Genomic DNA, 129,285 nt, shown 5'->3' with positions numbered 1-129,285 from the left:
TTTTATATAATGCAGAAGTTGTTTTTTATTCTGTTAGAAAAATTAGTCTGATGTTTGCAATTTGTTGTTTCAGGTCAAGACTCATCCGTCGTCTTAATGGCAGTTTGCGGCTTTGCTCTGATATTTTTGATTTGTATTAGTGTTCTTTAAATTATTTGTTCCACATTTTGTATTAAATATAGTTGTTCTAAACAATTTAATCAAATACTTAGGCTGTTAATTTGTTTGCCTTCTTTTTTATTCTAAGTTTTGGCGTTGTGCTATGTGCCATGTGCGTTTATTAAATTGTTCGTTTTTGTTAATTTTCCTTTTGAACAATATAAAAATTATATTAATTTTCCTCTGTATTTTTATACCAAACAGCGTTTTTGCTACAGTATTTATTTGTTTTTGTTTTTTTGCCTTGTTTTGTACTAGGCCTAAGTTACTAATAAGTTTATTTGATTTATTTTAAAGAACGAATTTTAGTTTATTTTATTCAAAACTGTTTTTTTTTTTTTGTTGTTGTTGTTGCTGTTGTTGTTGTTGTTTGTTTGTTTGTTTGTTTGTTTGTTTGTTTGTTTGTTTGTTTGTTTGTTTGACATGTAACTGTTACAGTTTGCATTTTTGATATAATAAATTATTAAAATGCACAGGCAGTCTGATTGCTGTTTTTATGTTATAATTAGCCTATAACATTCCGGCCACTGATTTTTGTGTCCGTAAGCGCTGTATACTTTAAACGCTTTACTATTCTGTTTTAAGCGCTTAATTTTCATTTTGAACGCGCTAATATCATGCTTTAGCATTTTCTGTCATATGGAAGTGTTAAACTTCAACTTGGACTGTACCTTTCCTTGTATATACGCAAGTTATTATATTAATATCATAAATGAACGATTATTCGACTAATCGCTAAAATGCAGGAGTGTTAGTCCACTAGGAATATCTTTAGTCGCGGGCAGCCCTAGCTCTTACACATGAAATGGGAAATATTTACAGATTTAAAGCTGTATCACACGTTTGATCTATAGGACAAGTGTTCATAATTCATACTAATCTGTGTTTGGTTCAGTAATAGCAGCTGTTGATTGTGTCTCATCAGCCCCTGTGATTCTGGATCCAAATACTGCAAATCCATTTCTCATTGTGTCTGATGATCTGACCAGTGTGAGATACACCGGGAACGAACAACCTCTTCCTGATAATCCAGAGAGATTTGACTATTATTCCTGTGTTTTGGGTTCAGAGGGTTTTAACTCAGGAACACACTGCTGGGATGTGGATGTTAAAGAGACTCAGTACTGGAGTCTTGGAGTAACTACAGCATCAAACCAGAGGGAAGGGACATGATTTCTTTGGCATTGATGTTTGGAGTGTGTGGTATGGATTGTATGAACCATCTGGTTTTTGTGTTAAACAGAAGCTTGAGCGTGTGAGAGTGTATCTGGACTATGACACAGGAACGGTGTCATTCTCTGATCCTGTAACTAACACACATCTACACACATTTACAACCACCTTCAGTGACACTGTATTTCCATTCTTCTGGTGTTATACTCTTGACCCTCTGAGGATCTTACTGAACGATATTTAGTAAACGCTACACTTGGATTTGTCTGGATCCACCTGCTTTCAGTAGGAATGGAGTCAAAGACACAAGGGGGTGAGGAGAGGGGCATTGATCACAGTCAGAAATCAAAAATTAAAGAACTCAAATATATACTCAAAATATATACTGAAGCCATAATAGCCATGCCTTGTAATATAATAACTATTTTAACTATACCAGTTTCAGCATTGTCTTCAGCTTCATGTACAACTAGCAGGTGCAACCTGTTCCTTATAACAGCCAGTTAACCACTGAATATTCAACAAAATACATATACAGGTGAAGTCAAAAGTTTACATACACCTTGCAGAATCTGCAAAATGCTAATTATTTTAACAAAATAAGAGGGATCATACAAAATGAATGTTGTTTTTTTATTATTTAGTACTTACCTGAATAAGATATTTCACATAAAAGATGTTTACATGTAGTCCACAAGAGAAAATAATAATTGACAAAAAATGACAAAAGTTTACAAAAGTTTTAAGTTTTTTTTTGTTGTTGTTGTTGTTGTTGTTGTTTGTTTGTTTTAGTGATAGTTGTTTATCATGTTTGTCCTGAACAGTTAAACTGCCTGCTTTTCTTCAGGAAAATCCTTCAGGTCCAACAAATTCTTTGGTTTTTCAGCTTTTTTGTGTGTGTTTTTTAAACCTTTCCAACAATGACTATATGATTTTGAGATCCATCTTTTCACACTGAGGACAACTGAGGGACTCATATGCAACTATTACAGAAGGTTTAAATGTTCACTGATGCTCCAGAAGGAAACATGATGCATTAAGAGCCAGGGGTGAAAACTTTTGTAATTTGAAGATCAGGGTAAATTTAACTTATTCTGTTTTCTGGGAAACATGTTCTGCAGCTTCTGAAGGGAAGTATATACTGTATGATATTTGGGCAAAATAAGAACAATTTACACATCTTCATTCTGTTCAAAAGTTTACACCCCTGTCTCTTAAAGGGGTCATCGGATGCTAAGTTCACTTTTATATGTTGTTTGAACATTAATGTGTGTTGGCAGTATATGTACAAATCTACCCTATAATGATAAAAATCCATGCAGTGGTTTTTAATTAATCTGTAAAAATAATATCCCCTTTTTCAAATCGAGCCGTTCTCACATGCCTCTCGGTGTGGCGTCACACCAACAGAGGCCACTCCCATGATAGTTGATTGACATGAGCGTTTTACCTCAGAGCAGCTGTGACAGTCTGCCTTCTTTTGTTTCGATGCCGGAGCAGGGATGTAAGTTAGACAACAATATTTCTGTTTGAGCGATTTAGGTCTTGTGTTGCTGGATGTAATAATGAATGTAGGGGTCGTCATTTACTCCCGACATCTGAGCCGCTGAAGATGCAGTAGATTACGTTTGTTTGTGAAGGGAATGCACCTCCCGATCTACATATATCTTTCTATGTTCGCGTGAATCATTCATGATCCAGCTTCACTTACAGCAGAAGTGAGTATAAGGTTTTTTTTTATGAATCTTTGCGATCGCCTTTCCTAATAAAGTGCTAGTCAGCAAGTTTAGCGGCTAAACGCAGCTAAATGCGGCTAAAGTAAACAGGTTCGTCTCTCCACAGAGAGAAGAGAGGGGCGGGGTGAGCAGAGCTCATTTGCATTTAAAGCAACCTCGACCAGAATGAGATGAGTTTTGCAGAGCTGATTTTGGCAAGGTAAAAAGGGTGTTGTTTTACACAACCACTGAGAATTTTTAACCAAAGTATATTACAGACTTTTCATTAAGACCCTAAAGAATCATATCAACTTGTGGAAAATGGGCATCCGATGAGCCCTTTAAGAAGAGCGTTACTCTTCTCATCATATTGCAGCCCTCGGCTTTCATGAATATGAGGCAGAGTCTCTTGGTTTTACTATCCTGCAACCAGCATAAGCACCATGAAAACTAAAAGTAAACATGCAAATAGCTGCTTAAATAAGCCTTTGGCATATCACAAATTTACAAATAAATGCTTACATCTTTTACAGTGCATGATCATGCATTTGTACATATGCCATGCACATTAAATGACCCTTAAAGTTATTTAAAACTAACAACACATAAACAATAATTTGATCTGTAAACACATTAAACTTTTCTGTTAAAAGATACACAACAAAACAAAATTCCAGAAACAGTCAATGTAGAAATGTTACATCATTAAAGATTTTCCATCTCTTAAACATGGAACCAAAAAAATACACACCTCGCTCCGCTCATCAAGGGTGCAAACTTTAAACTTGCTGCTTCCTGATGTAGATTTGTTAGCTTTAAGGTCTCTGGGCTAAACAGCACACAAATGTGGACATGAGGCAAAGCAACTTAAACAATGTTACAGTGCACAGGACCAGAATTACCCACACTGAGTTTACTTACATATGTACTGAGCTTTTTGGACAAGAGAAATCTGAACAGTGAATCTGTTGATGGGCTATACAGGTTCCTGAGCTCACAGCCTCAAACCCAGTCACATGAATGATCTGACTGTGAAAGAATTACCTCTACTGACCTCTAGTGGCCACTCACACATCATATTCCTCCATAAATTTTTTTGGTCATAGTGTATTTATGATCAAATCTTGACCAGATCTTTATTTTAGAAAAAGTAATAATCTATGGTCTCTTGGGGGTTTATGGATATACATTTTAACAAAATCTAGCATTAACTGTCCAATGTGTGTAAACACACTTGGCAATAAAGCTCTTTCTGATTCTGATCAATGTTGTTTCTTATGCTCAAATAGCACTTAAAAAATTTTATATTTTTGGTTGGTCCAGCCAACGGTCATGTGCAGTCAAGTTTACAAAAAGTGTGTTTAGTGCTACATGATGCCGAACAGAAGGAGTGACAGAAACTGGTTTGGCCTCTCCAAACACTGACAATCAGTATGATAAACAGACGTGTGTTTATTACCGTGACTTCAGCATTTAGATAAAGACTTGATCATGACAGATGCTGGAGAAACAATGTGAGATTCAAACACTCTCACCAACAAATAAATAAAACACTTGCATTTTATTATTATTATTATTATTTTAAGTTCCTCTTGAATGCGTTTTGCTCAATTTTAACTTGAAGAAATCCTGATGTTCCTGTCTGACCTGTTTTAGCAAACGTAAATGTTTTGAGACATTTTACCTACTACACTTAACAGGAAGAGACTGACTTGTTATTTCACTTTTCCGTCATACTGACCGTTTTCAATTACTATGCCAGATCAAAAAAATTAATAAAATAAACGGCAATCAGTGCAGAAGGAAGACAAACACTTTGAAGAAGAATTTTTGTGACATTTGTTTCTGAACAGACAACAGATCTTTGTGATTTTTGTGGTTATTCAGTAAGTGAAAGTACAGTCTAGATTGCTGGAGCTCAAACAGTGAAAATGGCTTCCGTATCTTTGGATTTTTCTTGTCCTGTGTGTCATGAAATCTTCAAGGATCCTGTTGTTTTATCATGTAGTCACAGTGTCTGTAAAGAGTGTCTTCAACAGTTTTGGAGAACCAAGGAAACTCAGGAGTGTCCTGTCTGCAGGAGAAGATCCTCAAAAGAGGAACCTCCTCCTAATCTGGTGTTGAAAAACTTGTGTGAGTCGTTCCTGAAGGAGAGAAATGAGAGTCGTTCATCAGGATCTGAGGAGATCTGCAGTTTACACAGTGAGAAACTCAAACTCTTCTGTCTGGAGGACAAACAGCCTGTGTGTTTGGTGTGCAGAGATTCACAGGAACACACCAATCATACATTTAGACCCATCAGTGAAATGGTTTCATCAAATAAGGTAAGACAAATGTCTCTTGTTTCATATGTAAATACTCATAAATAGATATTTATGCACTTAATATTTCTCTCTGGCATTTTACTCAACCACATGACATATACTGTCATATACTAAAAGGTATTTTGGATCAGTGTCCAACTGAATACCATTATGAGTTTCATATATTTGGGGAATTAGGAACTACAGGAGCAAATACATTTTCATGCAAGCCCAGTTGGAATTGCATACCTTCACTCTTTCAGTACCATTATCAGTTACAAACTGCATTTTGTTTTTGCTCAGGTTACCTAAGTTTTAATTTCTCAATCCATTTACTATGAGATATACACAAAAACAGAAGAAATCAGGATAAATACAGGCAAATACATTTTGACAGTGTTGTATGATCATATCACTGTATTCTCATCTGCTCACTATGATCTTGTGTTATGTATTAGTTTATATATTTTTATTTTGTTCAATTCTAGGAAGAGCTCAGCACCACACTGAAGTCCTTACAAGAGAAACTTAAAAATAGTGAAAGAATGAAAAATGAGTTTGAGGAAACAGTTCAACACATCAAGGTGAGGACACAATCAACAGTTGTATGATCACTAGAAACATTTGTATATTGTTATAGTTAATGTAATGGATTCCAGTTTATTATATTTGTAAATGACAAGCAGCAATCTGCTTCTGGATCTGTTATGTGGCGCACATTAATGATGAGAAGTGTTGATTGAGATGATTGAAGTGAATGATATTTGATTTCAGTCTCAAGCTGAGCACACAGAGCGTCAGATTAAACAACAGTTTGAGAAGCTTCATCAGTTTCTCAGAGATGAAGAAGAAGCTACAATCACTGCACTGAGGGAGGAAGAGGAGCAGAAGAAGATGATGATGAAAGAAAAGCTGGAAGAGATCAACAGACACATCTCAGATCTTTCACACACAATCAAAGACATGGAGGAGATGATGAAAGCCAGTGACATCTGCTTTCTAAAGGTCAGATTTCACATTATGGATTCATTGATCGATTGACTGATGATTGATTGAGTTGTCGATAATAAATTGTGTGTTTGTTCTGCAGGAGTTTCCAGTCTCAATGGAAAGGTGAGTGATCTGCTGGTGTCTCTGGTCTCTCTGGTTCTGATCCAAATCCACTGCAGTTCTGACTCCTGAATGTTCTTCCAGAGTCCAGATCTCACAGCCGGATCCACAGACGCCTTCTGGAGCTTTGATTCATGTGCCACGTTATTTGGGCAACCTGCCGTTCAGAGTCTGGAAGAAGATGCAGGACATCGTCCAATACAGTGAGTCTGGAGAACATCTGTGCTCTTACACATACACTAGAAATGATGCATGAATGAAGATTTTAGCATTATGTGCATTACGTGAATTTACCCGTTGATTGTGTCTCCTCAGCTCCTGTGATTCTGGATCCAAACACGGCTCATCCACGTCTCCTCTTGTCTGATGATCTGACCAGTGTGAAATACAGCGAGGACAAACTGCTTCCCAATAATCCAGAGAGATTTGACAAGTCATACTGTGTTTTGGGTTCAGAGGGTTTTAACTCAGGAACACACCGTTGGGATGTGGAAGTTAAAGACAGCCGTTCCTGGAGTCTTGGAGTAACTACAGCATCAAACCAAAGGAAGGGATTCATTTCTCTTACCGATGGTGTCTGGACTGTGCAGTATGGACTGAATGAATGGGCTGGCTTTAGTGTTGAACAGGATCTTGATCGTGTGAGAGTGTATCTGGACTATGACAGAGGAACAGTGTCATTCTCTGATCCTGTAACTAACACACATCTACAAACATTCACAACCACCTTCACTGACACTGTCTTTCCGTTCTTCTGGTGTTATGGCTTTTCTTCTCTGAAGATTTTACCATTCAGCAATCAGTAATCGTTACACCTGTAGGCCTGGATCTTCCTGCTTTCATTATTTTTTAATCATTTAATCAGTGCTGTTGATCTGAATGTACGGCTGTGATTGTTAATGATTAATGATTTAGATGCTTTAAGACCAGATATTTTATTTTTTATCCCAAATGAAGCTAAAGCAGTTCTGAGCAGTGAAACTTAAGTGAACATACAAACACATCATACATCTCAGTCGCCTTTTATAGATTTAATTGTTCCAAAATTAATGAATACTTGTAAATCGGAACAATTGTTAAGTTAAATCATACGTTTCCAAATCCATTTGTTTTGTTGTGGGAGCACGAACACGTGCAATACTTCAGAAACAGTACAACGTAGTCTATTTACTAAGTATTTTTACTTAGTATAAGCTTCGGCTGAATGACTGAAGCCCCATAAAGGCATTAACGTTAATAAGACCATCTTGAATTTGGTATTCAGTTTTTATTTCCATTCTTATGTAGGCTACATACTGCAGGGATTCCCAAACATTTTTGTCAGCAAATAACTATTTTATTTACTTGATGTAAGAGATTTTAAGGTAGTAAGTTAATTAATTTGGCAATTTTTCATGCTCACGATTCTGACGTTAGTTAATGGTCACATATGACTTGCCGGTAACATAAAAAAACTTTTTTTTGTAAGTGTTTTATTTTGATTGTTGTTATTTTAAAATGATTTATTTAAGTTTAACTTTTTTATTTAATTATTATTATCTTTTCATTAAACTCACAAACACCCTGCCCCTCCACGAACCCCAGTTTAGGAAATCTTGACGTAATGTAACGTTTAATGCATTTCATGTTGTTTAACAGCGAATGGAATATATTTTCTTTCTTTTTTATTTTTATATCAATATTGTACAATATTATCCTAATTAAATCAATGTGATAAACAAGTTAGGTCAAATGTAATTTAAAATAAGTCTGATTATATTACCTAAAATGTGTAATGTATTGGATTACATTACTAACTACAATTTTTGTCATGCAATTTGAAATCAGTAATGGACTTCAATTTGTAAGTAATCTACCCAGCACTGTCTGTGTCTTCAGCATCAGCATCAACTTAACATACATATAGAGGGTTTTCACAATGCATCATCAATCGGCCATATTGGCGGCACGGAGTGTAAATAGTACCACTGAACCAAACTAAACTTACATATTTTGCTTATCATTGCTGCTGAAAATGGTCAATTATTTCATGTTTTGGGCTGTACTTAATCGGTCGGACCAGGAAAAACATTTGGAGTACTAAAGACTGCCAAAAGTTATAACAAATCAAGGAGAAGAGTGCAAAAAAAGTGCCCTTTTTTCATGCAGTAAAAATAATAAAGTAATAAATGGAAAGCAAAGTTGTTTGTATTGCTATATTCTGTTTTGTTTTTTTTCTTTATGGATTTAGTGTATTTTGACAATTCATTACTGACTAAAAAGTAAATGAGTAGGTTTTGATAAAAGTACTTTGTTCTTTTATTTAATTTCTTTTTAACATCTGTACTTTTACATGTAAGTGAGTATTATTTCAGCAGTTTAACAGTACTTTTACACGAGTACAAATTTTTACCAAGCACACATCTCAGATGGCAGCTGTGGTGATGGTTTTCCCCATTAGTGATTGGCTCTTTTATTCAGAAGGTGGGGCTTCCTTTCATAGAGCGGCCATATTGATCATTACATTTTTCCCCATTCAAACCTATACCAGTGACAGGTCTGGATGGATGTAATTTGGTTCTGCAGTGAGCATTACTTGGCATTTCACGCTTTTCTGTTGTATCTGAATATCTGGACAAATGAATCAGTGTACAATGGAAAACAAAAAAAAAAAAAACACTTTCAAAGCTATTTTTTGAGAAGTTTGTTTCAGAGCAGACAGCAGATTTTTGTGATTTTAGTGATGATTCATTTTTAAACCATCATTCAGAAAGTGAAAGTAAAGTTTAGATTGCTGAAGCTCAGTGAAAATGGATTTACCAGATGAAAATGATATTATTTGTGTCTTGTGCTGCAAAATTAAAGTGGATCCAGTTGTTCTGTCATGTAGTCATAGCTTTTGTAGAGTGTGTCTTCAACAGTTCTGGAGAATCAAGGAAACTCAGGAGTGTCCTGTCTGCAGAACAATATCTTTAAGTGATGATCCTCTTTGTGCAGAAGTCTGCAGTTTACACAGTGAGAAACTCACTTTCTTCTTCGTCTGGAGGACAAACAGCCGGTGTGTTTAATGTGTAGAGATTCACAGAAACACATCAATCACACACTGAAACCCATCAGTGAAGCTGTTTCATCATATAAGGTAAGACAGCATGGATCTCTTAATCTTTGTGCTTGTCCATCCTTAGTCTTTCTATATAACCTAGACTGAATCTCATGAGCTTTGCATTGCATAATATACTATGAACACACATATGAACAACCCTTATAAAAGGTGTTACTGATAGGCAGAACTGGGTAGTAACTCATTACATGTAATGTGGATTGCTTAATCAGATTCAAAAATCAAGTACTCATAATTAAAATAAATTTTTTATGGATTTTGTATGTTAAATTCCAGGAGGAGCTCATTACAGCACTGAAACCATTGCGACAAAGGCTTACATGTTGTGAATACATAAAAAAAAAAAATAAATAAATAAAAAAAATCTGTGCATATAGCACATTAAGGTGAGAAAACAGAAGAGTTTTTAATGTTATGAAACAACAGGATTCACCTGTATATATAGTTTGGAGTAAGACAGACCCAGAAAAACACAAGTACATTTTATAGAGTTATTAGTTTGTGTATATATAATATGTGTATTGTTTTACATTTTTTGCTTTAATTAATTTTTTGTATTTATTTAATTTACTGTTTGTTGAATGTTGGAATAAGTATCTGCTATTAAATAGCCTGTAAAATTGATAGGTCATAAACGTAAATACAACAAACCAGATGACTGAGATGAATGATTTGTTGAAGATTTGATTTTTGCAGTCTCAAGATGAGCACACAGAGCATCAGATTAAACAGCAGTTTGAGAAGCTTCATCAGTTTCTCAGAGATGAAGAAGAAGCTACAATCACTGCACTGAGGGAGGAAGAGGAGCAGAAGAAGCAGATGATGAAGGAGAAGCTGGACAGACATATCACAGTTCTATTACACACAATCAAAGAAATGGAGAAGATGATGAAAGCCAATGACGTCTGCTTTCTGAAGGTCTGATTTCAGAACATGGATTGATTGACTGATTGGTTGATTGATGACTGATTGAGTTGTTGATGATAAATTGTGTGTTCGTTCTGCAGGAGTTTCCAGTCCCTATAAAAAAGGTGAATGATCTGCTGGTGTCTCTGGTCTCTCTGTTTCTGAAACCAAAGCCACTGCAGTTCTGACTCCTGAATGTTCTTCCAGAGTCCAGATCTCACAGCCGGATCCACAAACTTTGATTGATGTGCCATGTTACTTGGGCAACCTGCTGTTCAGAGTCTGGAAGAAGATACAGGACATTGTTCAAAACAGTGAGTCAGGAAAAGATCTGTGCTCTTAAACACACTACTGATGCACAAGGGCATATTTTATTTTATTTATTTTTATTTTTTTTACATATTTTAGTGAATAAAAGCACTTGCTGATTGTGTCTCACCAGCTCCTGTGATTTTGGATCCAAACACGGCTCATCCAGATCTCATGCTGTCTGATGATCTGACCAGAGTGGAATACAGAATAAATTCTGGAGGCTTTGAGGTAACTCCTGATAATCCAGAGAGATTTGACTATTATCCATCTGTTTTGGGTTTGGAGGGTTTTAATTCAGGAACACACTGATGGGATGTGGAGGTTAAAGGGTGTCGGTAGTGGAGTGTTGGAGTAACAACAGCTTCAAACCAAAGGAAGGGACATGACCTTTTTAACACTAATGTCTGGATTGTGCAGCATAGACTGAATACAAAGTCTATGGACGAATTTCCAGTTGAACACTGTCTTCATTGTGTGAGAGTGTATCTGGACTATGACAGAGGAACAGTGTCAACACACAACACACATCTACACACATTCACAACCAACTTCACTGACAGAGCCTTTCAATTCTTTCACAGTAATTACCCTCTGAGGATCCTTCCATTAAATATAGTTAGTAATTGTTAAGCCTTCTGCTTTCATCGTGTTTCCAATAGCAGATGCTTATTTTAGAGTGATCTTAGACTTAGTCTGATTTATGAGATACTATTCTTTTCTTGCTTCAACAGGTAATCATTGATTAAATGTATTCCCCTATCAATAAATAACATCTGCTGACTAAACTTGCATCACCCCAGCAAACACAAAACGTTCCCCTAATGTTCCCTTATGGTTCCCGTTTGGTTATTTTTTGGGAACCAAATGAGAATGTTCTAGGAATGTTCCCTGTAGGTTCTCTTTTTAATAACCTATGGGGAACGTTCCCAGAAGGTTATTTTTTAGTTTAATTTTATAACCTAAAAAGAACCTTTCCAGAACCTTCCCTGCAGGTTATTTTTAGGTTTTATTTTCATAACCTACAGGGAACGTTCCCGGAACGTTCTGGGAACCAAAAATTGTTAGCTGGCACAGTCCCTGCCATAAATCCTCCATTTTAGTGTTGTCATCTTAAAATAATAATAATAATAATAATAATATAAAACTTACATGCTGTGACTGTGAAGTCTAGTCTATTATACCCACTTTTTTATTGAATGCTAAAACAAACCAATTACTTAAAACATCCAAATAAGGATAAACATATTACTAATATGTAAGATTTACAAAACCTTAGCGAAAATATAAAATATGACATTAGAAAAAAAAAATAAAAGAGCTTTTACTTATCTTTAATGCTTTAGCTAATAAATCGTTATATATCAGGGGTGACGAACGTCGGTCCTGGAGAGCCGCAGCCCTGCATAGTTTTGCTTCAACCCTAATCAAACACACCTAAACAAGCTAATCAAGGTCTGAAGGGTTACTAGAAAGCTACAGACAGGTGAGTTTTAATTAGGGTTGGAGCTGAACTCTGCAGGGCTGCGGCTCTCCAGGACCGGAGTTCGCCACCCCTGCTATATATATTTATTACGTTTTAAAGTCAGTAAATATAATTAAGTCATAAAGACCATTAACACGACTCCCACTTTCATGTCCTTCGGGAGAGGTCAATGAATTTATGTCATGTGATTTCTGAATACAGCAGACTCCGCGTTTCTGCGTGAACAAACACAGCGCCAACAGACCTTTATAACTCATTATATAAATATTTAAAATACAAAATAAACTTACTTGAGGATTTACTTACATTTATTTTAGAATCGGAATGTGAGACATTGCATGGTCTAGGTTCTGGGTCTAGTAAACAAGAATATTTTTAAATGACGCGCTTGACGCGTTGCCATGGAAATAGGAACGTAACACATTCTAAATAACGGTTGTCCTAAACTCACGGCGGGAGCTCGGTTTGAATTTTTTTAATTTAAAATTTAAACTTTGTTTTCAAGTCATGCAGCAGTTTCTTATTCACTTTTTTATATGTGACCCTGGATCACTAAAGCAGTCATAAGGCTAAATTTGGGATTTATGAATAAGCTTTCCATTGATGGTTTGTTAGGTTAGGTTAGGACAATATTTGGCCGAGATACAACTGTTTGGAAATCTGGAATCTGAGGGTGCAAACAAATCTGAATATTGAGAAAATAACCTTTAAAGTTGTCCAAATGAAGTTCCTAGCAATGCATATTACTAATCAAATATTAAGTTTTTATATATTTACGGGGGAAAATTTGCTAAATATTTTAATGATTTTCAGCATAATAGAAAAATCTATTTTTTGGCTATTACTACAAATATACAAATGCTACTCAAGGCTGGTTTTGTGGTCCAGGGTCACATGTAATTTCTCTCTCTTACATACACTCATTTCAGTATTACTTAAGTACTTCATTTTATATTTTCCTGTAATTGGCTTTAACGCTGTTGGCTGTGTTGTTTTCACAAGAAATAATGGAACATGATTTTGTGTAATGTTTCATATGATGTTGTGCCTGTTAATGGTTTACCATCACTTCCTCTCACACTTCCTATGGCATGATACACTGAGAAAAATGAAGGAAAGAAAATGTGCACAAACTGAAATATGTTCCTGTGTGAATTGTGACAGATTGTGTGGAAATGCCTGTGTGGGCTTACATAGTTCATGATTGCTAAATGTGGAAACAACTAAATCTTAGGCTTGTTTAAAAAGCATGCCAGCATTTTCTGCACTTTCTTTTTCGAGTAGCAACTGATGTAAAAGTACAAAATTCATATTGTTATGGATGAACATTTGATTTGACAATAACACTCCAATCAAACACAAACACAGTGAAATTCATATCAATCTTTATTTGTACTTAGAAATTTTGCGCAACAAATCTTTTTTTTTTTTTGTCCTTTTTCCTTTAATGACTTACACCAGGGCAGATTAAAAGTCGATCTGAATCTCTCATGCCATTATTCCTGCTGGAGCGGCTGAAACGGACCTCTTACATAAAGTGCTTCTGTCAACGATCGCTTCTTTTTTTTTTGCAATAGAAAAAATGAAAAGACGGTGGAGGACAAAAAATTTCCATGGCTCACGAGAAGAGTGAAGGAAGGGGAATTCCTTTTTAAAAAAAGAAGAAAAAAAAAAAAAAAAAAACAGAAAAAAAGACCAAAAGAGCAAAGAAAGTTCAGTGAAGGCCGTTTCAGCCCAGGATCAGACTGGATTTGCCACCAGGTGGGTTCCTCCGGCCGGAGGGGTTGTTGGCACCACCAGACGGGGCAGAAGGCTGTCCAGCTTCCTCTTTCTGCTCCACGACCTCCTCTGGAAAACACAAACGCAGAGCGACAACCGTTAGGATATTAGTGACCTAACCATCTGTCAGTCTGATGCCAACAGCATTGTTTGCAAGTATGACACCAAGTATGTCTGCATTAGCAAAGTTTTAAACAAAGGTACCCAATCTTTAATACCTTCTTGAACCGGAGTAGACAGAAGAACTAACCAACCACACCTGACCTTTCCAATGTGATTATGCAATGCATCGCAGAGCTAATGCAAGATGAGCTTTTGTGTTTAAAAAGTATGCAAATTTGTCCTATATGGGAAAAAAACCGTTGAATGTTTTCCTCAAAAACCTAAATTTCTTTCCGAATGAAGAAAAAAAGAAGACATCTTGGATGACACGGGGTGAGTAAATTATCAGGAAACTTTCATTTTAGAAGTAAAATAATCCTTTAAGAACTGCTGCTCCAGACTTTTAACGTTTAGTATTGACCTGGCACTGTGTGGATGTGAAAGCAGCGGTGCTTCAGTGCCATCAGTGACAGGAACTACAATCACAAACTCACTCAGCACATGAGGACTGAGTTTCTAATGGATTTTAAGGCCAGTATATTTGCATTTTATGGTGATGGGAGCACTGGTCTTCCTGGAAGTGTTCGACTAAGTGTGTTTGGGAAGGTGTGACTCAGAAATATCTCACTGAAAGACTCCTCATGCTCTCACAGAGGAAGCATTCAACTCACAAACCCTGGTACAGCCTGAAATATGTTCTACAGAACTATATGAATGCATATGCTTTAATTTGACATACTGTTTTCAGAAATGTGCCAGAGCTGATGATGCAACAACTACAAACTGCCATATAATTGTTGCCACAAGGGGCGATATAGAGAACATTCCCAAAAACTGACTGTAGAAGAACAAACAGATTGAAAGAAATCTTGCAGAGTTGTTTTTTTTTTTTTTTTTCATTACTAAATGAAAACAGCTTTAACTCGTCGTTTGAATTTTGACTACAAACATTTGCTCCGATGAGCTGAGGTAAGATATTATGCAAAACTGTTTACTGGTAAAAAGCCACAGCCAGCAGACATGAAGACCCCAGGAGTGTATAATATTTACACTATTTGCATTGACTAATGGGAGAACATGAACACTAGAGCAGGACTGGTAAACAAACAGACTCGTTATGTGAACTCACATCAGCAACTAACATCCCATGAATACTGAACACTTAAAGGGGGAAGAAGGAAAAAAAAAAAAAAAAAAAAAAAACACAGGAAACATAAGTATTAGAAGTAATAAGAGCTATAGTACAGGGTTATAAATGACAAAATATACATTTATTTATTTATTTATTCATTTATTTATTTATATTACACATACATACAAGCATACATGCATATACACACACACAATTTTAAAGTGTCACCTGAATTGATGATAATATTTATTGTAGTCAAATAAAGAAATAAACTAAAAAAAGAAAGTCACTCATTTTATTAATTTGTGAAATACAAATCCAGTAATTACAAACAAACTAGTTGGGCAACACTTAGTTGGGCAAAAAAAAAAAAAAAAGTCTCATTTATTTATACTAGCACTTTCGCCTTTAAGTCTTTATAATGTGTATAATAGTAATAAAATAAATATAAATAAAATATAAATAATATAGAATATTTATTTGTCATTGTCATTATTATTATTATTATTATTTAATACTGTATAATGTTTGTATAATTAGTTGTTAATAATAATAATAATAATAATAATAATGACGACGACAAATAAATATTATACAAATATTACAGTATTAAATAATAATAATAATAATGACGACGACAAATAAATATTATACAAACATTATACAGTATTAAGTTATATATTACTATTATTATTATTATTATTATTATTATTATTATTATTATTATTTCTATGCCCAAGTGTCATGCCCTCTAAATATATTAAAATGTTTAGAATGTTTGGAATATATAATATAGAAAAAAATAAATAAAAATAAATAAATAAAAAAATTATCATAAATATAAATATAAATATATTATATATATGTGTGTGTGTGTGTGTGTGTGTGTGTGTGTGTGTGTGTGTGTGTGTGTGTGTGTGTGTATATATATATATATATATATATATATATATAAATAATCTGATAACCTATATTCTAATGGGGGGACCTACTTCATAAAACAACAACGGAGTGCATGCGTGTGTGTGTGTGTACCCGTTTTTGCTACAAGGATAGTAAAACCTGCGGTCCCCACAATGTTAAAAAAATATTAAAAATAGTAAATGGTGTTTATCTGAAAGTGTAACAATGCAAACATGTTTTCTGTGAGGGCTAGGTTTAGGGTTAGGGGTGGGTTAGGGGATAGACAATATCGTTTGGTCAGTATAAAATCTATAGAAGTCTATGGAAAGTCCCCACATTTCACAAAAACAAACGTGTGTGTGTGTGTGTGTATTGTATATCTATCTATCTATCTATCTATCTATCTATCTATCTATCTATCTATCTATCTATCTATCTATCTATCTATCCATATATATCTATCTATATATATATATCTATCTATATATATATCTATATCTATCTATCTATCTATTTTTTTTATTTATATTTATATTTATGTTTGTTTATGAGTGTATATTAATTAATTTAAAATATTACTATAATTGGTAATAATTAGTTTAATGCATGGGTAATAATTAACAAAAAAAAAAAAATATATATATATATATATATATATATATATATATATATGTATATATATGTATATATATGTATGTGTATATGTATGTCTATCTATCTATCTATCTATCTGTACACACACACACATACACACACTATAAATATTTAACTATATAAATATAACTACTATATATATTCCACATAAAATAAAACTATTGACATACCATTTAACAGAGATAACACCCAAACAACTAAGTGTTTCAGCTATATTTATATGGCTCAGGGCCTCTAAATTAATGTAAAATGAAAGTTCCCCATTTAGTTTGACCTGTTCAGTTGATCAACATGTTCTGAAGGCTCGGCAATTCTATCACTGAACATTTGTTAAAAAAATGAAATGAAAATGACCAAGTCACGTCAACACATGACAGAACGCACATCAAATCAACATAGGCAAATCGGCGTGTGACGTTGGTCTGGCAGGTTAACACTAGAGTCAAAATTTCCCTAGACGTGTTGGATTTCTAATGGAATTCCCTCATTCCGTCCCATGAGACGAAGCGTCATCTGAACTACAGAATCAGTGTTACTGCAGCCGTCCTTAATGAGAAGACCAGACTGCAGCCGGCAGACGTGGAATCATGGAATAAACGTCTGCATGTGCCGTTAACGGAGAGAGGAACATTCCAGAACTAATGCAGCCCTTCAGTAAGCATTTATTAACAGCATTCCTCCACGAATGAGAGTCACACGTCACCCAAACTGAACGCAGAGCAAACCAACAAGACAACAAAATACTGAGGCTTACAAAGGAAAAAATGATTCTCACCGTTGTTCTCTTGCTCATGTTCATTTTGATCCTGCAAAACAAGAGCAGACTTGAGATCAGATGCATGTATTTGCATGTTTTTAAACTTAATGTGATTCATTTCTGAGGAACACTGAATATCCAGTGGTAAAATAAAGTATTTTACTGATCAGGAAGTATTACTGTATAGTCTCATTTCTCTCTCCACACACAGTATTTATTACATCAACAGAAAAGTAAAAAATAAAATAAAATAAAATAAAAAATAAAAAAAATATGAAGAGGGAGTTGAAGTTACAGCTACTTTTGATTGAACACTTCGTCAAAAGTGTTTTATAAGAGCAGAGACATTCAATACAGACAAAATAGAAACAAGAGCCTGTGAAAACCAACATCTAAGTAAGAAATTCCTCCTGTGAAGGACAAATGAATGAATTTGTCCACATAAAGAGCTCTGTGGTTTCACTGACCCAGAGAACAGCTGTGTGTGTGTGTGTGTGTGTGTGTGTGTGTGTGTTTTTCCACGGACCCTGCGGCTGTTCATTTGTACCCCACCCAGCTAACAGTGTTATTTTAGACACACATCCAGAGTCAGTTAACAGCATTACTGTGATCCAAATACAGTACAATAATAAAACCACTCTGAGCTTTTGCCATTGTATTGTAGAGAAATGGAAATAGCCATTTAATTGGTCAATTTGATAGCCCTTTTATAGAATATAACAAAAAATATATACATTTATTTTATTAAATAAATAAATTATTTTTTTTTTCTAATTTTTTTTAATTTATATTTATAGATTTATTTTTATTTATGTATATTATGTCAGAACTTGAATGTGTCTGGCCCTTATTGTTCATGATTAATAAATTGCCAACTTAAAATATTTAAAATAAACAAACATTTTTTTCTTATAAGTAAGTATCGTCTATTTATTTACTTACTTACTACAATCTAATCATTCAATTATTTTGTATAAATAATTACGCATTTGTTTTTCATTTTGATGAAAATGGAAAATTCATCAAAATGAATAAATACAAATTGCGTATTGTGTGCATTAGTGAACTACAAATTTATCAGTTATTACAAACTAACATTGTCACAAACTAGTTTGCCAACGCTAAGTTTAAGCATCATTTATCCATACTAGCACTTTCACCTTTAAGTTCACAAATGACTACTACTACTAACTACTACTACAACATTATTCATATAATATAATATAATATAATATAATAAAGTATTGTCTGTTTATTTATTTAAGGATGCAGAAAACGGTCTCACAAAATTAAAATTTATAATTACATTTTATTTAGTGTATTTTCTGTCTGTCTCAAATCTGTCTGACTGTATAGCACTTTATTAATAATTGCACACGAGTTTTGTTTTTATTCATTTTGATGAAAGCTTGCAAAAAACGATAATTCATCAAAATGAAAAAGAGATGGGGAAAAAAAGTCAGTATTGAATTCATCTGGCATTACAGTTCATGATAATTACTGCACACTTAGAGAAAATATTTGAAATACCTAACTAAAAAAATGTTTATTATGATGGAAGTCTGCAGAAAACGGTCTTACAAAATAAATTAATTCATAATAAATATTCAATTAAGCATTTCCTGTCTGTCTAGAATCTCTCGCTTTAAAGTATTAGATTAATCATTGTACACATGATTCTTATATTTTATTTTGATGATTGATTTCAGAAAACAATATTTCAAATTCATTTATAATAAAGACTGTCACTCTAGAATTTGTCTGGCCTCACAGTTCACGATCAATCATTGCACACCAGCATTAAAAATCTCATATAAATAAAAAATACATAATTTTTTCTTCATTTGTTGCACTGCACATTTTCTCCTTCAGAATAAAATGTACAAATGAATTGTTGACAGTAACACCAGGAACATGCATTAAGTAAATAAGGTTCATGTTGACTGAAAGTCATTTATTACATACAAAAATGGGTGTGCCAGTGGATGTGCACTGAATGACCTACATTCACATCACACTCATTCATCTCGTGTTTTATCTGAGGTACATTTTGAACTCACCGCATTGTTGCCGGGCCGTTCGAGGGGAGTGCCGTTATCATAGACGATAGCGGGCTGGCATCGTCTCAGAGGAGCCGAGGGTTCACCGCACAGGACGCCAGACGCTTCTCCACCTGAGGCCACAAAACAACACTCACATCAGAGTCCAAAACTCCTTTTAAACATATTAAAAAGGAGTAAAAAAAACAAAGGCTGTGCATTCGGCATTTGCTCAGTGTGTTTGGCTGGTAAACCACTTCTGCTGTTTGCATTTACATGCATTTACAATTCAATCATCATGTGATAAATATTTTCCATATTGCTGGTTCATGGTAAATGTTCATGACTTTGATTTTAAGGTCATTTTGTAGAATAAACAATTCTGGTTCAATGTTGGGTCACTGCTCTGAGTCATGAAACAACCTGTTTGACATAACGTCGCACTGACATGATATTGTGTTTTCTGGAACCAGATGTTGTAATAAACAAAAAACACATTTGCAACAGGTCTGTTTGATGTGGGAGGCAAAACAGCCGCCAGCGACCTGAATGAGCTGCTATTACCACAGACAGCGTTTATTACCACAGAAGACACACTCCAGATGACACACACACCTCAAGGCTTTGAGGATTGTTTGAGTGATGTGACCCTGAGGTCAGAGTACTCAACACATCGAGAAGAACAACAGGAGCCGTTTGCATTTCAACACGCCAGAAACAAAGAGCTTTGGTTTGACAGACCCAAAAAAAAAAATAGCACCATCCTATTGTGAGTCAGTGGAGTGATTATGAACATCAAATGAGCTCAACAGTGAGACACACACACTTCAGCAGTCTTTGTTCAGGACTAATTTTCTCTATGGAGAAAGTTCAAGTTTCTGAGTCATGAAAACCAGATATGAAATTAAACATGAACATCATACTTACATTTGTGTGAAAGAAAGGAGGAAAGAAAGAAAGAGGTACAAGATTGTACAACATTTTCAGTCACTAAACAAGTCAACGCCTGAAGCACCGTGAATGATGTGAATTAAAAGCAACAGTACAAAATAAAAATGCTCAATTAAATTTTGCTTAATGTTCAGTGCATAAATTTTTTCTATGTCCAAATGCATAAGCAATTTGATGATTATAGGGAGACGGCCTCCATGACATCACTCCGTGTTTCATGGGAGTGTCCGGTCACTGCCGAGCCATTTTGCAGTGACTCCTGTTTCCATGGTAACAGTGATTCTGCAGGATTATGGGAAGTGGAGTTTCCGACAGTAATAATATTAACAAAGCCGCTTTCAGGTAGGCCTTCAAGGTTAGCAAAAAAAGAAATAAATAAAAAAAGCAAAGCCTAATGCTGCAACACATTGGCAAGGAGACGAGGATGTTTCTTTGAATGGACGTCAATGGAGAAGCTTCGCTATGCAGAATAAACTGCTTTTGTGGCTAAAATGCTTATTTATTGAATTGACAGTTTAATCGGCTAAACTTCAACATGTTCGCCAATAAACATTTGTTTTGGATTGATCGAGCTTAAGTTTACACTGAAAAAAACTGTCATATACATTGTTTGTATATACACTGAAAAAAAAAAAAATCATACATTGTAATTTTATTATATATATATTACAAAAAAAAAAAAACACTGCTCTGAGTGACACTGTCTGAAAAGCATTAAACCTTGTTAATAAAAATCAATTTAAGAAAGGATGCTACAGGGATTTAAAGAAAAGAAAAAAAACAAAACAAAAAAAAAAAAAAAAAAAAAAAAAAAAAAAAAAAAAAAAAAAAAAAAAACACGCACAAATACGGTTTCATTTTTATCTATATTCTGAAGGTTTTTATAGAAGGGTTTGTACATATATAATTCGGCTGATATAATTATTGCACTTAATTTTTGTATGTAGATTTCAGTTGTTTTTAAAAGACCGTTTTCTGTAAATGAGATTTTAAGATTTCGTCTGTAGATTTCAATTACGTTTTTTAAAATTTGTTTCTCCACTTCAGCAGCACTTCCATGCACCAAATTTGACAGTTTAATTTATATCTATATTCTGAAGGTTTTTACAGGGGAATTTGTTGATACTTAATTTTCTTGATTTTATTATTACACTTTATCCATTTCCATTTGTAGATTTCAATTACATATCTGTAAAGGCCATTTTCTCTTAATGAGCTTTTTTCTCCATTTCAGCAGCACTCACATACACCAAATTTTACAGTTTTATTCCCCTCTATATTCTGAAGCTTTTACTGAGGGTTTTCCTTGTATATCATTCTTTTTTTTTTGCAAATTAGTGCATATTTAATTAGAACATGCCTCATTTGCTTATTTAAACATAACATTTCAGTAATACAAAACAATAGTCTCAAATGTTCTGTGATTATTCAGCTGGGTAAAGTATGATAATATCCAGTTGTTAAATTTGTACCCTATTCGCATGTGGTGTCTTGCCTTAATAGAGAAAAATGTAATTGGATTTTTATTTCTAGAACTAACTGTTACACTCCATTAACTAACACACACACACACACAAATAAAAAAAAAAAACTAAAACCCCTTACAAAACAATAGACAATCACAACAATATCCTGTCAGGCACCTCTGGCTGACACGATGAACTTCCTGTCAGATAAGACAGCAGCTCATTCAATCAGACCGACACCATAAATCAACAGATCCTACACTCATGCATAAGGTACATAAAAGTGCCAAGAGTTTCCCTAAAGTCAGTATGCAAAATTCATATCAGTCATTTACAAGCTCCAAGACCTGAAGACCTTAAGTTTATGCCATTAAATCTTTGAAAGATACGCAGTTTCTTGGGACACTTAGATCTGCTAATGCATATCTAGTCTGCTTGCTACTGAATTTAAGCTTTGTTTCGTCTGGCTATTTTACGGCTGCAGCGGGATTCAACATATCTGACGAGAGCCAGGTAAACGCCTTTAGAGAGAGAATAACCAGATATACGAAGGACACCTGCCCGAGTGAAGCATTAGCGCTGAATCAAAGCTCAGATTATCCCGATACCAGCGTTTATCCGTATATGAGCTTGTGCAGGGCTAATCGCACGACTAGCGGCTGCATTCAAAACACAGTATGCGTGTCTTTTCCAGAAAATAAAGATGCTGTCAAACTCTAAACATCTGAAAACAGAGGTGCCCTGCTGTCTACACAGGCAGCGCCCTTCTGAGGCAACATCCTACATAAGTGACGGATTTGGAGCAGCATGTGGAGCACATGGGAGACGAGATTTCAGTAGAGTTTGACATGTTGCTAAACTAACAACGTGCTGCTTCAAGCATACAAGCACAACACTGGCATTGGGGAAATAGCTTTAAATTATTAAATAAAATCCAGGTGTATTTATAAGCCAACATTTTTCTCGACTCGATTCCTGTATGCGCTAATGGACTGCATGCTTCATCATGATGTCACATCATGAGTCACTTCCTGATTCACTGGACAGTCAGGATATCTGCCCAGGAAATGACATCATGCCAAAGCTATGCTGACACACTTGTGGTTGTCTCTGATGGCAGCAAGTTTTAGTGAACCCTGAAAAGATCTTACAAAGGCAGTACTCCAGCTAAAATCACTGCATGCTACATCTGTTTGCAATGTTGCGTATCTGACCAAACAAATACGTTAAAGCAAAATGTCATTTATACTCTCTATGTGCTGATAGAGAGAGATGCTGAACCTGCTTTAAAGGCCTCATAGTGAAGAACAGTTTTGACATATTTATTACTGAAACAAGACAGTAGTGACTCAAAATTCGATATTACAACCTTATGAACAAGATGCTATTAATATATTTAATTCATTTTCCTATAGTGGACTAGAAGAATGAAAAAAATTGAAATATATATCTGCTAAATGTGTATTTTGCCACCACATTGAAACACATTTTTATATTCTATTTCAAAAATGCTGTTCTTTTCAACTTTTTATTCATAAAAAGTATAAAAATGCGTTGCATAATGTGTCAACATTGATAATCAGAAATGTTTCTTGAGCAGCAAATTAAAAATATTAAAAAGCATATTAAAAAGTCCTTGATTTCCTAATTTACAGCAATCATTTGTGTAAATCACCACAGTTGTTGAACATATACAGGTAACATTAATGCCACTGTGGTTTTAAATAATGCAAGCCCTAAAATCTAACCAAATCCATATCTGACCAGAAGCAGAATTTAAACCAGATGTGTGTGTGGGAGTGTTTTATACCTGGTGGGTTGTTCCTCCGATGGGCGTGAGGGTCGTCAGGTTCAGCAAAGATACTGGAGGCCATCTTGTTTTTACGCGCAGGCTTCTCTTCTTCTGTGCCGAAGGAAATATTAGAGGCTCCGCCAGGGGGACACAACACCCTGCAAGACATGGGTCAGAAGTACGGCGCTCAAAAATCAATTACACATACTTCAAAATAAACAGCACATACTGCATGAAGGAGACATAGTAGGCCTATAGGATGCATGTACCATGATGCAACACTAGAAATATGTCAACAGTAGAGATTTAAATCTGTGATAACAGTAGAAATGACCATTTTACGTAGTTTACATGTCAGAACAAGGAAGCAACATGCAAAAATTCAAAGCAGGGCACATCCTAAACAAGTCATGAGGTTAGACATTTATGATAAATAAAAATGCAAACAGTCTTTCTTCTGAAATGTGACCCTGGACCACAAAACCAGTCATAAGTAGCATGGGAATATTTGTAGCAATAGCCAAAAATACACTGTATGGGTCAAAATTATCAGAAGTCTACTTTCATGACAAGCTCAGAGTAATAGAAAATGAAAACCACCATAATAAAATTTCAATAATAACAGATGCATGAAAAAATGCGGTCCAATAAAATATGATTTAGTCAATGAAGTCTTACAAAAATTATATTATTAGTTTTACCTTTCATGCATGACCTTTCATACATAAAACATTTAGCAAAATCAACAAAACTAGACATAATCCATTTATTTTATGCATTCTACAGATACGTTTATAATGTGACCTCATCAGTTCATAAAAACACTGGCATTGCTCTACAGTTCAAGCTACAGGAAAAGCAATCATCACATGTATAATAATATATGCACCATTTTGTAAGCAAAAAATATCTATATTGTGATGTAAATTTGTTACGGTGATATAAAGTGACTCATACAACGAATGACTTTGGTCATATAACCAACCTCTAAACTGAAAGACACACACACACACACACACACACAGCTGACTAGACCAGAGCTCATCTGCTCACACCAAGTGCAGATTCCAATGTTGGATGGGTTACATTCAGCACATATGTTGATTCATTAAAAAGACAAGAGGGCGGGTGCTGGACAGACCCCGGATGAAAAGCAGCAGACCTGTGATTGATGTGTTTGAGGGAAGCCCTAATCAATGCTTTTGAAAAGGCCAGTGCTGATCTCAACACCCCTCCCTCCTTGCTTCCCTCCCTCGCAGAACGAGACCAGCTGACACCCGCCGGCAGCTGTCAGGGTCGCCTCCATCCCAAAGCAACTTTCTGCTCCTTTTGTCAAAGGAATCGACGGTGTAGCGATTATAAAAGCAACCAGTGCCGTCTGGATGGACTGGTTAAACAGCTAATGCCTTAACCAGACTAAAGCTCGGGATCAGATCAGGGGACTTTAGTAGAGAAGGCCGTTCGCTCGAGACCCCACCCAACCGACACGGGAGACACATGGCATTAAAAATCCCTCCTCAAGCCTAAGATGCATGCCGAAAACATCACTAAATCAGACCGAGTGACCAATAAACACGCCTGCTCTCGGCTTGACCTACATTTCTGGCCGTTCTACTGAGGGAAACCCTGGACACGCAGGATTTAAAGACCAAAACTGGGAAAAATGACAGGGAAAAGAGCGTCAAACGAGGTGAGGGTGGCAACATGTTGCAGCAAGACCCAAAATCAGGATGTCTCGTATTAGGATTACCATACGAGACAATGCCACAATCCTCATTTAAAAAGCAACAGGATCAAACCTTGTTTCTGTGCATCAGGCGGAAACAAAAGCCACTGCAACATTTTTGACATGCAAATGCCTGAATGCATCTCCATCCCTGCTTTGAAACTTACAGATGATATCATTTCTGGACACACAAACGCACCTAAAAAAAAAACAGTTAGTTTGGATCACAAAGTCCTTTGGCTAGACGTGCAAACCTTCCACTGGCTGGTTGGACGAAATTCAGTGCATCTGTTCCAACCCTAGTATCAGAAACCTTTTAAGGACAATGGAGCGTGTATTTTTGGGCCAGAGCTCGAGGTTACACCGAACCGTCAGATGACTGGGATTAAGCTGATAAAAATATAAGCAGAAAGAGAAAGCAGCTATTCATGAAACCAATGCAAATAAACTTTAAAGCAAATCTCCCAGTTTTAGATGCCAGTGGCAGCCTGCCAGCCCCATTCCTTTATGCTGGGTGAAGTTTGGGCACCATCCACATCAAAACACCACACATCACATCAAACTACACGTCAAAACCTGCATATAATGAGCCTGGAGTGAATCTCAGATTATAATATGGGTGGATGGGTCTTCATGGTCAGGAGGAAGAGGATGATGATGGTGGTGGCAGACAGTCTGGGGTTAATTCAGACCAAAGGAAAACGTGAAAACAATCCAAATCCATTCAATCCTCATATTCAAGCTGATAAGCTTCATTTACATTCAAGCATTGGAGGAAGAATCCATCCATCAGGCCACCACCACCATCATCATCATCACCTCCAGCTCTCTTCTTTTGTCTCCCTTCGGATCGCGACAAAGCCCTTTAAAATCATTTACCTGGAGCTGTTTTTGGCACCAGGCTCCATGCCTTGGAAAGTGGTCGTCGTAGTCATGTTGAGCGGGTAATGTGCTCGCTAAACCGCGTTAGAAACCCTTCAGCTGGACTGAATTCGTCTAAGTCCTTTATCCCGCATGGACTCCGCCCGGACCAGCTGAAATCCGAGCGCAGCGGAGCGGCCCTTTAGACCAACCCACGAAACCCCGCCCACCGGAACGACGCGCCATCTGATTGGGCGGAGGACAGCGGTCCCTGGCGTTGGATTGGAGGATTGGCGGTCATTCAAACAATAGCCCTCATCGGTTTATGTGATGTGGTTTACTGCAAAATCATCCATAGGATATTGACAAAAACGTGTTATGCGAACATAGTACGTGAATTTTCTGTTGTAATATTTTAAAATACCCTGAAGTTACTTAATAAACAGAAATATCTACACCGCCACTCACGTTTTTGAACAGTAAAAACAGTATAAATTGTGAAATATTTGTACTATTTAAAATAACTGAGTTCTATTTTAATATATTTTAAAATGTAATTCATTCCTGTGATCAAAGCTACATTTTTAGCATCATTACTCCATTTTTCAGCCTTACATGATCCTTCAGAAATTATTCTAATACGCTGATTTGCTGCTAAAGAAACATTTCTGATTATCATTAATGTAAAGACACTAAATAAGACATTTACAAAAGATTTCTATTTCATATAAATGCTGTTATTCTGAACTTTCTATTCATCAATGAAACCTTGAAAAATTCTACCCAGCTGTTTTCAACAACAACAATAATAATAATAAATATTTTTTAAGCAATAAAATTATAAATATCAAAATATCAGAATGATTTCTGAAGGATCATGTGACTGGAGTAATGAAGCTAAAAATTCAAAGGAATAAATTACATTTTAAAATGTACTAAAATAGAAAACTGCTATTTTAAATAGTAAAAATATATCAGAGTTTTACTGTTTTTTTTTTTTTTTTGTTTGTTTTTTTTGCTGTGCTTTGGATCAAATAAATGTAGGCTTGGTAAACAGAAGAGACTTCTTTAAAAACATTGTTCAAAAAGTGTATATGATGTCATTTTAGTCAGAAATAATTTGAAGATTGGAATCATATCTTTAATTAATCAAATGGATTCTAATGCATCATATAAAATATCTAATGATTATAATTTGCTTAGTTTAAGAATGATTGCTAAAATTATGTAAATTAAAAAACTATTGTTTAGAATGCAAAAACAATTGAAAGATTCAATGCAATGACTAAAACACATTGACAGTTTGATAAAAAGAGAATATTTTATTTTAACAAGAGATTAGACAATACAGACAGATGCTTGACTTGTCTAAAACATGAATTCCCTCGCACGTACTCGAGTCGAAACATGTTTAACACAAGTTTCGCACTATACATGAACACTACAATAAAAAAAAAAGTTGTAAAACCAAATTTGTCTGAATGGAAAACTGAAAATCAATCTGAACTGCAGGTTTGTCTGCTTAACAGAGCAGAACATTTCCTTATCATTTTTAAAACAATTTTGAAAAAGCCTGTGTGCTCATATCCGAACCAAAACAAAACCCTGAACTCAAACACACGGCTCGTATCCTCAATGATTTAGAAGGGGAAACATGTATTAGTTGGTCTATACGCAGATGACTGTCTCCATGATGGTCTAGCGATCGCTCGTTGGGCTTAACGTGTCAGATTTTACAGCGATGAACAATCCCAATGAAATAATTACCGTAGCAGAAACCCTTTATGTACAAAACGAAAGAAAAACATGATGAACTGAAAACACTATACAACAGCAGTTACAGATAACCATGAGGAGAGAGGTCTGTGAGAACCAGGAGCAGAGAGAGAGGCGCAGAGAGAGACGGGTCGGGGTCGCTAGGGTCGTCCGATTCAGATGTGTCCTCCTGTCTGTTGCTGGAAAACGTCAATTGTGTCTTCATCCTCCATTTCCAACTGCGGAAGAGTAACATGAGGTCACTTATTATTCACTATTATTAATAAACACAAGCGACGTGAGGTTATTAGAGAGGCACATGAGGACACTTCTTTCAGAAATCCCAAGACTTCCTGTTGACCGTGAAACTGACACCTATCAGCTGTAATTGCAGTTCACTCTTATCCCATGATGCAGCTACACAATGATGCTGTCAAGCCTGATTTCTTCAGTGGGTGAGATGAGGTCTATTATGTTTGACAAAAAAAACTTGTTTTCTTGCCTAAATGTTCATTTGAGAGCACACATGATGCCTGCTCTTGCTAAACAAAACAAAAGCTTTAAAGTCAACATGAAATCCATTTAACTTGCAATCGAAATTGATTTTTTACTAGGAAAACACGAGCAGGACTTTATCCATCCATTAATGAAACAATGAACTTAAATTATGCTGAATATAAAAATACATTTTAATTACAAATTACTTTTTTTTTTTTTTTTCATTATAGTAATTGACAGCTGGAAGGAATCTATTTAATTATCATGAAAACAATGTCACAGTGCAATTAGGCTTAATTTTCTTAATGGATTAACAATGTCATTAGGCTTTTTTTTTGATGACCTCAATATTAACAAACAGGTTTTGCAAGCTTCGCCTTATTTTTTTTTTTTATGATAAATAGGGTTAATTTTGGGTTAATCCACTCACTCAAACCACACCTGTGCAGAGTGATGCCACTATTAGAAGCAAAAGTGGACAAAGAATTAAAGTGGGTGATGTCATACCTGTGCGGGCGTGTCTGTTTCGTTAATCGGCTGTCCGTCAAACCGGAATCGAATCTGCCTCATTGTCAGTCCCTGAAAAAAACAAATGTACACATCAGCCTAGTCATTCTCACATCAACATTTAGATCTGGCACTGCATCAGTGCATTTTACTATTGTTTATATACCATTTCAGTTTTTATTATTGTTTTTTTTTCATTTTAATTTTAGTTCATTTTTAGTCATTTTGTTATATTTTAGTAATTTTGTTATGTGCTTTTGACATTGTTATTTGTTTTTACATCAAGTCTCAGATCTAATATTTATATTTTGTTGTATTTTTTTTTGCATTTGAAATTGGAAATGAATTGAATTTGAAAATATTTGAATGTGAAAATGAATTTTTACATTTGAAAAAGCATTTGGAACTGAATTTAAAAATGGTTTAATAGTTTTAGTTAACAAACCCTGCTGAAAACCGAATAAATCTTGAATCTTTAATAAATTAATCAATTAGACTGGTTCTTTTTAATGAATCATTTGGCAGCTTAGTCAAAAACATTCATTTTAAATTTTACTATTATTTATATACGGCTATTTTATTTTTATATTATATATATATTTTTTTTTAACTACTACTATTTAGGTTTGACTTTTTAATTCCCTGCTAAAAACTGAATAAATCCTGAATCTTGAATGAATTAATCAAGTTAGACTGTTTCTTGACTGTTGTTTGGCAGCTCAGTCTCAAAAGACCTTAAAATGTTACTATTATTTATATACTGCTATAGTTTTTATTAATATTCTGGACTAGCTTTTATTTTTATACTTTCAGTTTTCATTTTAAATTTAGTTACATTTTAGTTATGTAACTATTTGTTACATTATTACATTATTGCTGTGTCTATTTGGTAATGTTGTTATGTGCTTTTGATATAATTCTTTTTTTTTTTTTTTTTTTTTTTTATTAGTACAATTTAGGCTTAAATTTTTGTTTTAGTTTTATTTTTTTAATTTTATTTACAATTAGTCATTTTAGTGCTTCAACTTAAACTAAATCAAAATTAGAAATGTTCCATTGAGAACTAAATTAAATTAAGTTTTCATCTAATATTTAAATTTTATTTAACTTTATTTGAATTTGAAAATGAACTCGAAATTAAATTTGATAATGTTTTAATAGTTTTAGCTAACAAACCCTGCTGAAAATGAATAAATCTTGAATCCTTAATAAATTAATCAAATAGACTGTTTCTTTTTAATAAATCTTTGGCAACTTAGTCTATGCTCAAAATTTTACAATTAATTAATAATATATTTTTATAATATTTTATTTTATTAATATTTTGGACTAACTTTTATTTTTATATGTTCAGTTTTAATTTTAGTAATTTAGTTATATTTTATTTACATTTTATGAATCATTTTGTAATGTGCTTTGATATTTCTAATCATTTTGTTATTAATTTGATATTATATAATTTTGTTTTAATTTTATTTATTTATTTATTTTTGATTTTTTTATTTAGTTTTATTTATTATTTTTTTTATTTACAATTAGTCATTTTAGTGCTGAAAACTAAATAAATCCTGAATAAATACATCAATTAGACTGTTTCTTTTTAATCAATTTTTTGGCAACTCAGTCTCAAAAGACGTTAATATGCTAAACATTTTACTAATATTTATATACTGCTATATTTTTATTAATATTTTAGACTAGCTTTTATTTTTGTATTTTAAGTTTTAATTTTAGTTACATTTGAGTAATTTAGTTATATCTTCGTTTAATTTTAGTAATTTTATGATGTGCTTTTAAAATGATTATTTTTTTTTTAATTATAACTATTTAGATTCATTTTATTTAGATTTGTTTTCCTTTTTTTTTATTTCATTTTAGTGTTTTAAATTAAAATCAAAATTTTTACTTAAACAAAACAAAATGAAAATGTTCATCTGTATTTAACTTTATTTTAATCATCTTTATTTGAACTATTTTATTTTTAAAATGTTTGAATTTGAAAATGAATTTAAAATTAAAAATTTTTCAATTTGAAAATGTTTGAACTTGAAATTTAAAATTTTTAATTTGAAAATGAATTTGAATTTGAACATATTTTAAACCCCACTGAAAACTGAATAAATCTTGAATTCCAAATGAATGAATCAATTAGACTAGTTCTTTTTAATGAATCGATTTGTCTCAAACAATGCTAAACTGAAGGTACATCCACAGCATCCGACATCTTTGCGGACGTCCCACCCCTAAAAGGGAATTCAATGTCTGAGATTAGGATTGCTGATCAGCTAAAACCTCACGCCTTCATATTTATTTTCCGCTGTTGACAAGGATTTCCTGAAGTCTGAATGAAAATGAACCTCAGGGCAGGGGCGCTTCCTTCCCCGTGCGCCAGTAAACGCTGTCCTACTTCTGCCGGCGAAAGACTCACAGACCCACAATGAGATTAAACCCTCCGCCTCTGCCAGGAAAACATGTTAGTGACCTAAAGATCACGCGTCTCCTCGCAGAGCATCTTAACCTCGTGTGTTTACAGCACTGAGGGAGCTGTTAATAAAACCTGCTTGTGTACATGGACTGTGTATGGACTTCCGAATGCAGTCAGACTGAGCAGAAATGGTGATCAAGAGTCTCTTTCTTTGTCATATGTGAACATTAGTGTTATTGTTCTCTCTCTAAGCCTCTCTGACATGGAATAAACCTTGGACCGGACGTGCAGGACCATTAAGCGGACGTGAGGGAGTGATAAAGCCAGCAGACGGTAAGACTGTTGAGGAAATACACGGACGCAGGAGTGTTTATTGATCAGAATGAAGAGCTCTTGTGCAGATGGCCGTAACCGCCTTGCGGACTGAGCACTACTGCAACCCATTGGACACATTCACACTCAGATTAATACAACCTGCTTCAATTCCTTCTCAATGTCCTTGATTTATGTCATACTGACAGCGAGGCGAGGATAAACCAGGCTCAGATACTGTATGTGTCTTCAATGAGTTTATGATTAAAAAAGAACCAATATCTGCCAGCAAATCCACTTCATTCAAAGGAAAAATATGTTTTCATTCCCTACTGGCAGATATTTGTCCTTTTTTTTTTAAACAAATTCCCTTAATTTAGTTACATTTCTCAGAAAACAAGATTTCTTGTCTTCATTTTGTATTTTAAGTAAATGCATCTTGATTTAAGAATGTTTAAACACTTGTATTGGAAAACAGAATGTTCATTTTTGCAGTGTCAGCAACATTTACTTTATGAATTTAAGACTTTCTGCTCTCGTTTAAAACCTTTCTTAAGGTTTTAATTTGTGAAAGGGCAAACTAAGACTTTTTAAGACCCAAAGAAACACTGGAAAGTAGGCCAAGGAATGCCTTGAGAGTGTAAAAATGCTAAGTTAATGTGTAAGAAACTAAGTGCATGCATAAAAATGTGATATTTCATTGTTGAGTATATCTTCAGTTCATGTTTTGCCACTGTTGAATTGTTTTGTCGTACTGAAACTAAAAATATTTTCCACAACTGAACACTGGAAACACACAACCTAAAGGAAAATGAAAAATCATACATACATACACACCATATATATATATATATATATATATGTATGTTTTTTTTTTTTTTTTTTTTTTATTAAAATTTGGAAACATTTTACTGTATTAATAAATTTAGATTTTTTTTTTTTTTTTTTTTTTTATGTATGTAAAGGTTACAATGTAGTTTGGTGGTTTTCCTCTATAAGATTGTCCTGGCATTCGCTTATTTCTTTTCTCTTTTTTGTGTTGCATTTGTATGCATAGGTTGGTATGTTACTTTGTACATTTTGTACACAAACATTTTGTTGTATAATAATAAATGCAATTTAATTACTTTAAAATGCTGTTTCTGCTCAGAATCAACCTAAATTATGTGATTTCTAATCCCTGTTATTACAATATTATAATATTGTTGTTGTTTAAGATACTAAGTGCATGCATAAAAATGTGATATTTCATTATTCACTATATCTTCAATTTATGTTTTGCCACTGCTGAATTGTTTTGTCATATTGAAACAAAAAATTCTCCAAAACTGGACACATAAAAGAAAAATTACATACAAATCATACAGACAAACATAAAACAAATTCAGATTTGAGGTGCAATACCATCAGAACAAAGAACTGGCTATGTTTTTTTTATTTTTTTTAGTTATATATTTTTAATGAAATATGGAAACATTTTACTTAATCTTAAAAAAAAAAATGTAGATTTTCTTTAAAAAACGTATGTATAGGTTACAATGTAGTTTTTCACCTATAAGATTGTACTGGCATTTGCTTATTTCTTTTCTCTTTTTTTGTGCTGTATTTGTATGCATGGTTTTGGTATGTTGCTTTGTACATAAACATCTTTTTTTTTTATAATAATAAATGCAATTTAATTACTTAAAATTCTGTTTCTGCTCAGAATCAACCTAAATATGTAATTTCTAATCCCTGTTTATAATATTTTTTTTGTTGTTGTACTGTATTATTGTTGTTCATCCGGTGACAAACAAGACAAATACTAATGTAGTTCTTCAATGAAGAAATTACAAAAGATTTCTGTATTTTGGATACAAACTCTAATATGTGCAGCCAGGACTACAAAATGCTGTTGGGAGAGTAAATTTTCAGTCTTGAGACTTTTTAAGACTTGCAGAAACCCTGGAAAGGAGGTCAAGAAATGCCTTAAGAGTGTAAAAATGCTAAGTTAATGTTTAAGATACTAAGTGCATGCATAAAAATGTGATATTTCATTATTGAGTATATCTTCAATTTATGTTGTGCCACTGATGAATTGTTTTGTTATACTGAAACTAATTATTCTCAAAAACTGGAAACATAAAGGAAAATTTACATACAAATCATACAGACAAACATATAACTTTGGCGAATTCAGATTTGAGGTGCAATACCATCAGAAGAACAAACAACTCGCTGTGTTTTTTATTTTTATTATATATATATATATATATATATATATATATATATATATAAATAATAAAAATAAAAACACAGCCATTTTATATATAAATATAGAAATATTTTTTTTTAACGAAATATAGACAAATGTATTTTATATTTTTTTTTTTTTTAATGTATATATAGGTTACAATGTAGTGTGGTGGGGTTTTTTTTCTTTCTTTTTTTTTTCCCTATAAGACTGTCCTGGCATTTTTCTCATTTTCTCATTTTTGTGTTGTATTTGTATGCTTGGGTTGGTATGTTGCCTTGTACATTTTGTACACAAACTACAAAATGCTGTCGGGACAGTAAGCTTTCAGTCTTGCAGCTCAACCAAGCTCACAAAAAAGAGTGTGTGACTTCCTTTAACACGACCGACGTGTGTGTGGTCGTGATCTCACCTGTCTCTCACAGTAGGCCTTCATGAGCTTGCTGAGGGGTGTGTGTCTCTTGATTTTAAACTGGACCACTGACCCATCCTGTCCCGCCACCTTCAGGTTGATGTGGTCGTTGTTCTCTGTCTTTACCCCCTCCTAAGAAAACAAAAGCACATGTTCAAACATAAAAGTTTATGAGATATTACATCATTCTTTCTTGCATATTTTATGCACAGATCTCATTTGCGGTCATTAAACTGAATTATTTATGGACATATTGGTCAACCACTACACAAAAAACTAATGTTCTAGATAATGGCATAGTCATGTATAATCATCATCAGTATAAAAGGCACCGTTTGTAGTTTAATGATTAAAATAGAATGCAATTTAATGTTGTAATCACATTAGGCTAACATGTGACTCTCATGGTCAGTACAAACACTAATTTTGTCCTTTAACTATCTGTGTTAGACAATATGATGCAGTCCTATGATTTTAATGATGCATATGGATGGTGCCCATCATAAACCTGACCAAAGGATTGAATGCATGATTTAAAAAGAACTAGTTTTCAGTCTTAGTCATTGTGTGTCTCTCCAAATATAATAGCAGCATCTTTTACTTATGGAAATCCACTGCAATAATAAACAAACACATGCATGTTCATTTTTTGTGGTTTTGAGTTTTATTAGCAGTGTTGTGCATAAGCTGCTGTTTCAAGTGATGAATGGATTCAAATGTGAGCATCAACTCACATCATCAACTCAAACCAACAGAAAACTAATTTCCATCAGGTCTTAGTAAACAAATGTTCACACCTCGCACGTAACGCGTTTCTATCAGCAATATACGCCTTATCTGAAATCGTTTTACTGTGTTTTCTCCTTATTATTTTAATTTGAATGCGTCTGCGTGTGTCGCGCGCGGTGTGAGCTCGCCACGCGCGTTCACACGTCTTCTTCCGGTGTTTCCGAGGCGGCAGTTACAGTATTTATCCACTACGCGCGATATTTCACATTAAAAATCAACCCATCCGCGTCCTTTCGTGTTTTCGCGACCCCTCGCACGCCCTGAGCTGTAACTGATAATAAACGATCCCTTCGTTTTTAAACGCCACTCACCTTGGGTTTCTCGTCGGCCATGGTTATTGTATTTGCGCTTCTCTACGCCGCCACACAAAGACTCCGCGGGGACGCGCACGTCCGCGCCCCCGATTAAAAACAGTCGCGGCGTGCGCGATCACGAGAGGCGCGTCCCTTGACCGCGCTCCGCCGCGATTGGCCAGAGCGGGTCACGGACATCGGGTGATGCGCAACGGTGATGTCATGCGCGGCACCAGGGAGCCAGGGAAACATGCACGCGCATTTGTGCATAACGTCTTATCTTGAAAAAATGTTGGAGTAAACATGTACCAAAATAACACAAAAAGATGATTATTTTATAGTAAATCTCATATATAAGCAGATATATGATATGGACATCCATAGGAACGGTGTACATTGAGTGTTGTCTAGATTTGGAGGGAATGATCCAGTTCTCCTCACACTGGAGTGGGAAGGGAAGCCATTTTGTTCTTTCTGTAATTCACAGATCAAGCTGAATGCACCACAGCCATGATTTATTAGTAATTGGAAACGAATATGAGGAAACTACAACAAATTACTGATATAATTTACACTAAAATCATTCTGAACCTCTTATGAGAAACAGTTTACCCCATTAAAATGACAGTAAATAAAAAATATAAAACAGTTTAGTTTTTTTTTTTAAAGAAACACTGCAATCTGTTGAAATCAGTTTGGTGACAGATTATATTAAGTTTAACTAAAACATGAACTAACATTTTTGCATTTTACAATTAACAGATACCGCTTAATGACCATTCAAGAGGCTAGAATTGTCCTCAAACCACACAGACCAGCAGGGCAGGGTTGCCAGGTTTTCACAACAAAACCTGCCCAATTACTACTCAAACCTCCCAATAGCATTATACTTTATTATGCTTTTTAAATGGGTTTAATCATGCAGCCTTGGAAAACAGCCTAATAATGCGTTTCATTGACAGGGTTGCCAGGTTTTCACAACAAAACCTGCTACTCAAAACTAACCCAAAATTAGCACGCCCAAAATTCCCACAGAAAAAAATGGCATTCTGAGGGGTAAAAAACACATTTTTTGGTGGGGTTCCCTTGGTAAAATTTGCATTCCAGGGGATTAATATCACGTTATTGGGGTCGCTTCAACCCGCAGACATGAAAAACAATCAGCTGCAACAGTGTTAAAGTAGCCCAATTCTGTGGGAAAACCATAGGCTTGGCAACACTGATGATAACAGTTTGTGCGGAGCAGCTTTTCCATTGGATCATAGAATTTGTGAACTCACAACAGCAATATGCTTTACTATGATTTTTAAATAGGTTTAATCATGCAGCCTTGGAAAACAGCCTAATAATGCGTTTCATGGACAGGGTTGCCAGGTATCCCAATAAAACCTGCACAAAGGCTACTCAAAACTAGCCCATTCGCATTTTGAGGAGGGTCCTTCCTTGCAGGGGATAAATATCACGCTATTGGGGTTCCTTAAACCCACGGACATGGGAAAAAAATCTGCGGCAAAAGTGTTAAAGTAGCCCAGTTCTGCAGAAAAACACACATATGTAACCTACATGCATAATTAATAACTACAGTGCATATATTAAACCCACATTGCATATATTTAATTTAATCATTTGTGAACTTACTATGCATTATGCTTTATTATGATTTTTAAATGGGTTTAATCATACAGCCTTGGAAAATGGTCTAATAATGTGTTTCATGGACAGGGTCAGGGTTGCCAGGTTTTCACAACAAAACCTGCCCAATGGCTACTCAAATCTAGCTCAATCGTGTTCCAAAAAAACTCACATTCCAGGTGGTAAAATGCACGTTTTTGGCGGGGTTCCCCTGGTAAAATTAGCATTTCAGGGGATAAATATCACCTTATTTGGGTTGCTTCAACCCGCTGACATGAAAAACAACCCACGGCAAGTGTTAAAAGTAGCCCATTTCCACGGGAAAACTGCGGACTTGGCAACACTGCAGCAGGGGGACAGAGAAAAACACCACACGGGATTTGCACTGTGCAAAATTATGTTAAAAACGAAAGCCTTATTTGTACTCTTTTATTCTGTGCATAATGTAAACATGAACGCATTTCTAAAATGGCATGTATTATCAATTAACACTGCTGATAATTCTACAACAGCTAGTATTTCGTAATAATAATCATATAATTGGAAAATACCAATAAAAAGCGCGTTTATATACAATTTTATTGCGCTGCTTTAATTAAGTGTCGATTGATTCGTATTTTGCTCAGGCGTTCAGTGCGTCGTACTAACCGCGCAGGCATCAGGGGTCCTTCAGACTCATGGCGCTCGATTCTGAGCGCTGAATGTACTGAATATAGTTTACATAATATAGCTGTATAAAATTATACTTTCGCTATTATTCGGGTGGAATTAATATCTCGGTGTTATGGAGGAGCTGGATGTAGAGCCCAGTACCACGGTAATTGCAGATTTGTACTCTTTCATCTGTGTATATGAATATTAATGTAAGGTACAAGTATGGATATGTGAAGAATACGCATGTGGAACATTTATAAAGTAGTTCTGAGGTGTTACCATGGTGTCTGAAGGTAATATCACGATATTGTGATATATACTGTGACATTAAATTACATTTAATGTCGTTTATATAGTTAAATGACATTTATATACCATGATATTGCAAAGTATTTGTAAAAAAATACCATGTAGATAGACAGATAGACAGATAGATAGATAGATAGATAGATAGATAGATAGAAAGACTCTTATAAGTAATAATTTGTTTCTTGCAGCTCATTCCCGGCGCTGGATTCAACCAGAAGCATTTGGGTTTTGAATGGGGTCCTGGAGATCTGTTAGTCTATGAGACAAACTACAAACTACAAGGTATTCATATCCACACCAGAAAGACACTTTACTCTGTTAATGTGTGAAAGAGGGATGTGAAAATGACAGCTGTCAAAACCTCATGAGTGTTTTTCCACATGTGTTCAGGTCCGAGGTCTGCAGGCTCTCCGTTCGTCCACGTCGTGAGGAAAGATGAAGACATCTGCTCTCCCATCCTGCGTAAACTCTTCAACGAGTCCCATCTCATCTTCGTGGGGCTGCAGAAAATCAAAGAGGACGTTCCTAGCAAAAACAAGAAGTCACAGTGAGTCCTTATGCCTAATAGTATGGAAGTACTGTATATGAAAACAGACTCTCTGTTGAAACGATCTGATGTGTCATTGTGTCCTGCAGGTTTGTGAGCATCAGTAAGAACTACAGGTCTGTGATCAGAGCCTGTATGGAGGAACTGCAGCAGAACGCAGGTAATGTAACAGTCATGTCACACACGAGGAAGATGATGCTTTCAATCAGCTGATTACACTCTCTTTCTCTTTGCAGTTTCAACACAAGATGGTTCGTTAGCGTCACAATATGGAGATCAGGTATGATCAAGTATTTGTACGAAAAGAGCAGATTATTTTAACATTTAGTTGTTTGATAATTGTTATGCAGTTTCATAATAGTACTGAAACTAAGACTTCAAATGCAAAAGCTGTTATTTTCTTTCTAAAATTAGTATTTTTATCAGGCTCCTCTGTCTATGTTGCGTTATTTCACTTTAATGGCAATGAAAGGGACCTATTCTTTGCCAATAAAGTGAAATTAAGAAGCCTGATTAAAATGCTAATTTTAGAAGAAAATTTCAGATGGCTCTTAGAGGCTTATGCATTTAAAGTCTTCAACATTAAAAAAAAATCGTTCATTGAAATAAAATTATAAAATTATGTATCAATATTAGATGCAAAACTTAAACTAAATGGCAACTAGAAATGTTGCCTTGGCATTTTACAGAAATACAATAAGTTTAAGTTGCAGGACTAAAATGACTAAAACTAACACTAATAAAAATGAATAAATATTAAAACAGCAAAAACACAAAATTATTAGAAGAAAAATATTAGTATAAAAACTCAAAATATAGACCATTTCGCTAGATGTAAACAACACTGGTCCAGAAGCACTTCCTGTTTTTTTGTTTTTTTATTTTGTATTTTATTTCACATATACAAATACATCTCAAAGGTGCTAATGTAACATTTTCATCCAGTCAAATGGATGAATCTTGGTTGTATTTTTTTGTGATGTTTGTGTAAAGTTAAAAAAAAAAAAGGAACAGGAAGTGTATCGGGACCAGTATGTTTACATCTTACGAAATGGTCTATAAAAAGAAATAATAAGAGTATATTAATAATACTAAAATAGATTTTGTAATTATTTAGGATGCTTTATTTTATAATAAATCTTTAGTAAACAACAAACATATAAATGCATTATGAATGTTATTTTAATATGCATGCAATCTGAATATCAGTTTGTGCTTCATTTTATAAAGAAATTAAGATGCATGCATTCTGAATGTTATACTTTATATAAAGAAAAATGTATTATTAGTTAAATTATTAGTTAAGTTAAATTAAAACAAAAAGCATGCATTCTGAATAATGTATATGCTTTATTTTTATAAAGATACATTTATTAATTATATATATTAAATGAAAAATTAAAACAATAAGCACACTTTCAGAATATTTTATGAATTATTTTTCTAAATGTATTATTAAATAACAAAACTAAAACAATAAACATGCATTCTAAACATTTTATATGATTTATTTTTATAAAGATATATTTATTATTAAATAAGAAAATTAAAACAATATGCATGCATTCTGAATATTTTAGATGATTTATTTTTATAAAGATATATTAAATTACAAAATTAAAACAATGTACATACATTCTGAGTATTTTATGATTTATTTTTATAAAGATACATTTATTAAATGACAAAATGAAAACAATAAGCACGCATTTGTTATTTTATATACTTTATAGATAAATTAATTAGTTAATTAGTTACAACAATAAAAACATATGCGTGCACTCTGCATACTTAAATAATAGTACATTAATAAAAGGATAAAAAAAAGTTTTTGTAATAATTTTTTTTTTTTTTTAAATCTTGCTCTGACTCTGAACCAGTCTTTCCACTGACATAATGTGTCACATGAGCGAATAAAAAATAATATGATTTAGTCAAGCCTCTAATGAAAGTCCTGACCTTGTGATTTTCAATTGAATATTCTGTTTCGCTTGGAAATGAGTCATATTACTGAAGTTGTTTTTCTGATCCATTTAGGTCTCTATTCTCTTGGCGATTGAGCTCATATGGAACTTGTGTGAAGTTCTCTTTATTGACGCAGCACCAGGTAGAGACATCTGACACGTTCAGAAACCCAAATTCAAGCAGACCATTTTATCCTAGTTTTTCTGACTTGATTTTATTCTCATGTCGTAGCCGGATCTCTGTTGCTCCACCTGCTGGATTGGGTGCGTCTGCACAAGTCAGATGTGGATGCAAGAGCGCGAGAGGTGTTACAGAGCGACAGCCCCGCCCAACATCAGTCCTACTGGGATGTGGTACGAAACGCATGACCCTCTGACCTCCAGAACGTCTGAACATGATCATCCATGTCCTTACGTCTGTCTGTCTGTCTGTGTGTGTGTGCAGGTCATCAGTTTAGTCCTGCAGGGCCGAATGGATGAAGCCCGTCAAGTGCTGTCCAAAAAGGCGTCTATGCGGGTGGAGAGCAGCTCTGTGTTCAAACGCATGGACGTCCTGTTACAAACCATGCCTATATTTAACGTACGTACACATAACATGCATCTGACATGCTTTTCCTAAACCTGCTACCTAAACATGTTCAAATTGTTCAAATTTAATTCTGCATATGTTTGTTGATGCAGCCCGCAGGCACTCAAACGCTGACTGAGTTTGATGTCAAATGGAGACATTGGCATGAGGAGTGTGACCGCTGTCTCCAAGACAACACCTTCGCTAGCAACCGTCACCTGGAGACCATCTGCAAGGTGAAGAGTCCTGACCTCTGATGAGCTTTGATTGAATCTGCTGAGAGCGTATGATCCTGACTCTGTCTGTCTCTGTCAGATCATGGTTGGTGATGAAGATGCGTTACTGGAGCAGAAAGAGCTACTCAGCACCTGGTATCACTTCCTGGTCACACGGCTGCTCTTCACTCATCCTACCATCAAACCGCCCGATCTACATTACTACGCACAGGTATGTACAACCAATTATATATGTGTCATTGAGATACTGTTAGTTTTTATTAATATTTTAAATTTGTTTATTTCTGTCTTTGTTAATTTTATTTTTATTTTTTTAAATGTCTACTTAGTTGTAATTAATTTTAGATTTAATTATTTTAGTACATCTAGGTAAATATAGTTTATATATATATATACAATTTTTTATTTAATTTTTTAAAATAATAATTTTTATTTTAAACCAGTTTTAGTCATTTTGGTACATTGAGTGAAACTAAATGGAAATCTTGCCCTTGCAATTAGGTGAAACAAAATTAGTTAAAAATAATACACCAATAAAATAAAATAATATTTAAAATGTTACATTTTTAAAAAAAATATTTTATTTCAGTTATTTTTATTAATATTTTGAATTGTTTTTTTTTTTTTTTTTTTTTCAGATTTTAGTAGTTTTGTTGTTGTTATTTTTGTTAGATTTTTTGTTTGTTTAGTTGTAGGTTTTTCTATTTATTTTAGTACATCAAGTAAAACTAAATGAAATTTAGAAATTGAGCCTTGACAACTAGCTGTAATAAAATAAGTTGAAAAATAAACTTTTTAATATAAAGTTTATTTTAATATTTTGAATTAGTTTTATTCTCATATAGTCAAATTAAATGAAAATTAGAAATGTTGCTTTGACAGCCAGCCGAAATAAAATAGGTTATAAAATGTTTTTAAAAATATTTCATTTTGGTGTATTTTTACCAAAATGTCTTATGGGTTTAGTTTTAGTTAACTACAATAATTCTGCATGCAGCATGAGTAAAGCTGCCTGATATCATACAAACAGCTGAGAATTAGTCATGTATCCAACAGTATCCAAATTTGATATTATAGATTTCACAGCAAATAAATCTATCAACTCCAGCTGTCCAGCTCCATATGTCCTACTGACCATGTGTTTGTGTTGCAGTCAAGCATGAACATGTTTCTGGGTCCACGGGCATCTCCGGAGCCTCTGGACATCATCTTGCTGTCGGCCTTTGAGTTTGACCTGCATCAGGTGATCAAAGACTGCAGGTGCGTTAACACTCAGTACACACACACATTCATCAGAAGAGTCTGAATCCTCCAAACTAACACAGATGTTTGATGTTTCTGCAGCATCGCGCTCAATAACTGGTGGTTTGTGGCTCATCTGACGGATCTGCTGGATCACTGCAAACTCCTGCAGTCACACAACCTTCAGTGCGTATCTCACATCAGAGCATACAGTCAGATCTGACACACCAATTACTGTACACGTATAATGTCAGGATTCCTTGCACATAAAAAGTCATATTAAAGTATTTCAGGACCACCTTAATTCTATATGTAAATGACTTTTATCTAAAGGTACAGATTCATCTGGCTCTTTGAGAAGGTTTTGGTTGATGTGATGCCCATAACACTGTTCTGGTTTTGTGTGTTTGTAGTTTTGGGTCTAATCTGCGTGAGTTTCTGGTTTTGGAGTACGCCTCGGGTCTCTTCACTCATCACAGGTGATTTATAACCTGATATTTATCTCTGTAGATTTAAGACTAAAGGTTTGAGTCTTATTAAAACAAGTCTAGATATACACTTTATCCAAAAATTATTTTCTTCATGCAAAATATAAATATATTTTGAAAATAATGTTTAATATATTATAAACATATATGAATTCATTTAATATAATTTTTTTCATTTATAATTTATTTTATTTATTAAACATAATATGTAATAATATATGAGGAGTTCATTTGCAAAAACAGATTTTCAAAAATCATGTTTTTTTTTATTTTTATTGTGTATTCCAGTTAATCTCATTCAAACTGCAGTTGGGTTATTTTGATAATAATATAAAAAAAGTAATAATAATTTCTGAAAAATTAAAAGAAAATGGAGTTATCTGGTTTTGCAAATAAACTCTTCATATTATTTAATACAATGATTTTGTTAATTTATAATTTGTCAATATATAATTTATCATTATATGTAAATATTATTTTAATTTTTCATTTACTAGAATTATTTTTAATATGACTCTTCATTTTCTACATTTCCCCATCACTGCATCACTTTCTGTATGCAAAATATAAATATTCGTAAAATACATATTTAAAATATACAATTATTAATTAATATGAATATATTCATTAATATTTATTTTGCGGTTAATTATAATCTTTAGATTATTGTAATACTTTTAGATTTAGATAAATATTATGTAAAATATTATATATAGTAAATAGTAAATATATAAATATAAATAGCAATATTTTCATATTATGCAACTTTATATATATATATATATACATATATATATATAGGTAACAGATACATTTTGTAATTTTAGATATGCTTGATATTAAACATTATATATGAATTAATTTATATTAATAGAAATGCGTTAATTCATAATAGAATTTGTTTAAATATTATAATATACAGAAATGTTATTACGTTATTTCGCTAATTTATAATTTGTCAAAATAAATTATCATTATATATAAATACAATAATTTTAATTGACATTTACTGTAATTATTTTTTAATATGATATATTCTTGACTCTTATTGAATCTTGATTCACGCAGTAATCAGGTCCAGTAATGAACTATTCAGAGAAATACATTTATCATACGTGTGTGTGTGTGTGTTGTCGTGTGTGTTAGTCTGTGGCAGCTGGCGGTGGATTATTTCGATCACTGTCCTGAGTTCGGTCGTGTGTATCTGGAGCTGCAGATCGAAAGAGTCCCACTAGACACCGAACGCAAAGCCATTAAAGTCCTGCGAATCTGTGAGGACAGACAGATGAGTGAACAGGGTGAGTGACCTCAACCGTTTTCATAAATGAGCAACTCTTTTCCAGAATAATCTTCAGTGATTGCTGATAATCAAAGACTATGAGACAATATCATCATGACATGATATGTTTGTGTTTCAGTGCGCAGTATATGTAAGATCATGGCTAAAAGAGCTCTCAGGAACAACAGACTGGGATCTGCTCTGTCCTGGAGCATCAGAGCCAAAGACGCTGCATTCGCTACACTCATCTCTGAAAGGTTACGCAATATCTGTCTACACCAATATCCATAAATATCCATATATTGCTCTTTTTACCTAAACCATGTTTTTTTTCGTCCCCCACAGGTTTCTTCAGGATTACAATAACAAAGGCTGTTTCACAGATCTGGATTTGTTGGATAATCTGGGTCCTGCCATGCTGCTTAGTGACAGACTGACATTTTTAGGTGAAATATGAGAGACCAATGCCATTTATGAGATTTATCTGAAGCAGAAGAGCCGCTATAATTCAGTGTGTGTCATATTTCAGTCCGCCGTTCATTCTCAGATCTGCTTTCATTCAGCTTTCATGCAGCAAAAAAAAAAAAAAAAGTTCATCTTTCATGTAACAACTAGCTCCTCAAGTATTGATATTAAGCTAGACAGTCATTGTTTTTAGCAAATGCATAGTCATACCTGACTTCATTCAAGTCACAAATACCCACTTTACACTATCCAATCAATTCCCAGTTGATAAAAAAAACATTATTTTATTTTCTAATATACTGTTTCACTGTAAAAGGTGTGAAATTACAGGCATAAAAATGATTTATAATGCCATTTGTGACCCTGGACCACAAAACCAGTCATAAGTTGCATGGGTAAAATCATTAGGATATTAAGTAAAGATCATATTCCATGAAGATATTTTGTAAATTTCCTACCATAAATATATCAAAACGTATTTTTTGATTAGTAATATGCAATGCTAAGAACTTAATTTGGACAACTTTAAAGGAGATTTTCTCCACATTTAGATTTTTTTTTTTTTTTTGCACCCTCAGATTCCAAATTTTCTAATAGCTATACCTCGACCAAATATTGTCCTATCCTAACAAACCATACATCAATTGAAAGCTTATAAAATTGACCTTTATGACTGGTTTTGTGGTCCAGGGTCACATTTCATGTTGTCTTTAAGGTCTTGTATCAATGAGATGTTTGCCTGTGTGTGTTTGTAGGAAAGTACCGTGAGTTCCACAGGCTTTACGGTGAGAATCGTTTCTCAGAGGCGGCCAAACTCCTGCTGTCCCTCATGACAGCAAAGATCGCCCCACGCAGTCTGTGGATGACGCTGCTGACCGACGCGCTGCCACTGCTTGAGCAGAAAGAGGTCAAGACACAGACAATTCATGCTTTACAGACACATTTTACCTTAGTGGAGAAATTCATAGAGACAATGAATATTTAACTACTGATCTTCAACATTTTAGGCCAATTAATTTAAATCAAAAGCTTTTATAATCATTCCTGACCTAAAATATAATTGACTAGTTTGTACTTTAGCAGCTTAATCCATAAAACTTTACCATTAGTGGTGTTTTGTTTATATTGCTCTATTTGTTTGTGTGTAAAGGTGATCTTCTCAGTGGATCAGACCTATGAGCTTATGTCCTGTCTGGAGGAGCTGAACTCAGGAACCAAAGACTCTAACCAGATAGACCAGGTACAAATCATCTAGAACAACCCAGAGAAGCTCATGTTTAGTTGTAAATTAGGATGTTTCTAAGTTGGTTTTCTTCTGTGTGTTTCAGGAGGAAGATATCGAGTCCACGAAGACAGAGCTCCTGCGACTGGCTCTGGCCCGTAACCTCGCCATGGCCATCGTTAAAGAGGGAACAATAGAAACATAAATTCATCTGATCATCCAATCAATCACTTCCAGCTGTTTTTCCACTCTCTTTGTGTCCTGTACATAATTCATAAACTTGGATAAAAACGTGACTTCTTTTATAAAAACTTTCCAATATTTGCAAAAAAAAAAAAAAAACTTTTGTCTTCCATTTGCATGTCTTTTGTCTTTATAGAAAAGATCTTATGAGGGAAAAGATTGTTCATGCTCTTTTGAATTATAATTTGAGGTACAGCAACTTAAGTAGCTTAATCATACAGGGATGGAAAAGTATCATAAAACAACTCCTGTATATGTATTTGGCAAGAAACATTGCCTGACATTCAGGTTGCTTTAAGTCCCATTCACACTAAGAACTATCCACCTTAGTCAATGTGGAACTAAGCATATGGGCAAGACTTTCAGTTCATAACCCGCTATTCACCTTATTTTTTAATGCGGAAGTAAGCTGTTTTCAGTGTGTGAGACTATTAGTTCATAGGATGCCATTACAAAGTACAGTAAACAGTAAAACTGTTTGCTCTACAAACTTTGTAATATCAAGCAGCAAAAGGAGCTGTTTTGTATAGCTAAAAATAGCTGGACACATGACACAATTGACAAAGGTTACACCCATTTACAGGAAAAACAAGGTGGATAGAGAAATAACAAGAATAGCAATGTGCAGTAAATTATAAAACTTTGCACTACAAGTATGTTCATTATTAAGATAATTCATTAAAATAATATGGTAAGACACTGATTTTCAATATCAAGCAGCAAAACCAGCTGTTTTTTTCTGTAATGTGTAAACTTTAGTTCTGGATGCAGATGAGACAGTAAACAGTAAAACTGTTTGCTCTACAAACTTTGTAATATCAAGCAGCAAAATGAGTTGTTTTGTACAGTTAAATATAGCTGGATGCAGATGAGACCTGAAACCAGACCCAGAAAATTTAAAATAAGGTGAATAACCATAACATTTTAGCATTACACTATCAAAAAAAAAAAAAAAAACAATATGGCTGGAATCACTAAAGGAGCGATTTTTGTCCAGCTGTTGCACGATAAACAGAGACAGCCAATCAGAACCGTTGTTAAAATGGCGCGCAGTTTGAAAAAAAGACCGTTATATCGTCCGTTGGTGTGATGCTAGTATAATGAACGTTGTAGCTATTGTTTTTAACGTTAAAGAACTTTATTGCACAGTTTTGACTTATTGATAATGACAAAACGTCGTCATTCAGATTCAGCGATGAGCAAAACGTCAGGGATTCAGAAGAAGCGGTAAATCTCACATAAATCTGTACTTCACGGCGGGAAAAAAAGTTAGGCACCCTCAAACATCTTTTATTTTTGGGACTAATTCATAATTACACATCTCCAAGGTGTTAGTTCAGACAATTTGTTTAGGTCGTATAATTTATAAATGCTGTTAATTATCATGAATTGGTGTTTGCACTCCATTATAGCTAACGTTTTTCTTCTGGCGTATTTCTTTTGAATGAAAAGGATAGCCGATGTGAATTAATGTAGTTCTGGACTTGGTTTCATCCATCTGAAAACACGAGGGACTGGTAATTTACACTGTAGCAGGAAACATGTAAACAGAAAAAAACTTGTGCAGGTCAATCCATTTGATAATGTCTTTAATGGCGCATTACACGTGATGGATTCATTATTAAACACCAGAGCAGTGCATCATCATCATCGTCATCCATAATAACTTTTAGTAAGTTCTATATTTGTCCCATATACTTTCATAAGTCCTCCTAAACCATAATTGTCATCAGTTTCAAAGATATGATTCATACTAATATACAGATTCCTCTGAAATACTTTAAACGCTTTGATGTAGATGCACAATGAAGCCCTGAAACCTTCATCTTCCTGGAACAGGTCAGACAAAATCAGAAGAAATATGTCCAGAAATAGTCCAATGTGTTCAAACACATAATTTTCACAGGTTAAATCTCATCAAAAACACTATGCATTCACCCCAAAATAAAAAAGATGACATATTTTGCTATATTAAAAGCAGTATATGAATAAAACGTTTTGGTTATGCAAAATATGAATTCTTTTGTTTTTGTGGGTGCAATATGAGTCATTTCTGTGTGAGGTTCAAAGAGTCTAAACACATGATCGTAATGAACTGTAGGGTTTGCACACATCAGAGGAGCAGTTGTCCTCTTCTTCTGGTCGGGCACATTAAGGTTTGTTTGGGACCAAAATCACGAGGCCTTTATCTGATGAAATAAAATGCTCACTTGCTCTGCTACAGCGCTTAAAAGAATCAAATCATGTGAAACGATCATCGGACTGACAGCTGATTCCTCCACATAATTTAACAACATATCTCCAATCTGACTTATGGTAAACTTATATTCATTTCACTTCATCCTCCATCAAGATCTTCATTGCATAACCTGCAGGCAAAAACACTATGTAAATTATTTAAACAATTATTTGTCAATAAAGGCTGTCACTATCTAAGACAGACTGTAATGCTGAAAATCAAGTCCAAACGTTCCTGTAGCAGCAATAAATAAAAGCAGAAACACTGTTGAACTATAACATCGGTGGATAAAAACTCAAAATAGACAACATAATGCTAGTCTGACGTTACGTGTGTAAACTCACAGCATTCTCCATGTAAACTCGTTTGACTGCAGGTACATTCGTTCTGATGCTTCATGACTTCAAAAGCTGAAGTTCACGGCAAATGAATCGTCTAGTTCTAGAAACAGCAAATGCTTGTCTGTTGCGAAGAGCGCAGAAACACCTAGAACTGTCTGAACAGAGTGAAATCACGGTTAAATACACTCCACGGACAGCGACAAGGTCATGTGACACCATCAGTATTAGTTTGGCTTCGGAAATTACCACTATTTATCACAGTTTACGCCAAAATACCACAGCTACTACATTGCTTGAAAAAGATACATTTTGTTTGATTTCTCATTCTCAACAAGATGTCAATGAAAAGAGCTGCTCACCTAAATATATATTTGCAAACCTGTTACCTAAACTCCAGACATGTTTAGAGCAGTTTACATTATAAGCAGAGCAGTTGTAATATAATTAAAAAATAATAATAAAATAAAATAAACAATGGGTTACGAGTAGGGTTGTTAAAGTTGACTAAAACTTAAACCATAAAAAAAAAAACATTTAACTTTTTTTTACTTGAAATAAAATTAAACATTTTATTTAGCTATGCTTCAAACATTTCTCATTTTTGTTAACTTTAACTTAATGTACTAACTAAAAAAGTGAAATACAAATAATAAAAACTATATACATATTTGAAAAAAAAAAAAAACATTAAGTAATAAAAATGATAAACCAACAAACTAGTTACTAAAACTGTAAAATAACAATTAAAACACAAAATACAAAAATAAACCTATTTTAAAAGATTTTAAAAACAATTAGTATCTCAATGATACTACTAAAATACCACTGGTAAAAGTTTTTAAATTTAGCCTAAATTAATACATACATAATTAAGTCAAGTTAGTAGCAATTAACTTATTATTTCACATAAATTAATGAACATTTTTTATTTAATTTTCTAACCATAATTGTGTATCAACCACTTGATTTGTTAAAAGTGCCAGTTATTTATTGTTCTACTCAGTGTTGGGGAAAGTAATGTATTACAATACTGTGTTACTCCTTGAAAAAGTACCTTTTTATGGAAAGTAATGTTACTTTATTTTTGTTACTTTTTTCAACTGAGCTGGGCTTGCTTATTTGTTTTTTAAAAAACAAAAAGTTATATTTTTTTGCAACTGTAAAGGCCCTTTGACACCAAAATTGAAATGAATATGCCTCAAACTGAAGGAAGTGTCTTTGTAAGACTTAAGGTTCTTGAACACAGAGTCAGAAGTTAGTGTTTTTTTGTATTTGTCAAAATTCGTCCCACACAGAACGTCAAGGTGTCAAAACACATCTCTTTGCGGAAAAAAATTGAACCCGATTCCCGATTTCTTACAACATGGGACAGGAGAGATGTCTGTGAATAAAAGCAGAAACAAAGTAACTGCCGTTACTTATTTGAAATGTAAAAGTAATGCATTACTTTACTAGTTACTTGAAAAAAAGTAATCTGATTACGTAACTCACATTACTTGTAATGTGTTACCCCCAACACTGGTTCTACTATGGTATTTTGACAAAAACTATGATTACCATGGTAAACTGCTTTAAGCGCAGCATGCAAAAGATCAATCTCCGAAATGCGTGTGTCCGCTTCAGACCGTCATGTGTGTCACTGATGTTGCGTTATTGTATTAATACCCAGCTTGAATTTTCGTGAATAACACCAAGCATCAAATGCTGCTTCACAAGGCTACAGTAAAACACTGATTGAAAATAAATAAACAGCACAAATGAATGACAATACTTGGGAATGAACATTTAAGAGTTCGAGCGGGTAAACGGCGAGATCTACAGGGAGCCCCATCTCTCCGCTGGAGGAAACTGATCCAGCTCTCCGACCTCCGAATACTGGCGCTCTCCCAGAAGATACGTCAGCTTATAGCGCAAACGCACACGCTCCTAAAACACACACAAACACAACACCAGTAAACCTTCATGAAAATGAAATTTATTCCCTAAAAGAGAATCAAAATGTCACATTTTAATGGTTTGAGTATTTTATTATTCATTCCCCCTTTTTAAATAATAAATAAATAAATAAATAAATAAATAATAATAAAAATAATAAACTGCTTTTAAAACATTTTTAAATAACATTTTATTTAATTTTTAAAAATAGACTTAATTAAATTTTTTTTTTTTATATATAATTAAAAAAAAAGTATCCAATGTGTTTGACCTCTCACCTTGAGTGGGTTGGCAAGCAGCATGACCTGAGTAATGGATGCGGGGGGCAGGATGGGGTTAAAGGGGGCGATCTCTGTACCTGATGGAGGCTGAAGCTTCACTCGCATAGACTGACACGAACACAACATAACACAGGGTCAACGGTCAAGTCAAAGTAGAGGTCATAGGTCATGTTTAACTTTCAGAACTTTAGATTGTCATCAAACATGTTCCAAGAAATCTCTGTGGCATTTTACATTTTAAACTAAAATGAATGTTGTGAATTGGTTCAAATGAATAATTTAAAAAAGAACCAATTCAAATGAACCATAAATTCGCTGTGTAAATCTGCGTTGGCAGTGCAGAAGGATGTACCTTGGGAACGGCTGCTTGCAGCACTATGTTTCGCACAGGCAATGGCGCCGTGTTGAGCAACGACACCACCATGACCAGGACGTCCGGTCGACCCGGTGGACAGTCCATCGCAAAGTGCATAAGAACACGGACTCCATCCTTATCGTACACAGTCACAGGTAAGACTTTACCTGAGGACACCAGCAGAAACACTACTGAGTTACAGCTCAGCAACTAAAACAGTTAAACAGGTAAGTTGCAGGATAACTTGGAAACCACAAGTTTCCACAAGTCACATTTTATCCTCTATTAGTGTAATAATATAATATAATATAATACAAAAAGAAACAAAATATGAAGAAAGATGAAGCCTATAATATAAATTAAAAAATAGTATTATTCACATTTTAATTCAGTTGTAATTTTGTATGAATTGTAAAGCACAAAACCTTTCTGGGTCACATTTCAAAAAAAAATAAATAAATAAAATAATATTTAATAAAACAAAATATTATAACTTGATGATAAGAATTAACTTATATAATATTTTGTTTTTTTTTTAGAATAAGTTTTTGATCCAATTTGATCCAAAGCACAGCAAAAACACTAAAACTTTGAAATATTCAAAAAAAGCACATTTTAAATAGTACAAAAAAAAAAAAAAAAAAAAAAGAAACTTTTTAAAATTTACTCTTCAAAAAGTTTTGACTGGTAGTGCATTTATTTTTTTACCAAAAAAAAAAATAAATAAATCAAGCCTATAATATAAATGCCAATATAGAATAATTAAGATTAGATTTGTTGTAATTTTGCTGACATTTTGACATTATTCTCAAGCACATTTAAATTATATTTTTTTGTGTGTGTTGCCCTCCAATTGTTTTAAGCTTCATGAAATACTAAATCATTTCAGATCAGCTGAATTAGGTCACTCATCAAACTTGTTCAGATTCACACTGTGGTCACTCACTGGGTCTGATGGACTCGAGTGGGACGTGCAGGTTAGACAGGCTGGGCTCTGAGCTCCGCGCCGGGCTGCTCTGAAGCGAGTGAGACGGAGATGAGAAAGGCTGAAAGAAAGGGCTGCCTGGAGCCGAGCCACCCGTCACCGCCTGGGCCCGGGCCACAGCGGGTGAACCGGGCACCGCCGCGCTCACAAACGGGTTAGTGGGCTGTAGAGGGGCAGCTGCGGAGCCCATCGCACCTCCAGAAAGACCAAAAGTCCCTCCAGCGATGCCGCTAAGACCAGAAACACTGATGAGAGACAGAATAAGATAAGCTGAAACATCATTTACATACTCAAATAAGATGTGCACATAGGCAACTACTTTCTAAAGGAGCTTTCGAACATCACAGACCCTCATAAGTGACTGATAAGAAACGCTCTGCATTTGCAAACCACTTTAAGTTGGTTTGAGCTGCTGTTTGCATCAGGGAAAGCAGAACTGTACCTCTTTCCACCTCCAAAATCTAGCATGGAGAGATCCTGCAGCCCCTGACTGACAGCCGTTGTGTGTGAGTTTTGTGCAGGTGTGTGTGTTGTCGGAAAGACGGCACTCGGTGCTGAGATGCTCCCAAACAGGTCCAGGCCCGGATCAGGAGCCTGATAGCAAGAGACCAAACCAAAACATTAGAGATTTAGTCATCTCTCTATTAACATCTGTAAGTCCAAATGGTTTTGTGTGGCCTACCTGTAAGGACGTCCACTGACCAGACAATTCATCCAACTTCGGTCTGTTTGGCACAGAGGGAGGATCATTCAGTCCTGAGGAAAAAAAAAAAAAAAAAATGTATATATATAATTATTATTATTATTATTATTTTCAACTATATAATAATAATACATTTTATTTTAATGAACCTTGTTTTCAAACCTTTTATATATACTTTAATAACAATAAATTTATTTAAATTAAATTTCTATGAATACATTAATTTATTTGATTTTTATTACACATTATTAGAAAAATAACATTTTATACTTGAAACTTATTATTAATATGAATTGTTATATCAGTCATAACTTTTACTGATCGTTTTAAAAAAACTTTTCATACTTTCACACTACTACTGCAACTATACTAATAATTATAATCATAATAAAATCTTTCAAACTGTTTTAAAAACATTAATAATAATAATAATAACCAGTATTATTATTATTGTCAACTATATAATAATAATAATTTAATTTTAATGAACCTTGTTTTCAAACCTTTTTATATACTCTTTAATAACAATAAATTCATTATTTTTTATTTTACCAAATGGTTAGAAAAATAACATTTAATACTTTAAACTTAGAATAATTAATATGAATAATTATTATTAGTCATAACTTTTTATTTACTGATCATTGTTTTAAAACTCGTTTTCATACTCTTTAGTAACAATATTTTTTTTATTTCAATATTGATACTACTACCAATAATAATAGTAATAATAATAATAATAATAATAATAATAAAAGCTTTTTTAAAACATGAATTATTATTATTATTATCATCAAAGCAATTATCATAATAATTATTATATTTATATAATAAAGCAATTATTATAATTAATTATTATAATTATTTTATAAAATAACTTTTATTTCCTAAATATTGATTTTTTTTTTTTTCGCGAAATAACACTTATATTTTATTTTATAATACAAAAAAAATAATATTTTCAAAATGATTTTCAAAAATTTGATGCCTTTTTATAAACACATTTTATTTTACTGTGATTTACACATTTATTTGGGGTACTATGTGACCTCTCATGGCCTATTTCTATAGTATACATGACCAGACAGCGTCACAACAATTTAAAAGAGATTTATTACCAAGAGACAAGAGCTCATCGTCCAGCAGGGAGAGGGAGGTCTGCTGCTCAGGCGGTTTGTGACTAGGGCTGCTCGTTTGACTGCCGTGACCGCCGGCCAGTCGGCGGGGAGGAGGCGGCAGCACGGGGATGGGCGAGGCTGTGGAATTGGCTGACGGGACCTGAGGAGGAAGAGAAGGAGGAGGGACGGTTGGGGGAGAGGAAGGTTCATCCAGTCCAGCCAGATCAATCAAAGTGCCTGTGGTCTCGCATCCTGCGAGAGCAAGAAGAAAATGTGATTATACGTCGCCAATGAGGGAATATCAAGATCAATAATGCCAATTATTTTCACAACAGCTGATCCCAGACATTACCTTCACTAGCAGCTGGTCTGAGATCTTCACCCTCGCCTTCGTCCGCCTGTCCTTCTACGATTCGTTTATAGGAGCCAATTACTCTGGATAAATCATCGTTTGCCTTGAGAATGTCACCTACAGGAAGCAGAAAAATACTAAATGATTCAAATAAACAATCCTCCATTTTTTTGAGAGTAAAGTGGAGCATCGTGTTGTTTACCCAAACTGGAGTCGTTGTCCTCTGCTTCAGTGGCCAGTTTGAACGCGGTGCGTCGTAGTTTATCACAGCGCTCATACAGCTCCTGGACACAGATGTCCGGTCACATGTGAGCACTGTGTTGTGCTTACATCAACTTAATTACACATGCTCTAATAGTACAGACAGGAAACAGCTGTAATAATACAGTGCAGAACTTCTGTAAAATAAGATGTTCTCGATAACGAATAACTGACGAATTGCGCAAATGTTGGGCTGGTAACCAGAAGTTGCAGGTTTGATTTCACTTGCTGGGTTAAAGTAATAGTTCACCTAAAAGTTTAAATTCTGTCATCATTTACTCACTCTCAAGTTGTTTGAAACCTGTATGTGTTTCTCTTTTGAGCACAAAAGAAGATAATTTGATAAATGTTGGAAATCAAACAGTTGACAGTAGCCACTGACTTCCATAACTATGGAAAAAAATCTATGAAAGTCAATGGCTACCATCAACTGTTTGGTTACCAGCAGTGTTGGAACAACTTAAGGGTGAGTAAATAATGACAGAATTTTCATTTATGAGTGACAAGAAAATAAAACCAATTTGGTCATAAATAAAATTATATTCTAGTAAAATGAACTAATTTTAAGGTTTCTGAATGGTTATAGTGGTTTATGTTTATCAGTAGGGCTAAGGTAGACCTTGTAGACCAGCGTGGTTTAACTAGTTACAGCTACTATACCAGTGGTTCTCATGTCAAGCACTGTCGAACTCAATTCTGGGTCTGTTGCATCGGATCACTGGTGTTGTTCGCAGGAGCAATTGAAACTTTGTAACCTTTCAAGCGCCAGTGCAGGCGTCAGACAATCAGATCGCCTTATAGAAATACCCTGGTGCAGACGCTAGCCAATCACATTCATGCAACACCAGAAAACTAATGTGATTGGCTGTAACATATCTAAATAAAAATTCTAAAAACAAAAAGTCAAGACTGAAAGTCAACTGAAATAATATTTTTTTCCATTTTCACACACTAACATTGTTTGTATTAAAAAAAAAATATAGTTCTTTAAACTTCCAGAATCAGAAAATGAATCTATTTAGATATTAAAATACTCCCAGTTTCTATTAATAAGCTATATTAATAAGCTGAAAACAAACAGCTTTGTCATAATTACAGCAGACATACAGTACTTGAAATATAAGCTGGTGGAGATCCATGACTTTAGTGTTAATTACTAGTCATTACTTTAAAGGGATAGTTCACCCAAGAATGAAAATTCATTAATTACTCAACCTCATTACTTTCCAAACCTGTAAGACCTATTTGGAACACTAAAGAAAACAAATTAAGACATTTTTGATGAAATCCAAGAGCTCTGGTAGGAACCTTGCTGTCTATGCAGGGTCAGAAAGCTCTTGGATTTAATCAAAAACATCTTAATTTTTATTCTGAAGATGAACAAAGGTCTAATGGGTTTGCAATTAATGAGAGAATTTTCATTTTTGGGTGAACTATCCATTTAATCTTTCTTTGTCTGCTTATTTATAAACACTGTTTGTTGTCCAGTCTCACCTTGATGAGCTCGCGGTCGGCGTCTGACGATCGGTCCCTGTCGTAGTGACTCAGCATTTCGCTCAGGAGCTTGACGTTGTTGTTCACTTCCTCCAGCGTATTGCTGCGTTTGGTCATTTTCTGCACTCGGGCCTCGTCCTGCACCCAAAACACAGAATCAGGCCAACACATTAATTACCGTATGCCACACCTGATCCAGAATCAGGGTGCAAATATTGAAAATATTAAAATATCCAGAAGTCTGACATTAATACATTTTATACAGACAGCAACACAGATGCAATCAACATTGAACCATTGAGGTCAACACAAAATCAGATTTGACTGTTTACTTCCTTAATAAATGTCTTGTTTTGTGGATTAGGTCTAGAACAAGTCAAAATCAGTGGCTTTGACTCAAGTGTGATTTTAGGACATTTATTTAAAGATGTTCACCCTAAATCCCAATTCATGTTGTTAGTGATTTATTATCATAAAAAGGAAATCCTGTTTCATGCTAAGTTTAAACTAGAGTTCTTCATGCATCTTTAAATCTTGATCATGTCTGAAGATCGTCTCACCTCCTTCACCATGTTTTTGATGAGTCTGTTCGCCTCCTGAAGATCTTCCGGGTTTTTGCTCCTCAGAAGCTCAGCCAACAACTGCCATTAAATCACAGAACAACACAATGTCATTTTTGTAGTTTTATAAATGGAAAACACACAGTTAAACCTACAAATCGACACATTTAGGGTGTGTTCACACTTGTAGTTCAGTTTGTTTGGTTCATTTGATCTGGACCAAAAAGGAATATTATACATTTGTTCCTGGTCCGCTTAGCATTCACACTGGCATTTTTGACATCGAGCCTAAAGATACCAAACCCTAAAAGCATACATTCACAACCTGATTAGTCGAGTTGAGTGACATATTTTGTGACTGAACTCACCGAACACTCCAAACAAAAGGAAAAGGTGTGTTCGACTTAAAGGAGAAGTCCATTTCCAGAACAACAATTTACAGATAATGTACTCATCCCCTTGTCATCCAAGATGTTTGTCTTTCTTTCCTCGGTCAGTCATAAGAGAGTTTTTTGAGGAAAACATTTCAGGATTTTTCTCCATATAATGGACTGATATGGGGCCCTGAGTTTGAACTTCCAAAATGCAGTTTAAATGTGGCTTCAAACGATCCCAAATGCAGTTGTAAACGATCCCAGCCAAGGAAGAAGGGTCTTACCTAGTGAAACGATTGGTTATTTTCATTAAAATAATACAATTTATATACTTTTTAATGTCAAACACTCATCTTGTCTTAATTTGCCTGAACTCTGTTTTTGTTCCGGTTCATGACAGTTAGGGTATGTCGAAAAACTCCCATCTCATGTTCTCCCTCAACTTCAAAATTGTGTATATCGCCGTTTTAGCGTTTTTTTTTGACAGTGTTTGATCTTTTTGCATGTTCACTTTGTAAAGACTGGGTCAGTACTTCTGCAGTGATGTAGGAAGATTTTTAAATGATTTTTGAAGTTGAGGGACAAAATACAATTGGAGTTTTTCGACATACACTAACTGTCTTGAACCAGAATACACAGAGCTAAGGGACAGCAAGATAAGAAGACAAGCGTTAAATTGTATTTTTGTAATGAAAATAACAGATCGTTTCGCTAGATAAGACCCTTCTTCCTCTGCTGGGATAGTTTACAACTGCATTTGGGATCGTTTGAAGCTGCATTTAAACTGCATTTTGGGAGTTCAAACTCGGGGCACCATATCAGTCCATTATATGGAGAAAAATCCTGAAATGTTTTCCTCAAAAAACACAATTTCTTTACGACTGAAGAAAGAAAGACATGAACATCTTGAATGACAAGGGGTTGAGTACATTATCAGTGAATTGTTGTTCTGAAGGTGGACTTCTCCTTTAAAGTGCTTTAAGTTGAATACACCTAATGCCGTCTGCTGGACAAAGAGCGCTCATTGTTGCATGTATATTTTATTTTCACTCATAAAGAGTTCAAAAAAGGCACCTTACCTCCTCCATGCTCCACATTTTCCTCTGCTCATTTAGCCTCAAATGAATTGCACTAACAGAGCAATCATACCAGACTTCATTTTAATTGAACCAAACATGACAAGTGTGAACACACCCTAAAATTCAAATGCTGCATACACAGGAAATAATGTAATCAGGCATCTCACCTTCCCCATGTCCTCATTGTCAAACACTGGGTTTTTTGGCCGTGCCGGAGGGGACGGGATTAGAGTTTTGTCCACTGTCAGTTCTGGATCTGACATCACAAGTCCTGAAGAAAACACAACCGATGTTGATCAGACAGCCGCTCAGAACAGATCTCAGAAATTCAATTTCTAACATCTCACCTTGTCTCTTGAGCGTCTGGTATGCGTCTGCTATCTTGGCCTCATTGGGAAATGCCACCGTCCAGCTGTACAACATCTCAATGATCTTATTCTTCACCTTGTCAGAAACACTGTCCCCCATATACTGAAACACACACACACCGTTTTTAACATACATTTTAAATTAGACTTTAAGTCTTTAAAGCACACATAAGTGAGTCCTAAAACCAGAAACAAGATCGCATTTTTGCACTTCTGGTTTCATCGCCTTGAATTTAGTGTGTTTTTGGTTAAAATAACCAAACCGGCATAATATATAGGTATAAATAAGGTCTTGTCTTGTCTTAAGACATTTGTTCACAAGTGGCTTAACAGTACTACAGAGGTTGCCATGGACTAGTATTGTAATGTCCAGGTCGGCCTACAAAAATACGTCATAATATATAAACCACTCACCTTTGGTGAAACCACTTTAATCAGCTCATTTAAAAACCTATATCTAGCGATTTCATTGTGAAATCTTCGACCACAGTTCTTCATACATGCCTCCAGTACCTGCAGAGACACGTAAACATCATGTTATCTGTGAGGACACTCATAATAAGGCAGCAATGTTGGACTAGCGTTAAAACATCCCTCACCGTCAGAGCTTGAAGGGCTTCCCATTCTTGAGAATGGATTTTGTGAACCAGGAGTCTCACAGCTATCTGAGGACTACAACCACACAAAAATGCAATTAGAGAAAAGAATCAGTTTTTAGTCATGTTGGATTACGAATGCTTACCCTTCCAACTCCTTATTGATCTGGTCACAAAACCCGATTATGTATTCCCAGTCCTCCTGCCTGTTGGTCGGGTGTGTGGCTTTGTCTGTGGAGGACAACACACCATCGTAAGGACAAAACAATCGGGTCTGTTGAGCTTTGTGTCTGTGATACACTGGCACAACAGTGTGAGGGCCAATCACAGGGATGCATATTAAAAATATTAAAAATAAAATATTAACAAAATAAAGAGTTATATATGTATGATATTAGCATATTCACATGCAATTGTATTTACATAGTATGCTGGTGCATGTCAAAAAATGCACCATTGTATTATTATGGTTAGCTTGCTATTTGACACACTAGATAATACCGTTATTTAAATGGATAATTATTAATGAATTAGTGATTGCTGCTGTAAATACTTAAGCTCTGGGTCTACAGACCTACATGAAGCTAAACGCTAACTTTGAACTTTAATCTCGACTGATAATCGCCAGAAATTACGGTCAACATGCACTCTGAATTTTTATAATCATACTACAGGAAAGGCTTGGCTCATGAATATTAATTATGAGCCGTGACGTTCGTACAGCGGGCATATTTGATTGGCTGGAAGGCAGACGCTGGTAAATTAACGAATCCTACTATGCTGAAGTGTTGGCTCTTAGATATTATTTATGCATTATGATTGGACGCCTGAGAAGGTTACCAGGCAACGTCAATATGAGATGATTAATTTTCATGAGCAGACCTTCGTCATAGTATGATTCGAAATTGCGCTGGAACAAGCCGAACAAGAACGTCAGACGGGTCGGTATTAATGCATGCAGGGAAGACATAATACAGCAGTGTTATTTACACCTATTATGAAATGCAAGTGATAATAATGCACGTACTGAGCCAGGATTCGAGTGATTCTCCCTCCGGAAACGCCATGATCCTCATTTAAAGCTTTGACTCCATAAATGCACACATTTCCCCCTTAAATACCACCGACATTCGTCAAATTAAAGTGATTATAATAAAAGCAAACATGCTCTGTTCCATCCGAGCCTGTGTGCAGCGACAAAATACTGTTTTGTTTATTTTTTTAAATGAATAGCGTATCAGCCGGCAGTATCATCAGCTGCCTGTATGGAGGTCCTTGATTTAGACGCCTCTGGTGATTACAAAATAAAAGTCACTAGCAGGACGAGTCTTGTAGGATTACAAAATAAAAGTGACACTAAATTTATTTTATTTTATTGATATATTATTTTTATTTGTTTCATAGCTGTCTAACGAGGAAATTAGACCATTCTTTTTATTCAGTTATTTATATATAGATATCTTAGTTTTAATAAATAGTTTAGTAGTATAAAAATGACTTTTGTGTGACAACAGATGAGGAAACTGGACCATTTTAAAGAATTTTAACTAGAATTTGTAGTAGGTTACTTGTTTACTTACCCAAAACTAGCTGTGTGGCACAATTTCCTGCAAAGTAGCTTTGAAATAATTTTGAAAAGCAATACACACATAGGCCAGACTTCACATGACTAAATGCAGGAGGAGTGCAGAAGCCAAGAAAGGAAGTAATAAGAAATAAGTTTATTGGATAACCTTTGTATTAACATAAACATATTAAACAGATCACAAGCAAAATGAATTGACTGCTTCTTAACAGTGCCTAGTGACCTTGAAGACCTACAATGCAGACAATTACCATAATATAATTAGTTCGTTGTTCCAGCAGTTACAGAAACATGTGTACTACCTTGTACAGAGGCAGAATGAGGCTTATAAAGAAACAAATTCACACTGTAAGAACAAATAAAATATTAGTAGAAAACACATAATGTCCTGGCAGAAATATACTTCTACCTGTGTGTTTACAAACATTTCCTTTAGCCCTAAAGCACAACACAAAATGCAAAGCGTAATTCAAAATACATGTAAAACACCTGTGAAAAATCAATATGAAACATTCCCTTTATATTACCATGGAATACTGGGCTCTATTTTTATGGACATTTTTAAAGTATAAATTAAATCAAAATAAAAGTGATAAAGAATATATGATACATTAAAATCCAGTAAGACACAATATGTACAATGCATATAAAGAAAAACAAATGAAATACAACACAGGTGCATGTTTGCCCTCTGGAGATCAATGTATTGCTGGCACTAGCCAGACTCTGTCACATCTCACATAACACAGTCACACCATTGCTTTTATGATATTCATATTTGTACACAGTTAGTACAAAAACATGCAACATTAATAATTGCAATATTGACGTAACAGATGTAAGATATAATATTGAGGCAAATCAAAAATAACTACAGGCTTTTGGTCCATGAGCTACTTTGACTTGAGTGTTTTTGTTTTAAACTGGAAATCTATAAAGTTTTCTCATTCATGTTTCCAGAGACATCAGTCAGATCCATTAGATCAGGTTTGCAGTGCTTATGACTCAAAGTCTATGTCAAGTGCAACTGGTCCATTCATTGAGAATCCGATGAAGAATGTCACTTTTGTGCCAGATTCTTTATGTAACTGGCTTCTAAACATTGGATCAACCTTCACATCTGCAACACTGATAAAACCATCACAAATTTTACCAGAAACTCTGCAAAGTTTCTCACAGTCTCTCACTTGCTTCCATATTTTTTCATCATCCCATTTAGTTGAGATATTCTGCTCAGATCCTAAACAGCTGTTTATATCCCTATGGGAAATCAGGCCACCGTAACCTTTATCCTTCCCTAAGTAAAAATGGACAGCTGCTCTCTTTCCATTAGACACAGGCTTCAGGTCTTTTAAATATGACAACTTCATTTGTGAGACAAAAGTTGGTAATGCACAGTCCTCTCTTGCCATAACAATAAAACTGTGATGTAGTGCAATGGCAGGATCTCACTGAAAGATGTGGGGAGGTTGATTATTTGAAGTAGTAATTGACGAAGGTCTTGGTAGGGCATGATGTACTGAGATTCAGGGTTGATGTTGGCCAGAATTACATTGGCATAGATGAAGTTGACAGTGTCCATCAAGTATCTGGCCTTTTTCCACTTCAGAATGAAATCATACTGCTGGATGATCTCTTCAAGAGTTGATGCAGAGTCTTTTCATATAAATATTCCAGAAGACCAGTATAGGAATCACCCTTGTTCCTCTCCAGACATTGGTGTGTCTGCTCAATTTTAACCATGCGGTTCATGTCCTCATTGTTGACCAGCTCACTCCAATTTTTTTTACAAAAGAGGTCAGTATACTGTTGAAAGTACCTGGAAACCTTGGGCTTTGTCAGTTCTTTTGTTTGTCTTTCTCTGCAAAAAATGGTACTAAATTGACAAAAAAATTGTCAAGAAAATAAAAATGATTCTTCATTGTGTTCTTTAGTTGAAGAAGATAACTCTTATGCTTCTGCAATACATGGTAATATTTCTTGAGTTCAGGGTTCTTCTTTGGCAAATCTTCAAAGGTAATTTTACCCGATAGGACTTGACCAAGGCAGTTAAACAATGGTGTTTTTTGCAGTATTTGTATGACAATAGCTGCAGTTTGAAGTTCACCGAGATGGCCAGCGGTGTTGTAGGTATTGTAATCCTTTAGTCTTAGCATTCGTGTCATGGCCTCTTTGTTTGCTGTTTGTTGTGTTTCTTTGCAAGCTTCTCCTGCAGACTTAGCCAATGTAAGATACTTCTCAAGACTGTCTGGCTTGATGGGATCATCTTTGTCTTTGTGAACAGCATGCTTGAGCTCACGTACAAGAATCTGTGACACTGTATCGCATATGTATGAGTTGTCCTTTAAATGGTCTTTAGCCTTCTTTGCCCAACTCATGGCTGTTTAAAGTCTGATTTTTTTATGTAATAATACCTGGCAAGGAGCTGAAATATTACTGCATCCTTTCTATAGCACTTTGCTGCATTTTGTAGAACAATTTCTTCATCTTTGGGGTCTCCTTCATTATATCTTGGATAAGAGGTGAAAAAAGAGAGTCTTCAGCCTCAGCCAGCTGAATACTGCCTTTTCACCAACATGTTGTGAACATCCTGCACTAATTTTTGTTTTCCCAGAGCATACTCATAAAATAGGTCTGTTGTGAGCAGAAGGTTAGTGATGTCTGCCTTTGTCACTTTGAAAGACAAAGTTGAAAGTTCTTTCAAACAGTGTTGAGCTATACTTGGGTGAATCACTGTCACACCCTCAAAGTTAACTTTGGAATTGACTGTGCATCTTGTCAAAAGAGTGGAAAACTGCTCAAATCCATCTTCAACCTTTAGAGTTCAAAACATGCTTTTGTTTGCAGACCAAGAAAATCTTCACATGTAGAGACTGACAGCATGCATTTTTGCAGTAGACATGCAGGAGGACAAGAACAGCAAAAAGTTTAGCATGTTTGTCTTGGAAGTTGAAACCCTTCAGTGTATTTTTCACAATACCCTGAATATAGTCAGATGAAAAGTTGTTCTTCAGAATCATGAACCCATAAAACGTTTTAGTGTTTGTGTCAGTCATCTCAAACTCATTTAGCTTTTTCTCAAACAGTTTCTGTTCTTTTTGATAATTTGTTTCCAATGAAAACTGCATCATCAGTTTCTTCAGTTTGTTCACTGGATTCAGCTGTCATGCAGTTGACAATTATGACTTGTGAAGAGTTTGAAAAAAGGTTTTTTTTTTGATACTGCTCCTCAATTTGATTTTGGAGTTTTTTCACACTGTAAATATCTTGGAAGTCATCAATCATTAGCAAAACAGGAAGTTGTGGAGGTTGGCCTTTTGTCTCATATGTTAGTAGCTGCACTACATGTTCAGCTATAGTAGTATAATCATCTGTTACGTCCTTTAACACTGCGCAACGAAATTTATCCTTGAGTGTCCATAAAACATGCATGGTTAATGTAGTGCCACCGCAGCCTGGAAGATGGAAGATGCTGAAAAACTCACACACTCTCTTCCGACTGCATATGTCTGGAATAATTGTGCTGACAATGTAGTCAAATTTGTCTCGTTTGATGAATGGCATTGACCCAGGCTGTTCTGAGAAGTAAAAGTTCCACCAAGACACCTTCCCTCCCTTGTAAAATATCTCCTCATGCTTTTGTTTGTCCTCATTTCCTCCATCACACTGGTTCACACAAAGAACACTCAGTGTTTCTAAGGAGTCCTCAGTTTTCTTGGAGAGCACAACATTACTGCCACCACCACAAGGCAGAAAGCGGCTTGATATGCGATTCTTTGACCACAGACTGAGCACAGTGCCATTGACCTCAGCAAAACTCAGCTCATAAATGCATCTTGTTGAGATGTCAACTCCATATCTGCCCTCAATGAGTTGCTTCCAGTAGTTGTATGATGTTTTATTGTCACTGATGCATAAGATTTGGTTTCTTCCCTTGAGCTCCTGCAAAAACATATTGAAGGTCTCAAGCAAAGGGTCTTTTCCATCACTCACCTGACTTAATAGCAAGAATATGGTGAGAAATTTCTTGTGAGGCAGCACATCTTTTCTGCACAGGAAAGAAACAACATCACGCACAGAGGATCCCTTCTCAATCGACCAGTTGTCAGCATCAGAGGGGTTTTCCTCATTAATGCCTCCATTACAGAAAACCCAGCTTGTATTTTTAGTCAGCTTTAACTTGTTTGCTATGTCTTCAACTGCACCTGTGATTTTATATTGAGCTGGTGAGTGAAGATTGATTTTTCTCTCTTTAAACAGCTTATTCAAGCCATTTTCAGCAGATTCTGGATCAAAATCCAGAACAGCCACTAGATCCATGTGAAGAAGGAAACCCAGGTTTTCAAGCTGAACAGGATGGGACTTGTTAGCCACCACAATGTACCATGCAAAGTATGACCTGTCCAAAGACTGGGTTCCTCCTGTTATCATCTCACACAGTTTAGAGCCTTGCACACTGCGTTTTGACAGCAGAGAGATGCTTTTCTTCAGCATCCTTCCTCAAAAGGGACAAATGTGGCATGTCTTTGATATATTTTTCATACTCCTTTGAGGAATCAGATGTAATAAGATTCTTGCTGCTGCTGCCATCTCTTATAAAAAAAGACTTGCCATCATTCTTCTTCCCTGTAGCTTTTGGCTCAGGCATCTTGCTTTACATCCTCATTTTTGTATTTCCATTTATTATAAGTGTTAAAGTAACAGCCATCACAGACAATGAAGGATGGCTCTATGTCTACTTCAATAACACATTTTCCTGTAGATGTCATGTCAGCTTTGAGAACTTCAACAAATCGAGGGGGTTTAATACACCTCTTTGCTATTTGAACAGACTTTTCTGGTTTGAAATGCTTTTCAATTGCATGTGACCGTTGTTTGTCAAACTCATCTGTGTTCTGGACACTGATACCCAGAATTTGTCCATGTGGGTCATCTGCCACTCCAAAATGAATGGTGCCATTTGTGCGACTGTTCATACATGCTGCTGCAAATCGAATGACTTCATATGTGTATTTTTTCATTCTGTTTTCTTCTGCTGTGTTAATGAATGCTTTGAATTCATGGCATGGTTGTATGAAGTCTTTAGGACCAGTTTCAGTTTCATCTAAAATGCTGTTTTCTCTGTACCTGTGAGCAGCATTAAATCTATTGAAAGGGTAAGGCTTCAAGCTATAAGACTGGGTCACTATGTCATTCCGCTGCTGAGTATTTTGTTTCAAAAGATTTATGTTGTGAATGATCAGTTTTTTTGAATTCATTGACAGGTGTAGTTCTGTCAGATCAGACATCTCCAAGAGGAGAAGACTAGCTCCATTAATTTTCTCATTATACAAAATGTCAGCATCTTCTTCTCACATGGTCTTCGTTCCACTTTTATCTCGAGCATCCATTGTCTTTAAACAAAATAAACAATTGCATATTGTAAGAAAGGTCATGAATTACTGTATCAAAAGCTTGATGTAGATCATATTTATTCACTAGTTTCTCACCTAGTTTATCATGATTGTTTCAGAATAAACTTACTAACATTTACAAAATTATCAATTTACTCAGAGCTAGTTACTGATTGGACTGCACAGAAAGAGTCTGGGTTTGAAAAATGTAACAACCACGTGCTAAATGTAAATCCTAAATGAAATTAAATAAATTAATTAATACATATATATGTACATACATACATACATACATACAGCAAAATCATGTTTGAGCAAACCATGAAATTTGTAAGACTTATTTCCCCAAGTAAAACCCATTGTATGGAATGAATGAATGAACAAATAAATAAATCATTCATTTTGTGTTCAGAAAATAAAAGAAAGCAACATTTCTATTATTTTTAATCCGCTCCACCACTGTCACAACTCACCCTGTGGTAGTGGGGTTGGTTTTAATCACTTTGTACTTGACATTACCTTTTATAGTTTAAGGACAAGATATAGATTTCAAATCAATGTGGCTTTTTATCAAAATTTGTGTTGCTTTATTGGTTTCAAAACAATGAATTGCTTTTGATTATTTTAAGTTAATACCTGAATAGAACCACAGTGAACAAGTTAGGAAACTATAAAATATATTAATTACAACTTACAGTGTAATAGTAACAAAAAAAAAAAAACATTTGCTGCTTAATGCAGGCACTAATAACTGTTAAAAGAAATTAAGCTGATTTACCTGCATATTATATTGTAGTCAAAGGATTTTTTGTGGTGCACATTAAAAATGTTATGCCTGAAGAAACAGAACAGATTAAATATAACTGGACACAGGTAAATTAAATAAACTGAATCTTTTGTGGTGTTGGCCAGAGCAACAATATACATTTCTACAAATTAGTACTGTTTCTAATATTAGTTTGTAGTACTTAAAATAACAGTCAGGCCAACAGCAAGCACACTCAGCTAAGCTTATTTTCAAAAGCACATTGAAAGAGAAAAAATACATTGAAATAGAAAAAAAAATCACATCCATCTCTCTCTCTCTCTCTCTCTTCCTTTCTTCCCTCTCCATTTGTTGAGTTTGGAGGTGGTGATTTCTTAGCAAATTAGCCAAAAAGACAGTGGAGCTGGACTTAGGGGTGTGCGATATATATCGTCTGCGATAATATCGTAATTGTTGTTTTGATGATGTGCGTTTTGAGATTATCGAATATTTAGCAAAAACCAAACAAAACACTCCTACAGAGTACACACATACATTATGTGGTCTAGTAGATTTGGCTACTGCGCGTGCGTATTTAGAGTGTGTTCTTTCACTGCGTGATTCAGTCTGTTAAAATGCATTTACAATGATCACAAAATTGAAGCTCGTCATGAATCTGGTCGGTGACCTGCGGTCCGCTCACCACCAGATGTCGCTCTCGCTCTATCATTACACACTGACTGTTGTACTACACCCCGGACTACTACTCCCATCATCCAGCGCGCTGATTGGGTCAGCACCTGTGACCAATCAGGCGCGCTATAAAAGTCCCGGTCTTTCTCCGTGCAAGTCATGGAGTATTGTTGTGATTATCATTGTTTTCGTTGTGTTCCTAGTTCCTAGTTTCTAGTTCCTAGTTCCTAGTTCCCTTGTTCCCCGTGTTTAGTTTTCTTGCCTGGCCATCTCGTCTCTACTGTCTCGCCCCCTGCCTACTGGACTATCGCTCGTTTCATGGATTATTCCCTCGTTTCGCTCCCTTTACGGATTACGTTCGCCACGGATCGACCCACGCCTGCTTCACAGACTTCTCTTGTGCCTCTCGCCAACATACCTGTTTGCTGTTGTTTTGACCCTGCCTGTTCGACTATGTCTTTGATTCGTCCTTTTAATAAAAGCTTGCAAATGGATCCGCTCGCCTCTCGCCTCTCACTCTCCGTTACAAAACTATAGGGACAGAAAATATTTTAAAATATATCATTTCATATAGTTCGTCAATATCACACAAAGAGTGGCGTTTTTTTTCTCCAAAAATCAGCATGATTATATTTATTATTATTTTACAACCGTTCAATAAACTAGAAGTTATTTAAGAGACTTATGTTTTAGACACCATATTGCTCTATTTCAATGACAAAAATCATTCCAAACACAGCCACCACAGAACAGTTTTGCATCTCTGAGCAACATGACTGAATAAATCAACCATTTAAATGATTTGGTTCAATCACAATGACTTACTTATTAACATTGACTTGCTGACACCAAAACATTATTAACATACACACTCAGCAAAATATCATCTAATTATCGTAACTGATAAAATCCCAATATCAAGATATCTTTTTTGTCTTTATTATTATTATTTTTTTTTATTGTTTTGTCAATATCGCACACCCCTAGCAGAAATTATAATGTTGGTTGGCAGTGGCACCAGGGTCAGAAATGAAGCAAAAATGTTGCCCAAATTTATGATTAGGTGCAAAAAGTGTCCCTGCATAATTAAGCAAGAACTGTACGGCAGTCATGATTTAAGTGTAATGTGAAATTAATGAAAAGTGTTACATTTTAGAGTAGATCTGTTGCATAACTTTATATTTCCGTTTTGCAGCATTGAGCATTATAACCTCAGACCCCTTTCTGTTGAGTTTATGAATGCAGTGTCCAATCCGAGGCGTTTTGATTCATCACCCCGGAGAATGCTGGAGTTGTTAAAGTTTACACACTCACTGACTGAATTCTGAATGTGAAGTAGTGAATTTAGGTGCAGAGCCCTTGGTGGTTTTGCAGGCAGACATTACTGCCTTAAAATTTACGCGAGCAGCTGTTGGTAGCCAGTGCAAATTGATTAACAAAGATGTGATGTGTGTTCTTTTCGGCTCATTTTAAAATTAATCTTGCAGCCACATTCTGGATTAATTGTAAAGGTTTGATAGGCTGGAAGACCTGCCAAGAAAGCATTGCAATGTTTTGATACATGAGTTACAGTATATCACATCTGTTTCACATTGTGTGTTGCATCTCTTTTGTACTTATGTGTAATGTCATTTTTGTATGGCATTGTACAATTTCCTTCCCGTTAATCATGTTTGGAGATTTTTCTGTCAAACATGGTAACAGAGCTGTGGCCTTATGATGCTTTTGTGTCACTCTAAAGGCTGCGTTCTCAGATGACTCTGAATTTACAAGTTGACAAGTTCTATAAGGATGGTTTTTACAAGTCAGAATCTCATATTTAGAGTAACTCCATCATGACATGAACACAATATTAAACCATAATTTCAAGGAAGTTGGTTAGTGGAAAGAAATTTCTATTCCATGCAAACCACCATTTCCTTGATGTAAACAAATGAACCTGTTTGAATACTGCCTTAGTGTCCTTTTAACAGACATTATTTACATCTTCACTGTATTTGTTGTTTTTGTTTCTTTTTGTTCAAGTGATTTTAGATATATTATAGATGCTTTAACCATAGAACAACAGTTAACACTTTAATTTATTAAGGGCTTTCTAAATACTTTCAGCACAATAACTCTCCGCCATGAGGTAGCCAGACTTTAGACCATTTTTAGCAACACTTGAAGGGATGCCTTGTTTTATAAGTAATCACATTAGCTTTTGCTACCTACATTACAGAAACGTAAACAGGTTGTTAAAGCAGTCTATTAATGGAGCAAGGACATCAAGGTTTTTTTTTTTTTTTTTGGACAAAGGCAAATTGAGTTTGTTATTTGAATGGGCTGGGCTGAGAATTACAGCACAAAATAATTCAAATGAATAATTCTACATGCATATTCATTGCAGACATGGAAGTGCAAAAAAAAAAAAATACATTTAAAATTATTAAAATAATAAATAAATGGCAGGGTGCCCAAATCTTTTGGAAAACGTTCTTTTTCTTACATTGCTTGGGATTACATGAGCCACAGGTGCACATTACCAACATTACCCTTCAAATTTGTAGGCAATAAATAAACAAAACAAATAAATAAAGGATCAAAGGCTAACTAGTCCGACTGGATATTGGACTTTCTGACATTTTGCACTGGTAGCCACACATCCGAATTATCCCAACAACACTGTTTTAAGGTCCTGAATGATCCAATCATACAATCCTGCACACACACACATCATTATATTTAAAGCTTCTTTATAAATTTACTGTGAGACTGTGATCTTACCTCCCTCAGCTCTCTCTTCAGTGATGTGCTGACCTGAACTACACCCAAACTTACTTCATCCTCTTGGACTCCTCCTTCACCTGCGCCACCACCTGTACCTGTGTACCAGGACATAAACTCCATACTGCCCTCTAGTGTATAGTATGTGAAAATGGAAGTGTGATGAGTGGACTGACCCAATCTGTAATATCCCTTTTGTACCATTACACATGAATGTGTTGCAAAGCACAATGGCAGCATTTAAATGTGTAGATGACGCAGCCACCATAATGTATGAGCTAATGCTAGATCACAGGTCTGATAGGAGGAACTACCAGTGACCAGTGTTGGGGTAACGCACTACAAGTAACGTGAGTTACGTAATAATATTACTTTTTTCATGTAACTAGTAAAGTAACACATTACTTTTGAATTTCTAAGAAAATTTCTGAGTTACTTTTTCAAATAAGTAACACCAGTGACTTTTTTCCCCTTTTACTGATTGACAAGTCTCCTGTCAAGAAATTGGGAGTAAACATGGTGTTACTATAGACTAAATGTGAACATGGATTAATTCATATAACTCACAAAAAACAGATTCAGTAAATATGTTAAATAAAACAAATATCCTTTATGTATTTAATCTCATTTTATTAACCAGTGTCTTTGCTACTGACCTTCGATGATGCAATTTAACCATACTGATAAGCAAAAATTACTTTAGATAAACTAACGTGTGCTTCATTTTTTATAGCTGAAGAGTGATCTCCTGCATAAATGTACTTTTCTTTTAACCTGAGTATTGAAGAATTGGCTCCCATGCAGTTATTGAGAGTAAATTTGAATTGGCCATAACACATAAGAATTTGAATTGGAATGACAGGAAGTGGAATTTGCTGTTTTTTGATTATATTATTGTACTGTTTTGTTATGAACTTTGTCATAAATTATAATGCCATATGAAATTGCTGTGCAAACTTGACCTTTGCGTGCCTTTCTTGCATGTGACTGCATCCAGCTTCCATTAGAGGGCAGCACAAACACAGTAAATTAAAGGATCAATGACAGTTGTTACATTGTCAGGTTACATTCACTGGCTGAGGCATTGAATCCACTCAAACATGACAGACCTAATGTTTTACAAAACTCAGTAACAACTAAACAACTTTCAGTTTGTTCTGCCAAGTGCACTGAAATGTCAATGTACAACTTGTGCTTAAGTGTAAAAATGATTGACTGTGTAATTGTTCTTCAGAAGTTGAGTATGAAAAGAAGGATTATGATAAATACTGTAACGAATCTGTAATAATGGGGCACAGGCCTCAGGGTTGGGATGTGTCTTCAACAGACACACATCTGCCTTTTGTTTAGATTCAAGAATATATACAGACACACATCTGCCATTATGATTGGTGTCAAGACATATGCATGCACACAGACATTTGGGTAATTATTTGGTTTCATATAATCAGTAGCAAAGCCTTACTATATGATTGGTTCAGTGATGATATTTACATTACCATTTGTGCATTTTTTTGCAATAAAGAACATTTCACAGTTATATACTCCTCAAATGTTGCTCTTTTAGGAGGTTTAATGGCGATCTCATGTACCAACTTTGATAATCACAAGAAATGTTTCTTGAGCAGCAAATCAGCATATTAGAATGATTTCTGAAGGATCATGTGACACTGGAGTAATGATGCGAAAAATTCAGCTTTAATCACAGGAATAAATTACATTTTAAAATATATTTATATAGAAGACACTTATTTGGAGTTGTAAAATATTTCACTGTTTATACTTTATTTCAATCAAACAAATGCAGCCTTGGTGAGCAGAAGAGACTTCTTTCGAAAACACTCCAGAACCTACAGTTTCAAAGCAGTGTATGAAAACCACTTGAGTGATGCAAATAGACAGAAGTGATAATTACTCAGATCACAGCTCACACTGCAGACAGGTGTCAAACTGACCCGACGACCCCACAAAACACGCCGCCCCCTGAACAATAAGACTAAAACCTCTGATCTGTCCCTGAACACCCAAACACCTGCCGCTCTGTCTGTGCAGTGCTCTCCAGAAATGAGCTCAATCTGAAACCTCTGTTTAAAAATCTATCTGTTTAGCTATCATTTTCTAAAACCAGCTAAACACACGGTGTAGCTTAGTCTCTCCTTCTGTGATTATGTCAATGTGAAAGTGTGTAAAGGGTCTCTATGACTCTGCTTGGATTGTCACACAATTATACACGCACATACATATCATAAATGCATCATAAATAGATCATTAATACTGAAAAAACAGCTTCATCGTGTTCATTCAGCACATAATGTATGAACTTGAACATTTCTCAACAAATGAGCTCTTACTGGAAGACCACTATTGACCAATTCAAGAAAGTTTTTATTTCTCCTGTGGGGATTTAAAGGAATAACAATATTTGTACTATAAAAATCATTACAGAAAAAAGCTGTTAAACTGCAGAAACATCAGCATCTGAGCAATAAAACTTAGTCTTAGATGTTCATCTAAGGTGTGACAGACAGAATTGCAGTCATGTTGGTGCAAGGTGGAGCCGTATGTTTGCTCTCAACGTGCTTGTTCAAGATTTACCTGGAGTTCTCCATTGTGTTTCATGTCAACTTAACCTCAGACGTTTCTCCTACAAGAACCAATTAAAATTAGTCAGTAGTTGCCATCCACTGAGAGTTCAGGCATAAAAACAAAGCCTTCTGAGAGAAAACCAATGACCTTCATGTCATCCTAAACCTGTAGGACTTTCTTCTGTGGAACATGAAAAATGTTTTAAAGAAAACCTTTTATTGAAAACTTCATAAAGCTTCAAAAACATCATAATTGGAAATAGATCAGAAGAAAGTATATCTTGAAATGAAGTAAAAAAAAAAAAAAATAAAAAAAAAATGGTGAACTGTACCCTAAAGATATTTAAGGAGATGGGTAATTTTTTCTCAGTGTCTCATTAAAGGACATATCGATGTTTTACTATAAAACAAGACAAAACCCAAAACTTCTGATGCAGACTTTGATATTTGAGTTGAGATCTCTTCTGAAACTTTAGAGGAGATTAAAACAAGCGTCTGTTTGTTTTTCATTTAATCTCCTCCCTGTCCAGGAGAAACAAATGAGATATTATAGAGATCTTGTCTGTTGTCTTTTCTGTGGGTGGGCAGCAGACAGATGCAAGAGTGTGAGGAAAAAAACAAGTAAACTGAAGGGGAAAGGTGTGATTGTGAGGTAAGAGGAGAACATGGGTGTGTGAGCGAGTGAGTGAGAGAGAGCGAGAGAGATAAAGAGCAGCGGGTGGGAGGATCTTCTTCATTCAGCAGTAACTCTTCATCAGACTCTTGAGGAGACAGAATAAAGAAGCCGGCAGGAGCACACACACACAGCTCAAGTGTATCTCAGCGAGTGTCTGGATGGAGGGAGACGGAGGTGTGAATCTCACACAGAGTCCTGAGACTCTCACCGAGGACGATGTGTGTGTGATCCAGGACACGTGGAGACCTGTCTATGAGAACCGAGAGAATGCCGGAGTCGCCGTGCTCATCAGGTACACCTGTCCATTTTAATTACACACATGTCAATCATTCACAAAAACTACCATGTTATCACTGTGATTGTTTGCACAAGCTCCAAAATTTTCTACTTAGGTTATACCAAGTTTTTTTGGGCATAGTACCATAGTAATACCATGGTATTTTGGACATTTATAATTGGTAATTCCTAGTGTTTGGAAGTGCACAGTGTATTTTGACTTTTCTTGAACAGGTATCATGGTAAAACTTACTTACTTGGAGGTACCATGGTTTTCTGAACATGTACCATGATAATACTATTGTTTTTGAAGATTTATAATGGTTACGCCATAGTTTTATTCATTTTTAATGCAGTGGTTTTGGACACATATATTCACAAAATGTCAGATACCAGAACCTTATAATTCTAAGGTGACGATTTGCAATTTGTAATATTATGGTTGTTTGAAAATTAACCATGATTATATCATAGTTTTTATACACAATGATGGTACAATTATTTCTGAACATGTACCATGTTAATACTTTGTTTTTTTTATATTTACCATTGACATTCATAATTCATAATTTTTGTGCCATGGTAGTACCATTTTGTTAACATGTGCCATGATAATACTATGCTTGTTTGAACATTTACCATAGTTATGCCCTAGTTTTTCACATGCACCATTGAAGTACCATATTAACACAGTGTTTTTGTTTTTACCATGGTAATTCCACTGGCCTTTTGACATTTATAATTGGTAATTCTTTATTTTTTGGAAATGTACTGATATTACTATTTTTTAAAACTTGTCCCATGGTAATACTGTGCTTTTTCAGCATTTACCATTATAATACCAATGTTTTGACACTTATATTTGGTAATTTTTAGAAATATACCATGGTAGTACCATTTTGTTAACTTGTACCATGGTAATACTATGGTTGTTTGCCATTTTTAACTGGTAATTCATTGAAAGTTTTTTAATACAGTGTTTTTGGACATTTACCATGGTAATTCCACTGGATTTTTGCCATTTTTTAAAATTCTTGTGGAAATGTGGTAATACTGTGTTTTGTACCATGGTAATACTGTGTTTGTGAACATTTACCATAATAATACCGTAGTGTTTTGACACTTCTATTTGGTCATTTTTGGAAATGTGTCATGGTTGTACCATTTTGTGATTTGTTCCATGGTAATACTATGGCTGTTTGAACATTTACCATAATTATGCCATAGTTTTTGACAATCACCATGGGAGTACTATGTTATTTTAGTAGGTAAAATGGTAATACAGTGTTTTTGGTCATTTACCATGATTAGTAACTTGTACTGTGGTAATACTATTTTTGATTGGATATTTACCATGGCTACACCATAATTTTTGACATGTACCATGGAAATACAGTGAGTTTTAACATATACCATAGTAACAGTGTTTTGGGACATGCATCAAGATATATTCATATTACATAGAGTCTCTCTCTCTGTCTCTCAGTATATATATATATATATATATATATATATAGTCTTTAGTTTATCAAGTTGTTTTCTTTGGTGTTGTTCAGGGCTTGTCATCTGAAGGTTGCTGGTTCAATCCCTTCTAAAAGTGAGTTGTAACCCGTCATCATGGTGTATGTGATAAAAAATACACTATGTCATGTAAATCCAGGAGGAACGACGCTCTATGGTGACATCACATGAAAGATGTGAAAACTAATCCCACTGGCGCTGCTTATGTGGCCATAAATAAATCCAATTTTATGGAAAGAGAAGCAGTTAAATTGGGTGCAGGAGGATTGTGGGTAGAGTTGAGGTGTGGCTGTTGGGATTTGGTGAACATACTGGCCTTAAACACATGTTGGGATCTCCAGCTGCTCTTTATGGTTTCTGAGTTGACAGCTTTAGTGCAGACACTTGTCACACTTCCTTCATGCTTGTGATCTTATGTGCTGCAAGACTTCATCACATGTGCGCACACAGAGGTTTACTTAGCTGTTTAACTGGAAGCCTTGCATAGACTTACTTGTTTTTAAATGCAATCAACAAGAATTCAGCTCAGATATCTGAAACTAAAACTCTTGAGTCACTGTAGTTTCTGATTTGTTTTGACTGATTCGATTTACTTCACTGTCAACTGTATTTCTCTTCTAGATATACTGTCACAACCATACAGATTATAAAGAGTTCAGCTAAAAAAATAAATCAAGGACTTAAAGTGCATTCAATTAAACAGAATCAATATATTATAAAACCTATTAACCACAGTTTGCATGACATCATTAGATCTACTAGTGCAAAAAATTGATTTTTAAATTTATGATTACATAATATTTTTTGCTCGTAATGTTTGTATTTTATCACAGCAGTCATTCAGTATTGCTAGAGGATGTCCTGCTGTTCCTCTGATGTTCTGGAATCTGGTGAATTTGAGCAAATCATTGACACATTGTGAAGGTTTTCCACATGGAAGCCTCACGTGAGCTCATATTTCTTCATTCCTGACTTGCGCACAGTGTTTGAGGATTGTAATGGATGTTAGTAGTAATTTCTCTCTAAAGATAACAGCTCACATCTCCTCTGAAGATCACACCTGAAGGGCTGCAATAAAGATTCATAATTAAACTCTTTCAGCTTGTGAAATTAGATTTATTTCTCAGAGGGAATGTGCTTTTAAGTGGACGTTCACAGGAGGAGACTTTATATCTCCCTGTGATGCTTTAATTTAGCAGGTCAGTGGATTAAATCAGATCTAATCATCCATTTTTCTGTAAGATTTATTCAAATCACCCTGCAAGACACCCTTTCATATCTGTGACTAAAAAGCACCAGGCTGCAGCCAAGAGGTAGTTGCAAACAGCAATGCAAGAGGAGCAACAAGCAACAGTTTATGAAAGTGAGAGACAAAGGAGAGCGAGTAAAAAAGCCAAAAAAGAAATAACCAAACTATTAAAATGTCCAGATGCTCCCTACATCTCATCCATTTTTAGCACAGTTTTCTCATTCTGTGCAAATCAGAATGCAAGCCACTGTGAACTGTCCTCCATGTTGTCAAAAATCAACTCTCTAATGCTGCTGTGTGCTGAGTGAATTTTGAGATCATAACAACAATCTTGAATGATTGGCAAACAACTTTGAAATTTAGACAGAAAACAAGAAACTGTGAGTCTTCAAGAAAATAACACTGTCATAATTTAAAGCTCATTCACACCAAGAATGATAACTACAGTGATAACTATATTAGTTATCACCCACACTAAAAGTATCACCGTACCATCAAAGCGAAAACTATGATGATAACTATAGTAAAAATTACAATGATACATGTAATAACATCTACACAAATGGCCAGTAACAATACTGATAACTGTACTGATATTAATGTCCACCAATGAACTACACTGATAAATAAGCTGATGGCTATACCAGTAACTATATTAGCGTCCACACCAACAGACAGTAACTATACTGGTAACTATACCAATATCAGTGTCTGTGTCAGCGGACGATAACTATACTGATAACTATATTAGAGAATCACATGGAAGCGTAGGGTGGAGCTTTAACTGTATAAGTGTCCACATTAACAGACTATAATTATACTGTTTTTTTTTGTTTGTTTGTTTTTTTGGCCTTTTTCATGCTTTTTAACAGACAGGACAGTAGAGAATGACAGGAAAGCATGGGGTGGAGAGTTGGAAACAGGACTGGCAAAGGACCATGAGTCGGGACTCGAACTTGGGTCACCAAAGGTGCAGTTGCACTATATGTCTTTGCTGATAACCGCTAGGTGTTCATATCAATGGACTTTAACTATATCGATAACTATAATAGTGTCAGTGAACGTTAACTATACCATTAACTTTACTAATAACTATATCAGTGTCCACATCAACGGACAATAATTATAACAATAACTATGTTAGTGTCCACGTCAACGGACTACAGCTATTCAGATAACTATATTAATGTCAGCATCAATGGACAATAACTTTACCAAAAACTATACTAATAACTATATTAGTGTCCACATCAACAGACGATAACTATACTGGTAAATATACTGATGGCTATACCAGTAACTATATTATTGTCCTCATCAACAGACTATAACTATATTGAGAACTATATTAGTTTCCATATCAATGGGCTATAACTATACCAATAATTATATTAGTTTCCACACCAATGGACAATAACTTTACCGATGGCTATACCAGAAATTATATTAGTGTCCACACCAACGGACCATAACTATACCAATAACTATATTAGTAACCAAATCAATGGGCTATAACTATACCAATAACTATATAAGTGTCCACACCAATGGACAGTAACTTTACCAATAACTATACCAATAACTATATTAGTGTCCACATCAACAGACTATAACTATACTGGTAAATATTCTGATGGCTATACCAGTTCCTATATCTGAACTATATGAACTATATTATGAACTATATGAACTATATTATGAACTATAACCATATTGATAATTATATTAGTGTCCACACCAATGGACGATAACTTTATGGATAACTATACCAATAACTATATTAGTGTCCACATCAATGAACTATAACCATATCGATAACTATCTTAGTGTCCACATCAACGGTCTATAACCATATCGATAATTATATTAGTGTCCACACCAATGGACAATAACTATATTGATAACTTTCTGATAATTATATTATAAACAGTGTTGTTACTGTTTACTAAACTATTACAAATATTTTTTGGTAACTCAAATAACACTGAAATAAAATACAAACATTAGATGCCCTGACTACTTTAAACTAAAGTTGAAGTATTAAAATGACTAAAACTGAAATAAAGCGAAGTAGAGATATAAAAAAGACAAAAATAACATAACACTGGTTACAAACTCATTTGTTGATATTTTTTCTGTGGACTCAAACAGAGAAATTTTGACAAATCAAAATATATAAAGCCATATGATTTGATTTACATTTTGACAGGCTAAGTAAAATCCAAGTATAATGACCGTCTCTTTAAAAAGTTGGGTAACAAATGACTGTCTTATCATATGCATTTGGACTCAGCGTGTTTTCTTAACTGCTCATCCATGCACTCTGTTTATTATCCCCATTATTGTTTTAACATTTCCAGGGGATTTTAACTGCCTTTGTTCGTCCTCCAGCTCCTGACACATGATTCTGGAGTCAGAGGTTAAGAGCACATGTACTTCAACATGAGTTATGGCGCACATTAAGATGACAGAGAAGACACAGTCTCTCTTTATCTCCCATTTGATTTGGACATGTGAGGACACGTCACTTCTGTGGGCATTTACTAGAGTCTGTCTCTGTTTAATGGGACGGATCTTCCTGTTGCGGTTTGATTCAAGGTTCAGTTCTGTGGGCCATAAGAGATGAAACAGTTGATGGGTCTGTTGGGATCAACATCACAGCCACTCTGGCGCTGGATGCATGAGGCACGACTGTAAAAACACAAAGGATAATTTAATCAAATAGATTTAATAATCTTAATAAAATGGTATTTTTGTTTTTATTATTTCATGCAAATGAAATGAAATTTGAAAGCAACAAAATCAAAACCAACTCTATTTAATTTTTAGATTCATCTTTAAAATGCCTGTCTTCAAATTCTTTCAAAGAAATATAATAATAATAATAATAATAATAATAATGTATAATTTTTGTAATAATAGTAATAATAATAATAATTTATCATTTTAGTAATATGAAAATAAATTTGATGTGGAAACAGTTTTAACAGACATTGCTAGTAAATTTCACAAATATTTACAAAGAAATGGTGAATAACACATTGGATTTAACATGAAAATTTAAAGTAGAAATCCTGAAATAGTATATTCTTATGACCTCAATAACCTTTGCTTAATTTAAAACTTTATAAATCATGTTTATAATGTATTTGGTTTCTTTAAAGGTTTATTCAACCTGCAATTAAAATTAATTAAATAATTTAAGCACCCTTTCCCATGAGATTAGTTCTTACAGGGATGGTTACAGAAAAATAATTTTTAATAGAGTAAACCAGTCCACTCTTGTTCTGCTGTATCATGTAGTCTAACAGCCACTAACCAGGATTAACATGTCTGTTCTCTTCCCATCAAACCTTTATCCAACCTTTCATCCAGCAGCATGATTGAACCCAAAAACCTTTGAGGACGACCTGACATAAGATATCTAAACGTCAACCACTTATATTAGTAACAGGGATTTCAAATGTGTGAAATATGCCACAAGCATCAGATAATGCATGGTATGAAACATTAAAATGCTTTAAAGGAAATTGAAGGGATGCACAGACAAGATGACACAGCAAAATGTGTGTATAAAAGGAGGAGATGTGCCAAAACACACCATCATAACAAAAGACGCACAATTAAAATGTTATGCTGAAACTCACTCCCTGTGGGCATTGCAGGATTTATGACCCTTTTTTAACCCTGTGCCTTTCAAATGGACATAATCTGAACTGTTACATTAGAGCAAACACATACCTTTTCAGGGCAGAGGTCATTTGCAGTAACACTGAGAATATCACTGATTTGACTGAATTATGAATTTAGTTCATACTTAGGGCTGTCCAATGCAGCAGAACTCTCTTATCTATGCAACAGTTCATCTTTAACACAGTGCATGCTAAAACAGTGCTTGTGCTGGATAAGAGTAATAAGAGAGAAACTACAATCACAACACAAACACGTGAGCATGTGTCAAGGATGATGGCTTTTAACTGCTACTAGGTCATTTTTATAACAACGTTGAGTTTAAAAGACAATCCCTGTTTTATTGTAGTAGTCGCTGTGAGTGAAGGGGAGAATTTCAGAAATGCTGGTTAAATATTAGATTAGTATTATCTCAGGAACGCTTATCTGTCCAGCTGGGCTGAGATACACTTTCTCACACATGCAAACACACACGAAACAGCTCACTTTCACATGTTTATCTTTAGGATCCTTGTGAAATGCCTGCACGCACGGCTCTCCTATACTGCACTTCCTATTTAAATGGGAAGTTTTGCAGCCTTAATCTGCAACCTAATCATCCACTTATTACTGCAATAAATAATCATAAATGAATTAAGATTTGTACCTTTACTCTGACCATGTGGTTACGACAATGTTCTGTTCCAGTCCAAGTGTGTTGCTCACTCGTGCATGTCTGTAAAATCAATTTAACATCACAAAAACAATCACATGTCAGTGCAACAATCATAATGTTATGTTCTGCTGGGTTCTCTAAATAGGATAAAATCATTTTTTTATACTTAGGTCATTCCAAACCTATATGAGTTTCTTTCTTCAGTGGAACATAAAGGTGATATTTTGACGAATATTGGGAACCAAGTAATATTGGAGCCCATGTCTCAAAATAACGTGTTTCACAGAAGAAAGAAAGTCATATGGGTTTAAAGAAGTAGCACACAAAAATTAAAATGTGAAAATTTGCCGAGAAATGTAGCATTGCATCATTTGCTCACAAATGGATCCTCTGCAGTGAATGGGTGCCGTCAGAATGGGAGTCCAAACAGATGATAAAAACATCACAATAATCCACAAGTAATCCACACCACTCCAGTCCATCAATTAATGTATTGAGAAGCCAAAAGCTGTGTGTTTGTACAAAACAAATCCATCATTAGGATGTTTTTAACATCAAACCATTGCTTCTAAACAAGTCCATAATTCATAATAAAACTTCCTACAGTAAAAAAAAAAAAAATGTCTGGTTTGAATAAGAAGATAAATATATACAGATCAAGCACTGTTTACAAGCAAAAACAGTCTAAACAGTTCAAATTTGTTGATTTTGATGTGAGAGGCCTGAGAGTAAGAACATTTTCAGCAAATTACATTTTTGGTTGAACTACTAGAAGTTTACTTCCAGAACAAAAATGTACATATGATTTATTCACCCCCTTATCATCCAAGAGGTTCATATCTTTCTTTCTTCAGTCGATAAGAAATGTTGTTTCTTGAGGAAAACATTTAAGGAATGTTCTCCATATAGTGGATTTCAATTGTGCCCTAAGTTTGAACTTCCAAAATGCAGTTTAAATGCAAACTGACAATTTATATACTTTTTAAGATCAAATGCTCATCTTGTCTCATCTCTGCGATGCGCATGCATAGCCTGTGTAATCTGGGTCAATACAGTTAGGGAATGTCGAAAAACTCCCTTCTCGTTTTCTTTTTCAAGGTCAAAATCGCACTACATCCTCTGCATGTTCACTTTGTAAACACTGGGTCGGTACTTCTGCAGCGATGTAGGATGATTTTGAAGTTGGGGAAGAAAACGAGATTTTTCAACATACCCTAACCGTGTTGACTGGATTGAACTGGGAAAACAAGAGTTCACGCAGACAAGACGAGCGTTTGAGGTTAAAAAGTAAAATAAATTGTCCATTTGTTTCGAAAATGACCAATAGTTTTGCTAGATAAGATCCTTCTTCCACGGCTGGGATCATTTAGAGCCCTTTGAAGCTGCATTTAAACTACATTTTGGAAGATCAAACTTGGGGGTACCACTGAAGTCCATTATATGGAGATAATTCCTGATTTTTTCCCTTTAGAAACATAAGTTCTTTAAATGAACTCTTGGATTAAATCTTAAATTATCTGTAAATTTTTGTTTGGAAATGAACTTTTTTAAATCTTTGTTTTGATCTTTGTTTTGATCATAACTAAATGTGTGTTCCTCCAGGTTTTTCTCAAACTTCCCAACGGCAAAGCAGTACTTCAATCAGTTACGTGACATGGAGGACCCCGAGGAGATGAAGCAAAGCACGTATCTGAAGAAACACGGCCTGCGGGTCATGAACGCCATCAACACGATGGTGGAAACTCTGCGTGATGGAGACAAACTCGACACCATCTTCCAGCAGATGGGCAAATCACACGCGCTCAGACACAAAGTGGATCCGGTTTACTTCAAAGTGAGTGTGTGGCACAGACATCATCATACAAAGTTATAAAGGACGTTTTTTTTGTGTTTGTTTTAAAGAAATATCTGCTCACTAAGGCTGCATTTATTTGATTAACAATAGAGTAAAAACAGTAAAATTGTGAAATATTATTGCAATTTAAAATAACTGTTTTCTATGAATATATACTGTAAAATGTAATTTATTTCTGTGATCAAAGCTGAACTTTCAGCCTCATTACTCTTCGGATTATTATCAATGTTGAAAAATGTTAAACATTTTATTTTTCAGCATTTATGTGAAGCAGAAATCTTTTCTAAAATTACAAATGTCTTTACTGTCACTTTTGATCAATTGAATGCGTCCTTGCTGAATAAAAATATTAATGTCTTACTGCAGATTCTGGCTGGAGTGATACTGGAGGTGCTGGTGGAAGCCTTCCCACAGTGCTTCAGTCCAGCATCGGTGCAGAGCGTGTGGTCTAAACTCCTAGGTGTCCTGTACTGGCAGATGAACAAAGTCTACTCTGAAGTCGGCTGGGAATTCAACCAAAACGCTGCAAAGTGAAGGAGAGAATATGTAGAGTTCAGATGCAAAACTCCCTAAAAGCTATCTCAGTCAAAAATGAGATAATGATACTGAGTGAATGCTCCTGACACATATTCACGCATCAAATACTTTTACTTCAAACTTGCTAAAATCCCAGCCTCAGCCCAATCAGAAGTACCAGTACTTACATACAAACCTATACATGGGAGCCTGATAAAAAAAAAAAAAAAAAAAAAAAAAAAAAAGAAAGATGGCTTTTGCATCTGAACTCTTCATATATGCATAACTATACAAATTAAACCAAAGATTATTACAGCAATGTCACATATATTTGATTCATTGCTATTAGTGAAAGAAAAAACGTGGAAAAAAAAGGCGTCAGAGAAAATGAGCTCATGCCAGACAATGTTTTATAAATGCTGATGGATCCTGCATGACATTTTATCTGGACTTTATCGATGTCAGATCCCTAGCAACTGTTATTCAGCTCAGATGATAAACACACATATAAATCAGTGAAGAAATCTCAAGCTCTCTGCAGCTTGTCTCCCATTAAATATTTACACATACTCCAGATAAACCATTGGTCTGTACACAAACACGACCTCCTTCAGATACAAAAATGTGCATTTCTGATGAAACATTTGGGTCTCTGCTGGAGCTTTAGATAAATATCCAGTTCATCTGAAGCGGATGTTTTTGAAAGAGCGAGTGCTTTTGTATCAGTCGCTTCCATTTGTGTGTTGTGAGCATAAAACTAATCAAAATGAGTAGAAAGGACTGTTCTGTCTTACTAAAGCAACTAAACTTATTTCTTTTTCTACTTATTCAAATGTTTTGTACATTTAAAATAATCACCCATTCAGAAATAAACCCTGAAACATTAAAGAAATAAACTCTGAGTCTTGCACTTTTTTCTAATCATAATACTGTATATATATATTCTTTTTTTTTTGTTTGTTTGGCTGCATTTATTCAATCATAAATACAGTAAAATCTGTGAAATATTATTGTAATTTAATTTATTTATTGTAAAATAACTGTTTCTATATTAATGTAATTTAAAATAACCATTTATTCCTGTGAATTTCATGTTGAAATGCCATTTATTCCTGTGATTTTCAAGAAACATTTACCATTATATAAATGTTGAAAAGAGTTGTGAAAACAGTATAAAAATTGGTTATGCTTTCAGATTTTTTGTTAAAACATTTTTTTTGCCTGACAGTTACAATGTTATGAAACACTGTTTACTGCAAGCTTGATATAATTAAATCTCTATTAAATGAGTCATTTTATCATCGTGTTCATGTGCAGTCTATGTCCGTGTGGGATAATCTACAGCGAACCAGAGATATTCAGCCTCTGACCTAATCAAACTTTACAAAGGAACTGAGAAAACGTCATTATCTAGGGCTGTGTGATAAGATCAGAGTTAGAAAGACAGATAAAACAAGAATGGAGTAAATAAATGGAACTCAGCAGGACAAATGTCATCTAAAGCCCCGTGTGTGTGTGTGTTTACACAGATGTAGAAACGGCCTGCAGCATCAGACAGACAGACAGACAGACAGATCTTACCACCTACTGCTCACATATTCAAGTGGAAACAGAGCTGCACTTTATCCACACCACATTCTTTCCCCATTTTACCACAACAGGGTTTTTCAAATTCAGTGTGTAAAACTCCCATATCTGCTCAGAGAAACTCCAGGAAGAGCCTTTTACACCTTTTACACACTGTGTGAAGAGCTTTCATACAAGAAAGCAAGAGAGACCAAAAAAAAAAAAAAAAAAAAACACACACAATGTTGGGTTTCCATGTTACATGGGCATTCTGTAGACAAAGATCCAAGATGTTCATGTCTTTTTTCCTTCAGTTGTAAAGAAATTATTTTTATGAGGAAAACATTTCAGCATTTTTCTCCATACAATGGACTGGTATGGTGCCCAGATTTTGAACTTCCAAAATGCAGTTTAAATGCAGCTCAAAATGATCCCAGCTGAGGAAGAAGGGTCTTATCTAGCGTAATGATCGGTTATTTTCATAAAAAAAATACAATTTAAATACTTTTTAATCTCAAATGCTAGTCTTGCCTTTCTCTCCCTGAACTCAAGACAGTATTCTGGCTCAAGACAGTTAGGGTATGTCGAAAAAACTCCAATTGTATTTTCTCCTTCAACTTCAGAAATAATTTCAAAATCATCCTACATCGCTGCAGAAGTACCAATCCAGTCTTTGCAAAGTGAACATGCAAAGAAGATCAAACACCCTTAACAAAAAAGGCAAAACAGTGATATAGGATGATTTTGAAGTTGAGGGAGAACATGAGATGGGAGTTTTTCGACATACCCTAACTGTCATGAACAGGAACAAAAACAGTCCAGGCAGAGTAAGACAAGACACATCATATACATTTTATTATTTTTATGAAAATAACCAATCATTTTGCTAGATAAGATCCTTCTTTCTCAGCTGGGATCATTTGAAGCCACATTTAAACTGCATTTTGAAAGTTCAAAATCGGGGCAACATATCAGTCCATTATATGCAGAAAAATGCTGAAATGTTTTCCTCAAAAAACATAATTTCTTTACAGACTGAAGAAAGAAAGACTTGGATGACAAGGGGGTGAGTACATTGTATGTGAATCTTTGTTTTGGAAGTGGACTTCTCCTTTAATGGTTTTTATACTGTCTAAACTGTATTTTCTGTCCTGCATTTTAAGATTTTAAAATATATATTATATACATATATATATATATATATATATATATATATATAATCTTTTTATCTCATGCAGGGGACCAAAAACCCCACAAGGTCAAAATTTACTGATATTACTAAAACTAAAATTATTACTATATTTCATAATTTATTAAAATGAAGCTAAAACAAAAATGTTTGCCAACAAACGAAAATTGCTAGGCTGTTTTTGTTGGTTGCCAAAGTATTGCTAAGAGGTTGCTAGAGTGTTTTGAATTGAGACACTAAAAAATGCTGTGTTATTTTTTTAACCCAAATGCTGGGTTAAATTTGTTGGGTCATTTTACTGAGTTATTTATTTATTTATTTATTTTTTTAACCAGGTGCTGGGTTGTTTTTTTGTTACTCATCCGCTGGGTCATTTAACGCTGGGTTATTTAAATGTACCCAACCGCTGGGTTAAGCCAGTTTCTGATAAAAACAGTTGGGTTGATGCAATTTGATGCACTTCTTCAGCGTAATAAAGGTTTGTATACATTTTATTTGATTTATAAAGTCTTTACTGTGTAGTAAATTGTATTATTTTATGCAATGCGTTAACATAAGGACGAGATGTCAGTCAGCTGTGTCAGCAGTGGTTGTTTCGCTGGATAGAAACGCGAATTTTATTCGTTACTGTGCTGAGTTTAATTTAGTTTGATATTAAAATGTTCTCTAACGCCAGTACTGTTTGTTTATGGGCAGGTTTTGGAATCAGTCACGGCATCTTTCAGCTATGAGTTAAATGGGAAATGGGCGCGGTCTTAAGTTCGCAGTCACCCGCCAAACAGCAGCTCTTCACCGGCTCAGATTTCAGCAACACACCGGCGCTAGTAAAATTAGCGCTAGTTCGATAAAAAGCGATTGCAGAGAACGATTGAATACACTAACATTAAAATGCTACTTTTAAATGTTACATTTTAATGTCTTTAATGCTTGTTAAAAATGTCTTGTATTTTGTCCATGTGTTCTTGCTTAATAATAAATGTTCATCGTTTGATTATTGCTGTTGCCTCTAGTAATTCTGTGTATGTTTTTATAATTTCCAGTCCATTTTATGCCAGCAATATAATCATTTTTAAACAATAGTTGAATTAAATATAATAACCCAGCATGTTTGTAAAAATATTTAACGCAACCAACTGGGTCAAAATAACCCAGCATGTGTTCTGTCCAATATTCACCCAGCACTGGGTTGCCAAATATCCCAAGTTGGGTTGTTTTTAACCCAGCATTTCTTAGTGTAGGAGGTTGTTAGGGTGTTTTGGGTTGCTAAGTAGTTGTTATGGTGTTTTTGGTGGTTTCAAAACTGTTGCTAAGAAATTGATAGAGAGTTTTGGATTGCTAGGAAGTTGCTAAGATGTTTTGAATTGCTAGGAGGTTGCTGGTATTTTGGGTAGCTAAGCAGTTTCTAAGGTGTTTTTGGTGGTTGTCAAACTGTTGCTAAGGAATTGATTGAGTGTTTTGGGTTTCTAGTAGGTTGCTAGGCTGTTTTGGGTGGTTGCCAGAATGTTGCTAGGAGGTTGCTAGGGTGTTTTAGGTAGCTTCGTAGTTGCTAGGGTGTTTTGGTGGTTGCTAGGGTGTTGTGGGTTGTTAATTAGTGTTTCGTACTAATCCTTTAAAAAGCCCTAGCAGACTCCAAAAGACCCTAACAACCTCCTAACCACACTGTGGAAATAAAAATGAATAAATTACTAAAATGTAAACTAGAGGGAAAAAATTTAAAATATTGATAGATATAAATGTAATACTAAAAGATCATTGATGGTCAACTGTCCTGGAGATTTTAGTTTCAACGCTAATCAAACACATGAATTATTTCAAAGACTTCAAGATTACTCACCAATTACAGGCAGCTGAGTTTGAGTTGAGTTTTATTCAGATTGTTCACATATGTTAGAATAATGGTGGTAAAAATGGGAGTGTGGGATTGATATGACACACTGTCTCAGCAAACTTTATTGCAGATGTTTCTTGTAATATTCTTGAGAAATCATGATGACAAATGAGAATTAGATGTCATCCAGTAAGAGCTGTAAACTGAACAGGGAGAGCAGCTCAGATCATTTGATGAGAAATGTTTGAGCTCATAATGAGATCTCTGACTTCTGACTACTTGGAAAATCTGATTAAAGTTTGAGACACTGATAAGATCTCTTGTAAAACTCTAAAGATGAGAGTCAGATGAGAGTCTCAGCCAGAAGAAACATCTGAGAGGCAGGAATCCTTAGTTACAGAGTTACAGAAATGTTGTTTATGAGTTTTCTTTCCTGCAGGCTCTGAAATGCCTTTGGTTTAAAGGTCAGCTGTAGTTCAGATGAAGTTTTGCAGAACAGCAGATAAATGAATGACACAGACACATGTTGCTTATCTGTTTCCCTTCAAACAGCAGCTCTTTAGCTCTGATCATGTGATCAATCTGTGCTGCCTCGTGAGTCACAGTGACTCATAATCACATCACTGACAAATACAGTGACTCAACAGGATTTTCACCATGTTTGATAAATGTGCCATTCACTTTAACACACTCATTATCCCTGTTTCCATGAAATCAGCCAGGTAACACAATAAATGTTAGCTGAATATTTGAGAACAACAGAGTGCTTCAAAACTCACTTTCACAATGCTAGGCTGTTGTAATTTGTTGCCGGTGGTTGCTACGCATTTGCCAAGACATTCAGTACATTCTAGTATCTGCATAGCTAAAAAAATTCCATATCAATTCTGGCAGCCATCAAAAACTCCCTAGCAGGCTCCAAGAAACACCATAGCAACCCATTACCAACCCCCAAACAACACCAATACTCCCTACAAACATGCAAGCAACTTAAAACAAATTAGCAACTCATTAGTAACCCCAAACACCCTAGCAAACCTTCTGTTGACACTCTGGCAGTCACCCAAAACTCCCTAGCGACCTCCTAGCAACCCAAAATATTATAGCAGCCCCTTAGCAACACTCTGGCAGCCACCCACAACGCTATAGCAGCTTTTAAACAACCTAAAACACCTAGCAACCTCTTTGCTACCCAAACCATCCTAGCAACACTCTGGCAGCTGCCCAAAACTCCCTAGTAACCACCAAACAACCTAAAACACACTAGCAACCACCTAGCAACTCAAAACAGTGTAGCAATTTCCTGTCAACACTCTGACAGCCACCCAAAACGCCCCAGCAGCCTTCCAACAACCCACAACACCCTAGGAATCTCCAAGCAACAACAACAACAAAAAAACCCTAGAAAACTCTTAACAACCCAAAACATCCTGGCAACAACCTGACAGCCACCAAAAAGACCCTGGCAACCTCCCAGTAACCCCAAAAATCTTAGCAACCTCCTAATTACATTTTGGCCATCACTAAAAACTCCTTAGCAACCTCCAAACAACCCAAAAAAAACCCAATAGCAACACTCTGGCAGCCACCTAAAACTGCCCAAAACTCCGTAGTAACCTTCCAAGCAACCTAAAACACACTAGCAACCACCTAGCATCCCAAAACATTGTAGCAACCTCCTAACAACCCAAAATATCCTAATAACCTCCTAGCAACACTCTGGCAGCCACCTAAAACTTCCTAGCAGCTTCCAACTAATTTATATCACCCTAGCAATCTCTTGACAACCAAAAACACCCTAACAACCTCCCAGTAACCCACACACCCTAATAGCACTCTGGCAGCCACCCACAACTCCCAAACAGCCTCCTAGCAAGCCACAACACCATAGGAATCACCAAGCATCCCCCTAGAAAACACTACCCTGCTTAAAAAAAAAAGCATTGCTGGTCACCAGCATTGCTGGTCACCAGCATACGGTGTGTTTTGCATGCTCGGACCAGCATGGGATGCTGGTTTGCTGGATCCCAGTATGGGATGCTGATTGCTGGTTTGCTGAATCCCATCATGGGATGCTGATTGCTGGTTTGCTGATCCCCAGCATGGGATGCTGATTGCTGGTTTGCTGATTCCCAGCATGGAATGCTGATTGCTGGTTTGCTGGTGCCCAGCACGGGATGCTGATTGCTGGTTTGCTGATCCCCAGCATGGAATGCTGATTGCTGGTTTGCTGGTGCCCAGCATGGGATGCTGATTGCTGGTTTGCAGGTGCACAGCACGGGATGCTGATTGCTGGTTTGCTGGTGCCCAGCACAGGATGCTGATTGCTGGTTTGCTGGTGCCCAGCACGGGATGCTGATTGCTGGTTTGCTGGATCCCATCATGGGATGCTGATTGGAATCCATCTGGGGTGCTGGAATCCATCTTTGGATGCTGGTTTGCTGGTGCCCAGCACGGTAAGCAGGTGTGCTGGTGGACCAGCTGGGGATGCTGGTGTGCTGGTGGACCAGCATTTGTTGTATTTTGGGTGATGGTATGAGCCCAGCAAGACCACAACAAAACTTGTGTCTGTGTTACATAACATGTTTCTTTTGAAACTGGTTTGTGTTTATAGTTAAAGACCAAGACAATCTTCCAAATTAGTTTTAATAAATTGTTTGCTGGTTACATGTTTACATGTTTACACAGTAGAATCCCTAGTGTTAAACAAACACTGCTCAGTTTTCACATGGTCCTGGTCCTGTTATAGTTAGTGAAATAAAGGAGACTGATTCACCCTACGATACCTGAGCATTAGTAATGACACCTACCATTAATAAGCATAATCACTGAGAATAAGAACAAAAGCAATAACAGAAAAAAAGTGAATAGGTGAGCAGAAACACATCAACTTGCAGCAACACAGCCTTAGATTAAATCAGTATCTCACCAGGGGATGATTAAACAACTGCAAAAACAGAGTTATTTTATTTTATTTTTTATATTATTTTAAGTTTTGAACTTTTATTATCAAGTTGTTATTAACAATCATTGAAAGAGCTCTTCTCAAAACCCCTGTTACTGATCATATAATTCAATAAATCATGGTTCAACCTTATAAAATAGACCAAACAAAAAAGGACTATACCAGCATAAACAGGCCTGACCAGCACTATACCAGCACTAACCAGCATAAATCAGCTTGGACCATCTTGGAATCCATGCTGGTTTATGCTGGATTTTTCAGCAAGGTAGCAACCTCCAAGCAACCCAAAACACACTAGCAGCACCCTAGTAGCCACCCAAAACTACCTAGCAACCTCCAAGTGACCAAAACCCCATAGTAACCTACTATCAACATTCTGGCAGGCATTCAAAACATCCTAGAAAACTCCCAGAACACATTCAGCAACAGGTAGCACTGCACAGTCTTTATTTTGGTATGTTGCTGGTTTTCTGTGGTTTCGCTGTATGTCACGGAGGCTGTATCGAGTGTTTTGGTTCAGTTCTGATCAGGTAAACTGCTGTGTCAGCAGGTGTTGACGGCTCCGACCCCCCACGCGACTCACACTGGCTGAGATTAGCGCTAATCCAGCCCTTATAATCTGACTCACGCGCAGGGCATGGTGAAAGAGTGTGACCCCGGTTCACTTCCTCTGCCTGCTGAGGATGTCCTGAGGTTTGTTTTTGTGTTCGCTCAGTTTCACTGAACTACAGCAGTCATGTGCACCACCATCATGGTCCTGAGCACCATCGCTCTCCTGCTGCGACGGATGTTCATCAACCGCGTCAAACCGTGAGTCCACATCACTCTCTGTAAAATCAGAGCAAAATATGGCATAGATTGTGTTAAATATGTGATGTTGTTGTTGTGTAACAGGAGGTATTTCTACCTAAACTGATTCTGCTGTTATACCTAATTTAATCAAAGGGTTTATTTATTGATTTATATTTCATCCAACAATCTCCACTTACCAATTATATCACTTAACATTGTAATATAAGAGACAAATATGATTAAAATTTCAATCATTTAAAATGGGGTCCATAGAAAGACATAATTAAAAAAACATGTTTAAAAATGGTAACATTTACGATATATTATGATATATATCAATATAGAAATAATATTAATATTTAAATATTTATTGTAATTATTACAAATTATATATTCACATATTAAAGTAGTACACATCAATAATTTTACAATTTTTTTGTTATTTTTAGTATATTAATTCATAATTTTTATAATTATATTTTATAATATACAAATAATATTAATAATATAACAATATATTACATTTACAACAAATGTATTGCTATATTAAAATAACAATTTATTTAAATGTATTATAATATTTAATGTAATAAAACAATATGTGTGTACTGTGTAATTATTATGAATATATAAATACACACAAATTAATGTATATATTTAGAATAAATATGTTTTTAATGTACAAAATGTTTTTATTTACATAAAATATATATTATATAAAATATTATAATTATATAAAAAATTTAATTATATTTTATAATAAATAAATTATATTAATAATAAAACAATATATTACACTCACAACAAATGTATTTATATATTAAAATAGCTATTTATTCAAATATATTATAATATTTTAACATCATATAACAATATAATATAATATAATGTAATATAATAGGGTTGTCAACCGATTAATCGTGATTAATCGCGTACAAAATAAAAGTTTGAGTTTGCCTAATATATGTGTGTGTACTGTGTGTAATTATTATGTGTATATATAAATACACACAAATTAATTTATATATTTAAGAGAAATATGCTATGTACAAAAGATTTTATTTATATATAATATAAATTATATAAAATTATAATAAATACAAATACTTGTAAATATTTCTTATATATACATGAACGTGTTTGTATTTATATATACATAATAATTACACACAGTACATACACATATATCAGGCAAACTCAAAGTTTTATTTTGTATGCGATTAATCGTGATTAATCGTTTGACAGCCCTATATAATATAATATAATATAATATAATATAATATAATATAATATAATATAATATAATATAATATAATATAATATAATATAATATAATATAATATAATAAAAAGTCTAGATAGGGAGCTCACTAGGTTTTGAAACACAGCGTGTAGTGTATTTTTGAGTTATCGCAGGTTTATTTTTTCTTTCCGTATCTCCAGACAGCCAGATGTGACTGGGACAAAGGAAAAGCCACATGAGAACGATGCAACAGCTTCAAAAAAATAATGATAAGAGACGTCACTCTTCTGTCTGAGACTGTGAATATAAAAAGAAACTCAGTTCAGCCTGTGAGGATCTTCTCAGGGACACTTTCACCAAGTAAATGGTCATCCTGAAATATTGAACAGCATTGTCAGATTGAATACAAGACGACAAGCGTGCAGCGCACACAAAAGACAGATTTCAGAAAGAGGAAAAGGCTTTTGTGTGACTCCACTGGACAGCTCCACTTCCAGACACAGTAAGGATGGTTTGAACTGTACACAGGAGGAAAAGTAATATATATCAGAGGACTGTGGAAAAGTGCTTTCAGGACAGGATGCCATGAACTTGCCTGCTCCATTTTTTCGGGCTGTAAGTGCTGTGCGTGGCTGAACACTGATGCAGCGTCCTGTAAATCATTCATACACAACAACCTGGCCATCAGCTGCATGCAGGACTGGACCAGCAGAGACCTTCATCATCACCATCATCATCCAGATATGTTATTAACTGACACAAGAGAAGGAAAGAGTATGTCACTGAAAGAGTTTTAAATGAGTAATAGAGGCTCGTCTGATGAGCTCCTCGCTGGAGGAGGCAGTTTAGTGCATGAAACATTGATGCCTTCACATGTCAGCTTTTTCTGTGGATGTGAGTCTGTGTTTACCTCGCTTCAGTGATCACACACACACACATACATCTGCTCCATGGTGGTCAGTTCTTCAGCTCAGCACACTGTAGTTTCCTGTAATGGTCAAATGAAATTAATTGTTTCTCATAGTCCATTTGATCAATTTCAATGAGATCTCTTTAATATCTCAATAGTTTCTCTTAGCAGTTAAATGAAGATCAAACTTCATTTAATCAAAAAGCAAAAATCTTGAAAACCCATCTCCAGCGCATAATTATGACACGTAAAATTTAATGAGATTAAAAAAGAAGTCAAGTGTGTCAAAACTGTGAGATAAAAACTTGAAATTCTGACAGTAAAAATTGAGATAAAAAGTTTAAATTATCAGACAAAATTATGAGATAAGTCACAATTATGAGACAAAAAGTCACAATTATGAGATACAAAGCCAAAATCATCTTAGTCAAAACCTAAGATAAAAACCTAAAAGTATGACAGTCAAAATTATGAGATAAGACACAAAATTATAGACAAAAAGACATAATTATGAGATAAAAGGCCAAAATTATCTTTTAACATTGAGATAAAAACGTGAAACTATGAAGGTCAAAATGATCTAATAAAAACCTGAAATTATGACAGTCAAAATTAAAACTTGAAACTATGAAGGTCAAAATGATCTAATAAAAACCTGAAATTATGACAGTCAAAATTAAAATAAAAATAAAAAGCCAAAATTATCTCAAAAATTTGAAACTATGACGGTAAAATGTATGAGATAAAAAGCTGAAATTATGGCAGTCCAAATTATGAAATAAGTCACAATTATGAGACAAAAAGCCATAATTATGAGATAAAAAGCCAGAATTTTCTTTGTCAAAATTGAGATAAATCTTTAATCTATGATGGTCAAAATTATGATTTAACATTCTGAAATTATGACAGTCAAAATTATGAGATAAAAAGACATAATTATGAGATTAAAAGCCAAAATTATTTCAGTCAAACCTGAGATAGAAACCTGAAATTATGAAATTAAAATGGAAATTTTTTAAAAACATGCCAGTCAAAATTATGAAATGAGTCATAATTACAACATAAAAAGTATAATTATGAGAAGTCAAAATTGTACTATAAACTGAGTAAAAAACTTGAAACTATGATGATGAAAATTATGAGATAAAAGCCTGAAGTTATGTAACTAAAGTTACATTTATTAGATAAATTAAAATTATGAGATTAGTCACAATTATGAGATAAAAAGTTTAAATGAAATACTAAGCCATTATTATGAGAAAAAGTCTTAATTGACATAAAAAGTCAAAATGATGGCAGTGAAAATTATGAGCCAAAAACCTATTACTACGCCAGTCAAAATTATGAGATAAGTCATAATTACAACATAAAAAGTATCATTATGAGAAGTCAAATTATGCTATACCATACATAGAAGAGGAAATTAACTGAGATGATACTAAGCCATAATAATAAGACAAAAAGTCAAAATTAAAATGAAAAGTAAAAATTATAACAGTCTGACAGTTTTTCATCATAATGACTTCAGTGATCTCAATTTTGTGGTGGAAATAGGATTCAATACTCACATGTATCTCCTAGATATTCAGAAGAGATCTCAATAATGTGCTCAGATTTGCCAAAACACAGAAGTCTGCAAACAAAATAATAACAAAAAAAAATTATAAATAAATACGAAATCAAATATTTCTTATCAAATGATCTGAGCTGCACCACATTTATTTTACAGTTCTTACTAGATCATTCGGTCACTTTTATTTCTCTTAAAGAATTTCAAAATAAGCATCTTAGACTAAGCTAATACATAAGTGAGAATATAACTAAAGAACTCCATTAAGTCTTCTGACATATGAACACTGGACACTGAAGGTGTATCTTCATTATTCACATATGCTCAGGAATGTTCAGTAAGCACAATTTACAGGTAATTGTTAAGTTTCCAGATAACATAGGTGCTCTTTAAACATGAGGTTTATGCCTCAGAATTCATGATTATTTGTCATTGAAGATCTAACAAGCTCCTGAGAGAGAATCAGAAAACACAGCTGCACTTGAGAGGGAAACTCGAACCACACCGTCGCACTCCAAACATCTGCTCTACATACGTTCATGCATTCAATCCCAGGTGTCTTACAAGAAGCCGGAAAGCTCAGATTCCACAGACGTATACACAGACTCACACAGGACACATATGAAATTTCAGTCGCCTGTGAGTTTATGATCTCAAACATGGAAACATCTTGTAGAGTCCATAAAAACACAGATGGAGGTCCTGCAGGATGATTAGGGCCTGGATGAAAATGGACACCTTCCACTAAAAGATCACATTATCTTCAACAATAAAGGCACAAAAAACCATTAATAAAGCACTGTTAGACATTTGATAATCTATTATTTATAGTAAAACTAGTGCATGAAAAGTACCTTCTGTTAATAATCAAGCACAACTGTTTAACCCTGGTACCAACCAGGGTTTTTGTTAGAATGATGAAACGTTTGGTCCCAAACTTGTGATTCATGATTAATTTAGGCCACATTTGCATGTGCATTGTCATGTTTTAAAAGTCTTTTGGTGGGAAGCGAAAACTATTTTATTGAAACCAATTGAACATTTTGCTTTTATACTAACATGACCTAGCTTAATATGTTTCTCAAGAGTGCTTTTAATGTTTTCCTAAATTTAAATAACAGAAATACATGCATATTTCATTAGTTTGAGTCACAGGTTTTTTGTGATTGACAAGGTTTTGTCATTAGAGTTTCCTGCAGCAACGCTTGCAATATGACACACCTCAGATAATCCCAAATGTTAATCTTCATTGCACAGACTGTCCTGTTGAAATATTGTGTTTTCCCGTCTCTAGGTTTTGAAATGCTGTTTCCTCTAAATAAAATGCCTGATTCATTTTCTGGACAATGTAAAGTCATTGTGTCTGGGAATGTGTGTGTGTGTGTGTGTGTGTGTGTGTGTGTGTCCCGCATGTTTCAGCGTGTGTTTATGTGAAAGCAGCTGCTGAGATCCTGTGGGATGTTGAGGATCTTTCTGACACAAACCCCTTACTTAATTCCCTATTGAAGCAAGCAGCTCGTTTGTGTAATGTGACACCAGGTCTCGTGTTTTAAACCAGTCAGTGCACATCACACTAAGTCACTTAATTTGCAACAGGCTTCTTGGAAATTAACAGATTTCACGTTTTCATATTGATTTAGTCTTTAATGTGATGTGGTAAATTCTGTCAAACACAGCAAATTGTCTTGAAAACATCTTTTCATTTTCTCTTTATGCAATAAAAATCTGTCTGAAAAACAAAAGTGGTTTATTGTCTCTAAAAGAGTCATCTTTTAGTGTTATGACAATTAATGAGCTGTGTTATGGGTTTTATGTAAAATGAGTTACAGGAAAATGAGCTGCAAATGTTCTTACCATCCTACTGATGACTGCTGTTAAAGTAAAAGACACGAATGGAAAGAGAGCTGCAGTCTCCATCTGCTGGCAGTCAACTAGATTACAAGACTAGATTTTGACCCCTCAAATTTCAGCAATCGTTTTAGTATATCTTCTCAAGGGACAATACTATAGAAATGAAACTTGGATATATTTTAGAGTAGTCAATGTGCAGCTTGTATAGCAGTGTATATTTACTGTTCCCTAAAAATAACTCAACATACAGCCATTATTGTCAAAATAGCTGATAACAAAAGTGAGTACACCCTAAGTGAACTTGTCAAAACTGTGTCCAAAGTGTCAATATTTTGTGTTAGCACCATTGTTATCTAGCACTGCCTTAATCATTCTGTGCATGGAATTCAGCAGAGCGGCACAGGTTGTTACTGGGAACCTCTTCAAATCCAATGACATCATGGAGCTGCTGGATGTTAGACACATGGTGCTCCTCCACCTTCTGCTTGAGGATGCCCCATAGGTGCTCAATAGGGTTCAGGTCAGATCACCTTCACCTGCACCTTCCTCAGCAAGGCAGTTGTCATCTTGGTGGCATGTCTGGAGTCATTATCATTATCATGGAAAACTGCCGTTCGACCCAGTTTATGAAGGGAAAGCATAATGTTCTGCTTCAGAAATGTACAGTACATAATGGAATCCATGTTTCCCTCAATGAACCGCAGCTCCCAGTACCAGCATGTACCCATTTACCACCATGCTTGACTGTAGGAGAGACACAATTTTCTTGGTACTCCTCACCAGAGCATGACCACACATGTTGGACACCATCTGAGCCAAACAAGTTTATCTTAGTCTGATCAGACCATAGGACATGGTTCCAGTAATTCATGCTCTTGGACAGGTTGTCTTCAGCAAACTGTTTGCAGGCTTTCTTGTAAGCCAGCTTCAGAAGAGGTTTCTTTCTCAGATGACACCAATCCAAACCGACTTGTTGCAGTGTGCGGCATATGGTTGAGCACTGACAAGTGGACCTTCTACTTCTGCAACCTCTAAAGCAGTGATTTTCAAACCAGTACTGTGAGCACCCCCAACACTGCACATTTTGTAGGTCTCTCATATCTGACACACCAATTTCAGGTCTTGCTGTCTCCACTAACGAGCTGATGAGTTGAATCAGGTGAGATGAGGGAGACACAGAAAATGTGCAGTGTTGGGGGTGCTCGCAGGACCGGTTTGAAAACCACTGCTCTAAAGCAATGCTGGCAGCACTCATGCGTCTGTTTTTTGAAGCCAGTTTCTGCACCTGACGCACAGAACGAGCACTCAACTCCGTTGATCGACCCTTGCGAGGCCTATTCCGAATGAAAACTTGGAAAACCTCTGTATGACCCTGACCACAGTACTGTAACTCAGTTTCAGGTTGTTACTGAACCTCTTATAGCCTCGGCCATAAGAGTGGAGAGCAACAATTCAACTTCTCAAATCTATTTAGAAAGTTCTTTGCTATGAGGCACCTTGTTGAACATCCAGTGATCAGTATGAGAGAATTGTACCACATTTTAACTGCTCTAATACAAGATACACAACTTTGTATGGTCCTGTCAAGCAGACAAAAACATGAACATGATGAATAGGACATGTGGCTTTGCATGGTTAAATGACAGTGCTGTTATCACTTACGGTGTACTCACTTTTGTTGCCAGCTGTTTTGACAATAATGGCTGTATGTTGTGTTATTTTTAGGGGACAGTAAATATACACTGCTATACAAGCTGCACATTGACTACTCTAAAATATATCAAAGTTTCACAGTATGTTCCTTAAGAAGATAAACTAAAAATGCTGCTGAAATGTGACGGGTGTACTTACTTTTGTGAGATACTGTATATACCAGCTTACTACTTCCCTTTTTTTCTTCAAATATTGACAAAACAATTGCGCAGATGTGTAGAAATTGCACAAGCACAGTACATCTCAAGAACATTAACATAAATAGTATAGTTTAATCATTTAACAATAAGAACAAAAACAAGAAGAAACTTTCCAACAACATCAGTGCTCAAATACATTCAAGTAAACAAATGGACCTATTTAAAATGTTATTGAGTCCAGACCAAATGTTAAACTGAAACCTGTATGACTCGTATGTAAACTACATTGCCCACAATGCTCTAGTACTGTTGTCATAGGCTAATATCTTAAAATCGTCTACTCACAGCATGATTTTAGCAATCCTATAAGATCATTGCAGATCACATGTATGCAGACTGTACGATGATGACACCTAGTGACTGGTAGGCTACAATACAAGTCACTATTGAAGAATAAAACGTCATTAGCATGCCTTAGTGATAAACAAATATGTGAGGAAGCAAGCACAGTTTTGCAGTTGCCCCTTTATGTTATGTATATGAAAAAAAGTAAGCTGTCCCTGATAGCACACGTACATCTCTGGGATGTATATTTGACGTTTGCAAGAAATATTTTTTAGATTGTTTGCTCATCTGCAATACGTCTATAGGACGTTTCCTATCAGATGTCAAATAGACGTTTTATGATTTATGATTTAGAATGTATGTAAAACTGACATCTTACAGATGTATGTCAGATGTTTGTACAAGTGACCTTTAACAGACATCTTGCAGACAAACGTGTGCTATCTGGGGTGAAACAGGAAGTTAGAGTTTGAGCCAACAGTTTTAATTTCTAGCGCCTTGTCACGTTGCTCACGCTATTTCATGTTGCATTTTCATTGGCCTGTGTTGTAGCAGCAAACGCACTGTGCGATGATCATGCTAAATTTTTGACACTGAAAACTATCGTAGGCTATCTTTGGTCACAAGAATTGTAGAAGAGTTTCACAATCAACTCATCACCAATATATAGGCCAATCAGAACACACCACTCTGGAAGGCAAGCTTCAGTCTGGAAGTCACTTTGAGCTTCTTTTGAGTGTGCAACCCTTCCACATTAACGAGTGGCAGGTGCAAGAAATCATCAGGTTTGGAACATATAGTATATGTAAACTGTAGAATATTTTCATTGATCTTGGATCAATATAAAACATAGAATTATGCCTATGCATAGGAGGATATTATTCTACTATTATCATCTGACTATGTGTAGTAACTCTGTGCAGTGAGCTTAGAACAAAGAGAATTTTTCTATTTAAAGCTTGAAAAACACTCATGTATGGAAAGAACCTGTTCAGGAGCTAGAAATACATGACGGCTATTGATCAACCTTGAGGAACTCATATATGGTAAAAAAAAAATACCTTGTCCAAAAATACAACAGTGCATATATGGAACGCTGCAAACAACTTCAGGATGTATATACTGTATGTGTGTTTGACATGAGACTCTGGAGTGGTGTTCGAACATTACTCTGCTATTTGTTAACTTGTTAATAAAGGTCTATCTGGCTTCAAAACCTCATCAGAGCAATTTATTTTGAAGAAGGAAAATTCTAAAACTAGAGCAGGTAAACATTTTGCAGACTGTAGCAAATATCATTTTTGCATTCCCATTTGCTGTCACAGCAAAAGGAAAAATTAATTGTGTTTGCATGACTTTTCAAATGAGGAAAGAATTGAAATTGAATTGAAATAGACAGATGAAATTTACATTATAATTCTCACACTTGCAGCAGTGTTGACAGTTTTTTTCACTGTTAAGTGTAGTGTAGTTTAACACAAAGTATGTTTGTGTGTGTGTGTGTGTGTAAAGGGTCCATGTGATTTTGAGCATATTACAGTCAAATCAGCAAACATGGCAGTGTTCAGTCATCTCTTCAGTTTGAGAGAAAAGTTTCCTTTGGGGATTTCAGCAGCGAAGAACTCAACTCTGTCTCTGTATCGCTCATCTGATGAACCTAATAAAGTCTCATTTTTTTGGTAGAGCAGAACCAGAATGTCTTTATCTTCATCCGTTTTCTTCCATGAAACTTCTTCAGTGTGTTCAGGTGTGATGTGAGAGACTACAGAGCAGTTTAGAGTAACGTCCTCACCCACAGATGCCTGTAAGGGATGATTTGATCCAGATACCTTCAAATGGTCTAGAAGAACAAACACAGTTAATAACACACCATGAAATCTGCAGCATGAGGTTCAGTTAAAATAGATCCACTTTAATTTCAGACCCACCAGCATGTGTAATTTGAACCACAGCTTCACCAGAATCCTGCTTACTGTAAATTTTACATGTGTGATTTCCCATATCTTCAGCTGTCAAATTGTCCAGACGGAGGGAGAAGTTTCCATGTTGAATCTGATCAGTAAAGAAATGAGCTCTATCACAATAATCCTGATGCTGGGCCTTCATAAACTGATATGAACCTTGATAAATCAAATAAAGATGGTGATGAACAGATAAAAGAACTGCTTGTTTGTGTCAGATAAATTATCCAGATGCTGTTTTGTGGATAACGGCTTCATTTAAACATATCACAAATCTCCTACTGCTATAAAGCATTTATCATAATTCCAGCTGGATTATGATTATGCTTCTTTTTGTCAAATAACAGGTAAACAATGTTTCATTAATCACGAAAGACGCAATGCTGCCATGTAGTGAAATAGAAATACAATCATCTGCCAAAAAATGAGAAAATTATTTTATTGGCAACTCACCCTCCTGTCACTGACGTGGTGGTGTTCAAATAAAGGAATAATTGATCAGTTTTTCACCTGTATAATCTGTGCTCGTGAGATAAGTTGTGGACTCCTGCAGACAGTTTTCTGGCTGCTGTTGTGTTGACATTCAGGAAGGTAAACCAACTGCTATCGTCTGTACATGTTTGATATGTGACCGTGAACCACAAAACCTGTCATAAGGGGCATTTTTTGTATAGGACAATATTTGGCCTAGATATAACTATTTGAAAATCTGGAATCTGAGGGTGGAAAAAAAAATTTTTTTTAGTTGTCTAAACGAAGTTGTTAGCAATGCATATTACTAATCAAATGTTAAGTTTTTATATATTTATGATAGAAAATTTATGAAACATGCTCTTTGCTTAATGTCCTAATAATTTTTGGCATAAAAGAAACATTGATACTTTTGACCCATAGTCCCATACAAATATACCTGTGCTTCTTACGACTGGTTTTGTGGTCCAGGGTCACACTTTTTGCATTTACCACTTTACTAGTATAACACTCTCCTTGAGTCCTTTCACTGTATTTTTCAGCTCTGTTATGAGCATTAACATCAATATTTGTGTCCTGTAGGAGTTCTGTTGCTCTGGGAATCACTGTTTTTCTTCATCACATGGAGTACTGTACAACTGCTCTCTGACCAACCAAAGTACTGAACACAGAGGTATTCTATAGTGGAATGCGTATTCAACTGGATGCGTTTTTGTTTTGTCACTCTATACGTTTTGCCATACTGCCAAGTTGCATCTGGAGAGGTTTGCACTCGTGCAGTGTTTCCCCAACGGTACTTTTTATTCTGTACTGTACTCTCTGTGTAATAACGAAAACATTTATTTCAGTGAAAGAAGTAGTCCCAAAATTCTCAATTTCCACATTTTAAACAATAGGGCTCTACAATCTTTATCTTTTGACGTGCCATCTTTCTGTTAAAATATATAATCATTAACACAATAAAACAATGCAATGTAATGTATTTAGATGTATTTATAATGTATTTAACCCTAACTATCAATTTTTAATGTGTCATAAGGGATGTGTAAACCTGAGAAAAAACAAACAACCATTTTACAAGATGATGTTATTTTGTAGCATATACAGTCACAGACAATAATGCTAAATGGGAACAATGATGGTGTCATGCTGATAAAACCGGGATAGTTAAATTACCGAAATGATCTTCAACGTCTGTGCTGGCAGCTCAATCAAACTTTAAACTGTAGACTATTCAGAAGCTGTTTGTATATTTAATTAAATACATAACTCGCATTTGATTTGGTGAGTGAATAAATGAAAATGGTCACCATACAAATTCATAAATATATAAATTCTCCTGGGACATACAATATATTGCTGATAGTTCATTTAAAATATACTTAATTTAAAAAAAGAAAAGAAAAGAAAAAACAGCACCATTTTATTTTTTATATTAAATGTTTAAATTTACATATAGATAAAGGATCTTGTAACATCACCAAATGAATGCCCCGGGAGAGTATAATTATCATTGCAGGTGTAAAACACTGCATGTCTCACCTAAAGCAGAGATTAGCCGTAGTTTGACTGTGGTGAAAATACTAGAATGTCTTTAAAGCATTTGCATTTTTTTCTCTCATTTAATACATTTGGCCAAAATCTAGAAAAGATGATGCTGTATTGACTAAGCACAAGAGGCTACCAGATCAAGACTCTCTTCATGTTTACTTTTCTTTTTGCATAAAGAAAACACTGTATTTTTTTTTTCTTTAATTATTATTATTATTATTATTAGTCCGCTGTAGCAAATGTCCTTTCACACTGCTTTCACAGTGGTATGTATCTTCTGGTGTACTTTTAAAGTGTGCAGCCATGTAAAACGTTTTCCACATAAAGAACACACGTGTCTCTTCTTTCCAGCGTGCATTTTCATGTGTTCCTTAAGGTTTCCTTTTAATGTGAAACTCTTCCCGCACTGATCACACGTGTGCGGCTTCTCTCCAGTGTGGATCTTCTCGTGTGTTTTCAGATTTGATGACTGACTGAATGTCTTGTCGCATTGTGAACACTTGTAAGGTTTTTCTCCAGTGTGAATTCTCTGGTGCAGCTTCAGCTGACTATCTGTGAAAAAGGACTTCCCACATTCAAAGCACACATGATCCTTCACACTACTGTGTCGTTTCTGGTGTGTTTGAAAACTATCCAGTAGTGAAAAACTCTTTCCACACAGGGAACACACATGAGGCTTCTCCTGTGTATGAACCTTAAGGTGCTTCTTCAGGGATTCTGCCCAGAAAAACTTTTTACTGCACTGATCACAGTTAAATGGTCTTTCTCCAGAATGAGAACGCAGATGTGATTTGAGACTGACTTCTTGTGCAAAACTCTTCCCGCAATGACCACATGTGTGCAGCAGCTCTCCGGCGTGGATGCTCATGTGATCTGTAAGGTGTGTTTTTTGTGTGAACCTTTTCTCGGACTGCTTTTCTCCACTATGAACCGCAATGTGGTCTTTAAGACTTTGTTTGTATAGGAAACTCTTCCCACACTGATCACATGTGTGAAGTTCCTCTCCAGTGTGGATTTTCATGTGATCATTAAGGGTTCGTTTTCGTGTAAAACTCTTCCCACACTGATCGCATGTGTGCGGCTTTTCTCCAGTGTGTGTTTTCATGTGTCCATTAAGGTTACTTTTTAGTGTGAAACTCTTTCCACATTGATCACACATGTGCGGCTTCTCTCCAGTGTGGGTTTTCATGTGTTCATTAAGATTTCTTTTTAGCGGGAATCTCTTCTCACACTGATCACATGCGAAAGGCTTCTCTCCAGTGTGGATTCTCATGTGATCTATAAGGCTTTTTTTATATGGGAATGTTTTTCCACACTGAGTGCAAATTAAGTTTTTGTCACCTCTTCTTATCAGTGCAAATTCTCTTTCCATTTGTGAGCAACTCAAAGATTCTTCCTCAGGATTGACATGATTCTCCTCCCCTTCATTCAGTTCTTCACTCTTTTCCGTCAGTTCTAAAATAAAAAGAAAAAAAGTTGAATTTTAAAGGGGTCATCAGATGCTAAGTTCACTTTTACATGTTGTTTGAACATTAATGTAAACATGCTCGTCTCTACAGAGAGAAGAGAGGGGCGGGGCGAGCAGCATTTAAAGCAGCCTCGACCAGAATGAGATGATTTTTGCAGAGCTGATTTTGGCAAGGTAAAAAGGGTGTTGTTTTACACTACCACTAAGAAATTTTAACCAAAGTATATTATAGACTTTTCATTAAGACCCTAAAGAATCATATCAACTTGTGGAAAATGGGCATCCGATGACCCCTTTAAGCAAATCACAAAAAAGCTTTATCATTCATAGTCCCACAAATGTTAAATGTTACTGTACTTAAGTACAGAATAAAGGATATTTCCTCTTTATATTTAAGAATTAATAATTTTATGACTTTTACTTCACTGTATTCTAAAGAACACACTGAAAAGCTTACTTTGATTTCTCCAGATATTTTCGTTACATTTATAACAGCAAAGTGCAAAAAAAATACCATCAAGAATAGTGATTATGTGCAGTATGACATGAATTTAAGTGTGAGTGACAGAAAACTCCCACCTTTTTAAGGGGCTGTTTATACAACACCATTTTCAACTGAAAACAGAAAACTTGTGTTTTGGCCACTCGTTTACACAAGCTTTTATCATTATAATGTAAACAACAAAAATGTGAATTTGTTATGTGCATTATGTTTTCACAGTTTTTTGACAACTACTGCACAATGATCAACAATGAACAATGAATGAAAATGAACAAAAAACAATGTTTTTACACAGCAAACATGCAGATCAGAGTTGTAAATGTGAACTGTTGGCTATATATATAGATATATATACACACATATATATATATATATATATATGGATCATTCTATGGAAATGTCAATTTTTCTGTCCCTAGCTTTACAAAAATTTTAGTCAAAAGAGCCCACCACCAAACCGCTACAATTTCTGCTACTTTATTATAATGTGCACCATATTGATAGTATGACTATCACTGAATTAAAGCTGTTTATCTGAAAATTCTGTCATTACTTACAGTCTCATGTTGTTCAAAGTATGTAAGCAATTAATTCCTAAAACAAAATTAACACAGATCTATAATTATGTAAGTGTAACTAAATTACGTAAATTAATGTAACTACTACATATCATCAACCATCTCTCAGATCCAACGTGCCATCATTTGTACAATTTACTAGCAAGTAACATTAGTTTTAATATCAGTGAGCATCTTTAACATTTTTCTTAAGTCAATATTCATAAAAAGTTATCTTTACATTAACTAAAGCCTTTTACACACTGCAAGATTTTAGCAATCCTATAAGATTATTGCTGATCACACTGTGCGACATGGGTCTAATAAACGTGGGTACGACATGCATGTAAACTGTGCGATGATGTGATGACCAGCGTTGGGGAAAGTTACTTTTAAAAGTAATGCATTACAGTTTTGCGTTACTTAGTTACTTTTTATGGAAAGTAATGCGTTACGTTACTTTTGTGCTACTTTTTAAATCTGGGCAGGGCTTGCTTCTTTGTTTTTAAAATAAAACAACTGCAATGTAAAATCCCTTTTACACCAAAAGTGAAATGAATTCACCTCAGGCTGAAAGAAAAGTACATTTATGCAGGAGATCACTCTTCAGCTATAAAAAGCACAAATGTTAGTTTACCTAAAGTCATGTTTACTTATTAGTATGGCTGACTTGCAACATCGAAGGTCGGCAGCAAAGACACTGGTTAATAAAATGGGATTAAATACATAAAGGATATTTGTTTTATTTAACATATTTAATTATTGCAGGGTCGCGTCATATTCTGTTTGCATTTCACTGTTTTTATTCATTTTGAGGAATACTGAATTTGTTTTTTTGTGAGTGAGATGAATTAATGCATGTTCACATGTAGTATAGAATACAGTAACATCAGGTTTACTCCCAATTTCCCAACAGGAGTCTTGTCAATCAATAAATGGGGAAACAAAGTAACTGGCATTTGAAAAAGTAACTCAGATATTTTCTTAGAAATTCAAAAGTAATGTGTTACTTTACTAGTTACTTGAAAAAAGTAATATTATTATGTAACTCGCGTTACTTGTAATTCGTTACCCCCAACACCGGTGATGACGCCTACGTAGGCTACGACGAAAAACATAACGTCATCGGCATGCGCTAGTGGTAAACAAAAAGAGCACAATGCATCACACTTTGGCAGTTGCAGTTTTTATGTGTGCTGACAAAAAAAGGAAGGAATAAGAGTTTGAGGTACGCAGTTTTAAGTTTTAGCGCCATGTCGCGTTGATTTCATATTGCATTTTAATTGGCTGATCAGTAAACGTGGGTCGTGACAGATCACACCCTGCGATGACCAGGCTGAATTGAATCAGAAAATGATCGCAGGCTATTTTTGCTTGCAAGACCGTGACAACGGCCTCTTTGAACCTTTCTCACTGTAGGACACAGGACCACAGACTAGGAGCCGCGTTCAAAGAAATCGCCACGATTGTTCACGATGCCAATCTTTCGTCTGGGACAGCCGAAAATCGTGCAGTGTGTAGAAGGCGTTAAGTGTAATGATTGGATAGGCTTCGTTAATAAAGAATCTTGAATAAGCACCGACCTCTTTCTTCTTCTGTATCTTCCAGCTTCACTCTGAAGGGATCTGGATCACTCGTGTTTTCAATGTAATATTCAATAATCTCTATCTTTATAGGTTTCTGTTCTTCCTGCTGGTCTGAATCCATGTCTTCGCTTGTAAATGATTCGTTGTGCTTTAAAAACGTCGCAAATCTTTTGTTTTGAAACTGCAGTTCAGGGTGCATCTCTTCTTTCCCTTCTTCTCGTGTTTCTGTCAGTTTGGCGAGAAAAGCGCGTTTCCGCCACCCGCTGATCTGGAGTGTGAAGCGCGCACAGTTTGACATTAGTTGAAGATAATACGGGGATAAAAAGAGAAAAATGGGGAAAGAGTAAGGGGGATAAATAAATAAAATATTAAGTGATTGTTTCTCTTTTAATACTGATAATTCCTCAAAAAGAGGTCCACTGTAGATGTGGTTTAGGCTGCAGGATTGTGGAATGACTTAAAGGGATAGCTCACCCAAAAATCAAAACTCTTTCGTTCTGTTCCAAACCTGTATAAATTTATTTCTTCCACTGAACTCAAAGGATGATATTTTGAAGAATGTTGGCCTAAAACAGCCTGGTTACAATCCTTCTTCAAAATATCATCCTTTGCTTGTGGAAGTGATTCTTTTGAGAAAGACAGTTGTACTAATAAATGCATTAAGAATATTCTAACGGGTGATAAAACTACTCATGTATTTAGAAATATAAATTGGAATAAAGCTTGGCGTATTTGTCAGATATACTGTTTAAATAATAAAGTAAAAAGAGGTTACATTTATTTATTTTTACATGGTTTATATCCAGCTAAAAGTGTCTTAGAGAACTTTAATTTTGTTGTTAACTATTCCTGTGATTTTTGTTCAGTGGAAAAGTAGTCTATTGTCCATCTGTTTTGTAAATGTGTACACAAGCACTTCTTGAGTTGATATTTAAAATTTAATTAGAAGAAAAACAAATACTATATTCTATAATCATTTTAGTGTATGAATATATTATAACAATGAAGGTAGTAATAATTTATTTTCTTGTACATCTTTTTATTACTTCTGGGGAAATTTCACATACATGAGAAGAAATGGTCACAATCCAAGCCAAATTTCATTCAGTTTCTTAAGAAGACTAAGGACTACTGCACCAATTTGGAGAACACTGGTAATAAAAAAGCTAAGAATACTAGAAATATTTAAAAAAAAATAATAATAATAATTTGCAAACTTATTTACAACATTTACAAGCAATTATATTAAAATATGACTCTCCTAATGCAGATGACGTTGCTTCAGCTCCATCTTGTGACTGAATATCATATTTCTGCTTTAACTAATCTCTCACTGCTTTAAAATGTGTTGTTAATCAAACAAACAGAGGCAGAAAAAGAGCAGAAGAGAAAGTAAAGATGAGCAGAGTTTAACAAACAACCGATTTTAGCGTCTTTCTCAACACAAATTCAACATGTATTATTATAGAAATGACACCATCATCATGAGTGATCATTCAACATCATATGACAACAAAAGCTTAAAATGGAGACTTTCTGTAATCTCTGACTGACTTAATGCAGCTTAGTTTACAACATGATCTCCACTAACAGAGAAATAATGACGAGCAATAAATATTGATATGACAGAAAGTCAACACTTTCATTATAATGAAATGCAAACGCAAAGAAGTGTTTGAAGTGGCAAATTGTTCAGTGTTTGTATGTTTTAGCATCATGTTGACTGTCTGGAATTGGTTTAGATGTAGTTAAAAATGTAGGTACAGCTATTCCAGTAGCTGTAGCACCAAGGATCAGTTCACAGTGTAATGCGTCCTCAATGTGGACAGAGAATGGTTTACTTTGAGGCTCGACACTCTCTGTTTGTGCTGCATTAGACATCACATCTTCCATAACCTGCTGTTTGTCATGTGCTCATCACACTAGACCTTTTTTCCAATGTTTTTCAGATTTTTCACCAACAGCAGAAATGTTGTTGAGCGTGATTGTGGATGATGTCACAGTGGTTGGCGTGTCTTATCTCATCAAACTGGACTGGTTGCTTGCTGCTCGTTCCCTCCATCAGTAACTTCCCCATTCAACAGCGGCGTCACTACAGTTGTTTGTTCATTCACTTGTTCATCTGTGGAATCTGAAAGGAAATCACAGAAATTAAAATGTGTGAAAGGAGATACAAAAAGATTTTTAGTGATTAAAGACTTTTTGCTCTGTTTCTCACAAACAGCATATATACATGCATTAATAAATGCTACTCTACTCACCAGTGACAGTCACGTTGAATCTTCTGAATGTGGTCTGTTCGCTGTTGATGATTTGTAGTTTAAAATGTCCAGAGTCTGTGATTCTGATGTGTCTGATGGTCAGATTTCCAGTCACCGTGCTCAGATCCAGTCGTTCTCTAAATTGCTTACCAATACTCATCTTTCCCGAATCACTTTTAACAACGAGACTGTTTTGAGCTCCAAATGTCCACAGTATGAGATCATCCGTCTGAATCTCAGCAGCAGTCTGGAGAAGGGCAGAAGCTCCCTCCTTCACTGACATTGACTTCACTTTATGTCACAGCAGCACATAGATACACAGAAAAACAAACAACTGAATGAACTGTGTTTGCATTTGCAATATCACATACATTTACATGAGGTTTTTTTTTTTTTTTCAAACAAAATGGCTAATGCAGTAAACTATACAGGTAATCCTCTTGGTCCAGGTTTTTTTTTTTTTTTTTTTTTTTTTAATAAAAAATAAAAATCAACAATCATTACAAACTGAGTTCTAAACAAACATTTTAAATTAGGTTTTCTTTAATTTCTCTTACTGAAATAAGCAACTTTTACAAAAAAAATGTTTTTATTGCATATTTTTTCACAAAATATACCTATTTATTCATGCAAGGTTACAATTTTAATCTCCTGATTTTATAGGCTTTATTCTCATGCCATTATGACTTCATAACATGGTCCTATACTTGTCTAAAAGAAATGTAGTGCTTGAGCACTCTTGTGCTTATGTGAATGTGTTTCAGATCATTGTCTCAGTAGCACACTGGAAGAGTTGAGATATACTTACCATTGACAGTAAGAATAAATCTTATGTGTTTGGTTTTTATGGTGCTGCTGTTGCTGTTGTTGTTGGTGATGTTTAGTTTATAGAGTCCAGAGTGAATGGTTCTGACATTAGTTATAGTGAGATCTCCGGTTCTATAATCCAGGATCAGTTTGCTTCTGAATCTCCCATCAGCACCCGCAGATGTGGATGACTTTCTGGTCCCTCCATTAATTTCAGCAATGCGATTGTCTTCAGCTTCATACAACCACTCTATCATAACATTAGCATTTATTTCAGTAAGACCAGTGCGCAGAGTTGGAGAATCCCCCTCCGTCACGGTCTCTTCCTTCTCTTCCTTCTCTTCCTTCTCTTCACATGCCACAGCTTCACATAGAAACAGAGAGCAGAAATGTGTTCATGAGAGTCAAAGTACCTGTCAGGCAAGTTATTCAGTCTCTCAGGCAGCTGTTTCAGTCATGCAAGTGCAGCCTTTATCTCTTTGAATGTTCACCAAGATTATGATGAAATTTCATATTTGAAAATCACCAATGAAATCGAACTATAAGTTTTGTTTCTAAACACTTGCATCATTTATTAACTGCGATCAATCAGTGATTTGCTCATTTATTTAACATACAGGGGTAGAAGACAAGTAGCTTGTCAAAATAGTTTCAGAGACCTGGACTCTAAAATAAATGAACGAGTGACTCTAAATAATTAAAGAAAGTTTGGAGGTAATGAAAATCCTGTTTAAAGTATATAATACTTACCCACTTGCTTTTTTAATTTAGAAATCCTGCGGCGATAGTAAATCAGAGCCAAAGCTGCAACAGCAAGCAGCAAAACAGGAACTAAAACACCGAAAAAGATTCCTGCTATAGCACCTGAAGAAAGACCTGGATCTGGGACAGCTATAAAGAGAGACAGTGAAGGTGTCAGTCAATGTAATAATCTGAAATTACTTCAAATATATGCTAGCAATACCATATGCAAAGACTTGCTCTTTCAGTTCCTCACCATTGACAGAAAGAAGGAATCGCTGTGAGCTTTCACTGCCTCTGATCTGGAGCTCATAAAGTCCAGCGTGTTCAGTTCTGCTGTTCGTGATAGTCAGAGATCCATTCTGATTAACCTGCAGTCGATCTCTGAAACTCTCGTCATCAGCATTGTTTAATGAGATTTCACCTGTTTCAGTATCGATTTTAGCTAGGAGGATTCCTTTGTCCCCAAACCTCCACAGCATCAGAACCTTTTTTTGCATTTCAGCATGAATACGTAGAGTGACAGGATCTCCTTCTGTCACTGATAGTGACACTGTTTTCACTCCATCCGTCTCACCAACCACACCTGCAAAACAAGCAGAACGTTAACAAAATGTTTTCCAAATCATTTCCTAAAGTGAAAACCTTAATGTGTTGTGCAAAATCTGGAAACCCTCACTCAATAACTGCAAATTTGTGGTCTGAAATTATGAAAGCTTAAAAACCATAACTACTAACCCAGGGAAAATATTAATACTGTTTGTTTTTGATGTTCACGAGTTGATGCAACCCCAATAACATCATATTTAGCCCCTGATATACGAATTTACCAGGGGAACCCAGACAAAAAACACATATTTTATCCCCCAGAATGTGATTTTTTATGGGGGACCCCACCTCAAAATGTGATTGGGAAATGCAGGTTTTGTTGTGAAAACCTGGCAACCCTGCAGACTGCACACAGGATGAGCTTTATGGCAGATAGAGACAACGATCGCATCTATTCCCCTCACAAATCAATTGTTTTCCTTTGAAAGACGTGGAATACTAATATTTTTTTTAATAAATTAGTTGCATTCAGGGTTAGCAGGTTTTCACAACAAAACTCTTCCAATTGCTACTCAAAACTAGCCCAATCGCATATCAAGGGGGGTCTCACATTAAAAATTTTCAGGTTTAGGGGCAGGGGTTGGGTTACCTGCTCATAAATGTGTAAATAGTGTAATGTAAATAAATCTGTTGTGACTGTTTACATTGAAAAAATCACACCCCAACATTTATGCAATAATGGCAAATGATTACGCAATATATAATTTGATCATGATGATAAAATTCCCAATGCCTTTCGCATCAGCATATTGACTCCATTGCTTATTTAAAGGAGAAGTCCACTTCCAAAACAAAAATTTACAGATAATGTACTCACCCCTTTGTCATCAAAGATGTTCATGTCTTTCTTTCTTAGGTCGTAAAGAAATTATGTTTTTTGAGGAAAACATTTCAGCATTTTCCCTCCATATAATGGACTGATACTTCCAAAATGCAGTTTAAATGCGGCTTCAAATGATCCCAAATGCGGTTGTAAACAATCCCAGCCAAGGAAAGGGTCTTATCTAGCAAAACGATCTGTTATTTTCATTAAAAAAAAAAAAATACAATTTAAATACTTAAATTTATCTCAAACGCTCATCTTGCCTTGCTCTCCTTGAACTCTGTGTGTTCTGGCTCAAGACAGTTAGGGTATGTCGAAAAACTCATTGTATTTTCTCCCTCAACTTCAAAAATCATTTCAAAATCATCCTACATTACTGCAGAAGTTCCAACCCAGTGAACATGCAAAGAAGATCAAACACCCTTAACCAAAAAGGTAAAACAGCGATAAAGGATGATTTCGAAGTTGAGGGAGAACATGAGATGGGAGTTTTTCAATATACCCTAACTGTCATGAACCGGAACAAAAACAGTCCAGGCAGAGTAAGACAACATGAGCGTTTGGCATTAAAAAGTGTTTAAATTGTATTATTTTTTATTAAAAACCAATCGATATGCTAGATAAGACCCTTCTTTGTCGGCTGGGATCGTTTACAACCGCATTTGGGATTGTTTGAAGCTGCATTTGGAAGTTCAAAATCAGGGCACCATATCAATCCATTATATGGAGAAAAATGCTGAAATGTTTTCCTCAAAAAACATAATTTCTTTATGACTGAAGAAAGAAAGACATGAACATCTTGGATGACAAGTAAATTATTTGTAAATTGTTGTTCTGGAAGTGGACTTCTCCTTTAAAGCTATAGAGGACCATGCATGTCGAAAAATGACAATAAAGGGGTATCCTGTGTGTCAAAAAGTGATGCCAAAGGGTCTTGACCAAGCGTCAATATGTGACGAGTTGGGAGTGAGAATGTGTCGTCAGAATTGTGAGATATAAACTCTTAGTTGGATCTCGGATTGGCATGGAATGGAATGGTTAAGCAATGGAAACAGTTTGGCCCAACAGTGGAAGATATTACTTGATATACTCACCAATGACAGTCACATTAAAAGTCTTTATCATAGTCTTTTCTCTAGAGATGGTGAGTTTATATTGTCCCGAGTGTTTGAATCTGGTGTTTCTGATGGTGAGAGATCCCGTCTTTTGATCCACCTGCAATCTGCCAATGAATCCAACATCATCGGTGACAAAAAATGAAGTGAAGTCATTCTTTCTCTTTATTTGAGATATGAGAGAGTCTTTAGATCCGAACATCCACAGTACTGTATCATCGTTCAGTAGTTCAGAAAGGTTAGTGTGTAGAGTGACTGACTCTCCCTCCATTACTGTCACTGGCTCAGATTCATCCGTCTCTGTAGCAGACACACCTGGAAAACAAACACAAGAGTTTTACTGATACCACACTAACTTCAGATATCACAGTCACCTGAAATCACTTTGTAGCTGCTGAAAAGACAAACAGACATGGGATTGCTGTTCAAATTGTGAAGGGAAAAGCTGAGAAAAATAAGACTATACACAATAAAGCAAAGCAATGACACTAGACAGTGCTCCACTTTTTCCACATTTTGCTGTTACAGCCTTATTCCAAAATGGATTTAATTCATTCTTTTCCTCAAAATTCTACAAACAATACCCCATATTGACAACATGAAATAAGTTTGTTTGAAATATATGCAAATGTATTAAAAGCTAAACAAATCACAAGTATATAAGTATTCACAGCCTTTGCCATGACACTCAAAATTGATCTCAGGTGCATTCTGTTTCAAAACAGATCATCCTTAAGATGTTTCTACAACTTGATTGGGGTCCACCTGTTGTAAATTCAGTTGATTGGACATTGGAGTTTGGAAAAGCACACACCCGTCTAAGGTCTCACAGTTAACAGTGCATGTCAAAGCACAAACCAAGCCACGAAGTCTAAGAAATTGTCTGTAGACCTCTGAGACAGGATTGTATTGAGGCACAGATCTGGAGAAGGGTACAGAAACATTTCTGCAGCATTGAAGGTTCCAGTGAGCACAGTGGCCTCCATCATGCATAAATGGAAGAAGTTTGGCACCATCAGGACTCTTCCAAGAGCGGGTCACCCATGGGAAAAGGGCCTTAGTCAGGAAGGTGACCAAGAACCCTGTGGCCACTCTGAAAGAGCTCCAGTGTTTTTCTGTGGAGAGAGGAGAAACTTCCAGAAGAACAACCATCTCTGCAGCACTCCACCAATCAGGCCTGTATGGTAAAGTGGCCAGACGGAAGCCACTCCTCAGTAAAAGGCACGTGACAGCCCACCTGGAGTTTGCCAAAAGACACCTGAAGGTTTCCCAGACCATGGGAAACTCTTTGGCCTGAAAGGTAAGCGTCATGTCTGGAGGAAACCAGGCACCGGTCATCACCTGGCCAATACCATCCCTACAGTGAAACTGCAGGTCCTGCAAAGAAGAACGGGAGAAACTGGCCAAAAATAGGTGTGAAAAACTAAGAAAGACTTGAGGCTGTTGGTGCCAAAGGTGCTTCAACAAAGTACTGAGCAAAGGCTGTGAATACTTATGTACATGTGATTATTTATTTATTTATTTATTTATTTATTATTTAATAAATTTGCAAAGATTTCAAATAAACATCTTTCACATTGTCATTATGGGGTATTATTTGTAGAATTTTGAGGAAAAGAATGAATAATAATAAAAATTGCATGTTATGTTTTATTGAGCAATTTCCTGAGTAAGATTCTCCAGAAGGAAACATGATGCATTAAGAGCTGGGGGGTGAAAACCTTTTGAATTTGAAGATCAAGGTAAATTGTATTTAATTTGTCTCCTGTGAAACATGCAAGTATCTTCTGTTGCTTCCAAAGGGCAGTACTAAGTTGGGAAAAAATAATATTTCAACAAAATAAGAAAAATTGGGTCACTCCAGCTGGAATCATCAAATTTTGGAAAAGTTCCCCACCTGACCTCCTCAGATTTGTCTGAAAAAAATCCATGTGATGGGTAATATGCCCAATAGATCATATACAAAATTTCAGATCTCTACTGTGCGTACTTTTTTCACAAAAAATCTGTAAAAAAGTTTGTTTTTTTTACCTCGTTTTGGCATCACAGTCTGAGTGACCTTGTTCAGACTGAAATATCTCCAGAACTATTTGTGCCAGGTCCATGAAATTTTCTGGGCTAAGAGTCCTAGTCCAGAACTGCATGAATTACAACTCACAGCATTGTTACTGAATTTACACCTGAATGCTGGCCCTCTACTTTTCTTTGAAACTATTACTTTAAGGGTTTTCAGATGTCCATAGAAACCTCAATTTTCAATGTATAAGCATCAAACTTGGTAAATGGTCTGATATGTACCATGTCTTTCACATCCTTTGATATCAGACAATAAAGTCTGATGGATGTTGAGATATTAAGGTCCAAAAATGGAAAAAAACTCATTTGCACCAATGTTCAGAGCAATATTTCCCATGAATGACACTAGGTGTGAACATAAAACTTGTTTTTTTGAAAGAGCATGTTGTTATTGATAAAATATAAAAAAATTAGGATGGGGTTTTGCCTCATTTTTCTGTAATGATTTTTTTAAAACTCAGAGTTTCATCACTGATCCTATTGTTCACTTTTGCTATTCAACTTGGTATGGGCATTTCAACAGAATTTATTAATGTTCCACTTATACAAAAAATACAAAATACAAAAAACGTACTTCCAGACATGAGTCACTTTAATAATGTATACCACCAACACAAATAAATGTGTGACATAACAGTTACTGAAAGTTGTTCATGAAAGTGTCTGAATCCACAGTTTCATTTTCTTTTATGACATAGCATCGTCCAGTGGAAGTAACTGGCACATCAATTTTCATTATGATGTGCTGGAGAGGCACCCAACAGACATCTTCCCTTTTTGGCCAAAAGTAGCCTCTAGCTGGGCCATGGGGATGCAAAAAAAGCACTTGAATGTCTTGCTCTGTGTTAGAGATGTCTCTGATTATACCAACCCACCATTGTCGGTCATACACACAAGTAACATATTGTCCTGGGGCCATATCTGTGATGTGAAGGCCTTTTTCAACTGGGTCAACCTCAAAGTTGACATGGAATCCTGCTGTTCCTGATACTCGACTGATCTCAAAATTGATCATTGTTGACTGACTGACTGATTGATTGATTGATGCTAGATCTCAAACCACCTGAATATTATTATTTCTAATCAATATTGCCCTGCTTTCTCAATGAAAATGGATGTATTATTCACTGGATTGGGTGGAACATCAAGATTAGGTACTTATGTTGCATTCCATTGAATGTCGGTAGTCTGTGAATCCGAGTTAGTTCTCCCGATGTCCGTCGTAAATGCGTTCCATTGTAACAGTTGGCAAAAATATGGATGCCTATGGATAATTCCAACCGACTCGGTCTGCACTGAACTGGCCCAAGTGTGTGTTTCGGAACCCCAACTTAAGTGGCCGTTCCATTGCACTTTCCCGAGGTGGAGGTCGGATTTCCCGAGCACAATGGAATGCTGCATTATAGCATTAATTTAGGCATATGAGTTCAAAATACCTGGTACTGCAGTAGTTGTGAATGTCACATAACAATGATTTTTTTAAAAATTATTACAGAAAAATGAGGCAAAACCCCATCCCAATTTTTTTTTATATTTTATCAATAAGAACATGCTCTTTCAAAAAAAAAAAGTTTCATGTTCACACCTGGTGTCATTCATGGGAAATATTGCTCTGAACATTGGTGTAAATGAGTTTTTTTCAATTTTTGGACCTTAATATCTCAACATCCATAAGACTCTATTGTCTGATGTCAAAGGATGTGAAAGACATGGTACATATCAGACCATTTACCAAGTTTGATGCTTATACATTGAAAATTGAGGTTTCTATGGACATCTGAAAACCCTTAAAGTAATAGTTTCAAAGAAAAATAGAGGGCCAGCATTCAGGTGTAAATTCAGTAACAATGCTGTGAGTTGTAATTCATGCAGTTCTGGACTAAGACTCTTAGCCCAGAAAATTTCATGGACCTGGCACAAATAGTTCTGGAGATATTTCAGTCTGAACATGGTCACTCAGACAGTGATGCCAAAACGGGGTGAAAAACAAACTTTTTTTACAGATTTTTTGTAAAAAAAAGTATGCACAGTAGAGATCTGAAATTTTGTATATGATCTATTGGGCATATTACCCATCACATAGATTTGTTTTAGACAAATCTGAGGGGGTCAGGTGGGGACCATTTGATGATTCCAGCTGGAATGACCCAATTTGGACATCTTCATCCTGTTCAAAAGTTTTCACCTCCCGGCTCTTAATGCATCGTTTTCTTCTGGAGCATCAATGAATGTTTGAACCTTTTTAATGGTTGTGTTTGAGGACCTGGAGGATTTTCACTTTTCTGAAGAAAAGTGCTCATTTTAGCTAATCAGAACAAAAAAGGGACTCATGAACAACCATCACAAAAAAAAAAAAAAAAAAAAAAAAAAACAGTTGTAGATCATTCAGATAACCACACAGTATTAAGAACTAAGGGTTCCCAAACTTTTGAAGGGGGCTATTTTAATAATTTTGGCTATTTTTTGGTCTTGTGGACTACATGTAAACATCTTTCATGTAAAATATGTTACTCAGGACGGTACTAAATAAAAATAACATGCATTTTGTATGATCTCTCTTATTTTGTTAAAATTATTCACATTTTCACAGTTTCTACAAGGGATTCCCAAACTTCTACATGCCGCTGTACATATAGGTTTAGAGCCTTAAAAACAAGATTTTAGACTTGTTTATCTTATAGTATATACATGTGAAACAGTAAACATTATCTGAAACCAATTGTGGCCGGTTGCATTAACTGCTATTTAATTGTTAGTCATCAGTTTCAGGTCAGAACTTTCTTGTCATTTACATAAAGGGGTAGATTGGTTCAGTTTAAGTTGGAAAATTTAGATGGATTACCCCTTGGTTAACTGTTGTCAAACCAGTTCACAGTATTAACATAGGTTTTATGCAACTGGCCCTTGGTCTTTCATACTGTTTTTTTTAAATAGGTCTCAGGACAGAAATACCCTTTAGTAGATCTAATGGATGTGAACATTACTTCTGTCATTAAACAATAATTAAATAGTGAAATCATCACAAAACCAGAAACATGTCTATAAATCGAAACCAAAAAAAAAAAAAAAAAAAAAAAAAAAAAAATGGAGGTTCAAAACTTACCGGACATTAATAATAAAACCACAAAGTGCAACATGTTCCACATGCTATTGAAGAGCTGTGAAGAATCTGAATTTAATGAAGATGATCGATGAGATGTTTGTTTCTGATCGTCTCTGCTGTTTGTCGTCCTAGAGCCGCACAAGGCTATCCTAAACTGAAAAGACAGTTTAAAAACTACTAGAGTCCAACGGAGGAGGATTACAACTTTCCTTAACGATGTAAATGACCGTATTACAGTATATTGTTTTCATCCTTGAAAGTAGAAAATAGATCTATATATACATGTTTATGTCCTGGCAGCGCAGAAGGCGTGGCGCGATCGACGTACAGTTTGACAAGTCCAATGGTTCGCAGGCAGCTCATCAAAGAGTTTGAGCACCTGCCCCTTTTCTACGTCAGGTGAAAGTGCTTTTTTAACCTGAGGCGCTTTTAAAATGATTTCTTCTTTTTTATTATTATTTAAATTATGAATATATGTACCAGTTTGAGCACAGCTTCCCTTTAAAATAAATATATTTATTGAATTCAAATCGAATCAAAATATCAGGTCCGGAGATGAGACCAATGTCCTTCCTCCGCTCGCAGAAGTGCCGCACTCATCCGCACTTCATATTCCAGTTCAGCGTTGCCAACTTAGCGACTCTCTCGCTAGATTTAGATTTAGATTTACCCCCTTGGCGACTGTTTTCCCCCCAAACTAGCGCCTAGCGACTTCTTGGGCAAACCTTATTTAGTTTCTGAGACTCTCCGGTACTGCCGCACGAACGCGAGGTCTTGCTTTCCCGGCGCGCGCACACCTCAGAGAGGAGCGCGCTTTCAGTTAAAATAGATGTTGTGTTGTTTCTAACTCTAACTTTACATGAAAGTATAGTCGGAATTGCAGCACAGACATTGTCCTAATCGTATGTGTATTTGATTTCATTAGACCATGTCGTTATTATGAAGCATGTTAGTGCAAATTGATATCTTCGAGATCTTAATGTAGTCTTAATTTCAATCAGTATTTCATATTCATACCGTTGTTTGACAACAGAAACAATAAAATATATCAATTAGAACAGTTGAGAATTTGGCTGCATTAAAATGCAGTATGTGAGCACCGAGAGGCAAGGCAATACGACGCACTGACGTCATCGATATGCTAATTAGCGCATGACGTAATCTAGTGAAATTTAGGGACTTTTTAAGCAGGGCTATTTTACATTTAAAGAAGTTGGCAGCACTGTTCCAGTTGTGTTTTTCTCAGTTTGTGTGAATGTTAATGGTGATGAACAAACTACCAATGCCTCTGCTTTACGGCTAATGGACTGAAGACAAATATAGTTAACCTGTGTCTGGCTAACATGCGTTACTCATGAGCACTATACAGGCTAACGTACTGTACAGTGTACTGTGAATACAGTAAAACTTGTGTTTAATAACATCATTACAATGATTGTGACACAATCGCAACATTCATATGCAAACGTGTTAACTAAAATGTAATAATGTGCAAACATTTGCCTGTGAATAGGATAAACAAAACAACAACAAAAACTACAGAACTTCCCCAGATAGGCTAATGATAGTCTTTAAACAAAAGTCTTTTCCCCTGAAATGTTATGTTTATATTATGCAGGTTGCCTTGTGGTCAATTTAGAAGAAATCTACAGATGCAAACAGATAGAGGGTAGTTCAGTTTAGAGATTTTTGTTGATTTTGAAGTGTTATGTATTCCAGTAACACCAAAATAATTACAAACGATTTATTGCCTTGTGTAAAATAAATTTCCTTTGGCTCGGATTGGGCCAGTATCAACAGTGTGTGCACAGATTAGCATGTGTTGGCTGGCCCAGAACTGGTCCACATCTTTTTATCCAGAACTCAACCAAAACAGTGCCATGACCCAACCCAAAATCAGTCAAATCATAAAAAAGATGTGGCTGATTTATGGACCTTATATGGTGTTCTTGTATGGTCGAGTTCTGTAAAGGGCTGACAGCCCTTATGTGGCCAATAGACCCTCTGTCCTTAGGCTTGCTCCCTTTTTATCAGGGGTTGCCACAGCAGAGTGATCTGCAAAGCCGATCTGACACGTTTTACGCCGGATATGTGGCCGATAGACCAAAAGTCATTATTTACCCATATTTATGCCACACCTATTTTTTATTTAAAATACCCATTATAAAGTCAATCTTAAACAAAATTGATTCACTGACTTTTTTTTTATACTATTCATTTATATGAATTTATATTATTCTATTTTTATAATAGAATTTTAATAACAGAAGTACAATACAGAACATCACAGAAGTGTGTTATGGTTTAAATGTATACAATAACTGATACTTTTAGTAGGTCTTACCAGTCTTTCTCACTCTGTCAGGATAAAGGAGAGAAATGAACATTAGCATATCATAATATCATACATTAGATATTACTTGAATATTAAGACAAGCACATATAAATGACTGTAACTCAACACTGTACACATTTTCTTTTTCTACCACCCAAGAAAAAAAAAGTTTAGCTACTCTAATAACAGTTTAATTTTTGACATAATACATAATAATATCCATAACATTAATGAAAAAGTGAGATAACAAAATATATAAATGTTTTTTTTTTTGTTTTTTTTTAAGAAATAAACCGATACCTTGGCTAGGTAAGACCCTTCTTCCTTGGCTGGGATTGTTTAGAGTCCTTTGAAAATTTAAACTCGTGGGCACCAGTCCACTATATGGAGAAACATGTGAACACTTGAAATGTTTTCCCTCAAAAAACATGATTTCTTTACGACTAAAGAAAGAAAGACATTAACACTATTTGCACTTAGTTCAAATATCCATGCAAAAACATGAACAAATCCAAACAAATACACAACAATACTGCAAGGACAAACTGGAATGCAAGTTAAAACATTCAAATTGTCATTTGTCATTTTTTAGGGTGACAAAACACCATTTAGTCAACAAAGTTGTGCACCAAATGTAACAAATTTAATACAAGAAGAGAAATCTACAAATAATCTCATCTCTATACAGATACACAACAAAGTCCCTTTGATTTAATGTTTTATAAAAAAAAAATAGTCAGTCACAACTCAAAACTTATGCTCACTTGTAAAAAAAAAAAAAAAAAAAAAAAAAAAATCTTAAGGTAAACTTTTACAAGGCTCGGTCCCGGATTTCTGACATTGAAAAGCTGAAACAATAACACAGGAGCACCCAACTTTATGTTAACAAAGCTAATTCCATACACAAATATAAAAAGCAGGCGAGCTACAAAGAACAACATGAGGAAACATTCACATACAGTTCCAAATTTGTGGTTCCCTTTTGTGAAACCCTTCTGTTTTAGCACTGAATGAGATGCGAAATGTAGTGTGTGCAACTAATAGTGTTCACATATGCATATATTTTCATACATAGTGTTCGTATACAGTCATAAATGCATATATAAATTCTAAATTACATTAAATCATTGTGAGAAAAATCAAGTTGAATTTCATATAACTTATAAGGATGTTGAAATTTCTCAACTTACTTACTTAGTTAAAATAATGTAAACATAAACTGCCATGATTTGCTGATCATATTTTTTGCATATAATGCATTGTAAGGTATTCAATGAGAAACATAGAACTGCAAGTTTTGCTGCTTGATATTTCAAACTGGCGTGTCTTACCATATTAGTTTAATGCATTATCTTAATTAAGCACACTGGTTTGAAGTGCAAACAGTTTTACCTGTAACTGCTGAAACTTCAAATCACAGACACCAGTGCTAAATGAGAAAAATGATGGTGTCATGATCATAAAACCTGGACAGTTGGAGCACCAAGATGATCTTCAACATCTGCCCTGGGCAGACAAATCACCTGACTATATTATTAAACCACTATGGGCTGTTAACCTGCATTATTATATATTATTATACATCATTATACTGAATAAATAAGCTTTCCATTGATGCACGGTTTGTTAGGATATACAATATTTGGCCGAGATACAACTATTTGAAAATCTGGAATCTGATGGTGCAAAAAAAAATCAAAATATTGAGGAAAATTTTAAATTTTAAAAAATTTGTCCAAATAAAGTTCATAGCAATGCATATTAATAATCAAAAATTAAGTTTTGATATATTTACTGAAGGAAATTTACAAAATATCTTCATGGAACATGATCTTTACTTAATATCCGAATAATTTTTGGCATAAAAGAAAAATCAATAAATCTGACCCATCCAATGTATTTTCGGCTATTGCTACAAATATACCCATGCAACATAAGACTGGTTTTGTGGTCCAGAATCACAAATGTTTTATTTTCCTTATATTGCAAAGAGAAAGGTATATACACATACAGCATCCTGTAATATCATCATACAGATATTACAGTAAGCGTCCTCACTGTGCAACATCCTGTGTCTCACCTAAAGCAGAGATGAGCCATACATTAGACTTGACATTTAGATTATTTACAAGAATCTTTACATTGCAGACCTAAATATAAGTCATTATTTATGGAAATTCTTCTTTTCTGCAGCTCTTAAATCAAATAAATTCATTCATCATTGGATATAATTGAACTATTCTGATACTTTAATGCTGCTTGACAGATGTGGTTACTATGAACTGTTATTATATGGAAACACTGCATGAAGATTCTTACAAATTTTCCTTTTGTAACATGAGGACAAATAAATAATAACAGAGATTTATATATAATAACAGAGAATATACAGAAGAATATTTAGCCACTGACAAAAAATAGTTTTTGCTTTTTTTTTTTGTAATAAAAAAGTTCATACTCACAAGGTGCAAATGCTTGCAAAATCAGCAGAGATAAAGCGAATATGCTTTCAGATAGAAAGAGAACGATTCTCAGATCCCCCAAAGTACGTTCACCATTCACTGAAGAATAAAAAAGATACTAATTTATATGAATTATTATGAAATACTGATATTTAATACAAATGCATGTACAGTCTAAATATGCTCTTTTCATAAAGAGATTAAACTCACATGTCTTCAGTATCAGTTCTCATCAGTGCAGTAGAGCTCAGTAAAACAACAACAACTGATCCAAACAGGTACACAAAAACACTGTGACGACCAACTGCAATGTGAATTAAAACAAGGAAATCATTTTAATAATATCATGTGTCATGCAGGTTTGTTCATAGGTAAACTATAAAACGACTGTATACACCTTGTATGATTGTTTAGAATGTTTGAATGAATGCATTGTTTAGATTATTCTGTAAGACCAAAATAAGTAAATAAATAAAAAAGCCCAACCAAACCCTTGAAAATCAAATGGGACCAGATTAAAGTATCTATAGGTAGGAGTAAAAAATCTCATAGAGAACAATAATACTGTACCTGAATCATTATATGACCATGTTAAATCCATAAGTGTCCATTGTCTATCTGCAGAAATCCAACCACACAGAACCGTCCCATATGATCTGTCAATAAAGGGGCAAGCGAGGATAGGGTTAAACAAGATAGCATGTAAGATATATGCAAGATAGCACCTACATTACATACAGGGCTCTCAAGTTTTGGAAAAAGTTTGGAGTGAGATTACTGTTAGGGGAGAAGCCACTCAAATATTTGCAGCAGCGGCCCCTCGGCCCCACACAATTCTCTTAAGTTTTTTCTAGAAGTTACATTTTATCTATTGTTCAAAATTGACCAGCACAAAATAGGAATTTTATCAACTGGTAAATCTGATAAAAGTCAAATTAATGGAAATAAAATAAAATGTTTTATATATTTCAGAAATACAGATCAAAGATAAAAAGAAATTAGGCCCCAAACGAGCCAACATAACAGCAGCGCTCAATACTGTACACATACAGTAGGATTGCAGAACTTGCCCTCTGCATGTAGCCTATGTAAAGCTGTGCATTTCAGCATTCCAGCTTATGAATGGCTTTTTTTATTGCAAGTGTTTTTTGCACATTTTGATGTCTTGATGATAGTGGTAGGGGCTTGAACTTAACTAGAGTAGCTAGTAATGGAATTATGTAATTTAATAACAAATGTAACTAATTTGTTACAGTTACTGAAAAACAATGTACAGTTAAATTACAGTTACCTATGAAAATGTTAACGATTACAAAGGGGATTACATCTGAATATTTTCACACACTTACAGATTTGATTTCCCAAATCGCACTGACTGCTCTAAAATATGAGACACCAATGTTTCAAGAGTTTAGGACACAGAACAGAACTCATGCCTATTTGATAACTGTTTATTTCCAATTTGGGTTTATTGTATATGCTTTATTTTTTTAAGATTAACTGTTTTTTTTTTTTGTTTGTTTGTTTTTTGTCCAAGGCATTGTTAGATGGCAGTGTTTCCAGTCATAGCCATGCAAGGATTTTATTTCAAAAATGGTATCATAGCTATTAAACTATATCTTATCATTTTAAAAATCTGTATTTAACCTCAGAATGATCTCAAAGTAAAAAGAGATGCTAAAGTCTGATTTTGCGGTGGCTGTGCTTTAAAATTAAAGTATAATGATCATAATTCAAGTGATGAAGGATTTCGTAAATCTCACAATAATTAGTGTTCAGTACTACTGTAAGGTTAAACTTGCCTGCTTTAAAAGTTTAAAAAGGATTAACAGCTGGAAACATTCCATAGAATTTTAGAAAAGTAATCAGAAAGTAATCAAATATAAGCAGTTGCATTACTTTTGAAGCACTTGAAGTAGTTACACTACTTATTACATTTTAAATAGGGTAACTTGTAATCTGTAACAGATTACATTTTCAAAATAACCTTCCCAACAATGTTGATACATTTAATGTATTTCTGAAATATATATAAATTATTTGGATGATAATTAATTTGTTTTACCAATTTTATTGGTAATATACCAGATTTACCAATTATCTAGTGCTTTCCTTAGTTTCCAGTAGCCAAAACTTAGTTAAAGCTGTTGGAGAGCTAATAATCTTGCAAGAATTTGGCTATATTTCCAAACATCAGCTCTAACTATCTTTGATCACAGGCAAGTGATTTTGTCCAGGAATCGTAAAATGAAGAAAAAAACCAAAATGGGTTACCTACTGCATTAATTTTGTTAGTTTTTAGAAAATACAAAGGGCAACGTCCACTCCGTGACCGCAACGCGAATACAGCCTCAACTGCACAAAACGCTTCCACTGGGAGAGAAAGCGGCAGCCCCGCGACCGACGACGATTCCAGTTTGCCGCGTCCAGTGTGTGCGCGTCCGTGTTGCCTAGTGACGAACGTTACTGTAGCGGGATCACGTAATTTACCCGAAAATAAAAAATTCTGATTTCTGATATTTGCTGGTAGGTGGCATTTAACTGTCAACAAGACAGCAATGAACTCCCCCTGCGAGCCTGCGCCTCGTCCATTAACATTATATAGCGGGATAAGTTATGCCTTACTTCTCAGCGTGAGAAATACAAGGTGTGGCGTGAGAGCGTGTGAACTGGTTGAAATGCGTGTGTCTCACGGTGAATGCGTGAGACTTGAGAGCCCTATCTCATACCTTCATAATAATCTAGTGTCACCATGATGTAAAAACTGATCATAAAAGCATTCACCGTTATCATCACAACAGACCATATTCCCTTTTGTGCTAAACATGAACACAAAAAGATGTGAAAATGTTTTCATTCAGTGTGTTTCATAAACAAGAGAAATTATGATAAATTACTGTGGCACTTACCAGTTAGCCGGTTTGTAGCTGTCCAACATGAGCGCAGTATCCTTCCCGAATCAGCAAAATACTTAAACACACTTGTGAACAGTGGTATAATTCCAATAACAAAAAACGCTAAATATATGGAAAAAAGAGTTACTGTCAGGCGTTCACCACAGCCACCTCCATCTGACACGCTACCTGCAGCACCGCCCACTCGTTCAGCTTCCCCAGAGTTCTGATTGCGCACACCTGCAGCCACTTACCACGCCCTATAAAATACTCGCTTCCACAGTTCACATTTGTCTGGTCTACCGTTCACTACCCTGTGCGTCTCTCCAGACCCTTGCTGTTTGTAAACACACCCTCTCTGGTGTGTGCTGTTCTCCTGCGCTGCTCTACGTGCTCATCTCCAAAGGACTCTCAGTTAAGCTATCTGCATACAATTTATCAGTTGTTTCCACGATTGTCAATAAATACAACTGTCTTACTGCTTAAATCCGTTTCTGGTCTCTTCCCTTGGAATTACGTGACAGTTACAGTCTGCACTGACCTTTACTCTCAAAACAAATCAACATACATACAAACTTAAAAGTTCACAGTTAAAGTGACTTGCTTATATGAAAGTCACACAGTAATTTGGGTGTACACAACTAACCCATCTTAATGTACATAAATCAGTTAATCTGTGCTGAATTGTTAATTAGCTGATATACTATATATATTATAAAGTTCATAAATATATTACTACATATATTATGCTATATCCATTAATCATATTAAAAATACAGTAAATAATACATTTATTTCCTTATTCCACATAATAAAATCCAAATAGTAAATAAAGGTTACCTTTTTTGTCAAAAAGTCCAAAAAATAAAACATTTAAGAAAAAAAGTATAGTTAAATGAGCTGCCTTCATTGTTTGATATAGTTTTATACTTTCTCCAGCCAGGAACACAATCCATCACTATCAGAAAAGAAAGAATAAACACTTGACCACCCAACATACACGCAGTCACAGTGAAGTAACTAGGAAGAACTGGGATAGATAATAATGATAATAATAATGCCATCATTTATTGTATATCAGCTTTGCAAAAAAACTGTCATTGCATCCAATCAGCACAAATTCTATAGTGCCCAACAAAATTTAATTGAATGTAATTGTTATTCCACAATTGCATTAAAAAATCTGGAAGTAAAATTGTCTGTTGGTAATAATACCACATATGGCTAGAAAAAGCAGTTGCAGCCTAATTGTTGCAGCCCAAAGGTTTGTTGTGCAATGTGAAAAAGTTAAATGACTACAGTAAATGAATGGATCTGTTTTTAATACAAACTCAATGACATCTCTGACACTTTCACCAATGACAACTATTTAGTTAATTAACAGACCAATTTTTGTCAATATTACATAACTTACGATAAAGCAATCAAATAGTGGTACTTACTGTCCAAAAACATAATCACCAGAAGCAGCAATGCACAAGCACCTAATAAGAAGCTTATAAGCACAAGTATAGTATGTAGACTCAATTCCTAAGCAAATTTAACAAGAACTAGGGAGAAAAAAGAAATCAAATAAAAATACTGAACACAAATTAAAGATTGTAAAATTATACGGTTCAATAACAAGATAAACTTTTACAGATTCAATTATGATGTCACACAACAAGCAACCTTCAGAGTTTAAGTAGTTTTCAGTACTGACAATCCTAATAATCTCTTTAAGCAAATGTTATTGCAATAACGTTTATACATTTATTTATTTATTTATACAACAGTTCTTTCTGGTACTTGAACCTGTTTGGCTAACAAGAGTGTGATATAAGAGTCCAACAGAACTCCAACAGCCGTTTCACCGTTTGTAATTGAATCACTCCGCTTGTGGTACTTCTTACAGCAAGTGTCATGGCGGATGCCCAAGTTTGTTGATAAAGATAACATCAATTTGAAAATTTGCGTCAATGTTTTCGGACATGTGAACTCCAGGGCATCAGCGGGCGTTCAGTGCTCATGAATCCACCCAAGAGTGCCTCACCTCAGCCAGATCTTCTGGAATTTACCACTGACTCTGATGGCTCTATAGTGGTTAAGATATGAGACATGAGATATAATT

At 35.1% G+C, this 129,285-nt stretch overlaps 8 protein-coding genes, 1 long non-coding RNA gene and 1 pseudogene across 10 annotated transcripts; 3 read left to right on the top strand and 7 right to left on the bottom strand.

The window, feature by feature from the left end:
* The first annotated feature begins 753 nt into the window (after positions 1-753).
* Positions 754-8,666, top strand: LOC127163407 (nuclear factor 7, brain-like). Its single transcript, XM_051106623.1, has 6 exons — positions 754-5,371; positions 5,839-5,934; positions 6,125-6,355; positions 6,441-6,463; positions 6,545-6,663; positions 6,776-8,666. Exons 1-6 carry the CDS (start codon positions 4,979-4,981, stop codon positions 7,264-7,266), a joined length of 1,353 nt encoding a protein of 450 aa, XP_050962580.1. The 5' UTR covers positions 754-4,978; the 3' UTR covers positions 7,267-8,666.
* A 4,960-nt stretch (positions 8,667-13,626) lies between these two features.
* On the bottom strand, positions 13,627-26,633 carry jpt1b (Jupiter microtubule associated homolog 1b). The gene is made up of 5 exons (XM_051106662.1): positions 26,442-26,633; positions 23,855-23,994; positions 19,649-19,761; positions 17,607-17,637; positions 13,627-14,109 (listed from the first exon to the last, which is right to left on the bottom strand). The coding sequence occupies exons 1-5, from the start codon at positions 26,495-26,497 to the stop codon at positions 13,991-13,993; spliced, it is 459 nt and encodes a 152-aa protein (XP_050962619.1). The 5' UTR covers positions 26,498-26,633; the 3' UTR covers positions 13,627-13,990.
* Positions 26,634-27,718: 1,085 nt separating this feature from the next.
* sumo2b (small ubiquitin like modifier 2b) lies at positions 27,719-35,826 on the bottom strand. Its single transcript, XM_051106664.1, has 4 exons — positions 35,666-35,826; positions 34,566-34,697; positions 29,184-29,255; positions 27,719-28,417 (listed from the first exon to the last, which is right to left on the bottom strand). Exons 1-4 carry the CDS (start codon positions 35,684-35,686, stop codon positions 28,355-28,357), a joined length of 288 nt encoding a protein of 95 aa, XP_050962621.1. The 5' UTR covers positions 35,687-35,826; the 3' UTR covers positions 27,719-28,354.
* Positions 35,827-37,927: 2,101 nt separating this feature from the next.
* On the top strand, positions 37,928-46,593 carry nup85 (nucleoporin 85). The gene is made up of 19 exons (XM_051106601.1): positions 37,928-38,096; positions 38,431-38,524; positions 38,633-38,789; positions 38,879-38,949; positions 39,026-39,069; positions 40,827-40,896; positions 40,986-41,107; positions 41,199-41,333; positions 41,435-41,557; positions 41,637-41,768; positions 42,711-42,817; positions 42,902-42,985; positions 43,213-43,278; positions 44,434-44,585; positions 44,706-44,823; positions 44,912-45,012; positions 45,787-45,938; positions 46,182-46,271; positions 46,360-46,593. The coding sequence occupies exons 1-19, from the start codon at positions 38,064-38,066 to the stop codon at positions 46,456-46,458; spliced, it is 1,950 nt and encodes a 649-aa protein (XP_050962558.1). The 5' UTR covers positions 37,928-38,063; the 3' UTR covers positions 46,459-46,593.
* A 1,475-nt stretch (positions 46,594-48,068) lies between these two features.
* gga3b (golgi associated, gamma adaptin ear containing, ARF binding protein 3b) lies at positions 48,069-60,816 on the bottom strand. 2 transcript variants are annotated; one of them, XM_051106598.1, is made up of 17 exons: positions 60,565-60,816; positions 59,684-59,768; positions 59,541-59,613; positions 59,356-59,454; positions 58,921-59,044; positions 58,741-58,844; positions 57,121-57,201; positions 56,561-56,698; positions 55,008-55,089; positions 54,806-54,922; positions 54,454-54,705; positions 53,315-53,388; positions 53,075-53,226; positions 52,594-52,877; positions 51,645-51,814; positions 51,290-51,400; positions 48,069-51,002 (listed from the first exon to the last, which is right to left on the bottom strand). In XM_051106598.1, the coding sequence occupies exons 1-17, from the start codon at positions 60,611-60,613 to the stop codon at positions 50,892-50,894; spliced, it is 2,106 nt and encodes a 701-aa protein (XP_050962555.1). In that variant the 5' UTR covers positions 60,614-60,816; the 3' UTR covers positions 48,069-50,891. The 2 variants fall into 2 exon arrangements, with proteins under 2 accessions (XP_050962555.1, XP_050962556.1); XM_051106599.1 differs by having other exon boundaries at positions 52,594-52,862.
* Positions 60,817-61,888: 1,072 nt separating this feature from the next.
* Positions 61,889-70,842, bottom strand: LOC127162737 (sterile alpha motif domain-containing protein 9-like; annotated as a pseudogene).
* Positions 70,843-74,028: 3,186 nt separating this feature from the next.
* cygb1 (cytoglobin 1) lies at positions 74,029-84,653 on the top strand. Its single transcript, XM_051106656.1, has 3 exons — positions 74,029-74,272; positions 82,974-83,205; positions 83,593-84,653. Exons 1-3 carry the CDS (start codon positions 74,139-74,141, stop codon positions 83,758-83,760), a joined length of 534 nt encoding a protein of 177 aa, XP_050962613.1. The 5' UTR covers positions 74,029-74,138; the 3' UTR covers positions 83,761-84,653.
* Positions 84,654-103,693: 19,040 nt separating this feature from the next.
* On the bottom strand, positions 103,694-108,196 carry LOC127163395 (gastrula zinc finger protein XlCGF57.1-like). Its single transcript, XM_051106608.1, has 2 exons — positions 107,947-108,196; positions 103,694-105,291 (listed from the first exon to the last, which is right to left on the bottom strand). Exons 1-2 carry the CDS (start codon positions 108,146-108,148, stop codon positions 104,084-104,086), a joined length of 1,410 nt encoding a protein of 469 aa, XP_050962565.1. The 5' UTR covers positions 108,149-108,196; the 3' UTR covers positions 103,694-104,083.
* Positions 108,197-109,933: 1,737 nt separating this feature from the next.
* Positions 109,934-119,765, bottom strand: LOC127163394 (uncharacterized). Its single transcript, XM_051106607.1, has 7 exons — positions 119,485-119,765; positions 114,285-114,620; positions 112,015-112,344; positions 111,768-111,908; positions 111,019-111,381; positions 110,211-110,501; positions 109,934-110,080 (listed from the first exon to the last, which is right to left on the bottom strand). The coding sequence occupies exons 1-7, from the start codon at positions 119,525-119,527 to the stop codon at positions 109,974-109,976; spliced, it is 1,611 nt and encodes a 536-aa protein (XP_050962564.1). The 5' UTR covers positions 119,528-119,765; the 3' UTR covers positions 109,934-109,973.
* Positions 119,766-123,769: 4,004 nt separating this feature from the next.
* On the bottom strand, positions 123,770-127,295 carry LOC127163437 (uncharacterized). The gene is made up of 5 exons (XR_007827486.1): positions 127,191-127,295; positions 124,852-124,937; positions 124,492-124,585; positions 124,282-124,380; positions 123,770-123,899 (listed from the first exon to the last, which is right to left on the bottom strand). It is a non-coding gene; the product is annotated as an uncharacterized LOC127163437 (long non-coding RNA).
* Positions 127,296-129,285: the final 1,990 nt, after the last annotated feature.

This window comes from Labeo rohita, chromosome 3 (genome assembly GCF_022985175.1).
Source record: "Labeo rohita strain BAU-BD-2019 chromosome 3, IGBB_LRoh.1.0, whole genome shotgun sequence".
Taxonomy (NCBI): Eukaryota; Metazoa; Chordata; class Actinopteri; order Cypriniformes; family Cyprinidae; genus Labeo; species Labeo rohita.
Note: the sequence above shows the minus strand (reverse complement) of the source record. Positions and strands in the feature narration are given on the sequence as shown.

Coding starts and splice junctions, on each gene's coding strand:
- LOC127163407 (XM_051106623.1), top strand. CDS start 4,979: ATGGCTTCCGTATCTTTGGATTTTTCTTGTCCTGTGTGTCATGAAATC. Junction 5,372..5,838: donor AAATGGTTTCATCAAATAAG/GTAAGACAAATG, acceptor GTTCAATTCTAG/GAAGAGCTCAGCACCACACT. Junction 6,664..6,775: donor GCAGGACATCGTCCAATACA/GTGAGTCTGGAG, acceptor GTGTCTCCTCAG/CTCCTGTGATTCTGGATCCA.
- jpt1b (XM_051106662.1), bottom strand. CDS start 26,497: ATGACTACGACGACCACTTTCCAAGGCATGGAGCCTGGTGCCAAAAAC. Junction 23,995..26,441: donor GGTGCCAAAAACAGCTCCAG/GTAAATGATTTT, acceptor CATGTCTTGCAG/GGTGTTGTGTCCCCCTGGCG. Junction 14,110..17,606: donor ACATGAGCAAGAGAACAACG/GTGAGAATCATT, acceptor TGTGTTTTCCAG/AGGAGGTCGTGGAGCAGAAA.
- sumo2b (XM_051106664.1), bottom strand. CDS start 35,686: ATGGCCGACGAGAAACCCAAG. Junction 34,698..35,665: donor TGGCCGACGAGAAACCCAAG/GTGAGTGGCGTT, acceptor TTGTTTTCTTAG/GAGGGGGTAAAGACAGAGAA. Junction 28,418..29,183: donor AAACAGACACGCCCGCACAG/GTATGACATCAC, acceptor ACTCTTCCGCAG/TTGGAAATGGAGGATGAAGA.
- nup85 (XM_051106601.1), top strand. CDS start 38,064: ATGGAGGAGCTGGATGTAGAGCCCAGTACCACG. Junction 38,097..38,430: donor ATGTAGAGCCCAGTACCACG/GTAATTGCAGAT, acceptor TGTTTCTTGCAG/CTCATTCCCGGCGCTGGATT. Junction 40,897..40,985: donor CTTTATTGACGCAGCACCAG/GTAGAGACATCT, acceptor CTCATGTCGTAG/CCGGATCTCTGTTGCTCCAC.
- gga3b (XM_051106598.1), bottom strand. CDS start 60,613: ATGAGGATCATGGCGTTTCCGGAGGGAGAATCACTCGAATCCTGGCTC. Junction 59,455..59,540: donor AAGCCCTTCAAGCTCTGACG/GTGAGGGATGTT, acceptor GTGTCTCTGCAG/GTACTGGAGGCATGTATGAA. Junction 53,227..53,314: donor GTCAGTGGACGTCCTTACAG/GTAGGCCACACA, acceptor TCTTGCTATCAG/GCTCCTGATCCGGGCCTGGA.
- cygb1 (XM_051106656.1), top strand. CDS start 74,139: ATGGAGGGAGACGGAGGTGTGAATCTCACACAGAGTCCTGAGACTCTC. Junction 74,273..82,973: donor GGAGTCGCCGTGCTCATCAG/GTACACCTGTCC, acceptor GTGTTCCTCCAG/GTTTTTCTCAAACTTCCCAA. Junction 83,206..83,592: donor TGGATCCGGTTTACTTCAAA/GTGAGTGTGTGG, acceptor GTCTTACTGCAG/ATTCTGGCTGGAGTGATACT.
- LOC127163395 (XM_051106608.1), bottom strand. CDS start 108,148: ATGCACCCTGAACTGCAGTTTCAAAACAAAAGATTTGCGACGTTTTTA. Junction 105,292..107,946: donor AGATACAGAAGAAGAAAGAG/GTCGGTGCTTAT, acceptor TTTTTATTTTAG/AACTGACGGAAAAGAGTGAA.
- LOC127163394 (XM_051106607.1), bottom strand. CDS start 119,527: ATGTGGAACATGTTGCACTTTGTGGTTTTATTATTAATGTCCG. Junction 112,345..114,284: donor TTTTAATGTGACTGTCATTG/GTGAGTATATCA, acceptor CTTGTTTTGCAG/GTGTGGTTGGTGAGACGGAT. Junction 111,382..111,767: donor TAAATTAAAAAAGCAAGTGG/GTAAGTATTATA, acceptor TTCTATGTGAAG/CTGTGGCATGTGAAGAGAAG.